Source organism: Schistocerca gregaria, chromosome 3, assembly GCF_023897955.1.
Source record: "Schistocerca gregaria isolate iqSchGreg1 chromosome 3, iqSchGreg1.2, whole genome shotgun sequence".
Lineage (NCBI taxonomy): Eukaryota > Metazoa > Arthropoda > Insecta > Orthoptera > Acrididae > Schistocerca > Schistocerca gregaria.
In genome coordinates, this window is record NC_064922.1 from 503,161,997 (window position 1) to 503,306,175 (window position 144,179).

Genomic DNA, 144,179 nt, shown 5'->3' on the forward strand with positions numbered 1-144,179 from the left:
ATTTTGCATACACACACAAAATTCTGCATGTGTTACTGAGAAAATAATTTCTAAGGCCAAGACTGGTAATCCCATCGTTTTTCAGGCGTACGTAGTGGTTGAACTTCAAGGTTTTGAAAATAAAAATAATTGAAAATGTTTTGTTCTCTCTGTAAGCTGTTAGTGTTGGTTTAGGAGAGTACTTGAGACTACAAAGCGTTCCTCAGCGTACTATGCCCATTACCATACACATTATGCACCTCGAGACGCACTACAAATACGTCATCATCTGATAACATAAATTATTAGTTCTCGGAGCAATATGTCTGCCTTGTGTGCACCTGAAATATCACTCATAACGCAGGTCTGCGACATAAAACTTGTTTCAACATTAATGATTTGTTTAGTGTTTTCAACGCTGTTTTCGGGAAAAATAGAGAAAAATACCAACACATACAGTTATTTCACAAACTTCTTGTCTAGTTTTAGGTTTTTTCGATATTTCAGCACTCTGTTAAGTTTGTAGTTTGGTTTTTAGGATCTCTACAAACTGTTATTTAACCGTTTTTATACTAGATATACGTAAAATAAAGAGTAATTAGGAGAAACCAGCAGTATTTTCGTGTCAGTGCCTGTCTCTCGCGCGGCCCCTTACCCCGCCATCACCAAGCAGTGACCTTCTGCTGTTGTCCTTAAGTTCACAGTACCTCTTTACGCTGTGCTGTTTTCGTGTTGTTATTACTAGTGCTTTAACGTAGTGACTGTTTCCTTGTGTTGTCAAGTTGTCATATGGACAATTGACAATGGCTACCAGAGGATGTATAAACTCGCCAGATTGCTTCTCCTACATTTGTGATAACTATACCGTTAAAAAGCAACAAAGAAACATTTCCAATTTTGTTGAAGAAGTCTATTTCGCCTATTTTGGTGTAAAGTTAGGCGATTAAGAGAAGCCTTGGGCCCCACACAAATTTTGTTCAGTGTGTGTTGAAGAACTGAGGCAATGGTTTGGAAGTAAAAAGCAGTCCTTACGTTTTGGAATGCCAGTGGTTTGGGGGAAGCCCAAAAATCGTAGTGATGGTTGCTGTTTTCGTTCTTGCAACATACGAGGTTTCAATTTGAAAAGTAAAAACGGTATTTCTTATCCTAGCATTCAATCAGCCATTCGCCTTGTTCCTCATGGCCCTGAAGTACCAATATCCTCTTCTCCAGATTCTTCGCATAATATAGATCATCAGGAGCCATTGGCTCAGTAAGGTGATAGTGAAGTAGACAGAGATTGCTACGTTCCTGGCACAACCGATCCCATTCCATTCTCACAATCTGAACTGAACGATTTAGTTAGTGACCTAGGCCTTTTTAAAGAATCGGCAGAGGTTTTAGGATCTAGAGTGAAATATAAACATACGTTGGGTCCGGGTATATCTTTTTCTTGCTATCGATCGTGGGAAAAGGAGTTTGTATCTTTATTTTCTCAAGAAGGTGGCCTGGTTTTTTGCAGTGATGTTCCTGGACTTACGGCACGTTTCAAAATAGAATATGCTCCTGATGAGTGGAGACATTTTATTGATTCTTCAAAAAGAAGCCTTAAAGCAGTACTTCTACACAGAAAGCGAAAGCGTTATTTAAGGTCTTACGAGCTTAAAGAGAAATGGAAGTATAATGGAAATGTAGTTTAGAACGTGATTTATAAATAAAATAATAGCTTTTGGAAAAATGTGATGAACTGCTTAAATTTTGCTATTATACCCAAAAATACTTCCTTTTTGTGAGAAAACCTGACGTGATATAAAAAAATGGATTGTATTTTTGAAATCAGCGCTGAAAAGCAAATAAAAGTCAGTTACCAAATTTCAAACAACATTTAAAAAAAATTTCTTTCTTACAGGCCTGTGTAATTATTAGCATTTTCACAAAGTCGCTTGTGTTTATTAGGTCTGAAGCAGTCCTCGTCGAAACAGATTAATGTGGTCATCATTTACATCATTCCTAATGCTGTGTACGCCACCCGTTATTGCCGCAGCACAAGAGGTTATACTTCTAATCAGGCAACGAGTGCTGTAATCACGGCGAGTACGCAGCAGCTCTGACACACTGAATCTCCTGTAAAAGCATAGCTTAATCAAAAAGTACCAAATTACTTTACACACTATTAGTTCACAAATGTCGAGCTTCCCAGAACGTATAGGGAAGAAACTATTCTCTCAGTGAACAGCGCCTGTATTCGGTAATTTTCCACAGTGCAGCGTTGATAAGGTAATTAACATGACACATACATCGGAGCTGTGTACCTGTCATCTGTTTAAACGACTGCTCTTGCAATTCTTAATCTTTATAACCCCAAAAGCAAATTACCTGATTTAAATATCACATCAAATGACTTATTTTCGTCTTGAACCAGGAATTTAATGAAACGTTAATGTGTAATACTATTCAGCAGATATTGCAATAGCGTTTCACACAAATGTCTCCATCTCCATCTACGTACATACTTCACAGGCCTCTGTACTGTGTGTGCGGACGGTTCTTGTACCACTACTATTCATTTCCTTTCCTTTTCCACTCGCAAATAGAGCGATGGATAAACGACTATCTATATGCCTTCGTAAGAGCCCTAATTTCTCTTACGTTCGTGGTTCTCACAAGGAATGTAGGTTGGCGGTGGTAGAGTCAACCTGCCGTCAGCTTCAGATGCCGGTTCACTAAATTTTCTTAGCAGTGTTCCTCAAAAAGAATGTCGCCTTCCTGCCAGAGTTCCCATATCATCTCCTGAAGCATCCCCTTAATACTTGCTCGTGTAAGTAGACTGTCTAGGTTTTTATGTTGGTAACGCCACGTAGTGCTCTGTACGAAAGTCGCTGACTGCACAGTGTGCACTCTCTGGCTGGTTGGACTTATTGTTGGAATATTCGTTTATGTAGTGTTGGGCAGTTGGATGTGAAAAGCGCGTAGCATTGTGCAGTTGGAGGTGAGCCGCCAGCAGTGGTGGATGTGGGGAGACAGATGCCAGAGTTTTGAGCAGACGATCTGGACGTGTGTCCGTCAGAAAAATGAAATTTGTTTAATTAAATGTCACAAAATTATATATATATATATATATATATATATATATATATATATATATATATATAATGATTTTTGAACGCTATTAAGGTAAACTCATTGTTTGTTCTCTATCAAAATCTTTCGTTTGCTAACTATGCTTATCAGTAGTTAGTGCCTTCAGTACTGCAGTACGTAGTTCGATTAACGAAGATTTTTGTGAGTTAAGTGATTCATGAAAGGTATAGGCTATTGTTAGTCAGGACCATTCTTTTGTAGGGATTTTTGAGAGTCAGATCGCGTTGCGCCAAAAATATTGTGTCAGTTTAGTGATGATCAGAATAAGTAAAGAGAAAACTGTTTTGAGTACGTTGAGTTTTGCTCAGCTGTTTCAAAATCAAATAACGTAGAAGTTTACCAGCACAGTCATTTATAATTTTTCAAAGGGGACATTTCACTTGTTGTTCGAACCTGCCGGTAACAAATCTAGCAATCCGCCTCGGGACTGCTTTCTTTAATACGACATTGTCCGGATCCTAAACACTCGAGCAGTACTCAAGAATGGGTCGCTCATTCTCCTTCCCTGTCACAATCCTCACAAGTTCGTTAAGTTTAATATCGCTTTGCAACGTCACGCCAAGATATTTAATCGTGACAGTGTCAGGTAGCACGCTACATAGGCTGTATTCGAATATTATGGGTTTGTTTTTCCTACTCATCTGCATTAGATTGCCGGCCGGAGTGGCCTTGCGGTTCTAGGCGCTACAGCCCGGAGCCGATCGACTGCTACGGTCGCATGTTCGAATCCTGCCTCGGGCATGGATGTGTGTGATGTCCTTAGGTTAGTTTGGTTTAATTAGTTCTAAGTTCTAGGCGACTGATGACCTCAGAAGGTAAGTCGCTGAGTGCTCAGAGCCATATTTTTGCATTAGATTACAGTTTTCTACATTTAGAACCATCTGCCAACCATCACACCAACTATAAATTTTTCGATTCCAATCTCAACAACGACATCTTCCCCGTGCACCGCGGCATCATCAGCAAACAGCCACAGATTGCTGCTAACCCTGTCCGTCAGATCATTTGTGCATAAAGAAGATAATAGTGGCCCTATCACACTTCCCTGGGGCGCTAGTGAACGATAAAGGCTTTGTACCTTTACAAATAAGTTCGCGGCCTTCCTCATATTTGTAGTTTGCGTTTGTCTGTCATACTCCGTCTGGATACCGGCATATCTATTGGTCTCTATTTGTAAATGGTCATTCGCCGCCAGAATGCAAAGCGCTGGACGTAACGTGCATAATGGGTTAATTCGTCGCGCCTGATCACATTCGTACCCAGTCCACCGTGATTAACAGGATGGTTAATAAACACGACTATCCCATAATTTCCAATTATACAGAAATGTATTTGAAATTTGAATTTACACCTCACATTTGATTCTTAGGCATGTGATAGATAATGCTTATTGTTAGCCACTTGCACTCAGGTGCCGAAGAACGAGCTCTTTTAAATTGTTTGTTCAGGACATTTCAGAACTATGTTTTAACGGTTATTGTTCCAGGGAAATCCGATTACAACTGGAAAAATGTTTTCAGTTCCGAATGTTTGGCAGGGACACTTCCAGGAAACAAAAGGTTCTAAGCAAAAGGGGTGGAGGAGGAGAGTGTGCTAGGATTCGAATTAATTTAATATTTCGCTCTGTTGCTGAGACAATAAGCGAGGAGAACATATTAGATGGGATGCCTACAAACAGTACAGACCTTTTAGATTCGGTGAACGAAGAGAGAAGGTGTAGCGACCAAAAGAACATTGTTGAATCCTTGATCTCTGCTTTCGAATGAAGAGAGGTAAAAAGATATTTATGCTTGGCAAACGTAGTAGAAAAACGAATATAAAGTGTCTGAGCACCCAGAATTAAATATTCAACTCTGAGGATCAGAAACTGGAGGATCTGTGACACAAATTCGTGTTGTGCTAGATAAAAAAATGTAAATGTCGTGTGACTAGGGTCTCCCCTAAGGTAGACCGTAGGCCGAGTGCAAGTCTTTCGATTTGACACCACTTCGGCGACTCGCGCGCCAATGTGGATGAAATGAAGATGATTAGGACAACACAACACCCAGTACCTGAGCGGAGGAAATCTCCGACCCAGCTGGGAACCGAACCCGTGCCATTAGGATTGACATTCTGTTACGCTGACCACTTTTTTTATTTATTTACTTATTTATTTATTGCATTTTGTTCGTTATAGTTCGTTGTATTTGGTCGTTGCGGACGTCACGTGACATCCTGTCAAGTTCGTTTGTTGATCCTTCCACTCAGTTTTTTACTACCGAGGCCAACCAGCTCTCTGACCAAACACGCTGAACTACCGTGCCGGCACCACTCAGCTACCGGGGGCTGATATCGTGCTAGAAAATTTTGTGGCGTGGAATGCGGTGAGAGATGGGAAGATCTTCGGTGGGTCACTATTAATGGTTACGAAGTTACTACAAAAACAGAGAGCTGCGTAGCAGATTCGTACGGATCCTAATCTTTGTTGACAAACAATAGATCAACGAAGTCTAAACAAGCATAAGGAATATTACTCGTCACTCATTATGGCACCGAAAAGGAATGTGATGAAGCCCGAAATATCTCATTTTCTTCACCGAAAGAGATCGCAAAGCAGTTCCTACATTCGACCGCTGTGAGGATGAGAAAGCGACAGTTACAGAAGAATGAAGCGAGACGGAATTCGAAAACAGCTGATCTTTCGACAGAGTAATGACCACAGGAGCTAAGGCGTTGCCTGTTAAATTATATGTTGTAAATTAGGAGTGACAGGACTCTCTTTTATCTATCTCTTAACCATAGAATTCTGGATCAATGGAGCGTGCTGTGCGAACGGAAAGAATATTACCAAAACGGTGCAGATCGTTCCACTCCATATGAACAGTTGCCGAACCGATATGTTTAACTGTATGTTAATAAATGCCGCACAACATGCATTAAAAAAGTAAAAGTAATTTCGGGCTACTCGGCAAAGGCAAGGAGCAATGAACTGGTCAGAATTACTTCTCACAGAGGCCGAAGAAATACCTGTTGACATTTGTACAGAACAAGTCGTTAAAAAGTTTGTGCTTCAAAGATCCATAATAATAAACCATCGCGCCACAATTAAAGCTAAGTGACTGACAGAAAGAAGACATCCTGGAGAAGATAAACGAACGCCACTGTCAGTAAAATGTTACCGATGTCTCAGATTTAAGTTTATTTTGACTAGGAAGGACCTTATGTTACCAGTGTTTAGTAACGAATAAGAAACAACAATTTCTCAACGTGAAGTTTTTTTTCTACAGTTTTTTGTCCGGGTCAAGTGTTTATAACTAATAGTGGTGTAACAAATTACCTGGAAAGATAGTAGCCAGATTTTTTGCGTGTGCCTTCTGACGGATCTAAAGCAAGTGAAGGAGTTGGCTGCGCATGTTATTGCTCCAGGTTGCGGATAGCTAAAACGCTTTTATTACCACCGTTAATCAGTATTTAGACGGCAGAACTAACAGCAATTAAAGAAGCAATTAAGTTTGGAACTGAAAAAGGAAACAAAATACCAATTCTGTCTGGCTCTAAAAGTGCTCTGACGCAATTAGAACATGAGGAAAGTGGAGAACTGATAACAACTATGTTTATGATGTCATGCAATAAATAGCAAAGGCCAACAAAGAAAATACATCTGTTCATCTAATGTGGGTAAATGGTCACTCAGGTAACATTGTATAATGAAGTAGTAAACAGTCCTGCTAAAGAAAGTGTCAATGAAAGGGGACCCGCTATTTACAGTTTCCAAAGTGACGCTTTATACATGTACCAAAAAGAAAAAAAAGAGGCCTACGATAAACGGGAAAACTAGTGACAAAGCTGGTCGCGGTGGCCAAGCGGTTCTAGGCGCTTCAGTCTGGAACCGCGCGACCGCTACGATTGCAGGTTCGAATCCTGCCTCGGGAATGGATGTGTGTGATGTCCTCAGGTTAGTTAGGTTAAGTATTTCTAAATTATAGGGGACCGATTATCTCAGATGTTAAGTCTCATAGCACTCAGAGCCATTTGAACCATTTTTTGAACTAATGACAAAATTCGAAGCTGGAACAGGGCTCTTCGTTCGCTTCAGTTTAGCTTAGTATACCAACAAAACCATGGTACAGCCATAGAAATCTCTCAAGGCGATATTTAATACCAATTATTAGTGTAAGGTTGGGCCACTCATGTTTCCCTGCACATCTGTACGGGTTTGAAGGCCCAGCTAACATCCAGCAGACGACCGAGATCGTTATGATGTCGAATAGGGATGTTCGAAATATATTCCACATCAAAATAAACTTTGGGAATATCTCCTAAAAATGAAGATTACCATGTGAACACATATTGAAACATTAATGAGTGAGAACGACCTCGAAATTAACTGTTTAATATTACGCTACCTACAAGAAGCAGATTTAAATCAGTGACATACCTGCATCAAAGACTGAATTTCTAATTTTATTATGTACAAAATAGCTGTGTTTTTTTAGCATTTAACTGTAGTCACTAACATAAGCAATTGTAATGGCTGCATTGTTTGCTGCAAAAAGTCACGAAATTTAGTTACAAAAGCTGTATCCCTATCTCAGTAGTGTCAGTTGTTCTTAGAAATGCGGGATATACGGGGTGTTTCAGATTAGATGCTTCTCTCCGCAGTTTACGAAATAGTAAGTGAAATTTAGATAGCTAACCGCAGAAAACGTTACTCTTTATGTGGAGTTATCAATTTTTATTTCGTTATTTTCCAGAGGAGTTACAATATTTTAACTAAAACATTATTATTCTTTATCAAGTAGCTGATGTACTTAAGCCAACTGTGCAATCAAGTTCTATCAGTTTTCGTTAGGCAGCTACATAAAGTGACTATTCAGATGGATATTCTGGTGTCCGAATGGTTATTTAAGAGATGGGTTCTAACGAGTACCCACTTACGTAAATTTTCTGATGTCATGGTGTGAGTAGCTTCCTGGATGCCATATCGGAAGTCATGTGGGGTTATGGGTTGTGTGACAGAAACACAATTCTTTAAACCTAAAAACAAAGAAAAATTATCATATTAAACCGGACGAGGGCGTGGGCCTTTGCTGAGGAGCACGGCGTTGTAATCATCTGTACCAGGAAAACAAGCTTATAAGAAGCATGTTGCTCTACGACGCCAGCAACTTTACAACACGTCCACAGGTCGATTAAACTGTATAATTTCCATTGCGTTCTTAATGATGGCGTCTTTGCTTTTAATTTCATTGAGACTGTATCGACTTTCCTATATGCTGCATCAGTCCTTTCAGTGTCCATTTATTTTTCGATTTCTTCGGACTTTGCTTGCAGCCATTTCGTCTTCACTTTCCTGCTCTTCCTGCTCATTTCATTCCTAAGTGACCTCCATTGCTTGCTGTATTCTTTTCTGACCCTGCTATTTTTGCAGTTCCATCTTTCGTCGATCGAATGCTGCCTCGGACATGGATGTGTGTGATGTCCTTAGGTTAGTTAGGTTTAAGTAGTTCTAAGTTCTAGGGGACTGACGACCTCAGATGTTACGTCCCAAAGTGTTTAGAGCTATTTGAACTATCTTTCGTCGATCTTTTGAACTTTTTACTGTGTCAACACAGGTTTGTTCGCAGTTACTTTCATTCTATCTGTGGTTGTCTATTCAGCTTCTTTTCGTACTGATTATCTCTGTATACGCTGACTTAAAGAACGTCAGGCGCATCTCATCATTACTCACTAAGCGACGTGGCGCAATGTTCAGCACTCTGCATTCGGGAGGAAGACGGCTCAAACCAGCGTCTAGCCATCCTGATTTATGTTTCCCGTGATTTCCCTAAAATCGCTTCAGGAAAATGCCGGAATGGCTACTCTGAAAGGGCTCGGCTGACTCCCTTTCCCATTCTTTCTTAATTCGATGGAACCGATGACCTCGCTGGTTGCGACCCTGTGACCGAACGGTTCTAGTTCTAGGCAAAAAAGTTACATTAGTATTTTCTTTAGGTTTCGTAGTAAAAAAGTATTGAAAAAGTAGACAGGTGTTAGTCAAGTTGTGCTGTAAATTGCACTACAACTCCCGGAAGATGGAAGCGAAGCATTTTCTTTACTACGACTGAAGAACACCTGCCGGCTCTGGGGCCGAGCGGTTCTAGGCGCTTCAGTCTGGAACCGCGCTGCTGCTACGGTCGCAGGTGCGATCCCTGCCTCGGGCTTGGATGTGTGTGATGTCCTTGGGTTAGTAAGGTTTACGTAATTCTAAGTCTAGGGGACTGATGACCTCAGATGTTAAGTCCCACAGTCCTTCGAGACGTTTGAACCGTTTGAACCTCGCTGGTTGGTCCTCTTCTACAAATCAGTCAACCAAACTCATCATTCCTCAATACTTCTACAGCCCAATTCTTTTCCGCAATAATTCGTCTGGGCAGTTCACTTATAAGTCAGAGTACTGTTCATTACTAAATTGTGATCTGTGTCTGTATCTACTCCTAACACGTCTTATAGTTAAATACTTGATACCGAATTGCGTATCTCTCAATGATCTTATCAAGTGGAATCTTCCAGTTTCTCCGGGTCTTAAAAGATTATACCTCCTATTATTATATTTTTAATAGTGTGTTTGTTATTACGTGCCGAAGTACACTCCTGGAAATTGAAGTAAGAACACCGTGAATTCATTGTCCCAGGAAGGGGAAACTTTATTGACACATTCCTGGGGTCAGATACATCACATGATCACACTGACAGAACCACAGGCACATAGACACAGGCAACAGAGCATGCACAATGTCGGCACTAGTACAGTGTATATCCACCTTTCGCAGCAATGCAGGCTGCTATTCTCCCATGGAGACGATCGTAGAGATGCTGGATGTAGTCCTGTGGAACGGCTTGCCATGCCATTTCCACCTAGCGCCTCAGTTGGACCAGCGTTCGTGCTGCACGTGCAGACAGCGTGACACGACGCTTCATCCAGTCCCAAACATGCTCAATGGGGGACAGATCCGGAGATCTTGCTGGCCAGGGTAGTTGACTTACACCTTCTAGAGCACGTTTGGTGGCACGGGATACATGCGTACATGCATTGTCCTGTTGGAACAGCAAGTTCCCTTGCCTTTCTAGGAATGGTAGAACGATGGGTTCGATGACGGTTTGGATGTACCGTGCACTATTCAGTGTCCCCTCGACGATCACCAGAGGTGTACAGCCAGTGTAGGAGATCGCTCCCCACACCATGATGCCGGGTGTTGGCCCTGTGTGCCTCGGTCGTATGTAGTCCTGATTGTGGTGCTCACCTGCACGGCGCCAAACACGCATACGACCATCATTGGCACCAAGGCAAAAGCGACTCTCATCGCTGAAGACGACACGTCTCCATTCGTCCCTCCATTCACGCCTGTCGCGACACCACTGGAGGCGGGCTGCACGATGTTGGGGTGTGAGCGGAAGACGGCGTAACGGTGTGCGGGACCGTAGCCCAGCTTCATGGAGATGGTCCTCGCCGATACCCCAGGAGCAACAGTGTCCCTAATTTGCTGGGAAGTGGCGGTGCGGTCCCCTACAGCACTGCGTAGGATCCTACGGACTTGGCGTGCATCCGTGCGTCGCTGCGGTCCGGTCCCAGGTCAACGGGCACGTGCACCTTCCGCCGACCACTGGCGACAACATCGATGTACTGTGGAGACCTCACGCCCCACGTGTTGAGCAATTCGGCGGTACGTCCACCCGGCCTCCCGCATGCCCACTATACGCCCTCGCTCAAAGTCCGTCAACTGCACATACGGTTCACGTCCACGCTGTCGCGGCATGCTACCAGTGTTAAAGACTGCGATGGAGCTCCGTATGCCACGGCAAACTGGCTGACACTGACGGCGGCGGTGCACAAATGCTGCGCAGCTAGCGCCATTCGACGACCAACACCGCGGTTCCTGGTGTGTCCACTGTGCCGTGCGTGTGATCATTGCTTGTACAGCCCTCTCGCAGTGTCCGGAGCAAGTATGGTGGGTCTGACACACCAGTGTCAATGTGTTATTTTTTCCATTTCCGGGAGTGTATATTGCAGAGCTCATTTATTCTTTCTCCTCTCTCGTTCCTGCTACCACTCATTTATTCTTTCTCCTCTCTGTTAACTCAGTCCTCCTTCCTTACTACCGGGTTCCATCATTATTAGATTTTCATTTCCCTTTAGAAAGTGAAGTGTCCCTTCAACATCCTCACGCAATGTAAGTCCCTGATGATGTTACAAACTGTCAGGGATGGTGGAGAAGACTAAATGTATCAATTTACCGAGTTGAAAGCGATAAACGAAAATAGTTCCTATATCTGTGACAGTGGAAAACATGTACCAGCAGCACTGTTATTGCTAATATTGTGGGATAGTCAACTTTCAGAGGTGGTAATAAGGGCCTAAACAAGTGCAGCAAAAAAGATGTTTTTCATAGTATCGAAGATAAACAAGTGCTCATGGGTCTTAAGGGATGCATTTTAGAGCCCATGTTTACTCGACTTTTCTTCTTGTTTTGGTCCTTACTGCTACCATAAGAAGTTATCTGACCTACAATATGAGCAACAACAGTGCTTGCACAAGCATTCCACTGTCAGAGATATCAGAACGATTTTCGCTTGTAACTTTCGGCTCGGTTGTTCCCGGACCAGCGTTTCTTACCTCAAATTTAGATACATATCATCACTGAACTTCTGTAACGTCACCTCGGAATTACCCTGAACATTTCCTCTACCTCTTTATATTCTGTTGTGGCGTCATTACGTAGATGTGAACTATTGTTGCTCTCGCTGATTAGTTGTAGATTTGGAAGAGAACAATCTTATCGCTGTATTGTTCGTTGTTGCTTACTCTGTGGCCTACCGTCCTACTAGTAACGAATGCTACTCCCGTTACATCATTTTCTGTCGCTTTTGGTGTTTATCTATCTTCGTCTGTACAGAGTGCCTTATATTCATCCCATTTTCTTTTTTGCCCCCCCCCCCCCCACCCCTCAATTAATGTTGAGTGATTAGCCTTTGCATTTCCCTTTTCCGATTTTCTAGCTTCCCTAGCTTTTGACGATCTAAGATCATCATGACAATTCTTTAGTTTCACACACACGTGGCCTGGCTGTAGACAAGTTGAACATTATTGCGGACCCCCTGGATACCTTCGTACTTCACGCATTTCGCAATGACAGTGTCATTTTGCATAAATATAACAGTCCTTGACACAAGGCCAGAATCATGCTTGAGTAGTTTCAGAAGCACTGATGGTTAATTCATGTTTATGTGTTCAAATTCTCCATATCTGATCCTGACGGAACACATCTAGCACACTTTCGTGTGCCAGCCATGCGTTCACAATCCACTGGCCCGAAATTTAAGAGAAGTGGGTGGTGACCTCTGCAAACCGGGATCACTTATTGTGATCGTTCATATCTTAATATCTACCCACTTCAGAGTGTTTTTGCTTTGTATTTAACAATCTTCCTGCAAACACGTCACGTAATATTTTACCTGATTTTTTCTATACGGTCGTAACTTCACCACTAAGTGGACTAAGTTTGTCGGTATGGACTGAATGTTTTCCGTGCCTGCGTCAACGCTTAAATACCTAACCTGCTGCTCAGGGAACAATAAACATTAATGGCTTGCTCTTCTCATACGTAATTCGTGGTTCTAACCAACATTAAACATAATACTCTTCATAGCTATAATTATTCGTCCGAAAATGAAGTAAATACAGAGGCATTGTTGTTTAGTACACGCTATTTATGAACTGTTGTTTTTAGATCTGTTAAACACCTGAAGACAAGTGAATGGACGAAATATTTGGTTCTAGGGCAGTACCGGACACAAAATCTTCGACTTACACGCTGACAAGCCAAAACATGAAGACCACTGCCCACCACAACGTTGAATGCCGCCTCGTGCCGTTGCGGGCACGTGACGCGGTAACAAAAGTGTGTAAGTGGAGGAGATACAAACGTGGGAGCATCCTAGCGAAGATATGGGCTGCAAATGGAGAAATCCATTGAGATAAGCGACTTTGACAAAGGACAGATTATTATTAAGCAGTGCCTGTGAACGGGTATCTCGAAAACGGGAAGCTGGTCGAATGTTCAAGTGATAATGTCGTGAGCATTTACAGAGAGAGATAGAAGGACCGTGAAACTACCACTAAATGGTTGGACGTCCACGACTGTTCACAGAAGGTGAGGTTCGGAGGGTTGTCTGCTCTGCAAAGTAGTATTGATGATGATCTGTGATCTGTGGGATCTCTGCCGAAACAGCACAACACTGGTGCATGCGCATGTGTTTCTGTGCACACCGTTCATTGTACGTACTTGAACACGGAGCTCCGCAGCAGACAGCCCCTACGTTTTCACATGCCGACCCAGCTACATCGTCAATAACGATAACTCTGTGCACGGAACGATTGGGATTCGCCGGCGATCAATGGAAACCTTTCTGAACTTCAGGTGAATCACATTTTTAATACACTAGGTCTTCTCCACAAACGGCGTCATCGAGGTGAACGGCGGCTCGATACGTGCGGAGCGCAACGTTCGCCGGCCGACGGGAGCTGTATTATGCTATGAGAGACATTTTACTGCTCTTACATGGGACCTGTGCTAATACTGCGAACCACCTGCATCCCTTCATGCTTGATGTTTTCCCTGACGGCGATGTCATCTTTCAGCAGTGTAATTGTGCCGTTCTCAGAGCCAGAACCGAGCTACAGCGTTTTGAGGAGCTTTATAGTGAACTCATGTTGAAGTCTCGCCGACAAAATTCGCCTGACGTAAATCGTATGGAATCTATGTGCGTTGCTATCGGGCGCTCTCACAGCATGCACAGATCAGCTGTCCGTTATTTATGCAAAGTCCATGACCCATGTGTAGACATCTAAGACCTCAGACCCCGACGAACCTACCAATAGACTGTCGGATCCCTGATACGCAGAATGAGTGATGTATTTAATTCAAAAGAAGGAAAACAAGCTATGAAGCAGGTGGTCATAATGTTTTGGCTCATCAGTGTATGTAAGGGACTATCAACAAGTCTGCTTCTGAGGACGTTGCTGCAGTGCATATGCTATCCTGCGTGACTCCGATGCGGGTATATACGAGGGTCACTCCAGAAGAAATGCACACTATATTTGTAAAAATACAGTTTTCATTCTGCATGTGTCAAAGTTTTACAGTGTGTAGATACATCCCTCCTGCTTATTTTCCAACTTAGTTCAACCTGTTCTAATGAGTGGCGCCGTCACAGCATGTCTTCAAGATGGCTGCTACACTTGACGTTCTTCAGAAGCAACGTGCTGTCATAGTATTCCTGTGCTGTAAAAGCGAGACAGTGGGACACATTCACAAGAGGTTGAAAAAGGTGTATGGAGATGCTACAGTCGATCGCAGTACAGTTAGTCGGTGGGCAAGCAGGTTACGTGATGAAAGCGGGCACGGCAATATAGAGGATTGTCCTCACAGCGGCAGGCCTCGTACTGCACACACTCCAGACAATGCGCAAAGAGTTAACGAATTGGTGACTGCTGACAGACGCACCACAGTGAAGGAATTGTCACGCTACGTTGAGATAGGAGAAGGAAGTGTTTGCAGAATACTGAAAGTGTTGACGTTAAAAAAGTTATTGGCCAAGTGGGTTCCCAGGATGTTGGCTCACAAACAAACAAGAAAAAAAGGTAAGCAGCGAACTTTTGGAACAGTACGAGAATGTTGGAGATGACCTTCTTGGAAGAATTGTGACAGGTGATGAAACATGGCTCCATCATTTTTCACCAGAGACGTTGAGGCAATTAATAATGCAGTGGCATCATGAAAATTCAATCCAAGAAAAAAAGAATTAAAAACCATACCTTCTGCTGGAAAAGTTATGGCTACGGTGTTTTTCGATTCCGAAGGACTCTTGCTTGTGGACATGATGCCAACTGGAACCACAATAAATTGTGATGCATATGTGACGACGCTGAAGAAACTTCAAGCTCGACTGAGTGGTGTTCGACCACATGGGCAAAAGCAGGATGTTTTGCTGTTGCACGACAATGCACGGCCACATGTCAGTCAAAAAATCATGGAAGCGATCACAAAACTCAGATGGACGACATTGAAACACCCGCCTTACAGTCCTAACCTGACTCCATGTGACCATCATCTCTTTGGGAAACTGAAAGACTGTCTTCGGGGAACAAGGTCTGAAGATGATGACTCCCTTGTGCACGCTGCCAAACAGTGGCTCCAACAGGTTGGTCCAGAATTTTGCCGTGCGGGTATAGAGGCGCTGGTTCTAACATGGCATGGCGGAAGGCATTTGAAAGTGATGGAAATTATGTGGAGAAATGAAAATATTGTCCCTGAAGGATGTATCTACTCACTGTCAAACTTTCAAATATGGAGAATAAAAGATGGATTTAAAAAAAAAGTAGTATGCTGCTTTTTTTGTGTGACCCTCGTAAGCAGACGTGTACCGAGGTGCTAGCGTTGCTTCGAAAGGAACCGTTTTGATCGTTCCTTGTGTATTTTAAATTTGGAACTTTCTGGTTGTAGAGAAATATTCCGATAAAAAATGCAGCCATCTCAAGATTGTCTTAGCATTCAGTATCGTCAGGGACACAACAAGCTTTTACATGACAGTGCTTTTTGACTGTAATTGGATCGTTAATCGTTAATCTTTAACGAGTCCTGAAAATTATGGAATTTTCTTGGCTTAGAGCAGTGCTGAAATAAGTAAGAATCAATGTTTAATAACACTGTAGCAGATACTACTAACATCTGAATTTTCCTCTTAATATACAGGCTATTCGAAGTGGCTTCATTCCAAAGATACTTCACATTAATAGCGGGAAAGCTGAATAGGAAAACAGGTAAGCAAGAGTCAGGGATCGGTGCATCGAAAAGGTTCCTCTGCTCTCACAGTCGACGACTTTCGGACAAGCGTCCCACATGAGGTGACTTTTCACACAGTGAAACAAGAAGAAAGTTAATTAAGTCGAAAGGCGCGTGGCGATGCTCCTGGCTGTAGCGGGCCAACGAGAACTGTCACGTTTGAGCCACAGTAAACATAAAAAGAAAATGTGGCTTGTGTCTATAACATTCTGTTTCTCAGTTGTGCAAACTTGTTCACAGTAAATTAGGGACACGCAGACGAGCTGCTTGCGCAACCTAGTAACGGTACGGCGCTGTCCTCATATCCACAAAGGCGACTTGTTCTCAGAACTACTTCTTCAGGGAACGGCGAAAGTGGAATGTGAGAAAGTCATGTTAAAGTTGTACAGGAGCCAGACATGAGTGATGTGTACAAGCAAAGTCCTTATGCACAGATTTATGACGCAAATTAAATATCCCTGTCCTTTTTACATAGTTGTGAGTTATGGTTGCTGCTGGAACAATCAAACGTGTTTCAACGGCCTTGCTTCGACGGAAAGTAGATGCAATTGAGTCAATGTACAGTCCCCTAATAATGACGTAAGTCAACAAAATTTTGGTGTCACACAAACGAATGTTTGTTGGTAAACAAATAATGCTTCACAGAACTCCGGTTCTACAGTCAAACGAAAGAGAGACATGGCGTGCTGCAGCAAGCTCTGCAGTATATCTGACAGAAACATCCATTAGGTTGAACTACCAATAATGATTGCAACATTTGGAGAATTCAGGACAGATTGTAATATCGTCTGCCTTTTATATTGCAAATCTAGATTTCATTTAACAGCGCAACTACCATCAGTGCGTTATAGGTAGTTAAGTAGACTCAACGTAATTATAACAACACGTATTCCAACACAGCTTAGAAATGTACAAGCAATGGTGCAACTGAGGCTTCCTCAACGTATTTATAACAAGACATACCATTATAACTTAGGCATATGCTAGCATTCGTGCAAATGAGAGTGCCTCAACGCAGTTTTAAGAACACATACGTGAATATAAGTTAGGTGCGTATAAGCATTAGTCCAACTGAGGCAGCCTCAGTTGGACTAATACTTGTTCGTGCCTAAGTTATATTGGAATATGCGTCATTATGATTACGTTCGGTCTGCGTGACTACCTACAACGCACTGATAATAGGTGCACTGTTAGCGACGACCTGCTGTTGCGTTGAGGGTTTCAGACCGCTGTTTGAGAGGGATTCTGCAATGAGATTTGATGTTCCATTCTTTCAAAATAATGATTGCTGAAAAACTACATCCAGAAGACTACGCCAACCGACAAAATCTGTGTGAACAAATGCTTGCTCAGATCGCTCCGAATGCAGCTTCCTTCAGTAGTGACAAGGCACATTTTCATCTTAGTGGGTACGTGAATAACCAAACTTTCGCTACTGGGCTGAAAGTAACCCCTAAATTATTCATGAAAGGCGTGGCAGGCCCTTACTTTTTTGAGGATAAAGGAGTGACCGTGACAGTGAATTCTACACGTTGTGTTTAAATGTTGCAAAATTTTCTGCAACTCAGAATGGACGAGATTGTTGAAGAACGTCGAAAGTTCCGGGATAGTCTACAACAATGTATTGATGCTAAGGGCCGCCATCTTGAGGACATTATTTTTAAAACTAAATGAGTGTCAAATGGTATATTGTACTTATTTATAAAATAAAAACATTTTTTCTCTATATATCCAGATTTACTTTTTATTGCTCCTTAAAACTGCTTAGTCGGTTCTTCCGCACTCTGTAGTTCCATTTACAACAATAGTAGCTGGCCGTGTATTAAATGTCGTGTAAAATACGATCAGGAGGGAGTACGCTTCATCTTATTTCTCAGCGCCTTTGGCATTCCTTATCACGATAGAGCCTGACATGAGAGCTCTTCTTGTTGTTTACATCGCAATAAGCGATTTTGGTCCTCTTGAATTTCTTGGATACGTCTGCAAAATGATTTGGTGCCAACGTGAATGGACTTGATAACACAGTACTCGTTTTCGATGGGCTTTGAAATACTGTTAATAAGAGTGTCGTTCCTATAAAAAATAATATACTTGCTTCATGTCCTGGTTTTATCACTTTAGACAAGAATTCGCTTACGAGAGCTGGACCACCTTTAGCACTCAGTGTAGATGCACTAGTCGCGGTCAGCAGCATAACATTAGTTTATACGATGTATTTACTGGAATCAGAACTTCGCCGACAGACTTTCAGAGAAATTGCGTAGATCTGCAACTAAGCTGGCTAGGTCACACAAAAAGTCATTTTGCAGGTAAAGATTAGTTTTTTTATCACAAAGTATGCATGACGCGTTTTGGGATCATTTCTATCTTCATAGATCCAAGTACAAAGGTGACACACAACTGGTAATGCTCCTGTCCTTGTGCCACAGTTATGCTTGGATTTATGAAGGTGGAAATACTTCCTAAACGCATCACAAACGCTCTGCCGTTCTTCATCTGTATGACCTTTTATGCCACCTACGCAGTTTAACTACAGATCTCCGTATATTTACAAGAATGGTCGCTATTCTCCTACGTAATTTTATGTCACACACTTATTTTGTTCAGGGATACCTTCTGAGTATTTTTTCATAAGCATCCCACGGTCTTAAATAGTTCAAATAGCTCTAAGCACTAAGGTACTTAACATCTGAGGTGGTCAGTCCCCTAGACTTCGAACTACTTAAACCTAACTAACCTAAGGACATCACACACATCCATACTCGGGGCAGGATTCGAACCTGCGACCGTAGCAGGCTCACGGCTCCGGAGTGAAGCGCCTAGAACCGCTCGGTCCCAGCGGTCGGGGCCCACCGTCTCTGTCAATGTTTTAGAGAGCTATTGAATTTCGTAAGTTTTCTTGCTCCAAATTCCCTTTGTATCAGCATTGTTCTTAAAACAGTGCGCAATGAAGCAATGTCGACAGTATGGGCTATGTGTCTTGTTTCTACTCGTTCGCGGATCCTGTTGTCGACAACATCAGTTCCCATTTTACTCTTCGCCTTCAAACTGTCCATCAGCAGCGTTCGGCTCTGTCTCCAGTGTGTCATTCCGGCAGTGTTTGTTCTACTCTGACAGTGATACGCAGCTATACGGATAGGTTTATTGATGAAAAGTTGGCTGGTACGTACTTCGTGTGTGGGTTCACTAAAAGTAATGGAAAAGCAGCACGACCACACTGTGCTGAGCTGTTCTTGCAGTGACGGTAGACACACCACAGCGCAGTGGTTAGTCTGAGACTTGTTCCTTGGGGCTTTATCCTTATGCTCTGTAGCGGTCGTTTTCTTTTTTTTACGAATTATAGGCTTATTCTCCGTTCTGGAGGTATTTTTGCAGAAACAACAGTGACTGAGCTAAGCGAATAAATCGTAATTACATTATTACTGTCTGTTAGCCATCCTAGACCTTGGGTTGCTTTTCGAAAATACTCCCTGAACGACCACTGAAAATTTTTCTGGTTCACTCTTTGACACATACTTATGGATTTTGGGATAGCCTCGTGATATCATGATAAGGAGTTACCCGGAATGGATAATGATGAGATGATAAATAAAGTTTTATTAGTGACCAAGAGTAGTGTATTTCCTTTCAGTGTCTCGGTTCATACGAGAGTGAACCATATTACTCATACGACAAAATTACGTAACCCTATGTATACAATCATTCGCGTTATAAATATTGTAACATACAACCACGAATATTGGGAACATAATCCACAGGAACGTGTTTCGGAAAAACAGATCCCAGCATCTGTCTGTCTTAGTGAATCGTATAGACAATACACCTCAAAAGCACACCAGGTTAAAATATAGAAAATTATTCGGATATGAAGTCCTCGTATTACTTTAAAAATGTTAGCACTAGATTCCCTAATCCGTTTATCCACATTTCCGTACACCCTCTAAGGCGCTGCTTCCGTAAGGCAGTTAGCACCGGTCACATTAGCTGCCTCACCGTGCACCAGTAGTTCTTAAAGATATGTGCGGCTCTGACAGACTGCACTGAGCCATCGGCCGTTCCATAACATTCCAAAGATGTTACGAAGGGCATAAAGAGGCACCAGTTAAGGTTAACTTAGACTGGCAGATGAATGGGGATTGACTCCTCAAACACGTTGCTGTGGATTACTGGTTGTCTCATGAAATATTCATAACGATTACCTTAACCAATACCTCCGTTTTTTAAAATGGACGATATCAACACACCGTCTTCTGGCCACGAGTGGCCTAACAGGACCATCCGACCACCCGACTGCCGTGTCATCCTCAGAGAAAGATGCAGGTAGGAGGGGCGTGGGGTCAGCAGACAGCTCTCCCGGTCGTTATGATGGTATTCTTGACCGAAGCCGCTACTATTCGGTCGAGTAGCTCCTCAATTGGCATCACGAGGCTGAGTGCACCCCGAAAAATGGCAACAGCGCATGGCAGCTGGATGGTCACCCATCCAAGTGCCGGCCACGCCCAACAGCGCTTAACTTCGGTGATCTCTCGGGAACCGGTGTATCAACTGCTGCAAGGCCGTTGCCAGACGCTATTAGAGTACAATCATTTGCTGAAAACCGTTCACGAAGTAAGAAAACTGTGAGTGATAGGTGTCTCACCTCATATGATCATTTAAACAAATGCGAATACGTCGACTGACAGACACATACGGTAGGCTACACAAGCCAGCTCTGAATTCCAGTTGTGAGAGAAGTTTCCGCACAAGACACAGAGAAGGTAGCCCCTAAGAAAAGAAATAAAAAATAATGGAAGGGACATGTAGGAGGAGACAAAACAAGGAGAGGGAAAGAACAGGTGGGACAGAGGGAGTCGCAAGAGATACTTTCTGGATTTAAAGAGTTGCGTAGATGACGCATATTTACAGGAAAACACCGGGCCCATTAGTTCTAGTGACTGGCGTGCTTTGGGCAGGCGTTCCTGATTGCTGTTATCGACCCGATCGTTATGCAGTGACGGAGGCGGCTATCGCATCGCGGAAGGCCGCTCACCCAAATGAACCGAGATGGGCTGCGGGCGTGCTCCCATGTCCCGGCCGGCCAGGGGAGGGGCGCATCGGCGCCAGATATCTGCGCAGATATACGGCCGGCGCGCCGCGTTAGTGCGTGTGAGTGGTCGCAGGGTCAGAGGCGGCGGGTCGCGGCCAGGGGTCGCGGCCCGAGCCCCGGCGTGGCCCTTGGCGGACACTGTGCGCCGAAGAGGCCTGTCATCAGGCGCGCCCGCTACTCCACACGGCCCGGCAGCCTTCCGCGACTTCTAATGCCTCTACGAGGACGCAGTGTCCCCGAAAGGAGGTCAGTATTTAAACGTCCGTCGGCAACGGGAGCATTACAGAGAATTAGGTTACAATTTTCATCATGTCATTCGAGGGTGAGTCAAATGAAAACCTTAAATACCTTACTGCCCATTAAAATTGCTACACCACGAAGATGACGTGCTGGAGACGCGAAATTTAACCGACAGGAAGAAGATGCTGTGATATGCAAATGATTAGATTTTCAGAGCATTTACACAAAGTTGGCGCCGGTGGCGACAGCTACAACGTGTTGACATGAGGAAAGTTGCCAACCGGTTTCTCATGCACAAACAGCAGGTGACCGGCGTTGCCAGGTGAAACGTTGCTGTGATGCCTCGTGTAAGGAGCATATATGCGTACCATCACGTTTCCGACTTTGATAAAGGTCGGATTGTAGCCTTTCGCGATTGCGGTTTATCGTATCGCGACATTGCTGCTCGCGTTGGTCGAGATCCAATGACTGTTAGCAGAATATGGAATCGGTGGGTTCAGGAGGGTAATACGGAACGCCGTGCTTGATCCCAACGGCCACGTATCACTAGCAGTCGCGAAGACAGGCATCTCGTCCGCATGGCTGTAACGGATCGTGCAGCCACGTCTCGATCCCTGACTCAACAGATGGGGACGTTTGCGAGACAACAACCATCTGCACTAACAGTTCGACGACGTTTGCAGCAGCATCGACTATTAGGTCGGAGACCCGGCTGCGGTTACCCTTGACGCTGCATCACAGACAGGAGCGCCTGTGATCGGGTACTCAACGACGAACCTGGGTGCACGAATGGCAAAACTTCATTTTTTCGGATGAATCCAGGTTCTGTTTGCAGCATCATGATGGTCGCATCCGTGTTTGGTGACATTGCGGTGAACGCACATTGGAAGCGTGTATTCGTCATCGCCATACTAGCGTGTCACCCGGCGTGATGGTACCTATACTCTCGGTCACCTCTTGTTCGCATTGAGGGCACTTTGAACAGTTGACGTTACATTTCAGATGTGTTACGAACAGTGGCTCTACCCTTCATTCGATCTCTGCGAAACCCTACATTTCAGCAGGATAATGCACGACCGCATGTTACAGGTCCTGTAAGGGCCTTGCTGCTCTGGCCAGCACATTCTCCAGATCTCTCACCAACTGAAAACGTCTGGTCAATGGTGGCCGAGCAACTGGGTTGCCACAATACGCCTGTCACTACTCTTTGTGAACTGTGGTATCGTGTTGAAGCTGCATGGGCAGCTGTACCTGTACACGCCATCCAAGCTCTGTTTGACTCAATACCCAGGCGTATCAAGACTGTTACTACGGCCAGAGGTGGTTTTTCTGGGTACTGATTTCTTAGGTTCTATGCACCCAAACTGCGTGACATGTCAGTTCTAGCATTGTCCAATGAATACCCGTTTATCATCTGCATTTCTTCTTGGTGTAGCAAATGTAATGGCCAGTAGTGTATTTCTTTCGAATATTATTTATTGCGCAGAAGTGGTACAAAGCTGTATCACGATTCAACACAACTTCCACCACGCTCAATTCAACTCCTCCAGCGCTTACAAAGTGCATAAACTCCATTAGAAAAAAATTCTTTTGGTAGTTCGCGCAACCACTCATGCACCGCGTGGCGTACCTCGTTATCAGAACGGAACTTCTTTCCTCCCCTTGCGTCTTTGAGTGGTCCAAACATATGGCAATCACTTGGGGCAAGGTCTGGTATGATGGATGAGGAAGGCACTCAAAATGCAGGTCTGTGATTGTTGCAACTGTTCTACTGGCAGTGTGGGGCCTTGCATTGTCATGTTGCAAAAGGACACCTGCTGACAGCAATCCACGTCGCTTTGATTTGATTGCACGCCACAGATGATTTTTTTAGGAGATTTGTGTATGATGCACTGGTGACAGCGGTCCCTCTAGGCATGTAATGCTCGAAAATGACGCCTTTTTCGTTCCAAAACAGAGCCAGCATAACCTTCCCTGCTAATGGTTCTGTTCGAAACTTCTTTGGTTTTGGTGATGAGGAATGGCGTCATTCTTTGCTCGCTCTCTTCTTTTCGGGTTGGTAGAAGTGAACGCAGGTTTCGTCACCAGTAACGATTCTTGCAAGGAAGCCATCACCTTCTCGTAAGCGCCGAAGAAGTTCTTCACAAGCATCAACACGTCGTTCTCTCATTTTAGGAGTCAGCTGCCGTGGCACCCATCTTGCAGACACTTTGTGAAACTGGAGCACATCATGCACAATGTGGTGTGCTGACCCATGAGTAATCTGTAAACACGTTGCAGTGTCATTCAGTGTCACTTGGCGGTTTTCCTTCACTATAGCATCAAATGCCGTAATGTTCAAAAATGGTTGAAATGGCTTTGAGCACTATGGGACTCAACTTCTGAGGTCATCAGTCCCCTAGAACTTAGAACTACTTAAACCTAACTAACCCAAGGACATGACCCACATCCACGCCCGAGGCAGGATTCGAAGCTGCGACCGTAGACTCGCGCGCCTAGAACCGCTCGGCCACCCCGGCAGGCTGTAATGTTCTGTGGAGTCAACTCGTTGTGCCTGACCTGGACGAGGAGAATGTTCCACTGAAGTCACATTCTATTTGCAAACTTCCTACTCCATTTGTAGTCTTATTGCTGTGACAAACATGCATCACCGCACTGAACCTTCATTCGCTCGATGAATTTCAATAGATTTCACACTTTCATCGAATAACAGAACGCTGTTCATCCCTAGTGCAAGTCTCAAGTGTGGCGGCCATCTTTATAGTGATTTTGCGACGCTATGTGTGCATCTGCACTATGCTGCCACCTACAGGCCCTTGTGCAATCTGTTTGTAGTACGCTTACCAATTTACAGGATAAGGGCGCGAAATTTCGATTTGTTATTACAAATTTAAGGTTTTCATTTGACTCATCCTCGTATTTAGCGAAAAATGTGCAGCTACATTGACGGGAATGGTGTTACAATATGAAGCTTCAGTCAGATATTCATTTAAATGTTTGATGTTCCCTGCACAAAAAGTATAAAATCTGGGCCAGCCACATCGTGCCAATTTGCACACGAGCACGACGTGCTGGCTATGTGCGGGCAGAGGATCGCCCCGTCTCGGCTTTGGTCAGTAGTTTTCGGGAGTGCTCGGGAAGTGTGAAATTTCATTTAGCAGAGCGGCCCTACATTTTTCGACGGCATTACCTTGTCCAGTTCGGCAGAATAGTGGCGTCAGCGCTGTTTGCCCTTCGCTACTTTTTCATAGTGTGAAATAAATACACAGGTCAATCTTTAGGAGAAAAAGGAGTAGTCTACCGATCAATCGTCACAGATCTATAAGTATGAATATGAATGACAGAAGGGAAGGCTAAGAATTCTCAATATATATTCTGTAACATGTAGTCACGTAATCAACAGTTACCGCATATTTGGTATGAAATGATGTTACAACACTATGCAAGAAGAATTTAAAGAGATAATTGACGATGAAGGAACAAAAAATTAATACTGTCAGCAGACGGATTTGTTCTTCTGTACACTGAGAAGCACTTTGTGCTAATTTGCAAGCATGCAGCACCCTCACAACAACCTACGACTTTAATACTTTAAAATTATACTAGATGTTAATGAATGGTTTTCTACAATAGCTTTTTTTCTTCATTCAACCACAGAAAAGTGTGCACCCTCAGTGTCTCAGTTAATGTCTAGTCGGAAATCCGTTTCTTTCCAAGTGCGATTCTCTCCAAGGTGATATGTTCAAATGCATTGCGAAAGCATGCCTTCAAGTCCTATAGGTCACTAACTTTGGCTCGGTACACCAGATCATTTAGAAAACCTCACAGGACGACGTCCAGTAAGGCGAAGTAAGGAAACGTGGCGGTCATCGGAATGGACCCTCCCGTCCAGTCCACCTGCCTGGAGACTTTTCATCTAGAAATGGACGGATATTTGGAAACTAGTGGAGTGCTGCACCATCCTGCAGCAAGACGACGACAGCTTTCAGGTGTTCCAATTGTAGTACAGCAAACTCTTGTAAGAGTTCAAGGTAAACATCACATCTGACGGCAGACTCGATAAAAAGAAATGGACCAGTGAGGCAACCGTGCATCAGTCTTCACCAAACACTGACCTTGTGACTACCTCTTCCAATTTCATTTGTAAAATGAGCACGCTGTGAACCCTATATATAAACGTTACGACTGGTCACTTTGCCAGGTACATGAAACGTTGTTTCATCGGAGAAACATTTTTTTCCCCCAAAAAGTCATTGTTTACGTCAATTTTGCTTAGGATATCCCCTGCAAACTCTACGCTGAGGTTTGTTCATAGGCTTTAATGTCTGAAGCAGCTGATCGTTGGACGGATACAGCCGTAACTTCTAATGCAAGACATTGTGCTAAGTTATTCGTCTCATTTACAAATATCTGGCCTCATACGCACCGATTTTGTAGGGCTCCATGGAAGTTTCTGCCGTCCTTGTCCACGCTAGCGTCTGAAAAAGATGGACGATCCGCCCTTTGCATGGGGAACACTACCTATTGCCATGAATGACATATGCCAGGCCCGAATAGTTGATCAGAACGGTGATTTTCTTCCACTGATGTGTTCGAAAGTCTGCAAGTCATCTTTAGGACCGAGGCCAGGCATTGTGCTTTCTGCTGCGTGACATGGAGGGAAAAAAGTTTGTAAGTTATGTTGAAAACTATTTGTTAATATCTAGTGTAGTCTTAAATTTATTAAAGCCTAAAGCTATGGAGATAATTTTGGGACACCAGGACATTTTGTGGAGCTGCACGAATTATATAAATGTCAATTGCAACATTTTTCTACGGAACTTAGCGAAGAGTATGGGGACGTTATACATTACTACAGAGTATGGCAGTGAAGTCAGGGTCCTGTCTGGAACGATTTTCAATTTCAAACCTGCTATAGACGAAATTATGAAGGAAGGAGGAAATCAGGAACGAAAATTAAAACATCCGGAAGCGAATGCCGGGTTCACTTTTTAAATGGACTTTCTTACACACTGTCCACAATAAGATATTGCATAGTGGGAAACAACATGTTTCTGATTTGATGGGGGCGTATTTAAAGAACAAATCGCGTTGTGGAAGAGACAGAGTGTTACAAAAAACGCCATCCATTCCTCTAAACTCACTGTCGTTACAAAAGAGACCAGGTCTGAAGAATTCACTGTAGCCTTAAATGCAAGATTACATGGATAGTTTTCTAAAGCTGTTGAGGGTACTGCCAGTCTTACACATGTTATCGAACTGAGACCATTTGGCGTTTCAGTTGAAAGCGCCCCTGTGCATCTGCTGACTTAACTGACTGATCAGCAGTGTAATTCGCGTTTAAAAGACAAATTCTTGTACGTCAAAACTGTCGAGAAGGCCTACCTTGTTTTCCTCAGAAAGAGTTTGCACGTCTCCCTAAAGGGGGTTATTTAAAAAAAAGTTATTTCGATCAACATATGTGCGTGAAAGTTTTTTATCGATTATGAAATTAAACAAGGCACGATTACGTGGTAACATGTCAAATATTCTGTGCCTGCCCGTATGCCGACAGTTTTACCAGATAAAAATGATGTTACACATTCAGCGGATCAGTAATAATCAAATTGTTTGAGTTAGAAATATGAAATTTAGTAATAGGTAGTGCGTCTTCGTTGCTATTTCAATGCGGCGCCTTCAATGTTCCCTCTCTTTCCCCCTCATCCACCCCTTACGTTCATGCAGAATGGCGTGGCGGTGGGGGAAGTGCGCAGCTAGGCGTGAGAACTATGGCATACCAGCAAGAGCTCTGCTCGCTTGCCCAATCCTTGGCTGTCTCTATGTTATATAATTAAATACATATTCCATTCAGAAGTAAGGTGCTACCCCTAGGGCAGGAATGCACTATTGTATTTGTTGTGGCATGGAAGCAAATAACTTCTGAATGTTCGTTTTTAGGATTTCTTGCCATTCTTGAAACTCATTCTCTGTCAGTGCATGAATAGTGCTGACTGATGGCTGGAAAGAAAGTATGCGCTGACTTCTTCCCACCAAATTCCAGATATTCTCTGTGAGTGACAAATCAGAAGACGATGTGTACATTTCTCGAGGCGTTTGTAGTGTGAACCGTTTTGTGGGGTGTGACCGATTCGGTTGTGTTGAAATGTGCATGTGGAGTGGATGACGAAAAGAAATACAATCTCCCTCATCAAAGTCAAAGTCAGCTCGGAGCCGCCACGTTCTACTGCACGAAAACATTTACCCACACATTATAAAGCACAGAAACTTCAATAGACCCTCGTAAATGTGGTTGGACTTAAGTTTGGCTACGTTACGTCTATGGAGAGCGAACTCGCATTCGTCGGAATGTAGACCATACGCATTGTTGCACAACAGTATTTAATATAACTGCAGGTGTGATACGCTATGCAAAAATCTTGTATGCACTCATGTGTTTTTTAATGTTTCACAAATTCGAGTTCATTTCCAATAAGAACGTAGAAAAATCGAAAGTCATAGTTCACAGTAAACTAATTTCAGAGCTTGACCAAATTTCTTAAGATCTTGGAGGTGGTTGATAAACCAGGATTAATTGCGTGAGTTATGTTTAGAAAACCGTTGAGGTTCCACGGCATCACAATGGCTAGACAATGAAAACGTCTAAGTGTGGCTTGTATCAAATGTCGAAAATTTCCTGTCCGAAAGTAGGAACACTGAACAGTTCGAACGCGCAAACTAACGGCTATTTCACCGCTCTTCAGAAACAAAATCTCTCTCGAAAACCAAACTCAGGCCTGACCGTCTCCAACGGTGTCCAAACGTAGACTCCGCACCAAAACGCCGCTGTTCACCAACTACTGAACATGAAAATTGCTGAAATTCTTCATTTTAACCACTTACATACATTTGATACTGAGAAATATTATGCTATTATGAGTTTTATTTTATCTGCCATAGTTTCATTTACAAACTATTATAATTTCTATAGTTTTCCTCTGCTTTCGGATTTATAAGTGTAAATATTAACAAACATTTAAAGTACACATTAAATAATTTTCTATATATCTAAAGCATACAGAACTTCCGCTAATTTCCATGTTCCTTTATTTATTTAGTAAGTAATGCTGTTTTTAACATCACGAAATCCACTTCTGGGCCACTCATTTAAATATGTGAATAATTTCAGTAAATGTACTAAGACAGTCCGATACTGTTTTACGAGATGTATAGGTAGACACCTCGTTTGTTGCAGTCGTATAATGCATTTCCGAGATATTCACTTTTACAGTTCAGGAGTTATTGATAACGTATAACCTTCAATAACTTATATACTAATGTGGATATCGAAGGCGTGTTTTCACACGAGTTATCGTCCATCTTTTTCGCTTCAAATAAGGCTACTGGCTCTTCTTCGACGTATATGATTCTATATTTATTAATTTTCGGGTAAACTTCAATTTTGCAATGGACGTGTAAAGCGGCCATGAGAAATGACGGACTATTATGCTGTCCAACGGACGTGTTTTCCCGGTCATACAGTCACCTTAGTGGCCGCTATGACCGAGCAGTTCTAGGTGCTTTAGTCCGGAACCGCGCTGCTGCTGCGGTCGCAGGTTCGAATCCTGCCTCGAGCATGGATGTGTGTGATGTCATTGGGTTAGTTAGGTTTAAGTAGTTATAAGTCTAGATGACCTCAGATGTTAAGTCCCATAGTGCTTAAAGCCCTTTGAACCATTTGAAACTGGCCCATCAGGTTCTCCTGTCAAGTTGATTTCAGCTATCAGTACAAATATGACCCGATCTTAGGCACCACCTGTGCATCAGCCGGTTTTGGTTTGTGACTGGTACAGGGGTCTTGGATTATCTTGCTGCAGTAAGTCGCATTTGGTGTGTTGGTCAAAAAAGTATCACAACAGGTTTATCATTTATCCTACATACTGGCGAGCATTCAGGTTCCCCCTTCAACAACTACCAAACGATTCCTGTTGTATCCAGTGGGTCCCCACACCACAGTTCTTGGAGTTGGGAAGTCGCTCATGTCTATTATTGCTACTTTGTGTGCTTTTTACCCCGTTGTCCATGTGCACGTTGAAACGTCCCCTTTAGAAAAATTGTATACAAGACTGGTCTTAAGCTGACACACAATATTTTTTTAGCGCAACGCAATCTGACTTTCAAAAATCCCTACAAAAGAATGGCCCTGACTAACATTAATCTATACCTTTCACAAATCACTTACCTCACAAAAATCTTCGTTACTCGAACTACTGCAATACAGCGAGCGCCACTACTGCCAGCTAAATAAGAGATTCAAACTACGGAAGGCACTAACTACTGATAGGTATAGTTAGCAAATGAAAGATTTTAATAGAGAACAAACAGTGTATTTACCTTAATAGTCAAAATATATATGATAGTTCATGACATCCAGTCTTACAAATTACAAAACTCCGCCATCTCTCTCCCCACGTCCACCACTGCTGGCGGCTCACCTCCAACTGCGCAACGCTACGCGCTGTTAGCATCCAGCTGCCGCTGCCCAACACTACAATGGCGAGTATTACAACAATGCCAACCAGCCACAGACTGCACACGGCACAGCCAGTGATTTTCATACAGAGCGCTACATGGCGGCGGCGTTACCAATTAAAAAAAACTAAACATCCTACTTACAACGTTTATGTCGATATGTGAGACTAATCGCGAGAACATAAAGTCCCAGTTTCTGTTGTCTGTGCTAAGGTGTGGTAAAGCGACGGGTAGCAGCTACAGATATCAGCTCAGTGATGTGTGCTCTGCGGCTCGTGGAGAGAGTCCGCCTGTAACATCTGTCCAGATTTGAGCTGTTCTCATCCATCTATTCGTCATAGCTAATATCTTGTATAATTCTTCAGGAAGTATCGGTGCCGTTCCCTTTCGCCACACGCCTGCCCTGAGTGCATGTCCTCACCATCCGTCCTGCAGTCACTGAACTACAGACAACTGACTGTGAGGCGTGCCGTTGTGAGGTTCCCATTACGCTTCTAACAATGATTCGATCTTTGTCAAGTCCGAAAGATATGCGCTTGCATGTGCACATCTCCCTGACATCAGATGTGCACCACAGTGATCATGTACTCACGTCATTGTCCATCTGTGTTAGTAAGTATTTTTCTCTACGGAAAATAATAAAAATAACAACTGATATGGGTGAAATTTTAATCAACATATCCCCAGACATGGAAATACTAGAGTATCTGTTTGGGAGTGTTTAGTCAAGGTGTCCATAGTGTAAAACTTAGCATTTCAGTCACTGTGCTTTTGATACCTAATTTAACAAATATTTTTCTTCGGTATAGAATGAAGCATGAAGTGGACGCTCTCCACTTCTATCCTGAACGGCTCCCCTCTACATGACTACTCTGCAATTCACATTTAAGTGCTTGGCAGAGGGTTCATCGAACCACAATCATACTATCTCTCTACTATTCCACTCCCGAACAGCGAGCGGGAAAAACAAACACCTAAACCTTTCTGTTCGAGCTCTGATTTCTCTTATTTTATTTTGATGATCATTCCTACCTATGTAGGTTGGGCTCAACAAAATATTTTCGCATTCGGAAGAGAAAGTTGGTGACTGAAATTTGGTAAAAAGGTCTCGCCGCGACGAAAAACGTCTATGCTGTAATGACTTCCATCCCAACTCGTGTATCATATCTGCCACACTCTCTCCCCTATAACGCTGGTAACATCGCTGTCCCCTTTTTATGTCCTCCGGCATTTTAAGCTTCCTTCTTCCTCTGTTTCTCTGCCCTGCAAGCTTTTCATCGTTGATCCTTTGTAGCAGACGATGTCTTTACACTGTATGTTCCCACCATAATGTTTTTTTAGTCATCATTTCCACTACTTTTCTTTCCTTCTTACTCAGCTCTGCTTTTTCTCAACAAACATGTTTAACAAGTCTTTTAAGTACTTTATTCTGTCTTTTTAATGTACATTACTCGCTGCTGTACACTGTTTCACTCAAGACAAAACAGTTGAAGAACCTGTTCCATGGTACAATCGGAATTCATTTGCCTACTATTTTCGAAAGCACTATAGCCATAAGAAAACCTGTCTCATATTCTCACCACTTCCACTTTCATCAACCAAATATCCAAGTATTTAAAAGACCATATGTAGTTCAAGGTCTCTCCCTGCAATGAAATTTAAAAGGAGACATCATGTTAGCTGATTATACCCACATTTATATGAGTTATTCCATACCATTCTGCCAATTCTACCGCCCCCTTAATCACTAAGTCACAGCTATGATGGTGCCAACTTTGTCTGTTAAGTTGCTACTTGATTGTCTTTGTTCTCTCTCTCTCTCTTTATCGTTATACCTCTTGCTTTCTCAATGCTTTATTTGTTAATTTTTCAGCAAAGATATTGAAAAGTTTTAATGACAAGCAATGCCCTTGTCTAACGTCACTTTCAATACTCACCTTACCTGTTTCATGGCCAATTTTTACTACTAACTAAACTCCGTCGGAACAGACCTTGGAAGGCCAAACGGTTCCGGCTGATCCCCTTGCTGTCTTCAGCCGATAGGCGTCTCTGGATGCGGATATAAAGGGGTATGTGGTCAACACACCATTCTCCAGAACGTTATCAGCTTTCGTGACCAGGGCCGCTACTACTCGACCGAGTAGCTCCTTAGTTGGCTTCACAAAGGCTGAGTGCACTCCGCTTGGCACACCCTGATGATAATTCTCACCACTGCAGTTTCTTTGTCTGTTTCCTGTAGCACTAAGCTACACCGCCTTCTTTTAAGATCGCAGGTCAACTCTACGTAAGGCGTTTTCTCGCTCGTCAAATCAGATATATGATCCTGGTTAACTTCTAGCATTTATCGCTCTGTTGTCCTCAAATTATCCAATCGAAACTCCTGTTCCTTACCCTTCCCTGGATCCAAATGGATCTTCCCCATGTTCTCCTAAATTCTTTCAAATAATTTAAGTAAAACTCTATACGCCCTTGGTGAGTTGCCATAAGAAACAATTATCCATTAATCTTTTCATTCTGAAACTATGTGTTTTTAAATAATGAACAAGAAGGGTTATAGCTAAACATTCAAGTCAAATGTCGTCTTCACATTGTAACCTCCTCCTTCCTAATCGGCAGTTTTGGACTGCGATGTAACTGACCGCTATCACATGTCTAATGAAATTTTACAGTGAGTAAGGCTATCGTTACAGAAGGATAATAACACCGACTAGTCAAGGAAAGTGTACTACAGACCCTTCTTAAGGAAGAATCTATTCTAAACTTAAGCTAAATACTGATGATGATTTTCAAATGGGTAGAATATACCGCAATCGCTCACGAACTGCACAGGGGGGAGGGGGGAGGGGGAGGGTACCACATAATATTTATTACAAAATTTACTGATAATACAAATAAAACACTGAAGAGCACAATAGTTCACGAGAAAATATATGAATCAGAAACGACTGAGTTTACAATTACTTATTCTGAAATACTAAATTTTGACAGTAAAACTAAATGGAGTAACTAGTTAAATGGCCGAGCGGTTCTAGGAGCTTCAGTCTGGTAACGCGCGACCGCTGCGGTCGCAGGTTCGAAACCTGCCTCGGGCATGGATGTGTGTGATATCCTTAGATCATTTAGGTTTAACTAGTTCTAAGTTCTATTGGACTGATGATCTCAGATGTTAAGTCGTATAGTACTCAGCGCCATTTGAACCAGTTAAATAAATCACTTGCTTAACTTATACATTGTTAAGTAGAATAAATTACTTTCATTAACCTCATTATAACGTAATGCAAAATTTAGAAAAAGGCTGGTAATTCGCTTTTGGTTATTGCAAGACTGAAGTGGATATATTTTAACAAAATGTGCAATTGATTTTACTTTTAAAATGACAACAATAAGATATATACAAAGCCATCAGAAGTCATTCGCTTAGCTAAATATAGAATAAATGAAACTGAGCAGGCTTAATTTGTGCTGTATCTTTAGTTATAAGTTTTGGCAGCGAAATTTTACGTTACTCTACGTGAATGGAGTTCATACGCAAATTGCAAATTATTTAAGCCTCTGTTATGCAATCCAAGAATGAACAGTTACTGAGGCAGAAAATTTAGACTGAAACTGGTCATTACCAAACAAACAAATCTGACAGTAAATAGTCAATCAGTTTTCATATGTTTACGACACCCGGTGTTTGCTTGGAAAGAAAAGGGACCCTTTCTGGCAATAATGCCTGTGGACAATGACAACACAGGTGCTCTACAAGTTTTAACTATTACAAGTTATTATTCAATTTAGTCATAATTCGTGAAAGAAACTCATATAGGTAAAGCCTCCACAGTACTATATCTGTTAGTTAACAGTCTTACGATGTTGTAGGTGTGCGGACGACGAAGCATATAGCCGACGACAATGCTGAACTGCCGCTGTTACTGCTGCTGTTTGAGAACCCCGAGTCGTCTACAGATCCACGGATAACTATGGGACAGAATTGCAGCTCGTCCACCTGTCCACTCCCACCGTGTTGTCAATAGTCGCGGGTTAATAAATCAGGCGCGTCTACACTGGCGCGAGCGTAGCTGACACCGCGTCGGCGGGATCGCCCAACAAACACTTCCGCGCTCTCTGATCACTCAAGCTGCTCTGCTTCCTCTCTGCTCGCAATGCGACAGAGAGTCTACATATGCACAGCTACTGCCATTTTGTCGTTGCCATAGATACATTTAAATAAAGTTCCGTTGCCACAGTATTTTAATTATAATTACAATCAATTACATACAACCAGAAATATATACACTGTTGCATCAATTACTTATTAAATATGGTTTCTGTAATACAGCTTACAGTTTCAGAATCGAAAGGACAGCACAAGTTATCAACGGATATTAAACGGCGAATATTTCTGGACGGTGCAGAAGGCAGTTTCAGCGTTAAAACGTGTCCAATTGATAAGATCCGTCAGTATGGATCCAGTTCCATTTCTTAGGAGTTTTAAGGATTTAGTTGATATTATGCAACAGTGAAGCTTCGTAAAGGAAAGGAGAGCTCAAATATTAATGGTCCAGGGGGTGGGGGGGGGGGGGTTGAGAAGGAAGAGTTTTCCGCCATTTTCACGTGCTCCCATTGGTTCACGGTTTCCCACCAACGTCTCCTCAGATTCTGAATGCTCACAACCGTTTCTTATATACCTACGGTTCACGCTCCGTTTCGTGAAGTAAATATGAACCGAAAAATTTCTCTGACAGGGAATGAGTCGTTAATTGAATCACTCAGGGTTCAGTCACCGTTTCAGGAGTATATACAAGAAAAACAAGTAACTCTGTAAAAAAATACTGTATGCTTCTCATCAAATGTAAATAGCTTTCTAAATAAAACCCGAAAAGAAAAATGTTAATAAATAGCAAAAATTATAAAAATCTAATTGGCAAAAGAAATTTCCATTAGTTAATTCGGTATATCGCACTTATTATTTCCAGACTCTTTCAGTACAGAATTATTGTTGTGACTTTTCAAGCTTTCCCGGCGGATATGTTGTAAATAGTTTTCACAGGTTTGCAGAATTATTGTTACTGACAGTTTGTGCATAACAAAGCTAAGCCAGTCCCCATGGTGCACAGACCTAGAATGAAGAGGCCTGCACATTTGAATTTGTTATTAAGCTTGGCAAAGGACATGGGACCTCAAATATTATTCGTCCAGGAGGGAGAGGGAAACGTTTTCCGCGGTTTCCACGTGCTTCCATTGGTTCGGGGATCTCCCACCGATATTGTATCTTGTGGCCCATATCGAGTTACGTCATTATCTTAGATATAACTAGAACTGTTGCCTAAGGTAGGTGGGTTCATCCTCATGACACTGAATATAACTCTCACAATTGTCTGAATGGCAGTGATAAATTTCCCAAATGGAGGAGAGGGGTGATGTTGACCTTCAATATACAAAGTGTAACAGATATAAGTGCATATATTTCTATTGCTGACTGAGGACTGTGTACTGAACAACATTACATCACTATTTATGCCATTTGCTGACTAATCATTATAGCTATTACAAGTTGCATGTTTTTAGGTTGGGTTGTACTTCCGAGTATTTATGGGAAGAGCAAGCCATTAATGCTTACTTTCAAATGGTTCAAATGGCTCTGAGCACTATGGGACTTAACATCTGAGGTCATCAGTCCCCTAGATCTTAGAACTACTTAAACGTAACTAACCTAAGGACATCACACACATCCATGCCCGAAGAAGGATTCGAACCTGCGACCTAAGCGGTCTCGCCGTTCCAGACTCAAGCGCCTAGAACGGCTGCTGAAACAGGTGATGTGCAGAAGCGTGGATGCATGGATGCAAAATGTTTAGTCCATACCTACAAGCATGGTTCACTTAGTGGTGCAGTTACGGCGATGCAGGAAATATCAAGTCACAAAGTTAGTGATGTGTTTGTGGCACGACTGTTCGACACAGAGAAAAAACAACCAACACACTGATGTCTATACATATTAAGTTATCACATTTAAAAGTATCTGCACTGATACCCACTACACCCTGTATATAGAACAAGTGTGCAACCTGACACCAGAAGCCTTTAGCAGTGATCATGAGGTATGACAGTTATCTAGGCTCATATGCCCACTGATAAACCACTACTTACCAGTTACAGTATTATCGTATCACTGGACGTGCGGGTTGCCTATCCCCCTTACCTCCAGGCTTCAACTCACATTACTATCCTATTCACCTGTAGTTAATTTTACATCTGAAGATATCTCTCCGTTGAGAATGAATTGATGTATTCTGCTTGCTAAAAATTCTTCAGGCTAATCAAGTCTAATCAAACACCTGGTCTGGTATTCTGTACACTCGTATTTCATTCGTCAAGCTTTAGTGCGTATACGATGGGACAACGCTAGGCACATATACAGATGGCGGTAGTGTCGTGTAGACAAGGTAGAAATGGGCAGTGCATTGGCGGAGCTGCCATTGGTAGACAGGTTATCCATGTGAAAAGATTACCGTCTTGATTATGGCCCTACGACGGGAATTAACAGACTTTGAATTCGGAATGCTAGCTGGAGGAAGACGTATGCGACATTCCATTTCGGAAATTGCTAGGGAATTCAACATTCCGCCGTCCACAGCAGTGAATACCAAATTTCAGGCATTATGTCTCACTACAAATAAGCATTGGCCTACGGCCTTCACTTAACGACCGAGAGTAGCTGCGTTTGTGTAGAATTGTTAATGCTAACTGACAAGCAACACTCCGTGAAATAACCACAGAAATCAGCTTGGGACGTATGAAGAATGTATCCGTTCTGACAGTGCAACAAAATGTGGCGTTAAAGATCCATGGCATCAGGCGACAGACGCGAGTGACATCAACTGCAGTGCCTCAAGTGTGCTCATGACCATATAGGTTGGACCCTATACGACTCGGAAACCGTGGTCTGGAGAGATGAGTCCAGATATCATTTGCTAAGACCTGTTGGCAGTATTCGAGTGTAGCGCGGATCCCACAAAGGCATGGATCCAAGTTGTTAACGAGGTATTGTGGAAGCTGGTGGTGGCTCCATAATGGTGTGGGCTGTGTTTACATGAAATGGGCTGGGTATTAGTTATGTTCTTCTCCTTGGAGACCATTTTGAGCCGTTCATGGACTTCATTTTCACTAACGACGGTGCAGATTCTGCGGATGACAATGGACATTTCACCTGGCCACAGTTGTTCGCAATTGGTTGAAAGAACATTGTGGACAATTCGAGCCAGTGATTTAGCCACCGAAATCGCCCGACACGAATCGCCTGATAGGAATCCAAATTTGTATGAGTCATAATCGAGAGGTCAATTCGTGCACAAAATTCTGCACCGAGAACACCTTAGCAATTATGGACGGCTACACAGGCAACATGGCTTAGCATTTCTGCTGTAGACTTCCAATAACTTGTTGAGTCCAGGCCACGTAGATTTACCATACTACTCCTGGCAAAAGGTGGTGCAACTCTGTACTACAGTTGCCTCGTCCAGATCCATTCTACGCTATCACTATGGTCACGTGTTCTTACTGCTTTTCAGCAGCTATCTCATGCTTAGATGACTATTATCATCTCAGTGTATATGGCAACTGTAAGGCTGTTAATTATACTAGTAATAGGTTGTAGAAAAAAATGGTTCAAATGGCTCTGAGCACTATCGGACTTAACTTCTGAGGTCATCAGTCCTCTAGAACTTAGAACTACTTAAACCTAACTAACCTAAGGACATCACATACATCCATGCCCGAGGCAGGATTCGAACCTACGACAGTAGCGGTCACGCGATTCCTTACTGAAGCGTCTAGAACCGCTCGGCTACTACGGCCGGCAGGTTGTAGATTTATCAGAAGTCAGTAGGAAGTACTGTCACACTTTCCGTTGTCTGCCTTTAGTCTTTATTTCGTAATAGACTAGACTTTCGTACCCCTTTGTTGCAAACTTACAATTAGTTTTACAAAGCGCGCTTTCTCTCAGCTATATAATAATGAGACTGTATGAGCAATGGACGTGATGAAATTAGTGAAAGCTGAGGAAGACATAGTTGGGCATCCACGGGTCGAGATGTTAGCTCGACTCATTTTCACGCATCTCCTTGTTGTGGTAGATTGACAGGCTGAAAAAGAATATCTGGATTACACATAACACGTGTGTTCTCGTTTCCAGTTCCTTTTAGAGATGTGTGCCACCCCCACGTGCGCCACCGACAATTTTGAGCAACGTTCTCGAAGTGATACATGCCGCTTGTCTGTTGTGCTCCTCGTGCAGATGCATTCTACGCTGTGACTATGGTCACGTGTTATTACTGCTTTTCAGCAACTATCTCATGCTTACAAATTGTTTCCAATACACATAAATGCATACAGGAAGGGTGCAGCACTGTAGCCACTAATTGCTTAATTAGTTTTTGGTGCAGTTACCGATCGGAAACGATGAGAATGGTTAGCACGCTATAACGAGGTGAGTAGCATGTCGCACACAGACAGTAGAATAAATATGCTCAGTGAGAAAGCGTGTTCCACTCACACGACTTGTCCTCTGATCGTCTCTGTGAGTTTAGACAATGCCGCTCCTGCCAAGACCTGACTTACTTACAAGAATGCCTGTCACGCCACTTACTGTTATTAATTGCCTGTCACTTCTCTATCTTACGTAGAATCGCCTTGTTCGCTTCTCCATTTCTGTATTGGGCAAAGCTTACGTGCTGTAGAAGAACAGCATAAGACAGTTCATTGTCATACCTCTGGGAACAGTGTCTTGAAATAAACCTTAGATCTTTAGATGACTCTTATTGTTGCTCGTTGATAACAAAACTTAATATTTCGGCTTATACTACAGAATAAGTGGTTAATCTTTGTTAGTGCTCTTTTAAAGATTATTAAGTTTACCGAGATGATATTAAGGGTATTTTCTGGTGTGAGAAAAGCGTATTTCGTGTAAGTGTTTATGTTTATTTTCCGATAAAAAGATAGTAAGTGGAAAACTAATGCAGATTTCAAAGCATGAAGCTTTGGTCACTTATTTAATGACGTCGTAATTTGCTGATACAGCATTGTCCATCAGATTAAGGCTGCTCTTCCTGAGAAATGACTACATAAATCGCGACACATCTGCCGTCGATGTGTAATAAAGCGAGACTAGTCTACGACTGAAAATTTCTGGCAGACCGAACAGGTATGCGAATTTTGAGGATCATGATATTACCAACTGAGCTATCTAGGCTCCAGACACTACTCGTCCACATTGCTTGATTCAGCCTGTATCGCTCAACCTACTACACAAAATTCACATAAGCTAGAATGATTTTTTTTTCACTACCGCGGAGTGTACGCATCAGTGCATGAAAATTCCTATCAGATTAAAAGTGTGAACTGAACCGAGACTCGAAATCGGGATCTTTGCCTTTCTCGAGCAAATGCTTTACCGACTGAGCTATTCAAGCACACCTACAGTTTTACTTCTTCAAGTATCTCTTCTCCTTAGGTGATGAAGTACTGACAGAGGTAAAGCTGTAAGGATTGAAACATCCTGCCAGATTAAAACTGTGTGCCGGGCCGAGACTCGAACTCGGGATCTTTGCCTTTCGCGGGCAAGTGCTCTGCTAACTGAGCTACCCAAGCACGACTCACGCCCCATCCTCACAGCTTTACTTCTGCCAGTACCTCGTCTCCTACCTTCCCAAGGTCTCGGTTGGCCCAGCACACAGTTTTAATCAGCCAGGAAGTTTCATATCAGCGCACACTCCGCTGCAGAGTGAAAATCTCATTCTGTAAGAATTGGTTAAGCCCTCTGCTTGGGTAGTTCAATCGATAGGGCGCTTGGCCTCAAACTACAAAGGTTCTTAGTTCGAGTCTCGGTCCGGCAAACAACTTTAATGTGCCAGGAAGGTTCATGTCAGCAGAGAGAACTATTCATTCTGGAAATATCCCCCAGGCCGCGGCTAAATGGTGTTTCCGCAACGTCCTTCCGCCTAATAGTGCTAGTACCGCAAGATACGTGGGAGAACTTCTGTGAAGCGTGGACGGTAGGAGAAGGTACTGGAGGAAGTAAAGCTGTGAGGACGGGTCAAGAGTCAGGCTTGGGTAGCTCAGTCGGTAGAGCATTTGCTCGCGATAGAAAAACGTCCCGAGTTCGAGTCTAGGTCTGGCACAGTTTTAATCTGGCAGGATGTTTTTTCAGAAGCTCTCTTTTGTTCGCAGTTGGCAGAAGGAATGAAAACGTTGACCAGCTGTTGGTCCTCCTTTCACCTTCACAGTTCAGTATATATGATAACGTGCCTTTGCAAACACTTCCACCTGTGATGAACGGTGTACAGACCAAGCATCGCTAGTCGCTTCCGATATCCTTCATGATGCTATTTTCGCAGGGTACTTGATGATATCACCTTTCCAACGGCTGCGGGAAAAGCAGAATTTGTTATTCCAATAGATTGAACCAAATTAACAGAATCTTTAGTTGGTTCTTGGTAGAACAACATCATAATAAATGAAAAGCACCAGTTTGCTTTTGTTCTACAATATTACTTTTATTTTAAACCGGTTTTCGGCTTACATTCTGGTGACAATGCTCAGTAAATGTCTGAAGATGGCCTTGTAAGCCGAAAACCGGTTTACAGTAAAAGTAATATTGTGGAACAAAAGCAAACTGGTGCTTTTCATTTATTAGATTTAACCAATTTTACCGTAAATAAATTTTTCTTGGCAGGACATTATTACTACCTGCATTAATATCGTCAACATTTACTTTCTTTTATGAGGTGAGGTACATGGTCAGTACTGTTAACGACACTCTCTTCAGTGATTCTTCCAGACGTAAGAACTGAAGCGTTACGATTTTCTTATTGCCTGAAAATCGCTTCATAGAGTCAAAGAAAGTTACGACCATTCACAGTTCACTTCCAGTTGTACAATTTATCTCTTCGCTTAGGGACCGAGCGAGGTGGCGCAGTGGTTAGCACACTGGACTCGCATTCGGGAGGACGACGGTTCAATCCCGTCTCCGGCCATCCTGATTTAGGTTTTCCGTGATTTCCCTAAATCGATTCAGGCAAATGCCGGGATGGTTCCTTTGAAAGGGCACGGCCGATTTCCTTCCCCATCCTTCCCTCACCCGAGCTTGCGCTCCGTCTCTAATGACCTCGTTGTCGACGGGACGTTAAAAACTAATATCCTCCTCCTCCTATCTTCGATTAGGCAAATCCTATATGAATTTATGCAAGGACACATTAACAATAACCTTGGTATAGGCCTTACGCGTGTCATAGATGTTACGGTAAAAGCAAAGCTCTGCATTATGGCTATAGATGGGACAATCAAATGGTCCAAATGGCTCTAAGCGCTATAGGACTTAACTATTGAGGTCTTCAGTCCCCCTAGAATATGGGACTTAACTACTGAGGTCATCAGTCCCCTAGAACTTAGAAGGACATCACACACATCCATGCCCGAGGCAGGATTCGAACCGGCGGGAGGGGGCGGAGGGGGGCGGGGAGGCGCAAGGACGGTGACAAGACACCTCAATCCAAGCGTCTACCCCGCGCGGATAAAAATAAATTGGAATGACAAAATAGACGAATGAAAACTCTCTATACATATTATGCTGTCGCTGTGACAGGTAGAATACTGAAAATTTTCTGAGAAACGAATTCTAGTCCGACGTTGAAAGACTTTAAAGGTTTAGTTGAGAATAAGAGAGCAAAAAATTACAACTAACGACAGACGGTACCCGTTCTTCAGTACATCAAGAAGCACTTACCGGTACATTTGCAATCAAACAGCACATGAAGAAACTGATGCTATGAATACTAAAATTTATGAATTTGCACACATTCTTGCACTGTCAGTTGCAACAGGTTGTGATGGGTATTAACGAAGAATATGGAGGCTTTGCATATTACAGCAAAGTACGTTGATTAAGTCAAGGAACATGCATAGAACGACTTTTCAATTTAAAGTCCGCTATTGTATAATTTATGAAGAAAAAAGGCGTGCAGGAAGGAACATTAGAAGATCCGGAATGGGTTGCCGGTCACGAGTTTTAAGAGGACTTCACTGCATAGTGCCCACAGTAACCAACTGTAAGGCGAGAACCAACTTGTTTCTGATTTGATGGGTGTGCAGTAAAAATGAAAATTGCGTTATAGTTGGATACATCCTGACAAACATAGTCCATTTCCCTAAGCTCAATGCCGTTAAAGAAAGCACGATGTGTGAAGGATTCACTGAGGCTTTGAAAGAATTACAAAGATTGTTTTCTAAAGGTTTTGAGGACACCTCGAGCTTTGTATCTGTTTTCGAGCTGTTCAAGAGACCATTTGTGGTTTCAGTTGAAAGTGCAGCTGTTTATGTGCAGATGTAACTGATATAACTGTGAGGTAAGTCCTATTTTAATGACAGCTTCTTTTACGTTAAAATTGTTCAACACGTCTACATTGCTTTCCTCAGATAGAGTTCCCCGTCTCAATTTTGAGGTTGAAACAGTGCTGTAATACTTCGATCGACTGTTTTGGGTGAAAGATCTTTTTCCGAATATGAAACTGAGCAACATACAGTTACATGGAAACCTGAAGGAAACGGTCTGCGTCTGTCTTTATACCGACAGTCCGTACCAGATAAAAATTATGTTATGTTTTCAGCGTGCCAAAAATAATTAGTTTTTTCGTGTTCTGTATTGTTGACAGGTATTAAATACAAAACAAGTCATGTGCAGTAGGACTGCACTGCCTTGTAATGTGGTGTGTTCGCAGTTTCCCCTCTTCTCAGTATTCGCGCCCAGACAGCATGGCGTGACACTGGGGAGAGTGTGCAGCGAGACTCAGTGCTACGACACTCTTGACAGGGTACGGCTCGCGAGCTAAGTGATTGGCCACCCTTGATGTAGACAAACCCTCCATTACGTAATGTTGCCTTTAATTGGTTCATGCCTGCACATAGGCAATATTACGAACAGATTTCCAAACTGTGCTGCAGTGGTGCCTTCCCGGGCAGTTTCTGTCAGAGGCCTTAATAACTTAGCGCGTCTTGATGGTTACCACGTTGTAAACGATACCAATATATAGTAGTAGCTTTTGAAGTTAGAAATTGGAGAGAACTGTATCCACTGATATGTGTCTTTTTTCTGTATATCTTGTAGCATTTGTTATGTATAACCTTATGACGTGGCTGCCAATCTTCACACCAACTCTGCGTTCTTCCCATATCGAAACCGATGTTCTCATGCTCTTTTATTGGATAATAGCTTTTCCTGAATAAGCACATCATTTGCATAATTCTTAGGGCTGCAGCTAATAAACTTAAGTGACTTGAAGCAAACTAAAATTGTTTTCTGAGTTTGACCTGCAATACAGACCCCTGCTTATTATGGGCAGTATGCTGCGAAATTAGTGTGTGAGCTATCTTCAGTGAGAAAATCAAAATCTTAGCTTGCATACCTTTTTGAAAAGAGGCATCGCAGCATTTGCGTAGTAAGATTTATGAAAATGATTGGTTTCCTAAGTTAGCCTGACATGACTCAAATTTAAAGTGTTTCTCCAAATGAGGGACCAGTCTGACAGCCACTGTACACCCTCTCTCAATGGATAGTGCACTTAATCACAATGTCACAGATGCTATTGCTTGTCTACTTTTTGGCACAGTACGGTATCCCTTATGCAAGGCGATATTACGCAACAGTTTTCTATTTAGAAATCTCGTATGACTTCGACAGTGGCAGTGTCGTGGTGCATCAGACTGCAGTTTCCCATTCGACGACATTGCTGTTCGCGGTGCTAGGAATCCAACGACTGTCGATCGAATATCGAATCAATGGGTTCAAGAGGACCATACTTAACACCATGTGAGATAATAACGACTCCAGACTGCTAGCACCAATGAGACAGATGTGTTGTTCGCTTGGCTGCGCAGGGTCGTTCAGTCACACCAAATACAGTGAGCAGGAAAATAGGCTTGTTTGTAGAAAGCTAAGTGACCGTTGTTGCAACATCCCTTGTCACGTCAGGAGAGAGGTTCGATGACAGCGGTGGGACCAACGATAATGCTGGACACAGGAGTAGCATCACCAACTCCCTCGAAAAGAATCCAAGATGTACGTACTGCATCACGATGGGCGTATTTGTGTGCTAAGGCTCGGGAAAGAACGAACACACATCATCAATATATGGGCGTAATGATATGAGATGCCATTGGGTTCAAAATGGCTCTGAGCACTACGGGACTTAACATCGGAGGTCATCAGTCCCCTAGAACATAGAACTACTTAAACCTAACTAACCTAAGGATTTCACACACATCCATGTCCGAGGCAGAATTCGAACGTGCGACCGTAGCAGTCGCGCGATTCCAGACTGAAGCGCCTAGAGCCGCTCGGCCATTGCCATTGGGTACACCACACATTCATCTCTGGTTCGCATGGATGGTATTTTGGAAAATAGCCGTTACATTTTTGACGAGCAGCGTCCAGTGGTTGTGTACTACCTTCGACCTTTCCATGTCGTTATCTTTAAACAAGATATTCCAGGAGTAGTTGTTCAGATATAGAATGAGCTAATAATCACTTATAACCAGCTGTTGTTGGTTTGATGGCGTCACTTCCAGTATCACGTTATGCAGATGGGATGGTTTTATTGAAGGTCATGTATGGGAGCCCCCTTCTACCCACGCACTTGTATATGGTATACCCACTGTAATCACGCCTCCCCGCCCCACCCACCTTCAGGCCTGCCCACACACATGTCTTTCGTAAATTAAATGTCACCTCCCACTTACTTGAAATACTGCATCGAAGTGGTTCAGTCTGCTGATAAAGACTTCCGGGAACCCTACCCACGCCCCCCTCTCACCCACTCTCTCTTCCTTAGTTCATTGGAATTAGAGATGCCGACCACATACTCCTTTTATTACTAGAGCAGATGCATACGATCTCCATTCGAGCTCTGTGCACCATATAGAGAGGGCGTTCAAGTTTATTTGGGATCAGGTTGTGGTTATTTCTCATAAATTATTTTTATTATTATTATAATCACGTACATTTGGTCATTTCACGTCTATAGAGAGGATCAGTGTGTGGGTGTTTGTTAACAACAAATTAAATATGGTATTATTACAATCACGCGAATTTTATTATTTGAGCTGTCAGCAGAAACTACTCTTAGGAAGATACGTAAGTGGTGTCACTTTCCATATTTGTCAAATTTTTCGAATTTTTTTCTTGTTTCTCCATATTTTTCAAAATTTTATATATTTTCCACAATTTTTGTGATAGTTCCTTTCTTACATATTTTCCACAATATAACCAGTTTGTACGAATCTTCATTATCATCATACGGCACTGAGACATGGACGCTGAGAAACAGAAAGAAAGAAAAATACAAATTATTTGAGATGTGGGTTGGGCAGAGGATAGGAAAAGTGGGGAATAAGGACGTTACGGAAAGAGCAGGAGGAGATTTAGATTATCACAACGAATTATGGAATAACACATACACTGTTTCAGAGACTTTAAATGTTAAACAAATACCACAGTATAACAGATAAGCAAAATAAAATCTTGCTACGCCATCCCTATACCACCAGTGTGTGCAACGTCGTAGAATATTTATTAAAGCGAGAGTGTTGTTAGCAATACGGACGTTACGGCAAAACCTTGGTAAATTTATAACATTCAGCAAACTTTTGAAGTTTACAGATTTCCAAGAATGTCAGTCATAGACACGTAATGTCTAAAAGAATTAGCACAGCAATATAAAATATGCAGCTAGAGAGATGACCAGTATCTCCAACAACCACCGTGATATCTGCGGCGCCTGTGTGGTATACCGCGCTTCGAACGCTGACGCGTGGAGTCTGGCCATGATCACACTGCGCCAGCCCATCCCGACCAGAAATTTGCAATATTTTATGTGTAATCATCTCAGACGTGGCCATCCTGGTTGCTGGCAGAAAAATTACGGTTATGGACTCAAGAACTCAAGGAGAACCACATCACCCACAGCAATAATGAGAAACCAGTCGTGAAAGGCTATGCAGAGAAGTACCAAGTACTCACTTCCCCTCTTTCTGAAGCAAAAAGAATCGTGCACATCAAACATTCCGCTTTGAAAACCAGAGAAACTATGTGAGCTAAGCCATTTCCAGTCAGACAGTGCTCCTAGGCGGAATGGAGAAACTTAATTACAACTCCAATTAATAAAAAAACAATAAAAGCAGCAATATTATTGGTAAACGTGACGTTACTGTAATGGTAGTTAATAATTACAGAAGAGCGCGAGGTATATTCACGTCCCCGCCACCAAAATGAGACTGTGCGATGACCATAGAGCTACTAACATAAACTATTTCTCGTTACCAAGTCATCAGTTCCTCAACGCCACGGAAGAAACAAGAAGAAAGAAGAGTAGAAGCATCTGAGAAGTAGACTTGGAGGAGGATATAAGGGGTAAAATGGATAGATCAATTGAGAAATGAGAAGATAAGCCGACAGGAATAATAATATTGTCGATTCTCACGTAACAGCATTTCGAAGACGCACCCTGAAAACGTATAAAGCCTAACAATTACAGACAAGAAGCAACACGTCTTTTCAGTACCTACAGTCGGCACTACGGACGTCGCCCACGCCCGCTACTCCTGCCGTAGGTACTGCCAACACCCACCAGATACTGAGACTCCAACCAGCCTAGGGCATAGCACCGAAGTTGAAACGGGTCGATCACATCTATTAAGGAACGCACTTTTTGAGGAAAGGACTGACGCACTAATTCATGCAGTCAATGGCATTCTAATGGCAGACACCGCGTACTGGATGGCTGTCCATAACGATCGAACAGTAACTCGCAAAACGTCTGTCCGCTCTTTGTGCACGTCAAACGTAACAAACCTTACTAATTATTAATCGCAGGCACAAGGTGAGAACGCGATTAGGTGACACCGACCAAACCGTATTACAGCAGTGCTGTATTAAACACACTCTAATATTCTTTGTGAGTTATGTCTCTGATTCTCAAAGGACCATGCACATGAGGCTGGAAACGCGTCTTTCCTCGATATTTAATACTTTGGATATAGATTTTATGTTACTTTGCAGTTTATAAGGTACCAGTACAATTCTGTGGTCACCTGTAGAAACTTGAAACACACCCCTTGCGACACTGTAGAAAGCTTTCTCTACATCAGTGACTTAGTACTAGATTTGACCGGTAGGTTCCATCAGCACTATGTACATTTCATGTAAGGTATGAGAAATCAAGAATCATGCAGAGGCTTAAAGAAAGTTGTTTTTATCCACCAATCGATTTGTGCGAGTGACAGAAGGTGCCTTTCCACCAGGCACCATACAGTAAATATTGGAGCACTTGTGTTTTAAAAAGTTTCGGAGAGAGGGCACTATCATGTGCTCAACTTATGAGAGGATCCTGAAAAGTAATGCTTACGGCAATGTTATTCTGTTCTCAGTATCGTTTGAGGTATTACATGTAATGCATACTGCTTGGTCGACTTGCCCGTTTCTCTGATGGAACCCTTTGCCCTACAGGGCTCCGAATTGTAGTGTACATGAAGATAGTGTGTAACGTAATAATGTGGGAGTGTGATAAATCGGGTGCTATAATCTAGTTCGTAAAAGCAGAAAATACGCTTCCAATTCATATCCGCAAAATAATGGAAGCTGGTTAGGGTAATAACTGTACCGACGTCAGTAACGTGACGCATCGGGTTGTTCGTGCTTTTAAGGAAGGAAACCGTGGCGCGAACCTCAACGCGTGTGACAGAGATCGGAGTGCATGACCGCGTACGGTAAGCGACGGAACTCGTAGGAATACAGTTCATGAAGTCATCAGAGAAAATGATCAGATAACACAGGCATACCTCTCAGGCAAGAGTGGAGTATTACGAGAGCTCTAAGAGGCCATCGCTGCAGAACTGAGGTACGGAAAACTGTGTGTGCGGTGAGTGTCTCGAAAGAAACACAGGAGACTGAACATTTGTCACCAGTTTCTTCTACATTTTGAGCATGAGAGGGATGAGTTTCTTAAAAACATTGTGACAAGCGATGAGAGCTGGGTTCATCTTTTGACCCGAAATTAAAAGAGCATCAATATAGTTCCACTACAGTCACCGACGCCAAGGAGGATAAAAGGACCTTGCCAGCAGCAAGAAAAGCCATCCTCGGATGTTTTCAGGGTGAGGTCGATTTGGAATTCACGCTTGAGGGCACCACCACAACATCTGCAAGGTAGTGCGAAACTCTAATATACTGAAAGCACGCATTTGGAGAGTTCGTCCACACATGGAGCACCCGCTCCCTTCGCACCACACTCTCTGACCACACAGGAGCTCTGCGACATCTTCAACAATCCGATGCATTGAGTTCACTGTCATTGACAATACATCCTGCATATAGTCCCGACTTAACCCTCTCCGATCTGTTTCCAAAGCTTAAAAGACACCTTCGAGGACTTCACTTTGATAGTGACGAATCGCTGCAAGTAGAATTGAGATTCTACAGTGTAGGTATCAACCAACTGGTCTCTTGTTGAGAGGAATACATTCGTCACCAGGGTGACTATGTTAAGAAATAAATGTGTAGACATAAAGGATAAAGCTGAAGAAAGTTGTTAGAGTTTGTTTTATGTAAAAAATTTTAAGAGTTTTCATATAAAAAGTTCAGAGGTATTACTTTTCAGCACGCTCTCACGTTTGCGTTACATATTTTAACAGAAACGATAAAAAGATACGCGTAATCTGTGATAAGGGTGCGGACTTAGCGAGAAAATTTCATTTTTAATGGTTCAGCCTGGCAGTTGTTCGGACACATGCATATATATAAATTCTTGCCTTACTACCCATGTATTCAGTAAGAAAGTCTCAATCCATTTTTGCGAGAACCACCGGACGCCCTCCACCAGTAAGCGAACGGTTGTTGGCGGATTGCGAGTGTTTAAAAAATTTTGAGAGAGATTTTTATGATCAAGTGACCAACTTGTAAGTATACAGCGCCGTAGATTTCGGACATGGATTTAAGAAATACGAAAAAAATCTGCTGCACATGCATAGAATTACTGAGCGGTCCAGTCTGATACTTGTTTGGACACCCAATTGTGTAAACTTTGGACTGTATTCCCATCCACCAGTAAAATAAGAAAGCTAGAATGTAATTCATGACATACTACTGGATAATTTCTTAGTGAACATACTTTTAAAGTAGCTTATATGATGATTATATTAGGTTGGTGTATAAGTTTGTAGCGTTTTCCCGTAAGTTTTACCAAACACAACAAATACCAATGACACAGACATCAGTCATCAGTAATATATTCTCCTTCACTATTTACAACAGTCTACCAACGATGGGGTAATTTTTCAATTCCCTGACTGTGGAGATCACGTGGTTTTCAGACGAAGAACTCTTCGAGCCTCGTTTGGAGCGTTATTTCACCGTAAAGGAAGTTTCTTGAAGATTGTTCGACGGAGAGCGGAAAAGATGAAAAGCTGAGTGCGCATGATTAGGTGAATACGGAGGGCGCAGAATGACTTTCCAACCCAACTCCTATACAGTGTTTTTGGTCAGTCTAGCAGAATGCGGGCGGGCGTTATCGCGGAGCAGCGTTGCTGCACGCAGTCTTCCCGGTCGTTGATGAGGAACAATCAGAGATGCACATATGGCCATCTTCAGAGTTTTGTGATTAGAGCTTGTGGTACCCACTACATGCAAATGTAGCACGATGGTGGAATAGTCACAGTAGATCACATTGGCCAGTTCTCAAGTACACTGACTTGGTTCATTGTGGATTAATGCTTTTAAATCATCTTAATCAAACCCTGAATGTTTTCCTGAACGTAGAGAGTCATTAATGTCAAAACGATCCTTCATAAAACAAGACAATGATTTTTTTGCCGTGCTCTGTCCAATGACATTATCTTCATATATCGCGCAAATGTTTCAGGATGTCTCCCCTCTATTGACCTCAGAAAACTACGTCGAAAATGTTCCAATTCCTGCATTTAGCACTCCATTTTCTGGCTTCCAAAACTCCATTCACTTTATCCAAAATACAAAATGACGCTACGCAAACTTAAATAGTTCCACTGAACTACAAACATAAATGGCAGTCCATAAACGAACCCTTAGCAACCAGAATACCAACATACAAAACAGAAACGCTACGATCTTATGCACCAAGGTACTACATCGCATCAATTATTCCATGCTGGTAGAGACGAGCATTTCTCGTAATCTGTGGTGTAGATTAGATCCATCATGATGAATAATCGTGGGTATTTTGTTACAGGCTATTGTCATTAGCATAGCGTGATGGAGCTGCGACATCCTTCCAGGCACAATGTAATGTGTTGCAGCATCAGAGCAGCACCTAGCACAAATCGAAGACATCATAAACCAACCAATCATGTTACGTGAATTTTTTATCCATAAAATCAATTCGTATTCTAAATTTTTAGTAATCATAAAGTGACGTCGTGATCACGTGTCAAAGTTTTAAGCACTTATTACTTTCCTGCAGATAAACTGCAGAACTACGTACGTATGATTTAATAGGTAATGACTTAACTCTGCTCGGCATAGTGGTTCCTTTTGGTACTAGAAAGACCAGATTTGCTCTATATCTTCCTCTGCAAGAAAATAAGATCACAGCACTGTTACGGAGAAGTATAGCCGTCCTTTGCACTTTCAGATTTACTGACATGGAGGCAATGCCCATCACTAGATTTCTATATACTCTTTAACACCAGTAAAAGCCCATGGCAAGGTGGAGCTTTCGTCAGTCATGATTGCAAGTGCGTAACTGTAAATAATAAACAGGTGTCATTCCAGTGGTGTCGCTGGGCACAGACACCATAGTAAATTTTAAAATAAGGGAAAGGAATTCAGCAATCAGTCGCACATCCACTCTATATTTTTACCGCAGTTCTAGATGTCAGCTGTTAAATAGCTATTTTCTGTGCATTTAGATCGAGTCATATAGACACGTGAAACATTTGACCACCATTGGATTTAGATGTACTGAAGACAGCTGTTCAGTTGGTGAAATCTAGATCTGCAATAAAAATATACAAGGGATTTGCAACTAATTGTTGAATTCATTATCCCTTTTTGAAATAATAAGAAGGTTTCTCAGCATCATCACTCTGCCCAATCTTGGTTCTATAGCAGGTATCTGACTCCAGTAACTAGGATGAGGAATCAATTTCGTTGTAGGTGCATAATCAGACAACCACTACACCCCGCCTTCCATTAAACCTACAGCAATGTAAAACATACGGATCCAATACAGATTTTGAAGCGTGATTTTCTTTTGACGAACAGATAGTCAGCCAGACACACACCATAGAATGCCTAACAAATTATGGCATACAACAGAACTGATAGCATCGCTGTTTGATAGTTCCTATAATGGATTTCCATGTATACGGAACATAGTCTTACAACCCATTGTCGTTCATGATAACCTGGGATATGAGGACTTCCACAAAAGTCCCCCCTTCTGTCCATCTACTCCTTCCCCGCTTGTCCATCTCCTCCACCCCGACTATCTCCAGCCTCCACGTATCTTTGTCTATCTTATCCTCCCCCCCCCCCCCCTCCCCTGTCAACCCAGCTCCCTACTCTCTCTTTCTGTCTCCTATTACTTTTCTTGGTGTCTCATCTTTTCGCTGTCCATTTCGTCCCTTTTTGTCCTTTGCTCTCTCAGCACATTTCTCTGAATATTTCCTCCTCCTCTTCCTCCTCTTACTCCTCTCTGTCCATCTCCTTCTCTTCCCTTTCTCTGCCCAACTCAGTCTCCCCTCTCTCTGACTGTCTCCTTCCTTTTCTGTGCATTTCCCTTCCCTCTCTCTCCCTGCCCGCTTCCTCCTACCCGCTTCTAATTCCACATTATCACTAGTACCCCATTAAGAGGATGCTGTTTTTTACGTCCAAAGTATAGTGATGAGCAAAATCACTATGACCATTTGCCTATAGCTTGTTTGCCCATCTCTGAAACGAATTACATCACTCATTCTGCGTATCAGAGATACGTCAGTTTGTTGGTAGGTTTATGGAGGTATGTGACATTAAATGACTACGCTCACGTCATGTAATTCGTTAAACAACGAGCCACCGATTTGCGTACGCAGCGATGGTGGACAATAGCGACTGAGGTGAGTTCCATAGGATTTGCATCAAGTGAATTTAGTCACCGAGACATCATCGTAAGTTCACTACAACGCTCCTCTACTGTAGCACGGGTCTGATTCCGAGACACGGGCAATCACACTGCAGAAAGATGACATAGCTTTTGGGGAAGACATCAAACATGAAGGGATGCAGGCGGTTGGCGTCTGTCAGCGTGTCTTGGGTTACTACCACAGGTCCCATGTAAGCGGTGGATCGTGTCTCCCACAGCATAATATTGACCTCGTTTTGGGAGACGACGTTCGACCTAGTGTAGCGAAATGAGTCACCCAAATAGCCGACACGTTTCCACTGATCAACGGTCGAATCCCGATGGTCCCGTGCCCACTGCAATCGTAATTGACGGTATCATTGGGTCAACAGGTGAACACTTAGGGGCAATCTGCTGCGGAACTCCATGTTCAACAATGTACGATGGACGGTGTGCTCTGAGACAGTTGTGCGTGCTACAGCATTGTGCTCTTTCGGCAGATATGCCACACTTCGACATCTATGCTACTTTACAGAGCAGAGAAGCTACTGAGCCCCACCTTCGATGGAGAGTCGTGGACGTCCAACCATTTAGCGCCCTGTGGTACTTTCATTGTCCTTCTACCTCTCTCTGTAGAGGCTCAAGAGAGTACCGCCTGAACCTTGGACAACGCTTCCTAATAATAATCAGCCCTTTCTCAAAGTCACTTATCTCAATGGATTTCCCCATTTGCATCCTATATCTTCACTAGATTCATCCCCCGTTCGTGTCTGCTCCGGTTACATACTTTTGATACTTCATCACATTCCCGAAACGACACCAGGTGTCATCCGAAGGCGCGGTGGGCAGTTTTTTTCTCGTATCAGTGTACTTCTTTCCAGACAGTAAGTAATATGTGTACCAAGTTTGGCTGATATCTCTCTATGGGTTTAGGAGGAACAAGCATTGCAGATGATACATGTATAGCCCGGCAGTCTATTTTTAGTACATAATACGCAAGAATCGCTTCTTATCCAATTGGTACAGTTCCTCTGAATTAAAAAGAATCTGTTCGACTGAACTAAAAATACACCCTAAAAATATTCAAACATTTAAAAATAACTACTACATTTCTATAATAATATAGTACTATACTAGTACTAATATTTCAAAATTGAAAATTTAACATTTTGTATGTATGTAATTCTCTAATTTATAAATATTTTTAATATTGCTCTAAATGCCATCATTAGGGCTACAGTGTCTCTAGATAGGTGCAAATGTCGATCGTGTCACTGGATTACTGAATATGATGTCGTTGATGACTGGTCGGATGTGCAATTCCTCCAAAACATGTCGATGGGCATGAAGATCAGCCAAGTTGTTCAATTGCTTCTGTCCCATTGTTGATCGGTGGTACGACTTCAGATGTCTAAGGGCGCTAAAAGACCGTTCTGCTGTTGCTGTCGTGATTGGAGCTACTTCGAGAATCTTAATCCACTTCACTACTTTACATAACATCTCTCCAACTGCAGGCTCTTGTGTAATGTACTTTCTTACATCACGCACGTTTTTTAAGACCGGTTGTTTTTTATTAGCGATATCGGCTAACATAATCAAGTGTAAGTGCACTCTCTCAATATCTAGGTTATTTTTGAAAAACTCTGTTGATTTTTCCAAATTTGTTTTACCTCTGTTTACTAAAAGCAAGCTCTCGTGTTCAACTGCAATGGCCTGTGTGAGTCCAGTTGAACCAGACCGAACTTCAATGTAAATAGCTTTGTAGTATTCCTTTGGGGTTTTGAAAGTGTGTGGTGAGCTGGGTTCCCTATTTCCATACTTCTTTGGCATACTTAGATTTCGAGGAAGCGAAGTATAATCAACTTGTGAAGGTTTTTCTTTTAAACACAATTCCCAAAAGTGTTCAAAACTATCACGCCTTTCATTAAATATACAAATCAAACCCTTATATATTTTTTCTAGGTCAGCAACATTTAGACGAGGGCATTGAATTTTTTCAATGACGTCCTCTGCTTGGTTTATTGCATGTCAATAAAGACGTAAAAAGATGTAAAAAGAAATAAGTCTTTAATTGTAATATTGACTCAAGGCAACCTGCATATTTGCAACCTGCCTCTGTTTTGTCCTCTGCAGAAAATGTTTCAAAAAACTCAAGAATTTCTTCAATGTTTTTCAGTATTCTCAAGATACAAGAAGCGCACATAATCCATTGAGTCGGGAAAAGGGGACATAGACCACCTCCGTTGTTGGCACTCTCACAGCGCACGCTTCTGAAAAGTCCCATCCTTTGGTTGGATTCCCTTACAATGTTTATTAAGTTCTCGGAGACGTAAGATGGCGGTGACTGTCTACAACTGCCAAGTCTAAACTGTAAGCAGTGCAGTGCACATAACGAGCTTTTGGTTGTACATCCAAAACCAATATTTTCAGTCCATTGAACTTACCTCTCATACTCGAGGCACCATGATACCACTGTCCTCTTAAGTTATCCATTGACAAATGAAGACGATCAAAAAAGTCTTTTAAAATACTACACATAGTTTGTAATTCGGTGTTGGGGGTCTCGTATAAGATAATAAAGTCTTCATTGATGATTAAGGAGTCATCGACAGTACGGATACAAAATGACACTTGTTCGTGAATCGAAGAATCACGTCTTTCATAAAACCATAGTAGGAAAATGTTCAGTCATCCTCATTGAAGCCAGTACCTTTCTCAACACAGACTTTCCTAGTAGATCAATGATCTAGTTTTGAATATCGTGGGACGTCCACTTATGCCCCGAACGCCCTAACCAATCTTTAAACCCAGGTATGACATTCATTTGGAGTTCCAACAACTGAAAAAAAATTTAGTTTATATCTTCGTGCCCTCTAATTGCTATTCCTTGTTGGCATAGAAATTGCACAGTAGTGAAAATTGTCTCAAGAGCTGAACGGTCTTTCTTCATATCACTGTCAAACTGTTCATTCAATTGGGAAGCCACACTCCGGTTAGCGATAGAATTTAGTTTCAGAACATCTACCTTATGCGTAAACGTATTTTCATGAATACGGAATTTTTCCAAAGCCTTTTTCAAATTAGAAAACCCTACGGAAGTAAATGCACATTTATTTTTTGAAGAAAATTGTAATAGATTTTTGGCATGTGCCTCTTTGCAGGTTTTGCAAAAAACTTTTTGGGTAGTTGCTTCATATTCTAGCCATGTATATTTGATCAACCAAGACTCCTGAAATGACCTTCCCTTACCGGATTGTCCAGGTTTCGGGTTTGAATGGATGAAGACGATGAAGCAATTGACCACACAATAATTGTTGGAGGTTGAATTGCAGTATCATCAACTTCCAAGTGCGGCGTTTTGGTAACAAATTTATCCATTGCAAACTTAATTCACAATAAACTAAGAGACTAAAGTACACGAATAAAATATAGTCGTACAAAATGGTCCACTAGACACTAAAGTAGGAACACTAAACACGTCTGCAGCATGCACTGAACGAAACTATCCACATTGAATGATTGCGACAGCAGGATGGGCCTTATGTAGCAGCGGCGTCATGATGTCTCGAAGCGTCTAGGGGGCGCGAGGCCGACGATTCCAGGCGCTTCTGCTCCAGTCCTTTTTATGTCGCCGTGGCCGCAGCGCTGGCCCGCCGGCGCTAGATTTTACCCGAATGTTCGCGCACCGGAACAAGTTCTAAGTGTGCCCGCCGCACCGTAACACTATCATGATTCACACTACTAGTTTTCAGTTAACCTGTTTACTACCGTAATAATTATTTGTTTTAACTCATTACTGAATGTATTTGAAAAGGGAACTGTCGCCAAACAAGGAAAATAAAAAATCCAACATAATTTTGTGATTTTACAAAGCATAATATAATTAATAATTATCTTCAATTATTGGGGTGGGGGGTCTCCGCCCACTCAAACTAATTTTTGAGGGATCTCGGGCCTCCTCTGGCCTCATGGAGTCGTCACCTGTGGACATGCAGCAACTTCCTTATTACGTGCAGCTTATAAGACACTGGGCATGCAGCGTCATATGTCCACAAGGTACTTGAAGTCCATCAAACAAGGTTCATAAAGGGGGACCCAGCTGTAGACCAGCTGTACATAATAAACCAAGATAGGTTCTCTGCAGAATCAGCGGAAAAAAGAACAAAAGTAAAACGAGGACAAGAATAAGGGGCGCGATGACTTTCTATGTGTTAAGATATGAGAGACTAGAGGCAGCTATAGAGGGTAAAAACTGTAGACGAGGACAGAGATTAGAGTATATCCAACAAATAATCGGGGGCCAACTCTGAGATATAGGTGTTGGCACCACAATATAATAATAAAACTAATAAATCAAGATAAATGTGAGTAGCACTTGCGTACCGGTGTTCCATACAAAGTTAATTATGTATACAGATAGTTCATCCGTTCCGTAAATTGAGAATTTCGATGATATTTTGCCTGTTACCGAAATCGATACCAGCTAGATGTACGTCTTCCCGTTGGGAATAAGTGCTTTTAACGGGACAAACAGATAGTGGTATAACAAATGACAAAGAATACTAATTTCGTTTGATGTCATTGCAAATAAATAATTTAGGATTTTGTTTGCTTGCTTTACTTGTACTGTAAAATCTTTCTTCTTGTCAAATATCATGATTACAGGCCAACCGCAAATCACCTACAGGTTAGCATGAGTGAATTTCCGAGTATCAAAACTTGTGGCATAAATGGCCACATCTTTTCATTGCACTGACTTCGAAGCTTCAATTTTCTACACCGCCAAGGGACCGTAGATCTTAATATGTGACGTAAATTCCAACTTGATACATTTACTCTTTCCTCAGAAAAAGGATTTCTTAAAGTCAGACGGACAGACAGATAGACAACAACTGTAAGGATTGTTTTATCAGACAAGTATGGCAACCTAAAATATCACAGGTCAGTTCGATTCGATGACAGCCCGATTGAGGTCTTTTACTTTCAGAGTTAGCAGTTCTGCATGCTGAAATTCACACACCGTATACATACACCAATTAGTTGTGTATTCTTGCAACAATTTTTCGTATGCAAAATAAGTAAGATTTCGTTATCGGTCATCTATACTGGTGTTGCAATTTTATTGGCCTGTGGTAGCAGCATTTGAGTCGCGGAGCAGTATAGAAACTCAAATTAAAACCATTTATTAAGCGATCATCATATAACATGAACAATAATACTTCTGCCAAGTCACCACCCTGTTAAACTGTTTCATGCAGCACCTTTCCCAAGTTCTTAATGTTTCACATACGTGTGCTAACAGCTGATTCAGGTCGGAGGAAGATGACCTACTCGACACTGCACGTAAGGGTCCGCTGTTACTTAACTAATATCCTAAGACGATTTCTCATGTTTAACTTTCCACGAAAGCCAGCCTCCATATACACTACAGGCCATTAAAATTGCTACACCACGGAGATGAGGTGCTACAGGCGCGAAATTTAACCGACATGAAGAAGATGCTGCGATATGCAAATGATTAGCTTTTCAGAGCATTCACTAAGGTTGGAGCCGGTGGCGACACCTACAACGTGCTGACATGAGGAAAGTTTCCAACCGATTTCTCATACAGAAACAGTAGTTGACAGGCGTTGCCTGGTGAAACGTTGTTGTGAAGCCTCGTGTAGGGAGGAAAATGCGTACCATCACGTTTCCCACCTTGACAAAGGTCGGATTGGAGCCCATAGCGATTGCGGTTTATCGTATCGCGACTATGCTGCTCGCGTTGGTCGAGATCGAATGACTGTTTGCAGAATATGGAATAGATGGGTTCAGGAGGGAAATTCGGAACGCCGTGCTGCATTCGAACGGCCTTGTATCACTAGCAGTCGAGATGACAGGCGTTTTATCCGCATGGCTGTAACGGATCGTGCAGCCACGTTTCGATCCCTGAGTCAACAAATGGGGACCTTTGCAAGATAACAACCATCTGCACGAACAGTTCGACGACGTTTGCAGCAGCATGGACTATCAGCTCGGAGACCATGGCTGTGGTTACCCTTGACGCTGCATCACAGACAGGAACGCCTGCGATGGTGTACTCAGCACGAATGGCAAAACGTCATTTTTTCGGATGAATCCAGGTTCTGTTTACAGCATCACGATGGTCTCATCCGTGTTTGGCGACATCGCGGTGAATGCACATTGGAAGCGTGTATTCGTCATCGTAATACTTGCGTATCACACGGCGTGATGGTATGGGGTGCCATTGGTTACAGGTCTCGGTCACCTCTTGTTCGCATTGACGGCACTTTGAACGGTGGACGTTACATTTCAGGTGTGTTAGGACCTGTCTCTCTTCCCTTCATCCGATACCTGCGAAACCCTACATTTCAGCAGGATAATGCACTACCGCATGTTGCAGGTTCTGTATGGGCCGTTCTGGATACAGAAAATGTTCGACTGCTGCCATCGTCAGCACATTCTCCAGATCTCTCACCAATTGGGAACGTCTGGTCAATAGTGTCCGAGCAACTTTCTCGTCACTATAAGCCAATCACTACTCTTGATTAACTGTGGTATATGTACACCCCATCCAAGCTCTGTTTGACTCAATGCTCAGGCGTATCAAGGCCGTTATTACGGCCATAGTTGGTTGTTATGGGTATTGATTTCTCAGGATCGATGCACCCAAATTATGTGAAAAGGTAATCACATGTCAGTTCTAGTTTAATATATTTGTCCAATGAATATCAGTTTATCATCTGCATTCCTTCTTGGTGTAGCAATTTTAATGGGCAGTAGTGTAACATCTGTACAGAATATGCTGGCAGGTCGTTACTGGTTGCATGAAGTGAAACTTTGCAGGTAAGCTGCGTATGATTTCGCTACATTCAGAGTAGCCATCCGCGTCATGGAAGAGGAATGGCACGCCTTCCAGGACAGTGCCGGTACCAGACGCGCTCACGGATGTGCGTTTCGCAGGCGGCCGGCGCCGCTCTCGTGAAGCCCCTGCGCCACCCGGCCGAGCAGACACGTCAGCGGCGGCGGCGGCCCAGCCGCAGCGCGCGCCCCCGCGGCTGCTGGGTCCGGCCGCTGGTGCAGGAAGTGAGGTGACCACACCTCTCGCGGGCTGCGGGCGTTCCCACGGTGCGCCTGACCCCGCGCTGCCCGCACCGCGGGCGCATGCTGCGTGACGTCATGGCGCGCTAGTCCGCACCGCGCGTCATCGTGCCTCCAATCCTCCCGCCGGGCGGCGGCCGCGTGGCCTTGCACCTTGCTACCGACCGATTTCGGACGTCAAGACCGAAACGATTAATATCTGCTATTACTTCGTACGCTGTCTTTGGAATATAGAACATGCCGTAATCCTCCAATGAATTAACGACCTCACTCTATTAAGAGCTGAGTAGAACCTGTATGTAATTGGATTTCTCGGCAGTGGAGGGCCCGTAGAGACAAAGTCAAGTAAGTGTAAGGCATTTCTGAAAGCTTTTGTGGCAGCCCGAAAACGTTGCATTCTTTTTCTGGCCGCCTGTCTTTGCGCTTCTGTCCAGCCGTTATCCTGCTTTTACCCACCAAATGGTTGAAATGGCTCAGAGCACTATGGGAATTAACATCTCAGGTCATCATTTCGCTTGAACTAACTAACCTAAGGACGTCACACACATCCCTGCCCGAGGCAGGATTCGAACCTGCTACCGTAGCGGTCACGCGGTTCCAAACTGTAGCGCCTAGAACCGCTCGGTCACAATGGCGGCTTTTGCCCATCGTGGACCCCATTAAAGTTCCTGATCATTGATAAGTACTTCGATCGGTTACAGATACACAGTGCTGATTAAGTCTTTCCTTACTTTCTTGTACCATTTATCAGAAACTTTCACTCTGTACATTAATAATCCAACAACTGTACATTAATAACCTGCTTCGCTTGTCTGGTCGCATTCTTCCTAACCAGATATCCGTAGAGCTTTTGTCGTCATTTCCTTATTCGCTGGAGGTCGGTACTGCTAGTTCATTATCATAGGACCCATCGTTTCGCGAAGGATCTTGCACTGAAACTTGTCGACTTCTCTCAGTCTAGCCTTTCCTGTCATTCTGACTCATTCAGTTAAGTAGAAACGTCACTGCCACAGAGCGCGTGGGTTTAGCTTTTCTGGCTATCGATTTTTCATGTGTAGGATATGCGTCCCACCAAAAGCAGCGACGAATCGTCTCTCGCCTGCTGCCGTTGGCTTCTTTTCCCTAGTTTTCATCCGCGTGTTTCACTTAAGTATCAGAAACTGTCCACTTTCTTTATTTTACCGTAGTTACGTGATGAGGTGCTGTTCGGAAGTTGATTATTTACTTTGTTTTCTCGAAATAAGTTTGGGGGCCACCTTTTTCTGGCTGGTCGATCAGAATGTTATCTGTTCCACTGTTGTGCTGTCTTGACAGGAGTTCCAGTTCATCGGTGAAGGCAAGGCCGATGACTAACACCGTTCTTTGATCCTCCAGTGTGAACCTTCTTCAGTAACCCTTTCCTGGTTAATTCCTTTTCTCATTCTCGGATGATTTTCCCTAACTCGCAGCTGCAAAGTATTTAATTAAAAACCGCAAGGCAGATTCTCCAATGAATTTTGCTTTGGAATGTATATGCCTTAGTTTACTTTTATCCATTTCGAAATCGAGGTAACGGTTCTCATGTTTTTACAGTAATAATTCGTAGCATTCAACCGTTATTTCAGTCCTATATACAACTCAGCAACACGTTTCGAGGGGCAATGCTCGTTTCATCGGACTATAACACCTAGTTCATGAAGTTAGAACGTAGACTGTTATTTATCGTTTTAACAGCATGAGCCAAGTTCTCCAACCTGACGAGAACGTAGACTGTTATTTATCGTTTTAACCGCATCAGCTAAGTTCTCCAACCTGACGATAAGGGCATTGTCTTTCGAAACGCTTTGTAGAGTTGTGTGTGGGACAAAAATTACAATTGAATGCTACCGATTATTACTGCATCTGTGTTAAAATTTGCTTGATAGTTTCCTATGTATTTATGGTATTCTAATAAACAACGTCAATTTTTGAATATCCTGGGATGTCTTTTGAAAAGAGCAGGCGTAACAAAACGCCACCCCCCTACTAAACAAAAATGACTTAATTTTTTACAGTTCATATATAGCACTTACCAAACGCTTCTGGATACTTCAGTACAAGACGCAGTTCAGCGTCATATGTAAAGTTCTTATAATCACAGACATAAAATTAGATTAGATACGTTTCGTACGACATTGCATGAAGCCGAATCTTTGAAGGCTGCAGTTCATCCTTCCAACTGGATCATCACAGTCGTAAGTCCAAAACGATAACGCAGTCTTATGGCGTAGCGCCAGAGTTAGCGTATAAACTTGACCTGTACAGAGTCAGAGGTTCGAATCTCGTGAATTATAATGAAATTTTTTTATTTCTAAATGTAATCAGAAGAGTTTGATTATTATTATTGTTCAATTAAATAGTTTAAATGTATTTTTTGTTTCCAATTCCTTGCCACGTCATTTTCATGATCGTACTGACTTTTTTATTTGCTCCTACTTTTCTTCCCATCATTCTATTTCCGTTTGCAGTCTGTCTGTGTCGCCTATAAGGGCCAACGAGGATTGCTCATCGGTTACTAACGCGGCAGCTCATGTTACCAGTGAGAGGATAGTATCAGGTAGCCAATGACTGCAAGAAATTAGTTTAGGGCTGAAACTGAATTTTTTGGCTCTTCAGTTTGCTCGTAGAGTTTAGCTTTAATTGCCGTGAACAAAGTTTTACTCTGCCGCAGATTGTTGACGTGTTTTCTGGGATACATTGCACATCACGAGGTTGTAGTTAGGTCATGAGTTTAAATTGAAGTTTACAAAATGCGCTGTCTGCGGCAGTTCAGCCGTTGGTCACCTAAAATAAGCTTTCGACAGAGCTTCTTCCATTTCTGTCACACCTCGGTGCCGCCACTTCCAACATTGCTCCGCGTTACACATTAGCAGCATTTCTGAAGTGACTTGCCGTGTTTCTGCGCCCCAATAACTGAGCGGCAGCAGGCAACCGATGTGGCAACGCTGTAGCGGGAAGACGGACGTCAATTATCAAGTCATTTTAATCGGACTATAGCAATTGTTACCACGCGGTTACATGAGTTGAACAAAATAAATTGAAGAAGTTTGATAACCAACAAAAAAATCTTTATTAGTGGAATACTGGCCTTATCTCTACACGAATTGTGACTGTTATCCGACATGGAATGCACAAATAGAAATAATGCAGCATTGTAAAAGGATGTCTTGTTGACATGGTACCTTAGGAAGAGATATCGTCTGAGAAACTTGTCATCGATAGTAAGTCCCAAATGTTCAATTCTATTCAGATCGCAGGAGTGAGGAGCTCACATGTTGTGTAATACATAATTCTCACCATTAAACAAATTTCTGATAACTCAGTGTGAATGGGAGCATTATCGTGTTCGTATATACATAGTTCATCAAGGACTACAGTCGGTAGCATTGGCTAAGACAGGCGCGCAGAATACATAATCTATTTTCTCAGTCCACTCCTCCAAGACTAGACAACAGTGCCGCATTGTGTCCTACGTTTCACTGAATCTGCACAATGCTCTACAGTAGAATTTTCTCCAAACGTAAACTTATCCACTACTTGAGATTGTGAACGACTATTGTTGTTGTTATGTACCATCTATATGCCCGTGACACAAGTTTCATTACTTCAAAGGCGTTCATGATGTAAGCAATGATACCATGAATCAGATGCCTTCTTCTATCCATGATATTGTCCCACGTGTCTCTTCCTCATTCTACTCATGATATTCCGTATAAATGCAGATAGGCAAAGCACTAGTTAAAAAAAGTATGGGAATGTATGTAAGTAGACAGACTTCTTGTCTCATCCTATATCATATGTAAGGCCATCCATGCATCATACAGTAAATAAGAAGGTGAGTTAAAGAGTACGAGCTTTCACTTCTTTTTTTCTGATCCCTAAATATTATCAACTTTATTTACAACAAATTGAGCTTCCTCGTATATGTCTCACTTTGACCCTCGTCTGGAACGTTCCAAAGCTTTCGTCTTTTCTGTACAGCGTGAGACATCTAATCCACCTGAAATGAGTTTTTACCCGCAAAAGCGTAAAAGACATTTGTAATTGCGTTCACCTAGGTGAACAGAGATAAAGGAAACGTGGAACAAACAGCACTGCATCAATAGTGATTCTTTTTCCTTTTTGTTGTAATGGAAGTTTTTTCTGACAGAGTAGCATATATCGAAGATAAAAATTCAATAGTGATACATTCTTTTCGAGGAAACAGGAAACCAAGTATATACGCCGTCAAAGTGGGGCATATACGAAAAAGCACTGTCTGTTGTAAATAAAGCTGATGAAATTTAGGGAACAGTAAAACAGATGTGTTAGCTCTTATTCTGTAACTGACCTTCTTTTTTATTGTATGATACACGGATGGTTCTCCTTACATATGATATGAGACACGAAGTCTCTCTGCTTACCTGCAATCCCATCCTTCTTTTCGACCAACGCTTTGTCTATCCATATTTATAACGTGATTTCTTGTTAGTTTTATATAACATTGAACAGAGGGATTTTTTGCGTCGTTGTTGCTGCCGTTGGATGGTCCGCCAGCCGGAAAATGATGTTGTAATTTAGTTTTTACTTGTCTGTCTGTAGTCGTGGTAAAAAAAAGCGAAATCCCGGCACCACATTATGTTGTTGTTGTTGTTGTTGCGGTCTTCAGTCCTGAGACTGGTTTGATGCAGCTCTCCATGCTACTCTATTATGTGCAAGCTTCTTCATCTCCCAGTACCTACTGCAACCTACATCCTTCTGAATCTGCTTAGTGTATTCATCTCTTGGTCTCCCTCTACGATTTTTACCCTCCACGCTGCCCTCCAATACCAAATTGGTGATCCCTTGATACCTCAGAACATGTCCTACCAAGCGATCCCTTCTTCTGGTCAAGTTGTGCCACAAACTTCTCTTCTCCCCAATCCTATTCAATACTTCCTCATTAGTTATGTGATCTACCCATCTAATCTTCAGCATTCTTCTGTAGCACCACATTTCAAAAGCTTCTATTCTCTTCTTGTCCAAACTATTTATCGTCCATGTTTCACTTCCATACATGGCTACACTCCATGCAAATACTTTCAGAAATGACTTCCTGACACTTAAATCTATACTCGGTGTTAACAAATTTCTCTTCTTCAGAAACGCTTTCCTTGCCATTGCCAGTCTACATTTTATATCCTCTCTACTTCGACCATCATCAGTTATTTTGCTCCCCAAATAGCAAAACTCCTTTATTACTTTAAGTGTCTCATTTCTTAATCTAATTCCCTCAGCATCATCCGACTTAATTGGACTACATTCCATTGTCCTTGTTTTGCTTTCGTTGGTGTTCATCTTATGCTCTCCTTTCAAGACACTGTCCATTCCATTCAACTGCTCTTCCTAGTCCTTTGCTGTCTCTGACAGGATTACAATGTCATCGGCAAACCTCAGAGTTTTTATTTCTTCTCCGTGGATTTTAATACCTACTCCGAATTTTTCTTTTGTTTCCTTTACTGCTTGCTCAATATACCGGTTGAATAACATCGGGGAGAGGCTTCACATTATGGTAGCATTAAAAATACAAAACGAAATGGCGCAACATATCGATTAAGCGGAGCTTTGTGTGTACTGTGCGACTATTCGTTCCTTCAATTAGAAGAGAAGCAACATGTTATCAGAAACGCTGAATTCGTGGGATTGCACGGCAGAAGCATGGCGACATATGACACACCCGTTAGGTGACGCAGATGTTGAGTGATGGAGAAGGATGGGACAAGCTATCTATTTTTAATGTAATTGTAATTAATTTCTGTACAAACAAATTCCATTTACGGTGTCAATAGCTCTAAGATAAAATCGAGTGAACACTATTCTGGAAGATCACCGATGCATATTACAGCTTTTCTGTGGCCTGTGGTCTGTGTAATCATTGCTTAACTTAGGTACTATTACACCTGTGATATCGTGACATGATAGAATAGTAGTTACTAGAGTCACGAGTTTAATACACAGTGTAATGATTGTGGTGTCTAGGAAGCCTGCCCACACGAATCGCTAGACAAACGATCAAACCAATCGTATTAATGAGTTTTATTACAAAAAGAAAAGATACAGTACCTAACTTTGGAATGACGCAGATGTGTCGCAAGCAAAGGGTGACATACAAAGTAATGAATCTTCTTCACTGCAGACAATTCCAAGACTGTGCTACATGGAGATTACAAGCAAAGTGAATCGAGTTGACGCTGCTATACAAGTGCCTACTCTTGACGTTGCCACAGTGGGCTTAAGTCAGACTATATATGAAACTTTAGTTGTTTGTTAAACCAAATACGTGCGGCGGTACAAATCCGTCCGCTGTTCCATAGACCACATGCTAGGAAGCTGTTCAAGTAGGTGTTTTTGATCTACTGCGACGACCCAACTCATTCTCCATGGGTCATATGGACCTAGTATCACCCCCCCCCCCTTCCGCCAAGCATCCAAACCGTATTGTGCTTAAAAGGGAACACTTATTTTATCCTTGTACGAAGAAAATATTGACCGAGAGGCATTTCCTCAGACTGAGGGATAGGTACGTTTCGTTGAGGTACGTTTCCTGAACTACCGAAGTGCAGGCTTCTTCAAGTGTCACATTGCCGGGTAGCTGTTTAGAGACAGACTGGCTGCATAAAAAAGTTTCACGGTCATAACTTGAGTCTTTCGATGTGATAAAAAAAATTATGAACGCCCTTCACAAGGCCCCGGCTGCATATCTGCCAACGTGTGTAGCCTTAGAGTAAAGGGAAGTAGGCGTTACAGTAATAAGATATATGAAATGTAAATAAATTATTTGAAATATTAACAAACATATAGATAGTCTGTGAAGCAAAATCTTCTCTTAGTAATATTTAATACTGTAGCATGTTGCTCCTCTCTGTGCATTGTAACCTTCTTGCATCCTGTTTATCATTTAGTCCATAAGGTAAGCTGAAAGCTTGCTGCCCACACTTGTCACGGTCCGCGACAGTCGCTGTCCGAAGGCGATCCAGTGTCTGACGGGGAGGGTTGGTTCAAATGGCTCTGAGCACTATGGGACTTAACAGCTATGGTCATCAGTCTCCTAGAACTTACAACTGCTTAAACGTAACTAACCTAAGAACATCACACAACACCCAGTCATCACGAGGCGACGGGGAGGGCGGATGGTTTAGAGGGGGAGAGGGTTTCTCGACGATGCGCAAAGTCTCCAATCGTGTTCATGTTCGCAGCTAGTGCAGGACATCCCATTCGAATGACAGCAGCGAGAAAGGCGTTCACGAAGCAGGCTACGCAAGATCGAATATAATCGTTCCGAAAGACGAACCTGTCTCTGGTAAGTTGACTGTACACTATACGTTATGTTGTGCTGGACGAAGTAACACTTGTCGGCACAGTGGTGGGATCTTATATTTTCTTCTGGAGGAAGCCGAGTTGACACTCTAATACATACAAAATGTTAAATCACTATAGGGGGAGGAGAAGGAAATTAGAATTTAACGTTCTTACTACAACAAGGTCATTTGAGACGGAGCACAAGCTTGGATTAGGAAAGGATGGGGAAGGAAATCAGCTGTGCTCTTTGATAGGAACCATCTGACATTTTCCTGAAGCGATTTAGGAAAATCACAGAAAACGTAAACCGGGATGGCCGGACGCTGGTTTGAACCGTCGTTCCCCCGAATGCAAGTCTAGTGTGCTAACCATAGCGCCACCTCGCTCGATGTTAAATCACTCTATTATAACTTGAGCATGATGAAATACGTAACTTTGAAACAATCCATGGCCACAGGAATGTCACGTTCATTTGTTAGTGTCACTGTACACTGACGTATCACTTAACACAGTCCAGCATAGTAGTCTAAAAAATAGTTCAAATGTGTGTGAAATCTAATGGGACTTAACTGCTAAGGTCATCAGTCCCTAAGCTTATACACTACTTAACCTAAATTATCCTAAGGACAAACAGACAGACCCATGCCCGAGGCAGGACTCGAACCTCCGGAGGGACCAGCCGCACAGTCCATGACTGCAGCGCCCAAGACCGCTCGGCTAAAGCATAGTAGTCTCTTTTCTCTAAGTTTAGTTTCCTTACTTTATTACAGTGTTCTAATACGACTCTCGCACAGTTAGCTCTGTAGTAAGACGATGTTGTTGCCTTCGGCGGTGATTGCTAAAAGGCTTCAGTGGAAATCCGCTCCGACTTTAAGTAAGTACCTCCTGAGGTGGTCTATGGAAACTGTACAGGGTGTGTTACGCTGATGTCTCCATTAGGGGTTGGGTCTCGCAGAATAGGTGGCCGCCTGTTGTTCGGGTTTCAAAGTTCGTTGAAGAGTACTTGAACGAACTGTGATAGAAGCCCGAACAACAGGGACCTGATGTACTAGAACATGCATCGATACTATGAAATGGTACACTGATAATGGCTAGGCACTATCCAAAACCTAGATATGCAAAATAAAACCTGCAAGAAAAGGACGGCTTATTGCTGTGCTGTATCATTTGAAAGTCATATCACAGTCGTTGGGTGCACCCACGTTCCTAATGGACTTCAGCCAGATGTTCTTTCTTATTTTTTCCTAAGTTTTATTTGTGCTGGGCGACGTCCACGTAGCAAGGGGTTAATTAAAGAGACGCTGACTGAAGTACACATCACGAAACTTTGAGTTGGGTCTTCTGCCTGTGCCGGCGGTTCTGGGCGCTACATTCTGGAACCGAGCGACCACTACGGTCGCAGGTTCGAATCCTGCCTTGGGCATGGATGTGTGTGATGTCCTTAGGTTAGTTAGATTTAATTAGTTATAAGTTCTAGGCGACTGATGACCTCAGAAGTTAAGTCGCATAGTGCTCAGAGCCATTTTTTAACCATCTTCTGCGTGCGCCAGCGGTAAATAGAACAAGAACGACAATTTGGCCTCCATTGTCCTTCGTGCAAACACAGAAGTGCTTCCTCTGTTTCTGACTTGTTAGTAAGCTCTTAGCGATTTGTGGAAGAAGTTAGCTCTGAACGGTCTGTGAACGGTTTGATTATAAGGCACGCACTTGTGTGAAGCCACCCACCACTTACTCTTTATGAATATCGTCGTAGCCGGCTTGCACCTTGCGTACACAGTTCAAAAAAGGAGGAGCGTAATGAGAGAGAGCTGGAGGCGCCCAATTGCCGGCTGCGGGCCGTAAGCGGCCATTCCACCTCGCCGCGGCCCCGGCCACGGCCCAGGGGCCACCTACCGGCAATCTCGCGCATTACCATAAACCACGAAAGCGTCTCTCTGTAACGCCTCGCGACGCCGGAGATTACAAGACGGGGATTAGTCTCAGTCCAGGGCTGTCCAAGCACTCGCGCCGCGCTAAACCTTACGGGCCACCGACTGCAGGTGCGCGCGGCCGAGCGGTCGGTACGGGTGGGGGGGAGGGGGGGGGGGGATTCGTCAGTAGTCGCTGTTGGCTTAGACCTTGCACGAGAAATGACGTAATCATCACTGTAGCATATACCACCGTTTCCTGCACACTTACGCACAGTAGGTTCTTGAGCCAAATACGGGACTTGAGGCAATAATATAAGAGGCGTTCAAAAAGAAATGAGCCGGAGGCATAATTACAGAAACCAGTACCTGTATGTTAGAAGTATTGACCCTGGCTGTTGAGACAATGTGACACAAGGCGGTGAATGGCTGTCCCATAAAATTCCCGGGGCTGCGATGTTGACCAGTTCCGCACGTACATCTGGACGTCGTCGTCCGAGGTGAATCGTTTGCCCCTATACTAACGTTCTTCTTTACCAAGATTGCCCCCTTATGATTCACTTTCTGCAGCATGGGAAAGCAGCGCCCTGCGTTACTCGCCAAGCGATCAAATCAAAACGACGAGGCAATCTCACCCGTGGTGTCATTCTGCTCCACGCCAATGCAATCCCTCATACGGCCAACACAGACGCGGCACTCCTGCAAAAAATCAAATAGAAGATTCTCTGCCACCCTCCATACACTCCGGACCTCCCTCCCTGTGATTAAGCCATCTTTTCTCCCATTACAAGGCTCTGAAGGGCAAACGATTCATCTCGGACGACAACTTCCAGCTGTACGTGCGGATCTGGTTAACATCGCAGCACTGGGTATTTTATGAAACAGCCATTCACCGCCTTGTGTCACAGTGCCTCAACAGCCAGGGTCAATACTTCTAACATACAGGCACTGGTTTCTGTAATTATGCCTCCGGATCGTTTCTTTTAGAACTTCGCTTATACACTGCTAGTCTCTAAAATTCGAACTTAATAATGGCGGATTGTAAGAAATGCAAATCATTAGCATTTCGGGGTAATCGGCCAATAACGCCATCTTCACTTTGTACCTAACGAAAGAGAAGAGGCCGGCCACTGTGGCCGAGCGGTTGTAGGCGCTTCAGTCTGGAACCGCGCGACCGCTACGGTCGCAGGTTCGAATCCTGCTTCGGGCATGGATGTGTGTGATGCCCTTAGATTAGTTAAGTTTACGCAGTTCTAAGTTCTAGGTGACTGCTGACCTCCGATGTCAAGCCCCATAGTGCTCAGACCTATTTTTTTGAAAGAGAAGGTGACGTTACGTCCCATGTAAGAAGGAGAAACATCTGTCGGTATTGGACAGCTAAAGGATAATTGCTAACTGCCGGAGGTTGCTTGGTTAATGCTGTTAAATTATTTTGGTAGATGTTAAAGTGGGTGCTGTCTCTGAAATATCTTAATAAATCACCCTCCAAAATAGTGAGTTGGGTTGCCTTATGACTACTAAACGAGAAAAAAATTGCAGTTACTTTGGTTTATTCTGATGGACCGTTGAAAAAACAATTGACGATAATACTAATATATTTATTTATTTAATTTCATAATTACAGCCTATTACGTGAAAAGCTAAAACATGACATACAAATCACATTTCCTTGCATAGTATTAAATTATAGCTACAGTGCATAGTATTAAATTTTAGCTACAGTGAAGTCTTACTTAACCAAGCACTACTAATCTACTACAAACACTACAGAATCTATCCTCTGGGTGTTCATTTCTTTTCGTGCATTTAACTTGTAGGGGGTTGTTTTCGCTACTGGATTCGCACTGATACTACCCCGGTCAACGGCCATTGTCTGCTGGCTTCCTTGGGCATCGGACATCACGTCGGAAGCGTTTCCACTGTAGCAAGTAATTCTACCCATCACTATTACATCGTACAATCCTCTCTTCCGTGATCACTTGCACCAGTGCAATGTAGATTCTTGGAAGAGTATTTCATTTGGTGTTCGCCGGCCTCTGTTATCTTCTCTTCATCTACAGAGTATGTTATGTAGCCCTGATAGCAGCATGCTGACTTATGGTTGAACGTCTCGTGAAGTCTCCCTTGGCCTTCCTCGATATTGCGGATGCAGCATCGTCCAAGATGCCCCAGGCCGACTCACCCCTTAGTGCTGCTTACGGATCCAACATCCTTAACATCTGACGTCCATTACCCTCAGCAACTTCATAAAGCACACAGTCGCACAATGTTTTTCTGATCTGCCCACACTGCCACAGGCGCACCTATCAATCATTTGTCTTCTGATTTTCTATAGATACGTAGCATAAGGGCAATGGCCAGTGAGGTAATGTAGCAGTCCATTCGAGGGCTTAAGAAATTTAATTTTTAATCCATCCCTGATGTTAGGGACAAATCTGTATATTGTTTTGCCTGTGACTGATGTGGCCCATTGATTTTTCCACAGTTGTAATATGTGGTCCTTTATTGCCTTTTTCGAATTGGCCTCAGTTCCAAGCACCCTTCGTACCTCCATTTCATTGACTTTCTGTAACAAGTAACAGGCTTCCCATTTCCTAATTTCCTATTTCAGTAGGCATATTCCTAGAATCACTAATGAAACACCATTCGGAATAGTGTAGAAGGCGTCCGTTAATAGTAGCAATAATCCTCGTTGAACTATACCCGCCCAATGAGGCTGGCATCACTAGCCACAATATATGAGCCCAAACTCTCGCACCGTATCCTACGACTGATGCTAATACAGACTAGTGGTACACTATGTTTTCAGGGGAAGCCGAAAAAGCTTGTTTGCAGTGATTATAATTTTATTCACTTTTGTCCCTTTTCTTGCCTGCATCCTCTATAAGATGTGCAAACTTGAGACGTTCGTACAGAAATACTCTTAGATACCTCGTTACTGCGGTTCTTCTAACGGTTACATCGTTTAATTTCATCTTAGCTCTCCTTTCAGCAAGAGGCACCTTGTTTTGTGAGGTGCTAGTGACAATTTAATACTCCGACACCAGCTCTTGTGTTATTGGAGCGCTACATTACATTCGTCTTCCGCATATAATTCTTCTGGAGTCGCCACTTGTAACGAACAGCATGTCATCTGCAGGTGACACCAGTCTGCTTATGTTACCGCTGTCAGGTAACTTGTATAGTATACACTCCAGTGCTACATCCCAAAAGTCCGGAGTACACACTGATCCCTGCGGACAGGTTTTTCTTATTGTCTTCGTTATATTCTTTACTGGGAATGTTAAAGAAGCATGTCGCCCATGGTAATAGTCTTTCAGACAACTGTGCGGCACTCCGGGACACTCGATGTTACTATGGCGACATCGTAGGTTATCGAAAGCGCCAGTAATATCAATCGTCATAGCTACAGCGTACGTAGAATGAGTATTTGTAGGTAGCGAAACCGCCTTATATACTGCGTCCTCAGGTGACTTGCCTTTTGTAAACCCGTACTGGTGAGGGCTCATCCAATGTAACAGTCTGTGATCTTGCAATTTTTTGCGTACTATATGAAACGTCCCCTTAGAAAAATTATACACGACTGTGCTTAAACTGACACACAATATTTTTAGTGCAACGCAATCTGACTTCCAAAAATCCCTACGAAAGAATGACCCTGACTAACATTAACCTATACGTTTCACAAATCACTTACCTCACAAAAATCTTCGTTACTCAAGCTACTGCAATACAGCGAGTGCCACTACTGCCAGTTAAATAAAATATTCAAACTACTGAAGGCACTAACTACTGATAGGCATAGTTAGCAAATGAAAGATTTTATTACAGAACAAACAATGTATTTACCTTAATAGTCATAATATATATATCAGTTCATGACACCAATTCTTACAAATTTCAAAACTCCGCCATCTCTCTCCCCACATCCACCAGTGCTGGCGGCTCACCTCCAACTGCGCAACGCTACGCGCTGTTAGCATCCAGCTGCCGCTGCCCAACACTACAATGGCAGACAACAATGCAAACCAGCCACAGACTGCACACGGCACAGCCAGTGATTTTTATTCAGAGCGCTACGTGGCGGCGGCGTTACCAATAAAGAAACCTAAACAGCCTACTTACAACATCTTGCCGCGAACGTTCAAAACACAAACTGATCTGTAGGGTTTAGGTCATGGTCATTGCATCATTATCTTGCCCATTACTAATTATACCAATTTTACCGTTCTTCCACTGTGCAGAGACCCTTCCTTGCAAGAGACACTCATTGTATGTTTCGCAAATGTAACTATGTAACTGCTCACATGGGGCTTGTATTACTTCAGCAAGGATTCCGTCTGCTTCTGGAGATTTTTTCTTTTTCAATCTTAAAATTATTTGTCTATGTTCTTCTTGTGCGAAGGGGTGCACAAGTTTATTATTTCTATATACTTCTTATAACATTTCCTGTAATCCGCACAGATAATACATCCCATTATTCCTTTTAAGCGTGGATAAGACGGTTATTGATCGCAGACTATTTTATATCGTACACCACAGCGAACAGATTCTAAGCTGGCCTAAGCAAATGGCTTCTATCGTTACATTTGTGTTTTCCATAACTCTTCCTGAAAACGTCGTTTAACATACCTGTGTCTATAGAACCTTCGAACTCTTCCTTCTTCGGTCATGCTGCTCTGGTATAGCTTCCTGGCTCTTCTAGATTCACAGCTCAATCTCTGCAGCGTCTCGGTCCAAATTCAAGGTACTCCTTTAAAATAACTTCTGCTGACAGGTATCGATGCCTCCACTGCTCCACGTATAGCCACTATCAGATCTTGCACTTTAACATCTGCATTATCATCCAGCAATAGACTTCCTGGACTCTGAAACATCCGTAGTTCTTCGTAGTTAGAGTCCTTGATCTTATATGTGAGCCTTGTGTACACATTTATTGTGGTGTCGTGGGTTTACCTTCCAGCGATGGTGTAGTGTAAGATATTGTGGCCACTCGACGTCATTTCCAGCGTTTCACATGACGAGCCGCTGTCGTATTTGCTAAAGTGACGCCAATATTTTACGTTGCTCGCACCTTCCCGTCGTAGATTGGCGGATTGTGAGATGTTTCCAATACCTCTAAGTTGGTTCCATAATGCTTCGTCTAGTTGTCTTCCACGGTCATTAGTCAGGCTGCTGTTCCACATTACAGACCTCGCATTTACGTCAATAGAGTACACAAGAGGCTTAGTTCGTCCTGGGTGACTAATGTCCTTTAGTAAATTGCAAAGATCTGGAAACCAGGATGCCACTCTCCCTTCCAGTTAACACTTCCAATCAGGTTACGTGTTCTGAACAGTATTGTGTCATTTTTGCCACTGTTATGACATAGAATGTAGGTCTTGTGTGAATATGTGGGCAGTTATTGGAATACTGGAGATGTTCAAATGTGGGTGAAATCTTATGCGACCTAACTGCTAAGGTCATCAGTCCCTAAGCTTACACACTACTTAACCAAAATTATCCTAAGGTCAAACACACACACCCATGCCCACGGGAGGACTCGAACCTCCTCCGGGATCAGCCGCACAGTCCATGACTGCAGCGCCTCAGACCGCTCGGTTAGTACTAGAGATGTTTTGTGAATTCGTATACGGTTCTTGGAAGAATAATACATCTAACTGCAACTCTTCTGCCACTCTTCTAGTCTCATGCAATATGCTGACACTTCTCATGGCATTAAGCTGTCTTATTTTTGTCTCCATTAGGGATGACTGGTATATATTCGACAGTCTTGCCCTACTCGCCTGTAATCGAGTGCTATACGACGATGTGTCATTACAAAGTGCTTGTACAACGTTTGTAAGGAGAATGATTCATTTCTTCTGGTAGCTACCTGCTTCAGTAACTTGTTCATTTTTTCCACTCCGGTTGGCAGATTGTTCACTTTGAGAACGATTCTATCTACGAAATCGGGTACAGGGAAAATAATGCACTCCCCTTTTGAATGCTTATACCTTATAGCTATCGGCTCTTCCAGTCTAGTGAGTTGCTTAACTTTCTCTATGCGTTCATAAATCTACCGCAGATCTGTTTTGGTCTAATATACTAATGTACACCACCTTGGCATATCTGAGAAAGGGTTTGGAGAAGAAAGATTAGAATGTCTGAGTTGAAGTGAATTAATTGAAATCGTGAAGTGTCTATTGATTGTCTAGATGTTAACTGAAAGGTAAATGGTACTAAAGTGGGAAATAGGTCTACTTGTAGTCGAAGCTGAAAGCAGATGCTCATTAAATTGAATGAGCAAGTTTTCAGAGTGAAGCCTGAAGTGGTCGAAAAGTTATAAAGTGATTTTGGTTTCCCTGCTCACTGGCTCACGGTTGTGGCTCGATCTGACCATAGCGTTGTAAGCGGAGGCTGAATGGGCTGCAGAGTCAGTCATTCCGGTCACAAACGGCCCTCTCCAACAGCAAAGTGCACATCAGAGCGAAATTTCTCTAACTCCCTATATCATCGGAAGGCCGGTAGTGGCTCTTGGCGGATGAAGTTGTTGTAGCAGATCCCGATAAAGTAGTTAAAGGTGAAGTGTCTGATGAAGCGAGTTTTACAGTATGTTTTCTACAAGGAAAACACACATTGCCACAATTCACGTATCTTACTGTGCTGCCATTGGCTAGACCTTCCGATCACTGATTGATTACATTGGTCCTTTGAACAAACTAGTCCCCTCCCCTGGGCTATCCTCTCTTCAGTTAATCATTAACGCGTGTTCTGACGTTTTACTCAGAGAAAAGGCATCTCAATCACTCTCTACCTATGCAAAGTGATCCAGTCCTCTTCGAAACAGCCGAATGTCTCTGTATAACCTCTTGTTTATTTACATTAGCCAATCCCTGTGATTATTACATTGAGTAAATATCTTTATTTTACTTATTTTATTTATTTTTTTAAGTCAGCACGTCCAGCAGTATCTCACACTTTCAAAGGCACGAAACTGTTGGTCCCAATTCCATTTTCGAGATGTTTATCTGCGGCTTTCGGTGCTTTTACGGGGAAAAAACTCTGCTTTCTACTTTTGTGTACAATAATGCCTTCTGCTGATATGTTTCTGCTCCTCCCAGTCACTAGGGTTGCAAACTATATTGTGGCAGGGGCTCCTGTGTCATACTAGATTCTAACTGTGTTCATCCACTAAGCTTGGCCGCTCTACTGCGGCAAATACTAACAGCTATTTGGCCAGAGCCTATTGACCTGCACCACCCTCGGGTGTCTTTCCACAGGATGCCTCGGAGTGAGGTGGCCTACATTTACTCCCCTTGCAACCTGTGTATTTCTGCACCGACCACTATGTTTTACGTCCACTCATTTACATAAGGTATGCAAATCTGAATCAAGAGTAACTGAAGAGGTTTACATTTGTAAACTGCCAACAATTGCTAGTACCGTGACTTACGACATTCCTCTATGTTGGTTAATTGTTGGAATCAAATAGGCCTTTCATTATGAATTTACATATGCCACATGACTGTTTTCAGAAAAATGACCATTTAATAAGATTGAGACTGCACTTTATTGAGCCATGCTATTGCTGCTTGCGTTAATAGGTATCATACTTTTGTCTTGTGAATATGGAATCCATGGGTTTGTGCAGCTTTTATTGAAGGCAATGTTGGATTTCAGTAGCCCAGTATGGCTAGCGGTCGAGCGGGTGGACATCATGTTCGCTCGGCAATCTAGGATTGCGACAGCCACGTCACGTACCTTGGGCCTGCTTGCAGGAATACGAGTTTGCAACGGACAGTGTGGCGACTTGTGTAGAACTAATGACTGTTAGCTCAGTGACCATTGTTGCGGCTTCCCTTGACATGACTGGTTTGCCCACTGACAACAGTAGAAACATGAATGGCACAACACCGTTTTTTCAGACGAGTTCAAGTTCTGTGTACAACGTAGTGAAGGACGAATCTGTATGTGGAGGACCTGAGAACAGTGAACGTGCCAAATTACTTTCTTCATGATCACCATAGTAACCCGCATCTCACGTGTTAGCACAAGGTGCCGTTAAGGACAAAACACGATCATCTCTGCTTGGCGTAGCTCAGAAAGTGAAAAGATGCGTTACAGTAATGTCGTGTTAAGAATGGTGGCTCCTCCAAAATATACAAAAAATATACTTTGTAAGTAGTTTTTTTTTTTTTTTTTTTTTTTTTTTTGTGTAACACCACCTCTGTACGAAAATCACTGGCTGTGCTTTGTGCAGTCTGTGGCTAGTTTGCATTGTTGTCTGCCATTGTAGTGTTGGGCAGATGGATGTGAACAGCGCGTGGTCTTGAAATTTGTAATACTGTATGTCATGAAGTGCTACATACATTATGACGTTTGAACACTAGTAAGGTAAATACATTGTTTGTTCTCTATCAAAATCTTTCATTTGCTAACTATGCCTATCAGTAGTTAGTGCCTTCAGTAGTTCTAATCTTTTATTTAGTCGGCAGTAGTGGCACTCGCTGTATTGCAGTAGCTTGAGTAACGAAGATTTTTGTGAGGTAAGTGATTTGTGAAACGTATAGGTTAATGTTAGTCAGGGCCATTCTTTTGAAGGGATTTTTGAAAGTGAGATTGCGCTGCGCTAAAAATATTGTGTCAGTTTAAGCACAGTCATGTATAATTTTTCTAAGGGAACGTTTCACAACCTATTCCATAAAGCAGACAAAAATTCGCTTGGCGCCTTCAAAAAACATTGGTTCAAATGGCACTGAGCACTATGGGACTTAACATCTTAGGTCATCAGTCCCCTAGATCTTAGAACTACTTAAACCTAACTAACCTAAGGACATCACACACATCCATGCCCGAGGCAGGATTCGCACCTGCGAGCGTAGCGGTCGCGCGGTTCCGGACTGCAGCGCCTAGAACCGCACGACCACAGCGACCGGCTTGGCGCCTTCCTGAGAGATGATCTCCACTCCTTCCGAATTAAGAATCTAAGAGAAGTGCAGATGTGGCTTGAATTCAAAGGGATAGTGGCGTATCGTTTTCTTCTTGTGTTTAATGGTGCCACTACGTTTGCTAGTATTGTCTGTCTGCAAGTCGCAGCAGCAGCTGTTATCAATATCTAGTACGATGGTACTATCTTTGGAGGGACGTTGAGTGTTTTTCCGGGTCGGAGTGTGACAAGGAGTTCGGTTGGAACGGAGCAGCGGGGAGGTCCGGCAGCGCAAGGACATGCCGGGACCGCTGGCGGCACGCAGGCACTGCCGGATCGCGGGATTGTAGTTGCGAGGGCCACAACAACATCGTCCATTGGACCCAGGAGGTTGCAGTTGAGTGAACATTAACCCAGTAGTCAAACCTTCACTATTTTGAGATCGTACTGATTGTTCGCGCGTTTCTGTTCGCACGGTCGTTCTGAAGAAGAGCAACAAATGGAATGTTTGGAGTTGGCAAAATTAATTAGCCATCTTCCACTTCTTAGTATTAATCATTGAATTCCTTGTGTTAGTATTAGTGAAATCCAACCAGTGGTATTTTTCTGCCTAGTGGCCGCCAAAGACCCCGATACCTACCCTTGAGGTTAACGTATTTTCGCGGCAGTGTGCCTATCTTCGCCTTGCCGCTGCTGTACGGTAAAGCGTGTAGTTCGACAGCCTCCTTGATTGTGGGCCGGATATTTTGTTTCTTTAGGACTACTTTGGTCGTAGTGGTTCCTTCTGCTTCTGGATGGTCTAAACACCGGGTTCTGAAGACGCAGTGCTGTCCACCGGTTCCGCCTTGCCTGGGTTATTCAATCGTTGTATTGGTTATCAGACGTTAGGTAGATTTTGCGAGTGTGTTGGTCTGTGTTTAAACTGTCACTAGTTTGAGTTGCCATCCAGTTAGGTGAATACAAGTCTTGGCTGCCTGTCTCATCGTTTATGAAGTTGAGCGAATTTCCCATGTCGATCCTTGGAACACTGGTTGAGGTCCACTTCTCTCTGGATTTGGTCGGATTGTGATGATTATTTTTAAATTTAATTTCAAATTGTTACTGTTTGGGCCTTCAGCCGACAAAGAGTTTGAATTTCTTATTAATAAGGCCTTCAGCCGTGAGTGAAACTTGCCTCAAGAAATTTTAATTAGACAAAATATCTTATCACAGAAATCTTGGTAATTGTTCTTTACATATCTCTTGAAGAAGTTTAATTGCTTCTCAAAAATTTCCTATCCAGGCCTTCAGCTGTCAAATTGTTTTTTGCGTTTTTACTATTGGGGCCATCAGCCGACAAATAATTTGAATTTCTTGTCAATGAGGCTTTCAGCCATGAGTGCAACTTGCTTAAGAATTTTTTTAATGAGACATTGTGTCTGAACAGTCAAATATGATAACAGTTCCTTATTGTCAACTTCATTTGCAATATCTTCCAAATAAAGTGTACGTGATTTTTAAGAAAACTGAGCAACCAGTGGTAACTGAATACAGCCCCGTCCACACCAAATCCTGCCTTTCCGTAGGTCCCAGGTCTCACCTATCAAAAGCAGCTGAGAGATTTATGCCAAATAAATTAACCAACGGCAGACCTGGTCTCCCTTGGTACAAAAAACACGTCAGATCACTGTTGCAGAAACAACGAAAAAGTATGCCAAACTTAAACTAAAGCAAAATCCCCAAGGTTGGTGAACTTTTGCAGAAGCTCGAAATTTAGCGTGGACTTCAATGCGAGAAGCTTATAACAGTTTTCAAAACGAAACTTAGTCTCGAAACCTGTCAGAAAATCCAAAGAGATTCTGGTCGTATTTAAGGTACGCTAGCGGCAAGACAATCAATGACTGCTCTGCGCGATAGCAATGGAGATACTACCGATGACAGTGGTGCTAAAGCAGACTTACTAAACACCAAAGAAGAAGAAGAAGCAAATTTCAGTATTCCAGTATTCAAGAACCACTGCTGGCAGGAGTAACTGAAGTAGCCGATCTCAGAGTAGTAACACAACTTAAAACATTTAATTAAAGCAACTCCTCCGGTCCAGACTGTACACCAACTAAATTAGAATTAGATTTTTTCTGAGTATGCTGATGCTGTAGGTCCGTACTTAACGATCATATACAGTCGCTCACTCAACGAAAGATTTGTTACCAAAGAATAGGAAGTTGCACAAGCCACACCAATATACAAGAAAGGCAGTAGGAGTAATTCTCTAAATTACAGGTCCGTATCATTAACGTCTGTATGCAGCAGGATTTTGGAACATACATTGTGTTCGAACGTTACGAATTACTTCGAATAGAACGGTCTATTGACACATAGTCAATGCTAATTTAGAAAACATCGTTCTTATGAAACACAACTAGCTCTTTACTCATATGAAGTGTTGAGTGCTATTGACAAGGGATTTGAAATTGTTCGTATTTTTAGATTTACAGAAGGCCTTCGACACTGTACCTCACAAGCGGTTTGTAATCAAATTGCTTGCTTATGGAATATCGTCTCAGATATGCGAATGGAAAAGTGATTTCCTGTCAGACAGCTAAAAGTTCTTATTAATTGACCGAACGTCATCGAGTAAAACGGAAAAGACGTCTGGCGTTCCCCAAGGGAGTGTTATACGCCCTCTGACGTTCTGCATCTGTATTAATCATTTTGGTGATAATCTGAGCAGCTGTCTTAGGTTGTTTGCTCACTATGCCGTTGTTTATCGTCACTAGAGTCATTAGAAGATCAAAGTAAATTTCAAAACGGTTGAGAGAAGATATCTGTATGATGCCAAAATTGGCAATTGTCCCTAGATAATGAAAAGCGTGAGGGATCCGTTAAACTTCGATTGCATGATATAGCAAATAAATCTAAAGACTGTAAATTCAACTAAATATCTAGGAACTACAATTAAGAACAACATAAATTGGTAAGAACAAATAAAAATTGTTGAGGGGAAGGCGAACTGAAGACTGCGATTTCTTGGCAGCACACTCTAAAGATGAAACAGATCTACGAAAGAGACTGCCTGCATTATGCTAGTCCGCCCTCTTTTGGAGTACTGCTGCCCGCTGTGGGATCATTACCAGCCAGGATTAACGAAGTACATCGAGAAAGTTCAAGGAAGAGCAGCACGTTTTGTATAATCGAAAAATAGAGGAGACATTTTGACGGACATGATACGGGATTTGGAATGAATGTCATTAAAAAGGAGAGACTTTTCTAAAACTTTTCTCCATTCTTGATTTGGAACACTGGAACTGTCTTGTTAAAGGTTCCAGGAATTACTGCAACCAATCTCCGTTTTTCTTCAATTTTTATTTATTCATGATCGGTTTTCACTCGCCTGGTGGTTCATCATCAGATGATGCAATAATAACACAACAATAGAAACCATCACGACCCCCACAATACTCCAAACTAACTTGTATCATCTGATGATGAATCGGCAGGCGATTCGAAACCGGTCATGATTAAACAAAAATTGAAGAAAAAACGGCGATTGGTTGCAGTAATTCCTGAAACCTTTAAAGGCTTTTCTCGTTGCGGCTGGATCCTCTCACGATATTTCAATCACTAGTTATCTCCTCCGAATGCAAAAATATTTTTCTGACGTCAGCATACATACGGAAAAACGATCATCATAATAAAATAAGCGATATCAGAGTTCGCTCTTAATTTTTTTTTTTTTTTGCGCGCTGTTCGAGTGTGGGTAATAGAGAATTATTGCGAAGGTGGTTCGATGAACTCTCTGCCAGGCACTCAAGTGTGATTTACAGGCTATCCTTATAGATGTAGATGCAAACATATTGACCGTGTTTTTCTACGCTATATCAACAAAAAGCGTGTTAGAAGGTTGCGCTTTCCTATATATTCTCCAGGTCTCTCACTCACTGAATGAATGTAGTCATGGTTTGCCAAGAAAATGATACACCACGCACTTGCTAGTCGCTACGACTGATGAACGCTTGTGTAGAGTTGAAGTAATATGCAATGACATATCTGTATATATCATCCAATCTCAGTTTGATTCAACGCTCAGGTGATTTAGGGCGTTTTACCAAATGGTGCACCTTGTATTCCCCATATCATTTACTAGTTATCTAATGTATTCTTCCTGCCCTTGTGTACAGCACAACAAGTAAAATTTTTCTGCTTACTGTCTTTTCTGGTATTGCAGCAGCCGACAATTTACTGCTTATGAGTGACATGATTTTTGTAGTGATTGTCTCAAATATGTAAATGCGGTTCACTCGTCGTGCCAGCATATTGGAGTAATTATTGTACTCATCTATCTAGTTGCAGGCACTTCAAGCCATTTAGCAAGACCCAGCATTTTGTTGTAGGATTCTGCTCTCCTCAGTAAAGACAGTCATGTCGTTAGGTTAAATTTGTTATCCACGCTTTTAAAGGGCATAGCGTTATATCGGAATAGTTGATAGAGTGCTCGACAGATTTTGTGAGGCATTATTGAAAATTATTTTTGTAGGAATGAGAACATACCCCTTTGCTGATTGCATGTTAAGAGCTTGTTTCCGACACAATTTTAGATTCTCACGTATAATCACATATTAATGTATAAAGAATGAATTTTTCACTCGGCAGCGGACTGTGCGCTGATACGAAACTTCCAGCAAGATTAAAGCTTTGAGGACGGGTCCAGAGTCATGCGTGGTAGCTTGGTCAGTAGAGCACTTACCCACGAAATGCGAGGGTCCGGAGTGCGAGTTTCTGCCCGGCACACAGTCTCGTCTAGCTCTTCAAAACTAATGCTGAATATTGATCTGTTAAGGGGAGAAGCTATGTCACAGAACATATGTGGATATCGAATGTAGGATCATGGGACCAAAAATTTGTTACTCATTTAAAAGGGCACACTGGTCGCTTGGGGCGCTGTAGGTAGTGTAGAACTAGTACCGGACGCTCATATAAAGCTCTACCACTTACAGGTATCATGACAGCAAAGTGATATGTAAGTGGCATTCAGCTGCATGAAATCAGCATAGCATGATGGGTCGATAGAGCGCCAGAAAGGATTCGTCGTGTTTATACGTGCCCCTGAGCGCTCAATAAATTAATTCAACCGATTTCTTGATGCAACAGCGCGGGCACTCTGTCCTGTCTAGAAAGAATGGCGTAACACTCGCAGCCACCTAACACAGCGCAGAAACATCAGGAACAGTGCTGGCACCAACGTCGTAATCTGCAGGAACTGAAAGTGAATTTCACCCCTTGTCAATGTCAATGTTTCAAATCGAATACTATTAGCTGATATCAGTGAATAAGGAGCCATTTCATCAAGTTTTTCCGCGATTATTGCGATATGAGCAACATGTGATTGTCATTTGATGTCGGGTACCTCGAGGACAGTCATTCCCCACGGCGGAAAATAAAGCTGCACTACGTCAATGAGACAAAAATACAGAAACTGGACAGTAGCTGACTGGAAGCACATAGTATGGTCTGAACAGTCGTGATTTGCCTTCTTTTCAAACGATACACGGCATCCATTGCACCTAAAACCTAATTAGACGTTTGACCTGTAGTGTGTGTATTCCAGTCTGGAGATGGTTACATGATTGGTAGCCGTTGAAACATGATAGAGAACCGTAGAGGAGCCATCGTGTTTGTACGTACCCATGGCCACACAATGAATTAAGTTTCCAGACTTCTTATTGACTGGGGTCCACTCATTCAGGTTTCCGTGAACATGAACCAGGATTTCTTTATTTTCTATTTTTTTCCAGCATTCTTGGGAACTTAGCGTTGCCTTTACTTCCACATCTTCATGATTAGCATACTGTGGAGACTCCCGTTTTTCAAGAAGAAAACGGCGGTGTATCACAGGGTAACACACGTTAAGTTCCTCGTTAAACGAATAGGCACCACATCGCACCTTGACTGGCAATCTAAATCACCCAAACTTATTCCCACAGAAATGTCAGAAAGCTACTCTATACCACAATTTTCAGAACCGCTTGAAAGTGGCCTGATGTAAAGTCAGAAACCGGTAGTGGACTTAAGTTATTATTTGCAACAGGAACAGAATTTTTTAAACTCTAGTCTCTGTCTTTCTTTGCGGTTAGCACCATTTACAGCCGCCTCTAGCACCATGGAAACTATTCAGAAATATCTTACCAGATGTCCTAACATCTGTCCCTTCTCCTTGTCAGTGTTTTCCATACAGTCCTTTCCTCGCCGATTTTGCACAGAACCTCCTCATTCCTTACCTTACAGGAACGCCCAGTTGTCATCATGAATCTGTAGCACCGCACGTCATATGCTTCGATTCTCTTCTGTTCCCGTTTTCCCACAATGCATTTTTCACTACCCTACAATGTTGTGTTCCAAAAGTACATTATCACAATATTTCTTCCTCAAATTAAGAGCTACGTTTGATACCAGAAGCAAGGGCCTCATCGCACTCGATACACCGGTTCCCATCAGGTCACCGAAGTTACGCCTTGTCGAGCGTGGCCGACACTTGGATGGGTGATCATCCGGACCGCCATGCACTGTTGCCATTTTTCGGGGTGCACTCAGCCTCGTGATGCCAATTGAGGAGCTACTCGACCGAATAGTAGTGGCTTTAGTGAAATAAAACCATCTTAACGACCAGCAGAGCGGAGTGTTGACCATACATCCCTTCTAAGCGCATCCTCATCCTTTTTTTTTTTTTTTTTTGCTGGTAGACGTCTCTTCAGAATACCATTTTTTCTAGCGCTACTCTGCATTTTATGTCTCTCTTGCTCTTCGCATCGTGGGTTATTTTCCTGTCTAGGTACAAGGATTAATTAACTTCGTCTACTTCGCTGTCATCAAATCTGATCTTAAGTTTTTCGCTGTTCTCTTTTCTGCTACTTTTCATTGCTTTCGCCATTCTTTGATTTACTCTTAGTCCATTATCTGCATTCATTACACTTCATTCCATTCAGCAGATCCTGTAATTCTTTTATCACTTTCACTCAGGATAGCAATGTAAACAGCGAATCGTATCATTTACATATATTTCACCCTGAATTGTAATTCCATTCTTGAATCTTTCTTCCATTTCCATCATAGCATCTTCGATGCACAGATTGAACAGTAGGGGCGGAAGACTACATCCTTGTCTTACATCATTATTAATCCGAGAACCTCATTCTTGCTCCCCCACTCTTATTATTCCCTCTTCGCTCTTGTATATATTGTATATTACCGATATTTTCTCAGAATTTCGAAGATTTTGCACCACTTTACACTGTCGAACGCTTTTTGAAGGTCGCCAAATCCTATGAACGTGTCTTGCATATTACTTAGTCATGCTTCCATTACCAACTACAATGTCAGAATTGTCTCTCTAGTGCCTTTACCATTCCTAAAACAAAACTAATAATCATCTAACACATCCTCAATTTTCTTTTCCATTCTTCTGTGTATTATTCTTGTCACCAACTTGGATGCATGAGCTGTTAAGCTAATTGTGCAGTAATTTTCGCACTTGTCAGACTTTGCAGTCTTCGGAATTGTGTGAATGAAATTTTTCTGAAAGTAATGCGGTATGTCGCCAAGCTCATGCACTCTACACAACAACATGAATAATCGTTTTGTTACCACTTCTCCCAACGATTTTAGAAATTGTGATGAAACATTATCTATCCTTTCTGAGTTATTTGATATGCCCTCAAAAGATCTTTTGTATTCTGATTCTAATACTGGCCCCTATCTCTTCAAAATCGATTCCTGGTTCTTCTTCTGTCACATCTGACAAATCTTCTTTCCCACAGTGGCCTTCAATATACTCTTTCCACCTATCCACTTTCTCCTCGGCATTTAGCAGTGGAATTTCCGTTGCACGCTTAATGTTATCACTTTTATTTTTAATTTCACTGAAGGACATTTTACTTTCCTACATGGTGTGCCTGTCCTTCCGACAATCATTTATTTTTCGATTTCTTCACAGTTTTCATACATTCATTTCGTCTTAGTTTCTCTGCACTTTCTACCTATTTCATCCCTCGAAGACTTGTATTTCTATATTGCTGAAATTCCCTGAACATTTTTGTACTTCTTTCTTTCATCGGTCGACTGAAATACTTCTTCTGTTACCCACGCTTTCTGCGCAGTTACCTTCTTTGTACCTACGTTTTTATTTCCGAACTCTGCGACTTCCCTTTTTAGTGATGTCCATTCTCTTCAACAGTATAGCCTACTGAGCTATTCCTTATTGCTGTATGTAGAGCCTTAGAGAATAAAAGCGTATCACGTGTTTCTCACATAGGTATCCCACTTCCTTGCGTTTTGATTCTTCCTAACCTCTTAGACTTCAGCCTATTCAGTCTATATCTGCTCCTCGGTACGCCTTACAATCCTGTATCTCATTTCGGAATATCTGTCTGACCACGATTTTATCTAACTGAAATCTTCCATTATCAGCCACCCTTTTCGAAGTATACATGTTCCTCTTGTGGTTGTTGAACAGAGTATGCGCTATTACAAACTGAAATTTATTACAGAACTCAATTAGTTTTTCTCTTCTCTCATTCCTTGTCTCAAGCCCATATTCTCCAGTAACCTTTCCTTCTACTCCTTCTCCCACAATAGCCTCATATAATTTCTCTGTGTCTTTATCATCAGCTTGCGACGTCGGCATGTATACCTGAACTGTCGTTGTCGGTGTTGGTTTGCTGTCTATTCTGGTAAAAACAATCCAATCACTGAACTGTTCACAGTAACACGCTCTTTGTCCTACCTTCCTATTCATAACAAATCCTACTCCAATTATAATATTTTCTGCTGCTGTTGATTACCCTGTACTCTTCTGACCAGAAATGCTTGTCCTCTTTCCATGGCACTTCACTGACTATATCTAGATACCTACTACATGTAGACTGAGCCTTAGCGTTTCCATTTTCTAGTTTTCGACCTTCCCTACAACGTTCAAGCTTCTGACAGCCTAATCCCCGACTCGTAGAAAGTTATCCTTTCGTCGGTTACTCAATATTTTTCTCATCGTACCTCCCCTTTGGCAGTCCCCTCCCTTAGGTCCGCATGGGGGTCTGCCGGAAGGTTTTGTCAATGGAGCTACCATCATGACACTTTTTCAGATACTTTCTATGCACTGAATCTTTTCGATTTCTTCACATCATTCGTCCATCTAGTTCACCTCGGTTGCCAACGTCCTTGCCGCAGTGGTAACACCGGTTCCCATCAGATCACCGAAGTTGAGCGCTGTCGGTCTGGGCTTGCAGTTGGATGGGTGACCATGCGGTCTGACGAGCACTAGTGGCAAGTGGGGTGCAGTCAGTCCTTGTGAGGCAAGCTGAGGAGCTACTTGAACTGACATACGGATGGGAGAGCGGTGTGCTGACCACATGCCCCTCCGTAACCGTGTATCCGGTGACACCTGTGGGCTGAGGATGAGACGGCGGCCGGTCAGTGCCGTTGGGCTGAGTTTAGTTTAGCTTTTTATTTCACTTGGTTGTAATGCGTTTGACATTTACTTCACTCCTAAAGGATTTATACTGCTGTATTCCTGTCTTTCCCAGAACTTTTTTGTACTTCCTGCTTTCGCTGATCAGTTGAAATATTTCTTCTGTTACCCTAGGTTTTTCGAAGTTACCTTTCTTGTATCTTTGTATAACTGTCTAACATCTGTTACTGTCCTTTTTAGAAATATCTTCTCCTCTTCAAATGAAATGTATTGCTGTATCCAAGTTCTTAGGAAACTTCAAACAAGTCTCATCATTCCTCAACACATCCCACTGAATCTTTTTTGTGATCCTCATAAACTTCAGAATACTTTTCAATTTTACTAAATTATGATATGAGTTTCTATTTGTTCCAGGATATGCTTCACTATCCAACACGCGTATCTGATTTTGGAGTGTCTGTCTCCCAATGATGTAATCCAGCTGTAGTCTTCCCATGTCTCAGAGTCATTTCCAAGTACACCTCCTTGCCTTGTGACTCTTGAAAAGAGTATTTGCTATTTACGACTGAAATTTTTGGCAGAAATCAAATAGACTTTCTCCTCTCTCATTCCTGCTGCATATACCATATATTGCTATTCTTTTCCGCACAGGTGCATTCTCCCTTTACGTAAAAAATCACTCATTCAATATCGTTCTATGGTTTCTCTATCTTTTCATCTTCTGCGGGTTCCAGAGGCCACACCACGAACAATGTGGTACCACAGTTTGGAGTGCACTGCCTACAGCAGGAAATCAGCGTTCTAGGAGTGTTAGACCCAAAGACAGAGAAAGCGGTTAAGAAATTAATTTTCTTTTATGCAATCAGCTGCTGATGACTGCTGTATATAGAACTACATTTTCTGAAGGAGATGAATAAAATACTGCAAGACAGAGATCTCTGAAGGATAATAATATTGGTAGTCATCTGGTGGTTTTCTGTTGAAGAACATGGGAGCCACCGTTGTCAGACTAGCGCCAAGTCAGTTACCTTTTTGTTGACTCTATTAAGACGTTTTAAGGGCGGTTGACATTTGAAAATATGGATGAAATCTAGAGTGGGAAAAGAGAAATTGCTGTTTGTGTGAGTAGGAGACCTGACTGGCCAAAAAAAGAGATACGATAGATGGTGGAAGTTACGAACAGCAATAAAAATTCATGAGACAGGTTAACTATGTTTAAACTGAGTAACGAAGGGAGATTGTTGTAATATTTGAACGGAACAGATTGGTTGGAACCTAGAAGAATAACTGTCATTAGTGTTCGACTTCTTTCTCAAAGCAGACCATATGACTAAGAGTTTGCAACCATCACAGCTGCCACTCGGATGCACCGATAATGCTAAGTAAGATGAGCCACTGCAGCGTTCGTAAACAAGTGATAGGATGTTCACTGAGTTTTCAAAATGAAGTTAGAGCTCTTACGTTTGTAAATCAAGTACACTCATTAGTGATCTCCAACTCAACATGTATTCAATCAAGATAGTGGGTACATGCCTTATTCTTTCTAAAGTTCTTTCTCTCGTCTGTGATTAACATTCGACAATCAATGTGCGGTTTCCGAAAAACTTAACTGTTACTCCCATGTTGTGTTGACTTTAACATAGTATTGCCAAGGTGCAGTTACTTTTATTGTGTACTAAACGTGCATTAATGCTCAACCGATGTAATGATTTCATTTGTTTGGGCATTTGCGTTTAATTTGCAGACCAAATCAAATTATAATAAATTGAGCTCTATAATTACAAGTTTAATGAAACTCTGATTTTATCATCGTGTGGTTTACCGCACCCATGTTTCGTGTATAATAGGACCAGTCGTGTTCATAAATCATTAACTTATACATTGAGCGAAATCTGTTATTATTATTATTATTTATTCATCAGTTTTTGACTGGTTTGGTGCGATGTGCCACAAATTTCTCTACTGTGCCAGCCCTTCGATCTCAAACTAGCACTTGCAAGCTACGTCCTGAATTATTATCTGGATGTATTCAAGCTCTGTCTTCATTTGCAGCTTTTATCCTCTATAGCTCCCTCTAGTATCATAAAAGTAATTTCCTGGTCTCTTAACATACTTCCTATCATTCTGTCCCTCCTTCTTGTCAGTGTTTTCCATTTATTCCTTTGTTCGCCTATGTTGTGGACAACCTCTTCATTCCTTATATTATCAGTCCACCTAAGTTCCAACATTGTTCTGTAGCACCACATCTCAAATTCTTCCATTTCCTTCGGTTCCGGTTTTTCCACAGCCCATGTCTCACTGTTACACAATGCTGTGCTCAAAACATACATTCTCAGAAATATCTTCCTGGAATGAACATCAACGTTTGACACTAATAGACCTCTCTTGGCGACAAATGTCCATTTGTCCAGTGCTAGTCTGCTTTTTATGTCTTTCTTGCTCAGCCCGTCATTTGTTATTTTCCTGCCTAGCTAGCAGAAATCCTTAACTTCATCTGCTTCGTGATCACCTATTATGATGTTTAGTTTATCAATGTTCTCATGTGTGCTACTTCTCATTCCTTAATTACTTATGTCTTTCTTGTGACAAACAAATCTGGTGATTCTTCTTCGCTTCCCCTGAGCATGGGATGTCATCGGTGAATCTTAACACTGATGTCTTTTCACTTGGAATTTTATCCCACTCTTAAATCTTTCTTATATTTTCATCATTGCTTTCTCTGCGTATAGACTGAACAGCAAGTACTAAAGACTATATTCTTGTCCTACATTCTTTTTTAATTCGTGCACTTCGTTATTAGTCTACCACTCTTACTGTTCCGTCTTGGTTCTTATATATTGTATATTGCCCGCCTTTTCCTATAGCTTACCCCTGTCTCCCTCAGGATTTAGAAAATCTTGCAGCATCTGAAATTGTCGAATGCTTTCTCTAGGTCTGTGAAAATGTTTTGATTTTTCTTCAGTTTTGGTTCCTTTATGAACGGCAATGTCAGAACTGCCTCTCTGATGCCCTTACCTTTCCTAAGGCCAAACTGATCGTCATCTAACAGATTAATAACTTTTATTCGAAGGCAAAAAACATCGCTTTGGCTGCAGAATTTTTTTTATTAAAACCACGACCGGTTTCTCGCCAATTTAAGCGCATCTTCTGGTGATCTAAACGTGAATTAAGAAGTAAATATTTTACAATTGGTTTTGCATTGGCTTAGTAACTATTATTATATGGGTAGACTAGTCCTGTACATTAGGTACTTGCATAAAGTGTGTCTACGATATTAGTGTACGCTGTCCTGAAGCATTTATGTAAGTACCTAATGTACTATTCTACTTCATACACCTAAAGTAACTAAGGCAGTGTAAAAGAAAAAAGGGTAGTAAAATAGTTTCTTCTTAATTGCTGTTCGGATCACCTGAGTATGGGCCTAAATAACTGTGAAATATACCGTGGTTTTAATAAAAATATCCTATAGAGAGAACAGTGTTTTTTGCCATCTGATAAAAATGTGGACGTTTTACTGCGGTCGCCTGCAATTCAAAATACAGACATCAAAAAACGTTTTGCATCACCCTGGTTCCTAGAACTCCTGAAGATAGATGCTGGGCTGCATCGGTGAGTGAAGTTCCAACGCCATGCTACAGCGTAACAATCTATTATCAATAAATAATGGAGGAACCGCACTATTAATCTGCTTTATATACAGCACTATCTTCTAGCTGTCTCTGCGTTGGATTAAAAAAAAGCAGATGGTACTTGGACCTATGATAAAAACAGTGCATCGATAGAAAATGAATTTGGGCGATAGAATCGAACTACACAGCTGCTGACTGATATCAGTTCACCTTTTCCGTGGAAATATCTTTCATTGTACAGCAAACAAGAACTTGTATAGGTATATTTATTATATAACTAAATTAAGTTAAAGATAAAAATTATCAGCTATGACTACAAAACTGAATTCTTGTGATTTATTTATCACGTTTTACAGACATCAATATTCCTAAACGTGAGGAGCATAGCTTATTAATTACGTAAGAAGAACAACATTTCACAAAGGAAAATTAACACGTTATGTCAGGGATTTTCAAACTGTCCTCTACGGCTTCAAGTGGCGTAGCTGCTATACAGCACGGAGTCGCGTTGTTATCTAAAAAATAATAATTTGGTTTATTTGAATTCTTAATAAAGGAACACTGCGTGAGCAATTACTGATATCTAGTAAGCTCGGTACTTCTGCTATAGAAGCGAGGTCGATGGCACTCGGAACGCAGGCCAACTACGTAACTCAATTTCCTCAATTCGGTAACAATCAGTCTTAAAGGTAAAAATCAAACAATGGAAAATCCATGATGGAATGTAACAGTATTGTGTAAAGGATATTTGCTGCTCACCATTTAGCGGAGATGCTGAGTCGCAAAAAAGCACAACAAAATGACTCGAGTTTTAAGGACAGCCTTATTGAATGCAGGTAATATTCAATTGTTGTTTGTCTTTAGTGATTTGTGTTTCTCTGTCAATATCGAGAAATTTTTCAATATAAGCACAATAAAGTGATATTTCAAGTGCGTCATGCAGTTCTAAAGCCATGAGTAGATGCCTTGCCAATATGCTGCCGATATGGTTGCACTATTGGTCGAAGGATGGCGTTCACGTAACATAAATCCGTTACGGCGCCGTCCATGACCACCAGCGGCGTACGTCGGTCGCACGTAATGCCAAGGAATCTCCACCTCGCTGCACTCGCTGAACAGTGTGTCTAAGGCGTTCAGCCTGACCGGATTGCCTCCTAACACATCTCCGACGATTGTTTGGTCGAAGGCATATGCGGCACTCATCGGTGAGGAGAAAGTGATGCAAATCCTGACTCGTCCATTCGGCATGTTGTCGGTCCCATCTGTACCGCACTGCATGGTGTCGTGGCTGCAAAGATGGACCTCGTCATGGACGTCGGGAGTGAAGTTGCGCATCATGCAGCCTATTGCGCACAGTTTGAGTCGTAACATGTCCCGTGGCTGCACGAAAAGAATTATTCAACATGGTTTGCGTTACTGCCGGAGTTCCTCCGAGCCATAATCCGTAGGTAGTGATAATCCACTGCAGTAGTAGTCCTTGGGCGGCCTGAGAGAGGCATGTCGTCGACAGTTTCTATCTCTCTGTGTGTCCTCCATGTCCGAACAAAATCGCTTTGGTTCACTCCGAGACTCCTGAACACTTCCCTTGTTGAGAGCCCTTCCTCGCCCAAAGTAAAAATGCGGACGCAATCGAGCAACGGTATTGACCGTCTAGGCATGTTTGAACTACAGACGAGCCCAGAACCTACTTCCTGGTGGAATGACTGGAATTGATCGGCTGTCGTTCCCCCTCCGTCTAATAGACGATGCTCGCATGGTTGTTTACATCTTTTGGCGGGTTTAGTGATATATCTGAACAGTCAAAGAGGCTGTGTCTGTGATACAATATCCACAGTCAACGTCTATCAAATAGCTCAAATGGCTCTGAGCACTATGGGACTTAACTTCTGAGGTCATCAGTAGCGTAGAACTTATAACTATTTAAACCTAACTAACCTAAGGACGTCACTCACATCCATGCCCGAGGCAGGATTCGAACCTGCGACCGCAACGGTCGCACGGTGCCAGACTGTAGCGATCATCAGGTGTTATGGGAACTGATATGATGCAAAACCTATTTTGATGTGTGTAGACAGAGCAGTAAGGGCGAAAGACTACGTCCATATCTTACAGTCTTTTTAATCCGAACACTTCGTTCTTGGTGTGCTAGTCTTATTGTTGCCTCTTGGTTCTTGAACATCTTGAATACTACCATCTTTCTCTATAACTTAACCCCGTTCCTCTTAGATTTTCGAACATTCTTCACAGTTTGACATTGTCGAACGCTTTTGACATGTCGGTAAATCCTATGAACATTTTTGATTTTTCTTCTTTTCCTCCAGTACTGCTTATTATCAAGCGCAAGGTTAAACTACCTCTCTGGTAGCTTTTCCTTTCCTAACGTCAGAATGCTTGTTAACAAACGGATTCTCCGTTTTCTTTACAATTCTTCTCAAAAAATATTATTCTTATGAGCTTCTTTGGTGCAAGATTTGTTAAGGTGACTGTGCGATAATTCTCGCATTTTGTCGGCTCTTGCAAACTTGGGGACTTTGTGGATGACGGTTTCCCGAAAGTCTGACGGCATATGTCACTCTCATACATCCTACACGTCTACATGAATAGTCATTTTGTTGCCAATAACAATATTAATGTGCTAATAGTAAACTGCAGAAGCGTCTATAGAAAGGTCCCAGAACTGCTCTCATTAATAAACGGTCACAACGCCCATATAGTACTAGGAACAGAAAGTTGGCTGAAACCAGACGTAAACAGTAATGAAATCCTAAACTCTGATTGGAATGTATACCGCAGAGATAGGCTGGACAGTGAAGGGGGAGGCGTGTTTATAGCGATAAGAAGTGCAATAGTATCGAAGGAAATTGACGGAGATTCGAATTGTGAAATGATTTGGGTGAAGGTCACGGTTAAAGCAGGCTCAGACATGGTAATTGGATGTCTCTATAGGCCCCCGGGCTCAGCAGCTGTTGTGGCTCAGCACCTGAAGAATAATTTGGAAAATATTTCGAGTAGATTTCCCCACCATGTTATAGTTCTGGGTGGAGATTTTAATTTGCCGGATATAGACTGGGAGACTCAAACGTTCATAACGGGTGGCAGGGACAAAGAATCCAGTGAAATATTTTTAAGTGCTTTATCTGAAAACTACCTTGAGCAGTTAAACAGAAAACCGACTCGTGGCGATAATATATTAGACCTTCTGGTGACAAACAGACCCGAACTATTTGAATCAGTTAATGCAGAACAGGGAATCAGCGATCATAAAGCGGTTACTGCGTCGATGATTTCAGCCGTAAATAGAAATATTAAAAAAGATAGGAAGATTTTTCTGTTTAGCAAAAGTGACAAAAAGCAGATTACAGAGTACCTGACGGCTCAACACAAAAGTTTTGTCTCAAGTGCAGATAGTGTTGAGGATCAGTGGACAAAGTTCAAAACCATGGTACAATATGCGTTAGATGAGTATGTGCCAAGCAAGATCGTAAGAGATGGAAAAGAGCCACCGTGGTACAACAACAGAGTTAGAAAACTGCTGCGGAAGCAAAGGGAACTTCACAGCAAACATAAACATAGCCAAAGCCTTGCAGACAAACAAAAATTACGCGAAGCGAAATGTAGTGTGAGGAGGGCTATGCGAGAGGCTTTCAATGAATTCGAAAGTAACGTTCTATGTACTGACTTGGCAGAAAATCCTAAGAAATTTTGGTCCTATGTCAAAGCGGTAGGTGGATCAAAACAAAATGTCCAGACACTCTGTGACCAAAATGGTACTGAAACAGAGGATGACAGACTAAAGGCCGAATTACTAAATGTCTTCTTCCAAAGCTGTTTCACAGAGGAAGACTGCACTGTGCTTCCTTCTCTAGATTGTCGCACAGTTGACAAAATGGTAGATATCGAAGTAGACGACAGAGGGATAGAGAAACAATTAAAATCGCTCAAAAGAGGAAAGGCCGCTGGTCCTGATGGGATACCAGTTCGATTTTACACAGAGTACGCGAAGGAACTTGCCCCCCTTCTTGCAGCGGTGTACCGTAGGTCTCTAGAAGAGCGAAGCGTTCCAAAGGATTGGAAAAGGGCACAGGTCATCCCCGTTCTCAAGAAGGGACGTCGAACAGATGTGCAGAACTATAGACCTATATCTCTAACGTCGATCAGTTGTAGAATTTTGGAACACGTATTATGTTCGAGTATAATGTCTTTTCTGGAGACTAGAAATCTACTCTGTAGGAATCAGCATGGGTTTCGAAAAAGACGATCGTGTGAAACCCAGCTCGCGCTATTCGTCCACGAGACTCAGAGGGCCTTAGACACGGGTTCACAGGTAGATGCCGTGTTTCTTGACTTCCGCAAGGCGTTTGACACAGTTCCCCATAGTCGTTTAATGAACAAAGTAAGAGCATACGGACTATCAGATCAATTGTGTGATTGGATTGAGGAGTTCCTAGATAACAGAACGCAGCACGTCATTCTCAATGGGGAGTGTCATAGGACCGTTGCTATTCACAATATACATAAATGACCTGGTGGATGACATCGGAAGTTCACTGAGGCTTTTTGCAGATGATGCTGTGGTGTATCGAGAGGTTGCAACAATGGAAAATTGTACTGAAATGCAGGAGGATCTGCAGCGAATTGACGCATGGTGCACGGAATGGCAATTGAATCTCAATGTAGCGAAGTGTAATGTGATGCGAATACATAGAAAGATAGGTCCCTTATCATTTAGCTACAAAATAGCAGGTCAGCAACTGGAAGCAGTTAATTCCATAAATTATCTGGGAGTACGCATTAGGAGTGATTTAAAATGGAATGATCATATAAAGTTGATCGTCGGTAAAGCAGATGCCAGACTGAGATTCATTGGAAGAATCCTAAGGAAATGCAATCCGACAACAAAGGAAGTAGGTTACAGTACGCTTGTTCGCCCAATGCTTGAATACTGCTCAGCAGTGTGGGATCCGCACCAGGTAGGGTTGATAGAAGAGATAGAGAAGATCCAACGGAGAGCAGCGCGCTTCGTTACAGGATCATTCAGTAATTGCGAAAGCGTTACGGAGATGATAGATAAACTCCAGTGGAAGACTCTGCAGGAGAGACGCTCAGTAGCTCGGTACGGGCTTTTGTTGAAGTTTCGAGAACATACCTTCACCGAAGAGTCAAGCAGTATATTGCTCCCTCCTACGTATATCTCGCGAAGAGACCATGAGGATAAAATCAGAGAGATTAGAGCCCACACAGAAGCATACCGACAATCCTTCTTTCCACGTACAATACGAGACTGGAATAGAAGGGAGAACCGATAGAGGTACTCAGGGTACCCTCCGCCACACACCGTCAGGTGGCTTGCGGAGTACGGATGTAGATGTAGATGTAATGCTTTTACAAATTCTGATGGAAGGTTATCTGTCCATTATACCTTGTTTTATCTTAAGTTTTCGAACTCTAATTCTAAAACTTCTTTGTTGTTTTATTACTCAGACGTCCTTCCACTCATAGAGGCCTACAATGTATTTTCACTCCCTTGCTTTTAATTTCGCCGAAGATAGTTTTCACTTTTCAATATGGTGAGCCACTGAGTCAGTATATACACTATGTCATCAAAAGTATGCGGACACCTGGCTGAAAATGACTTAAAAGTTCGTGGCGCACTCCATCCGTAATAATGGAGTTCAATATGGTGTTGGGCCACCCTTAGTCTTGATGACAGCTTCCAGTCTCGCAGACACACCTTCAATCAGGTGCTGGAAGGGTTCTTGGGGAATGGCACCCCATTCTTCAAGGAGTGCTGCACTGAGGAGAGGTATCGATGTCGGTCGGTGAGGCCTAGCACGAAGTCGGCGTTCCAAAACATCCCAAACGTGTTCTATAGAATTCAGGTCAGGACTCTGTGCAAGCCAGTCCATTACAGGGATGTTATTGTCGTGTAACCAGACCGCCACAGGCCGCGCATCATTAACAGATGCTCGATGGGCGTTGAAAGATGCAGTTGCCATCCCCGAATTGCTCTTCAACAGTGGGAAGCAAGAAGGTGTTTAAAACATCAATGTAAGCCTGGGCTGTGATAGTGCCACGCAGAACACCAAAGGATGCAAACCACCTTTATGAAAAGCACGGCCACACCATTACACCACCGCCTCCGAATTTTACTGTTGGCACTACACACGCTGGCAGATGACGTTCACCGACCATTCGCCATACCCACATCCTGCCATCGGATCGCCACATTGTGTACCGTGATTCGTCACTCCACACAACGTTTTCGCACTGTGCAGTCGTCCAATGTTTACGCTCCTTACACCAAGCGAGACCACGTTCGAAGTTCGTGAGTTTCGCGTATCGCCCCATTCCGCTCTCTCACGATGTCTAATGATTACTGAGGTCGCTCGTATGGCACACCTGGCTGTAGGTGACAGCATAAAGCACCTAATATGAAAAGCACATGGTTTTGGGGGTGTCCGGATACTTTTGATCCCATGGTGTAGTTCACATTTTTCATGCAGCCATTTCGCCGTAGCTTCCTTGCACTTACTATTTATTTCATTCCTGAGTGACTTGTATTGCTGTATTCGTGAATTTTCGTTAACATTTTTGTCCTTCCTTGTTTCGTCGATCACCTGAGGTATTTCGTTTGTTTTCCGTATTTTCTTCGCAGTTGCATAATTTTTCTTTCTAATCTCTGTGATTGCCCTTTCCAGAGGTGCCCATTCCTCTTGACCTGAATTGCTTACCGAACTCTTCATTATCACTTTATCTAGAACCTCAGAGAACTTCATTTGTATCTCGTCATTCCTTACTACATGCATCTCTGTCTTCTCCGCGCACTGATTCTTCATGACTAGTCTCTTAAACTTCCGATTACCTTCCTTTATTACCAAATTGTGATCAAAGTCTATATCTGCTCCTGGGTATGCCTTACATTCCAGTATCTGATAACGCAACTCTGCGTGTCCGCCATATAAAGTAGCTGCAGTCTTCCCATATCTCCCACCCTTTTCCAAATATATCTCCTCCTCTTATGATGCTTGAACAGAGCAACTGAAATGTATTGCAGAACTGAAATAGCCTTTCTCCTCTCTCATTCCTGCTATCAAGCCTATATTCTGTCGCAACACTGCCTCCTACACCTTCACCTATAACCGCATTTTAACTGCACATTACTGTTAGATTTGCGTCTTTCTTAATGAACTGAATTATCAGTTCAATATACTCATGTAGTTTCTCTAATTCTTCATCTTCTGATTGCGAAGTGGGCACGATACCTGAACAATCATCGTCGACGTTGGTTTGCTGTCGATTTTCTCATGGAAACATCGCTATCACTGAACTGTTTGCTGTAACTCACTCTCTGCTCTGCTTTCCTGTTCGTAACAAATCCTACTCTAGTTATAGCATTTTATGCTGCTATTGATATTTCCCTATACTCGTCTGACCAAAAATCCTTGTCTTCTTCCCATTTCACTTCGATGACCCCCACTATAGCTATATTGAGTCTTAGTAATTCCCTTTTCAAATTTTCCGCCTTCTCAAGTGCGTTCAAACAGATGCTACTAGAGAGAATGTACACTCTAGAGTTAGAGGATCCGTCTTTAAAAACAGTAAAGACGAGTCAAAGTAAAAGTATTATCAGTGAACGACTGCTATCCCTCTGAAAAGCATCATCATTCAATTCTGAATGGCAAATGAAAAAAAGAGCTTCAAGCAGTTGAATATTATAAAAGCATAACTAGTTGGAAAACACGACCACTACTAAATTAATGACTCGGACATATAAAGGAGTAACAGTTGATATGAACAGAATTTATTTTTCAGTCATCAGTACTCTGATTGGTTCGATGCGTCCTGTCACGGATTTTTGTCTTGTGCGAACCTATTCATATCAGAGCAACGCTTACATCTTTTGTCTTCGATTATTTGTTGAATATGTTCCATTATCTGTCCCTCACAACACATTTTACCCTCTGCGGCTCCTTCATCTTCCATGGAAGTTAATCTAAGACCTTTTAAGATACTACTCATATTATCATCCCGTCCTTCCCTCTTCAAGTTTTTTTCAAATTTTCTTTTTTTTTGTCGATTTTGCGGAGAACCCCCTCATGTCTTACTAGTCCAACAGATTTTCAACATCCTTCTATAGCACAACATTTCAGTATCTCTGATTCTCTTCCGTTATGGTTTTCCCACAGTCAATGATTCCCTATCATACTATTCTGTGTTCCACATGTACATTCTCAAAAATTTCTTCTTCAGGTTAGGGCTGATGTTTGATACTAGAAGATTTCTCTTGGCCAAAAATTTCCTGTTTTCTTGTGCCAGTCACCTTCTTTTGTCCTCTTTATTTCTTCATCATGTGTTACTTTGCTTCTGAGGTAGCAGCATTACTTAACAGTCTCAAGGTCATGGAACCAATTTAAAACTTAAGTTTATCTGCTTCTCCTCATTACCTTCATCTTTCTTCGATTTGTTCTCAGTCGGTATTATGTACTCATTAGACTGTTCATTCCATTCAGTCCATATTCCGTACTTCACTAGACTGTTCATTCCTTTCAGCTGATCCTGAGGATAGAAAAGTCATTATCGAATCTTTTCACTGAGATCCTTTCACCCCGAATCTTAATCCCAGTCTTCAATATTTACTTTTTAAGTCCCTCAATACTGGTTCCATGTACAGACTGCACAGAATAGGTGAAGGATTACGTCACTTCCTTGCACTCTTTTTCATATGAGCATTTATTTCTGAGTCTTCCGTTCTTATTGTTCCTCTTTGTTGTTAATATATGTGTAATAACTCCTATAACTTTGCCCTACTCGGCTCTCAGAATTTCGACCATTTTGCACTGCTCTACATTGCTGAGCGCTTTTTCTAGGTCCAGAAAAACCTATGAACGTCCCTCGATTTTCCTTATGTTTTGTTTTCAGTCTAAGGCGCAAGATAATAACGGCCTCTCTTTTCTCTTTACCTTTCCGAAAGTCAGACTGGTCTTTAGCTAACAGATCCTCAATTTTCTCTTTCTTTATTCTGTTATTCTGTGCATTATTCTTGTCCAAAATTTCGATGCATGAGCTGTTAAGCTCATATTATGATAGTTCTCACATTTAACTGCCATCGCTTTCTCTTTTATTATGTGGATGATATTTTTTCCGAAAGTCTGATAGACTCATCCATTCTACGCAACATCTTCAATAACTGCTTGGTTATCACTTCCGACAATGATTTCATAAATTCCACAGGAATGTTACTTTCGGTTCAACCGCATTTAATAGCAAGTTTACCAAAGCTCTTTTAAACTATAGAACTGAATCCCCTATATGTTCCATATATACTCCCATCTCTTAGTCAATCACGTCATTAGACAAGTTCTCTACATCATGGCAATAATCCGTTCACAGAATTGACAGAATTGTTTAAAGTATTTCACTCTCCGCCCTATCTTCCTATTCATAATGAATCCTACTCCCGTTATACCACGTTCTGCAGCTACAGATTTTAACCTATATCCTCTTTCCGCTTCAATTCACTAAACCCTACTATTCCTAAATTGAGAATCTATAGTGTCCTTTCCTGATTTTCCAGTTTTTTTCAACGTTTAAACTTCTCACATTCCGCCCCGGAATACGTAGAATGTTTCGTTGTCGTTGGTTACGAAAACATTTTCTTATGGTAACCTCCTGTTTAGCAGTCCCTTTCCAGACATCCGAAAGGGGGACTAAGCTGGAATCTTGTGCCAATGGAGAGATCACTATGACATTTTTTTCTACTATTGGCCACATGTCCGGTGGATGAACAGTTCCTTGCCTTTAATGCCCTCTCAGTCCTGATGCCGTCGATCACTGCTGATACCTCCACCAATTAGAGGCAGTTACCCACATTAAGGGCAAGAGATTGCTTCTTAAATACAGCCGTTGGCAGAACGAAATTCTCGATTTCCTGGGTAGATGAACTATCTGTGTAAATAATTATGTTTCTACGGGACCCTCGCACTTGCACCAGAATTCTTGTGATTATTGCCTACAGCATATTCCTCTCCTAGGTGATTACGCGGGGAGTCTCGTCATCCCACTTTATTTCCGGTATATTTTTGTGGTGTCACATATCAAACGCTTTGGATCTTTTTCATTCCGATTTCTCTCAAGTCTATGAAATGCGTTATTCAGGTATAAATATTCTGGCGATAAAACAAAAAAAATAAGACATAAAAACAAACGTTCACATAACATGTCTGTGGCGTCACAGAGACCACAGAGATTAACGCCTTGAAACTGCTGAGGACCTGTTAAACCTGGATATGAAGGTTGCTCGTAAGACGTGTTAAGGACTAACATGTAAATATCAGTAAAAGCACTCGGTGATATTCCTCGCCGTTAGCACAAAACTAATATTTATTACGTGGAAAGCAAATGATTCAAATGGTTCTCAGCACTATGGGACTTAACATCTATGGTCATCAGTCCCCTAGAACTTAGAACTACTTAAACCTAACTAACCTAAGAACAGCACACAACACCCAGTCATCATGAGGCAGAGAAAATCCCTGACCCCGCCGGGAATCGAACCCGGGAACCAAGGCGCGGGAAGCGAGAACGCTACCGCACGACCACGAGCTGCGGATGGAAAGCAAATAGGTTGTTGTATTACAGTCAGGTGGTATACACTATTGTCATGTGGCTCGTGCAACTGAGGTTACGGATAACGTCCCTACCTGAAAGCAGTATCCTAGAAAAAATTCACATGACACGTAAGAAGGAGATTTTTGCTCTAAGAGTGAAGTCTGACACTTACTACGTCGACGAAAATATTATCAGTTTTTTATGTTGCATTTTAACATGTAACGTAAATTTTCTTGAAGTTGTGTGTTACAAAATACTAAACAATTCCAGCGAACACATGTTTCTTAACGGATAAGGGACTACCTAAATCGTAACGTTATACTCTATACAATGCGTCGCTACCACAGAGAAAAAAAATGATAAATGTGGATCAGATAATTATTGTAAATATTTATGCAAATTTTTTGATCATGGCATGGCGTGATTATGGTATTTGACACCAAAATCTATAGCCAGTAGGCCAAATTAGAATGGAGACTACAGACTAAACAAAAAACAAAAAACAAACAAAAACTGTGTTGTTCGCAGTTTGAACGTGCAGCTCTTCAGGAACGCGTTTCTGTTTCGTGTGTGAAAGTTTCTGTTTCAAATTTTTTTTTGCTAGGTCGCAAGCGGTTACCAGTTTATTGATCAATCACATATTTAATGTCAGTACCTCTCTGGTCTCCTAGATGTCTCTATAATCCCTGTACAGTAAATATTCTACACATATCTCCTTCAGCATCTATCCACGCCATACGAAAATATAAAAAGCTCTTCCCTCTTGACCTGAAAAAGAAACTTGCACGAACAGTTACACTTCTAATTCTTGATTACAGCGATGTTGTCCTGTAACTTCTATCTCAGAGAAGCTAACGTGGCCTGGAACTAGTTATGAATGTCTGTGTTCGTTATATCTGTAATGTTCGACTCTTTGATCATATTACACCATCATATGTGCAGCCATTCCCGCTGAGTGCAAACAACCCCAGAGATATCCCTACCCTCTTTCTTCTCTACTGTCTCATCAATGAACAACACCCTCCTATCTCTCCTCGACATTAACGCTCTGGTTTCAACAACAAGGCAAAAACACCCGCCCCCATCAGAGTAAAATCTTCTCTGTGCCACTCCACCGCTCACCCATTTTTTAGAAGTGTTTCTCAGTAGCAGGAAACCGTCTCTGAAATAACCTCCTCCATCGTATTAGAGAACTACATAACATCTCCAGCTTAATAAGACAATTAATGACATACCTATTGAAGGAACAATAATGATTATCATTCACCTAGTACACAGTCTTTACCGCTGTATATCCTTGCTGAGAACCAGATCTTCCTCATTTTCCAGTGCTCTTAGCTGGTGCAGCCTCGTTAAATTCCCTTCCCCAGAAATAACTATATCCGAAAACACATTGTACACCTGTAAATTCTTGTTATATATATGCCACAATGAGTATTGACATTATTGTCATTATTATTGCTATTACCACTGTAAGCACGCAGCTCTTGGTCTTGCGGTAGCGTTCTCGCTTCCCGCGCACGGTGTCCCGGGTTCGATTCCCGGCGGGGGGCAAGGCTTTTCCCTGCCTCGAAGTGACTGGGTATTATTGAGTCGTCCCCAATACGGTGGGAGGAAGTCAGTGGCGAACCACCTTTTGCTAGGATCTTGCCTAGTAGGTGCGGCTCTACCGCATCGTTCCCTACGCTCCACGCTGTATGGGACCTTATCATTACTATTATTATTATTAGTGGCCGAAGCAGCAGTAGGAGACTACTGCCAATATTAATTTACTCACATTGTCTCTATTGACGCTCAAATCATTTTAATATCATTTGTCACGTTACGACTGACATATCTTAGATAACTACGATGTAAAAATGTGCTGCACGTGTGAAGCCTTGGTTGGATGTAAGAAGGGCCTGACGGCCCTGATCAGGTAGGTTTATATAAGTAAATTAAATAAATATTTGCTTTCCCAAGGAATATCCACGCTTTGGGTAAGCATATAGTAATGAAACACCATATATTATCAGCTTCTGCATTATATCATGGTGATAGCTTCGCTGAAGAATTTACTAACAGCGGTAGAAATGATTACTAACAGCACATATAAAACGACGTTATTTGACATTGTCAAATCGCAAGAAAGGTGTCCTGTTGTGTTAAAATATGTGGATAATAATTCTACGTCAAGATCACTAAAGTTTCTTTACTAATTACTGGTTTCAGCTCATTGACGAGCCATCTTCAGATCAATAACATTTATTACTTAATTCAGTGCGAGCGCTTCAGCTCAACAGAATGTGACTATGTGTAATTCCTGGTGGCGGATACACACTAAATTGAGTAATAATTTTTATTGCTCTGAAGGTATCTATTGAATGAGCTGAAACAATTACTCAGTAAACAAATTTCACCAATCTTGACCCAGGATTTCAATCCAGACATTTTAACATATAAACGTCTCTGTGGGACTTACAATTGTGGTTGTAAACTTAATCCTCTAGTCGACCTGAATATATCATCACAATATTGTTCGTTGGTTTCTTTTGACAACACTCGTTACTTGTTTAAAAATCGAGGATAATTTACGAGTATCTGGTCCGAGGCAGCTTTCTCGTCTCTTACACTTACTTCACACTAGAGGTGCGTGAGAAAGACGCACCTTTCACGCATTCCCGACCGTCAACTAAAAACAACAACTCGGTAACCGCGCGACAGTAAAATGCTCGGAGCCTTGTAAAAGACGGCGCCATCGGCGATAATTCAGCAGGGAAGCGCGGGCGTGTGGGAAACTTGTGCTCGCCAGCTCTGTCAGCCAATGCGGAATTTGGGTTACAGGCGTCGAGAGTGGGAAGAGAAAGAGACACTTCGGAGAGAGTGTGAGTTAAGGCCGTTCTCTGGTGAACACAGCGAGGGGAAGAGAGCAGAGAGGAGAAGGATTCGGAGAGAATAGCCAGCAAGTCACCTCGCTGCATAAATATAGTGAAATGATATGCAAATGGGTCCTATGTTTGTCAATGAGCGCGAAAGGATGGGAAGGACTGAGGTTAAATTGCCGGCTCTGCGGGTGCGATAAATCTCTGCGATGGCCCCTGACCCCGAGAGAATTCAGCGCTGTGCGGTTGGCAGCCATACATCAGCGGACCAGCCGCGGCCCACCGGCGCGGCCGCCGGCCACTTCCTTCCGCTAACGCCCACCTTCGCGTCAAGAGCAGACGGCGCTTCCGCTTATCTGCAAACAAAATGCGTCGTTTGAGGTGACGTGTGTACTCGCTGATTTTTAACTGTGTTGTTGTTAAGCACTGTGCTCTCAGAGTGACCCTGACTCAAAAAGGAATCACACACCTAGGGCGTAATTCACTCCGGTCATGTTTCGCATGATTGTAGTACATACGGACATACTGAAAATGCTGCTGTTGTACTGTACACTGTGAGGCGTAGCGCCGTATAACGATCCTGCCTTGAAGGCGGTTAAGTGGGAGATGTGTCTCAGAGCTGGATAGTGACGGATGGTGACGCGAGACTGGACGCGTACGTAGTTTATGTATCAGCCGAGAGAGGACAATATTGCCCAGTAGAGTGCAATAAAGAAATAGAATATTTTTCATAAACTGTTCAAGTATTTAAACAAAGTGTTACTATGTCTTTTTGTGTATGTAAAATGTTATAAATGTGTTTTAACAGTATGAGTGATGCATGAGTGTGGTTTAAGGTTAATATGAAGATAATAGTTTAACGAGTTATGTAGTAGGATTTAGTGTGGTAACATTTCGAAGAAGTATGGATATGAACAAAGGGGATTTTTGTATAATCGATTTGTAAAGTAAGTTTACGGTAAAAGGAAAAGTTAATTCAAGTATAAATAACAATAGTAAATAACTTTATGCATAAACAAAACTTCAGCATATTAGATAATTACGTCGGTAAAAAGTGCAGTCGTTAGGTCTACTATTTTGCGATTGGTTATTGATGAAAAGCGCGGACTGTTGTTTTGCTATTGGCCGTTGAGTAAACTGACCAGTGGTAAAGCATTATTCTTCGCGCGCCTTTCTCTGCTGGTAGAGAAGGCTGAGAGTATTCTAGAGAGGAGTCGAAAGCTAGCCATGAAAGAGATCGGACGTGCGCAGTAGTAGTTCCGATGGAAATGATAAGTTGCCGAATCTAGCAGTGTTTCATACATCACAAGTGTTGGAAAGTGATGGCATAATTATTCCGATGTGTGTGTAGAAATTTCGAAATTTTTAAGTGAATTTTGTGACGAGATAAGACACATATTTTGAGAGGTAACAATGGCATCAAACAAGGCATTCCACAGCCTTTCAGAGTAAAAGGTTCGCACGGTATGACTTTTCAAGTCTGGCAACGTATACGAGGTGCCGAAAATTGTGTGTGGCATGTCAAATTTAAAAATATTATTAAAGATCTTAAGACTGTCGGTTTGCAGTGTAGTATATACCAAAATGTTCAGCAGAGTCTGAACTACGTAACACAACAAAAAGCAGAAAATGCAAAACTTCGTTTCATTTGAACATACAATCTCCCCTTAAGATCTCGTTGAACACCGTACGAGACCGGCAGCTGTGGAACAGCGCATTAGAGCGACCGGCCTAAGCGGCTGATGGAAGTTCGCCCTTAACGGGTTCGGGTCTCCACACCCTAACCACCTGCATTAGTAGAACGAATTAGCTTTCTTCAGAAAGGAATAATATCAATAAGGAGGATGACCCAGTGGCATACTCGTGATGATGTACAATAGGTGTATAAAAAGTTATAATGATGAAATGATCATGTATTTTTCGATACATTCATGTTCGTGTTAGCATGCTACCGCCGTCATTATATTGATAACTTTTCAAGGTCAGTGGTAGGTCGACAGATTTTGGGGCAGTATCCATCACAAGCACAGTAGGGTAGATGGGGTGAAGTCACGCATTTTCCAATTTTTCTGATATAGTTTTCAATGATGGTTAGATTTTCCAGCGATTTCAAACTGAAGTCAATGGTAGCATTGTTACTTGTAATCGATCCTAATTCCATCTCGGCCCGATTATTAATTATAGAGAAATCTAGCTAAAACAAAAGTGCGGTCTCTGCCCCACTTGATTTAATCATGGATAAAATGGATAAGGGTAAAATAAAAACACTTGAAACAACCCTTTGAATAATGTTATGTTGTAGCCACGTTAACAACACAATAACGAACTGAAATGTCTTGCAAGTTGGTACATCATGTTTAAAGATATTTGTACAAAAATAATACGAGTACTTCCTTCTTCACAAACGTAGGGTTAGCTACTTATTTAAGCTAAGCTACTTATTTTCAGAGTAAATAGTGAACTGTTTTGGATACTCTGATTCCTCCTTGATGTCCCACGCTCTTCTTATCCTTCAGATACATCCTCGCCAAATAGTAAGTTCATGTCTGCAGTTACATCTGAGCTGTTGTCATGATGTGAGGATTTTGAACCTGATCGATAATAATCAACTGGCCGTTTTATCTGTTTTCTTCTTTTTTTGACATTGGTGTAATGAAATCCAGCTTACATCGTTTTGTTTATGTAGTACGCATTTTTCTTTCTTTGGCACGCTTTTTATTTTCAATAGCAAAATTTTCTTCCACCATGCATTCTTCTTCTATTCGTTCTTTATTAGGTGTCGATATTAAAAGCACAGATTTTGGAATTTAGCCAGACAGTTTCGCCTAAATTTGCCGGCCGGAGTGGTCGTGCGGTTTTAGGCGCTACAGTCTGGAGCCGAGCGACCGCTACGGTCGCAGGTTGAATCCTGCTTCGGGCATGGATGTGTGTGTGATGTCCTTAGGCTAGTTAGGTTTAATTAGTTCTAAGTTCTAGGCGACTGATGACGTCAGAAGTTAAGTCGCGTAGTGCTCAGAGCCATTTGAACCATTTCCCCTAAATTTAAGATACCTGAATTATTTCCTCAGGTGAGATAACCTGACCCAATGTGTTATGAATGTCACCTATATGAGGGTTATCATATAATAATTGTCACATTGTTGGAGGTACGAGGATTTGCACCATATTATCACTATTATAATTGTTTTTTGTGATTCGTTGCTACGGGAACGCAGCCGGGTGACGTCTTCAAGAAGCGCCTATATTTCGACAGGAACACACCCTACTGTTTTGAGGGCAAAACTGAAGATATTGCAAGGCATTTTAAAACCACACACAGTGTAAAAACTAACGCCATTACAAACTGAAGATCACCGACGTCAGAAATTACCAATAGTGTTCGAACAAAACCATCATCGCTGTTTAGGAGGTTACTTGCTAATTTAATTTCAACAGCTTCCTTAAAAACACTCCCGCAGTAACTACACGTGGATGCCGGAATCTCCGTGTTGTTATATTCCATATGATGACTGTCGTCAAGAAAATGTTCTGCAATGGCGGATTTGATCGGCTGTTATAAGTGTAAGTGCCGCATATGCTCAGTGTAGCGGTCCTCCACGGTCCTGATAATCTGACCAATATATGACACGCCACAGCTTCAGGGAATACGGTAGACACGCGCATCACGAAAATAAAGTTTATCCTTTACGGAAGCTAATAGGACCCTGACCTTAGACAGTATCGAAAAACACACTTCCCATCTTATTTTCAGGCAATACGACCCATCATGTTCGAAATGCTCCCTGCGTAAGGCAAAAATGCCGTCGACTTCGGCGCCACCTCGGTATTGTGATTACCAAGGTGCACAGTTGGTCGATAGTGCAACGCACGTCTAATCTGTCTTTCACTATAACAGGTGTGACAAAAGATGACTTCCAGATGGGGTAAGTCAGCTGACAAACTCTCAGGACCCAAGATGACACTGGCACTATGAACCAAGGTACAAAGTACCCTTAACGTTGAGCCAGACGGCGACAATATTCAGCCTGCAAGTACAAATCAGTGAAAGTAGACTTCCTATAAACAGCATCACCAAACGTACGCTCACCTTTCTCCTGGCGAGAAGATCAAGGAAGGGAAGACAGTCATCCTTCTCCACCTCCTCTGTAAGGGGAATATTCGAGTGATCTGAATTTAGGTGCTCAAAAAGCGGTTCAAATTCTTCCTGCCCTGAGGTCAAGCAGAAAAAGTATCGTCAACATACCTGAAAAAAACACGCAGGTTTCAAAACCGCCGACTGCAAGATACGTTCCTCGAAATTTTCCGTAAACAAATTAGCAAACACAGGTGACACCAGGCTTCCCGGGGCAACTACATCTCTTTGCTCGTAGTACTGGTCACCGATTAAAGAGTAAGTGGAAGTGAACAAATGTCGAAATACGATCCTTAAATCAGCACCAAACCTCCACTTAGCCGCGGGGTAGCCACACGGTCTAGGACTCCTCGCCACTTTTCGGGCGGCTCCCCCAAGTTCGATTAATGAACATGTAAGCCTAGGGACGGATGACCTCAGCAGTTTGGTCCCGTAGGAACTTATCACCATACACTATATATATCCAATCAACCATAATGGTTCAAATGGTTCAAATGGCTCTGAGCACTATGGGACTTAACATCTGTGGTCACCAGTCCCCTAGAACTTAGAACTACTTAAACCTAACTAACCTAAGGACATCACACAACACCCAGGCAGAGAAAATCCCTGATCCCGCCGGGAAACGAACTCGATGTAAAAAGTCCACCGAGTTCTTAATGTGCTGCTCACACAGACCTACTATAGGGCTCAACAGGGCAGCAAGTGTTTCGATACACTATTTGTCGGAGAATCAATTTTACTAACGATCGGACGAAGAGGAACCCCCTTTTGCTGACATTAGGGAGGCCATATAACCTTGGAGCACAGCACAATAAGAACTGAGACTCATGACGGTCTTCTGCGATAAGGGACTTTTGTTCTGGAGGCTTTTAGTCTTTCTCTCAACAGTTTATGTGGGGGTCAACACCGATCCAGCGATACGTTGATTCGGACAGCAGACATTACATCTTTTGAACATAATCCTAATCCCGCTTGCCCAGAACAACGGTAGCATTGTCCTTGCCCTCAGGTGAAATAACAATAACTCTGAGTGATATTAGGCAGCCCTCTCAACCACTGTGATACTACTCTTCGGTGGACGTTTTGGGTAGACGTGCCCCAGGCAACAGATGATATGCCTCCCTCATAACATCCTCTTCAACATCCGAGGCTAGTTACTTCGTCAAATGCCGGATGGTAACAAAATGAAATTCCCATTCAAACTTCGACCAGGAAGCAGCAGCCAGCCAATCCCAAGAAAAATTCAAAATGTAGAGGCACTCACTTGTGGCATGTCATGTATTGGTCAGACTATCAGGACTGTGGAGGACAGGTGCACTGGGCATAAGCAGCACATATGCCTATAACAGCGGAGAAAATCCGCCATTACAGAACATTGAAACATAAAAACCTGTAGCTTTTCGATACCAGAGATATAGCTAATTGTATGAGTTGGGTAAGAAGTTAGAGCAGCCGAGGTCACTAAATCCTCTGTGCAACCCAGTGACACATCTTGCTCATTAGTCGAACTGGAGGTTCACTAGTTCATTCCGCAGAATGTACATATTATCGCAAAAGTGGTATGAATGAACCATACGACGTTAGCCTCACAAGTCAAACGAAACAACTGTTTCGCTTTGAAGTTCACAAGCAGACGGATGCTGAACAGCTTGGAAACATGAAGGCAGGTATACTCGGTCCTCCGGTCGACCGCGTCTACTCGTACTCACAACAAGGGAGAACCGCCGTATTGTACTTCAAGCGCGTAATCAGCCCTCCACATCAGCGCCTGTCGTCCGCGAACAGGTACTGGACTCCATACAACAATCTGTGTCATAAGTCATAAGTCGAGACATATTGCCAAGTTCTTTCTAAATTTGAGTCTATTTTGTAATCAATGCAGTAACATCACATACTTTCTCAACAGGTGAAGCTTCATTTCGATTTCACATGACCTTCTGGGCCCTTCCCCTTGTAGCGATTGTTCGGTGCTGTAGACGATGGCGTGAATACTAATGAAGGTAAATCTGAAGAGCATTTGCAAAATAACAATTTGTGATGACGATTCCTCTGTGTCCCTGCAAGAACTGAGGCTTGTCATCAACCTACTTGTCGGCTGCTGACTCGTCCGTGGCTGACACAAAATAATTCTCTTCTAGCAGAGGTTTAGCTGATGGTAAGTTAACGTTATATGTAGGACAGCAGAGGGATGCTACAGATAGGAAAGAATGCATTTGTTCTGGTAATGCATAATGTATTGCTCCTTCAATAATCCATAATGATTTGACGAAGTAGCCTTACACACGAGTATAAATGTAATTTATGAAAGTCAGGTCCTATTGCTTCTTGCTGCAGGACAAAAATATAAAATATAAACCAGTCAACCGCAGAGCTAGTACAGAAAACATGGAGAACTTCGTTCAGTAACATGAAAGGTAACGGAAGCCCAGGCAGGGCACTTCAGACAATTCCGATATATTCTTATGCAGCGCCCAGTATATTGCTTACTAAAGGGTTATCGGTGTGACTAAGAACAATAATGAAAGTGAGCTCGGAGATTGATTTGACTGTCTGCAATCTCAAGAGCGTAACAGTCCAAGGCGGCAAATGGTGCATAAAAGCATGCTCATCGACGCTAAGGTGGCAGCTGGTCTCGAACTCAAGACTGTCGTGACTGCTCACCTCTAATCAACTCGCTCAGCTACTCACAACTGGATGGATGATAAAGGCGTCTCTTGTAGCTTTTGTGCTGAGGGGCCCTCGACACAGTAAGCTTCCGGCACCAAGAAGAGGGCCGTGTAGACACCCCAATCAGCGCTGCGGTTGCCGTTAGCTACTCTGGGCAGCGGTCAGAAGCCACGTCACAGGGGTTGGGACTGGTGAAGAGGCGGAAACTTCTGCCAAAACGACGAGCACTCTCGTGTCTTTCAGCGGCAAGTACCGGTGGCCCGAATTTGGAACTAACGGATGGCTAGCCTGTGTCGGTATTGGCCATCTTGCGAAATTGTAAAATTAATCAAATGAAAAAAAAATACGTTCGTCCTCACGAGCCTATAGTCAAATGGTTGCTTAAGCAAACGGTGACCTCAAATCGTAGGGGAAAATTTCTCTGACAGGAAATAATTAGGGATTAATTACGACTTTTGAAATAACAACTTAATCAAATCAAGATGCATACCAAACAAAAGGTAATTTTCTGAATAACCTGAATCTGATGTTAAAAGTACTGATTTATGTTAATTTAATTTACTTAGTGCAGTTTCTCTTTCTCACTGAGCTGAACTATGCTGCAGTAGGGGCCTTGTGGGCAGTCCACGAAAAGCCTGCACTCTACATTTTTGTCATGCAATGTACATTAAAGCTAACACATTGTTTAATAATCATGAAAGAAGGTTGTATACTTGGAACAGACCTGGAGACACCGGAAGGTTTCAGGTTGACTGTATAATGGTGAGACAGAGCTTTCGGAAGCGAATTTTATATTGTAAGGCATTTCCAGGGGAAGATGTGATCTCTGACCACAGTTTATTGATTTTGAACTGTAGATTGAAATAGAACGAGTTGCCAAATGATAGGAAACTAAGGAGACGAGACGTATAAAAGTTGAAAGAACCAGATGTTTTTGAGGTTTTCAGAGGGATCTTTAGGCAACAATTAACTAGAACGAGAGAAAGGAATACAGTAGAAAACGAATGGGGGAGATAGAATAGGGAAGTCAGCAGAGGATCACACAGGTAGAAAGACAAGGCCTGTCCGAGTGAGGTGGCGCAGTGGTTTTCACACTGGATTCGCATCAGGGACGACGACGGTTCAGTCCCGCGTTCTGACATCCTGATTTAGGTTCTCCGTGATTTCCGTAAATCGCTCCAGACAAATTCTGGGATGGTTTCTCAGAAAGGGCACGGCAGACTTCCTCCCACGTTCTTCCCTAATACGATGTGACCGATGACTTTGCTGTTTGGTCTCTTCCATCATACAGTCCAATCCAATTGAAGAGAAGGCCTGGTAAAAATCCTTGGATAACATAGCAGATGTTAAATTTAATTGACAATGGAAGAAAGTATGAAAATGTAGCAAATGAAGCAGACGAAAAAGAACACAAAAGTAAAAAAAAGAGATAGGCAAGAAGTGCAAAATGGCTAAGCAGGACTAGCTAGAGAACAAAAGTAAGGATTTAGAAGCATATTTCACTAGAGGAAAGATAGATATGTCCTACAGGAAAATAAAGTATCAAGAGCTCAGATAGAAAACCAGTCTTAAGCGAAGAAGGAAAACCTGAAAGGTCGGAGGACTGTATAGAGGGTCTATACAAGAGAGAGGATCTTGGAAGCAGTGTTATAGAAATGGAAGAAGACGTAGATAAATAGAAAATGGGAGGTATGATACTGTGAAACGAATTTGACACAGCTCTCAAAAACCTAAGGCGAAGCGAGGCCCCAGAAGAAACTGCTGATAGCCTAGGGAGAACCCGCCACGAAAACTCTTCCATTTGGTGCTACATATATCATACAGGCAAAATGACCTCAAACTTCAAGACGATTCAAAAGAAAGTAGCTGTTGACAGGTGTGAAAATTAGCGAGCTATCAGTTTAATAAGTCATGGTTGCGAAATACTGACACGAATTCTTTACAGAAGAATAAAAAGTCAGTATAAGCCAACCTCGGCTGATATCAGTTTGGATTCCGGACAGATGCAGGGAGGCGAGAGGTAATTCCGCCCCTACGGCTTCTTTTAGAAGATAGGTCAAGAAAAGGCAAACCTGGGTTCATACTGTAGCATTTATAGACTCAGAAGTAGAATGTTGAGTAGAATACTCTCTGTGAAATTCTGAACGTATAAGGGGTAAAGTAAAGGGCGCTGAATACTATTTACAAGTTGTACAGAAATCAGACGGCCGTTATAAGAGTCGAGGGACACGCGAGGGAAGCATAGATTGGAAAGGGAGTGAGGCAGGGTTGTACCGTGTACCCGATGTCATTCAATATGTATACTGAACAAGCGGTAAAAGAAAGCAGATAAAAATTTGGAGTATGAATTAACATTCAGGGAGAAGAATAAAAGCTTTGAGGTCTTCCGATCTCATTGTAATTCTGTCAGAGACGGCGAAGAAATTAAAAGAGCAGTTGAACGGAATGGCCAGTGTCTTGGCAGGAGGATATTAGAAGAACATCAACAAAACCAAAACTAGGATAATGATATGTTGCCGAATTAAGTCAGGTCATACTAAGGAAATTAGATAAGGAAACGAGATACTTAAAACACTAATCTATTTGGGTAGCGAAATAACTGATGATGGCCGAAGTAGAGCGGTAATAAAATGTAGAATGACAATACTAAGTAAAACGTTTCTGAAGAAGAGATTTTGTTAACATCGAATATAGACTTAAGTGTTAAGAAGTCCTTTCTGTAGGCATTTGTGTGGAGTGTAGTCCTGCATGGAAGTGAATATGAAAACAGAAGCTTCTGAAATGTGGTGCTACAGAGGAATGCTGAAGATTAGACAGGTACATCAGGTAACTAAAGAGGAAATAGTAAATGAAATTGGGGAGAAAAGAAATTCGTGACATAACTTGACTAGAAGAAGGGATCGGTTGACAGTACACATTCTGAAACATCAAGAGCTTACCAATTTAGTATTGAAGGCAAGTGGGGGGGGGGGGGGGCGGGAGGTAAAACAGTAGAGGGAGACCAAGAGATGAATACGGTAAGTAGATTCAAAAGGATATATTTTCCGGCAGTTATTCTGAGACGAAGAAACTTGTACGAGATAGAGCAGTGAAGTGTGCCATCAACTATTTTAAAAAATGACAGAGAGCAGCACCGTAGGCAAGGATGAAAACGATATGCAGTATTTCCAGGAAAATCTTGCTTAATTGAAAGACACGCATTGCTCTGCGGCGAATTCATTTACAGTTCCACATTCGAGTAAACTTCTAGTAAATAGGCTCTGCCAAATCAACACATTTCATCATGACTGTGCACCAATTTGAGTGGAGAAGAACATGCATCTTGAATACCCTCTGAATGCACGCTTAAAATTGAATCAGCTGTTGAACTTTCCTGAAACAGAAATGAGTTCACTTTCTTGCGGCATCGTTTCTGATAATTAAAAGAAACATCTTTATTTGGTTTCCCAGCCAGTTAACGAGAAACCTACTCTGGGAGTAATTTATTTTCGGGGATACAGGTCTTAGGTTTGTGAGACGAACTGTACTTCATCCTAGCCAAAATAATGTTTTTCCATTGTGCTATGTCATATTTAAGGAATATGACCGTACACATTTACAGTAAAAACTTTCGTGATAACGCCACAAGTCAAGCCTGAAATAAGAATTTCTTGCAAATCAAGTGACAGTTCATCGTTCGTTTACTGCCTTGCAGGAGATGGAAAACGTAAATACAGTATCCGTTGTACGATACAGATGTCGGGCGAAATATATCCATCAAGTTCAGTAGTTGTAAGACATGTCACTACTGGCTTGCTTCAGCAGTCTTCCGTTTGGATCACGTACGTTTCCCGCATTATCGACTCGTAAGTATCTCTCGCGGTGTACCGTTGTCCCAGAAAGGAAAGCTATGCGAGTGCCCTTTAAAGGAACTCGCGATAATCATGAAAGATTTTGATTAGATATAAAATGAGAACTGAACGGAACTGTGAGGGGAAGGGCAAAAACGGAGTGGAGGAGGCAAGCAAACAAGGAACGACTGATATTGATACCATAAAATACGTCCGATCTTCCTGGAACTCTGATTTAACTCTGACTTGTAGATAGGCTGGTATCCTTTCAGTGTTTCAGATTGTATCTTGCGAGGCTTCACAGTTATCACGGCGACACATCACTCTGTGCAACTTTCAGAGATACAAGTCGAGTTGTATGTAATGACCTCTGTGTCGCTGGGGCGAAATCAGCCGCCTCCTAAAGAAGAACTCACGTGCCTTCTCACTTGTCTACAGAGCTCATTCTCCTGTTTTCACTTGGGGCTCACGCTTTCTAGCAGCGGCTCGCCAGTAAATCCCCATCATCTCGCAACGTCTGATTTTGCATCTCTGCTGCTTTATAAGGGATTGTACGCCCGTCTTCACCTCCAGACCCGTCGAGATGAGGCATTTACTGATAATCCCTAGCGCTTTCGTCTTCGCCGTTTCCCATGTGACGTATTTCTCGCAAGAGGCTATTAGCTGTAGTCAACAGGTGGAGACAATCTTCAGACATTCGCAAAGCAACCAACATGGGCCGCGTGCATTTCCAAGCGCACGTATACACTCCACGTTGCAGTGCTATCACAGATCTCTATAACTGTCGTGCGATGTTCACGAATATCTGGTTTTTCTTGTATTGTGTCGTTATTGTTACGGCATCTAGGTCCTTGACGACCAACTAGACAATCAGTTTACACCTAACCAGTAGTCCGCGGAAAGTTTCTTGAAATGTAACCAGTTAACAAACATTCTCCCCTTTTGCTTAAAAGAATCTTTTTTTCATAAATTTACATAGGCAATAAAAATATAGAGATGTTTCATTTATCATTAAAGAGACAGTATTGCTGATTTGAGATCATTTAGTTCCTGTAGAGCACAGCACTTGGTCTTCCTAGATGTCATATCCAACACTCATTTTTCCAGTGACCATTAACCAGATGAACTGCCAACGTTGTTGTTTCTTTGATATTACACAGACACCCCTATTTTCGTTTCCTGCGTCTACATCTGCATCTACGTATACTCTCCGCAAGTGACCCTACGGTGTTCGGCCGAGGGTACCTCTGGCACTATCATTTCCAACCTTTACTGTTAGAGTCGCGAATGCCGCGTGGGAGGAACGGCTGCCCAAAAGCTTCCGAAAACGTTCCTATATACCGATTTTCTCATCGTCACTTTCGCGAGACGTATGTGGGAGAAAGTTAATATGTTTCCAGATTTGCTGGAACATACGCTCTCAGAAATTCAACAGCAGTCTACTTGGAGCTGCACGACGTCTCTCTTGTAGCGCCTGTCACTGGTCTTTGTAGAACATCTCCGTAATACCTCTGCGCTTAATAAACAGTCTGGTGATGAAATGTGTCGCTATTCTTTGGATACTTTTTCCCTCTTTTGCTAATCCAACCTGGTAAGGGGCGCAAACCAACGCAGAATCGGTGTCCAAATGTTCGCATTTCGTTTCTTCATCGGACGAATTATATTTCCTTGAGAGTCTTCCAATCAACCTCAGCCTGGCATACGCTTTTCCTACAGTTTCTTTTATGTCGCCATCCTGAATTAGGTCGTTCCACACAGTTACCACCAGGTATTATTAATACCTTATTAATAGGTCCACTTCTTCTCCGTTAGTCCGGTACAGATTTTGCTATTGATTTGAAACTTACTTCCTGATGAACTACAGACTTTTAATTTTCAACATAGTTCATAACTGGGGACAATGCAATATTAACTGGCTTTTTTGTCTGGTGTGTGATGCAGGATACTTTGTGGACTACTGTTATTCCCAGTTTTCCTGTTCCATTAGCAAATGTTTCGTGGGGAGAACAGTTGCTGGTAAGTCCCTGTAACACGCACAAGACTCAAAAGCGGAACTTAATCTTTTACATATAAAACTTTTTAATACGACATTTTTTAAAACGCAAAAAAATATTTAATAATTCCTCCTAGCCTCACCCAGATTCCTAACCTTATACAAAGTCCCGAAAATTTGTGCTTGTAAATATATATAGCAGCGGTGAAAATACTTTTAGAATTTAGAACGAAAACCGTCGGGCACATGCAGTACATACGAGGTTTGGAACTTAAATAGTGGTAACTATTTATTCACAACCGACCCAATAGAGTTACATGTTTGCACCTGTTACTGTACTTCAAAGTAGTCACCTGCGTTGTGTAGACACGTTGTCAGCCATGTGGAAGGCTTAGCATACCGTTAGCAGAGCCTGTTCTGTTGACGGTGCGAATGGAGAAGTCTACTGTCTGTCGATTCTCTTCAACAGTTTTGAAGTGAATGCCACGAAGTGGTTCCTTCATCTTCGGAATCAAATCAAAGTCACAAGGACTTAAGTCCGGGGAGTATGGCGGATAGTACAGTACTTCCCACTCCCATCGACTTAACAGAGCAGCCGTAGCTTGCGCTGCAAGCGCCCGTGCTGTCATGCACAATGATGGATGGGTTACGCAGAAAGTGTCGCCGCTTCATCGCAAAGTTGGTCGCAGGTAATGCTCCAAAAACGAACAGTAATACGACTTCAGTCTTTGTGAACTGATTTGATTTTGAAGATGAAGGAACCACTTCGTGGTATTCGCTTCAGAACTGTTCCAGAGATTCGACAGACAGTAGACTGATCCATTCGCACGATCAACAGAACAGGCTCTGCTAACGGTATACTACACCTTCCACATCGCTGGCAGCGGGTTCTACACAACGCTGATGACTACTATGGAGGACAGTAGCAGGTGCGTACATGTAACTCTATTGTGTCGGTTGTGAATAGCTAGATACCACTATTTAAGTTCCAACCCTCGTAATTAATGCATGAAAACTTCACCCCCTAACAACTGTCTGTTGCAGATGCTTCTAATTTTTCGTTTTAAATTCTACGAATATTTTCACAGCTATTAAAAATTCACAAGAAAAGAATTTGCAGGACTGTTCCATGGTACCTGTGACCTGTATGATGCTTGGATATGTTATACTTCACAGCCCGTTTTAAAAACGTATACATTGAAAAGGTTTCTATTTGAATAATTGTTTTCGGTTGTTAAGTTCCAAGAGATTTACATCCAACAGTGTAATGAACGATGCATATCTTTGTCTATTTATCAGCAACAATTTATGGTTCAATTTTCTGGGGAAATATTGTGACACTTTGCTGTCCAATCATGTGATGAATTAAAAAGAAGATCAGTTTGACTTCCAACAATCAGGTCATTAGGGACATAGCACAGGTTCAGATTAGAGAAGGAATGAGATTGTATCTCTTGCAAAGGAAACGTCCCGGCATTTATCTTAAGTAATTCAGACGAACCACAGAAAACCTAAGTATAGATGCCTCTTAGTACTCCCTCATATGCATGCAATGTCTTAGCCACAGCACCACGTCTCTTAGTTACTAATTTGAGACAGCTGACTAAATATGTAGCTTCTTCATGCATCTGGAAATTGTAAATGAGTAGTACTATTTTCCTTCACGTGGTCTGAGGCGTCTTGTCACGGTCCGCGCGGCTCCCTCCGTCGGAGGTTCGAGCCCTCCCTCAGACATGGGTGTGTGTGCTGCCCTTAGCAAATGATTCAAATGGCTCTAAGCACTATGGGACTTAACAGCTGAGGACATCAGTCCCCTAGACCTAGAACTACGTAAACGTAAATAACCTAAGGACACCACACACATCCTTGCCAGAGGCAGGAGTCTAAACTTCGACCGTAGCAGCAGCGCAGTTTCCGACTGAAGCACCTAGAACCGCTCGGCCAAAGCGGCCGGCTGCCACTAGCGTAAGTTAGTGTAAGTTAGATTAAGAAGTGCGTATGCTTAGGAGCAGATGACCTCAGCAGTTTGGTCCCATAACACCTCACCACAAATTTCCAAATTTTCAAAATTAATCTGCTTTGCAGAAGAGTCCATAGGTTAGGGGCAAGAAACGGTTATCAAGATTCCGACATGTAGGCTGTCCGGCACAACAGATGTTTTGTTTTGGAGTGGTAACAGATTGCAGTGCTGAACTGTATTGCGAAGGGGGGCGGGGGTCTACAGGGTCTACATGTGCTGATCAGCACGATTGGCGGTAGGCTGAGACGGATAGACGATGTGATGTGCAGAGCAAGGAAGGGAAGGAAATGTTCAGAAATAGGGAAGGAGGGTGAGATGCATGAGGCAAGTGAAAGCTGTAAAGCTGCAGTGGGATGTTGGGAAAGAATGAGAGGGAGGTGGAATTGAACAGAGCAGGAGGAGGGTATAGTCAGAGAAAGGGGTTAGAAGATAGTGTCAGGGGGGTGTAAGAAATTTACAAACAGTGGGAGAGGAGACAAAAAAGTGGGAGTGGGGAGGGGGAGATAGGTAGACGTGGCAGACAGAGGGAGGAAGAGGTGGATGCCAGAGATGGAGGGCAAGATGTGTTCAGGATATGTGTCGAATTCATATGCAGGCAAAGCAGTGGGGAAAAGGCTAGAAGTAATAATGGCAATAGTATGTATTTAAGAGGGGTAGGACGTCAAACGGGCTGACTTGGAGCAGGAGAGGCATCAAAAAACATTTTAATTTTCACTGTCTATACTTTTACAAATAAATTCATAAAACTTTGTCAGCATGACCAGGAAAGATTCAGAATAAACACTTACAGTAGTGTAAGTTCGAAAACATAATAAAATAAATTTTTTTATATGTGATATTTCATCATTTTTTTCACGTACTAATAGGAGCAAATGTTGTTATAGGTACACTTTTCTTCATAAGTAAGAGTGATGGTTTGATGAATTTTGCACAGCATACAAATCATACTCAAAGGTGTATGAAACTCTAGAATTTTACAAATCTGTGAAATACTGTGTTAAAAATTGAGGCAATTAACTAGAAAATTTGTGTTTTTTTTTCTAAACGTGAAGTTTAGAATATAACAGCTCATTCATTTTTCATAAATTAAATAAATTCTAGAGTTTCATACAGCTGTAAGTATGGTTTGTATGCTGTGCAAAATTCATCGAACCATCTCTCTTACTTATGAAGGAAAGTGTACCTATAGCAACAAACGCTGTCATCAGTAAGTGAAAAAAATGATGAAATTTTACATGTAAAAAAATTACTTTGTTACGTTTTCGAACGTCCACTGCTATAAGTGTGAATTCTGAATCCTTCCTGGTCATGCTGACAAAATTTTAAGAATTTACTTGCAAAAATATAGACAGTGGAAATTAAAATGTCCTGTGATGCCTCTCCTGCTCCAAGTCGACCCGTTAGACGTCCTTCCCCCCCTTAATGCTTCAAAAACGATAATCAAAAGTGGACTGCGACAATACTAATCATAAAGGTAGATTTGTTAATTCCGGAGTGTCAATCTAAAGACGAGCTTGGCGTGTTTGTTATAGGTGGGCGGGGGGAGGGGGGAGGGGGAGCAACTGTACTAGAGCAGTACAAAGCACTTCTCTCTACGCTGATTCCACAAGTTATGGAATCGGCACGCTCAAGCACTACACAATAACAGCATTATAAACACATAACGCACCGGCCTTATGCCTTTGCAGGCTTCGTCTGTCGCTGATTCCATTTAGTAGCAAGTAGTTTCTGCTCAGTGTGAAAGCGACTCTGTTGCTTGTAAACAAAGCGGAATTGTGGATTCATTCAGGGTCCAATCTCGCTATGGCAGCTCGGACACCGAATGAGAACGACGGGCTGTCTCGTAAGGTGGCTGAGTTAGGACGTCGTCCCCGTCTGAGGCTGTGCTCCGGACGGAGTGGTCCCAAATATCAGGGACTGCCTGAGGCCCGTCCCACATCTGGGCGAGGACGCGTTGCTGCGCAACGACGGCCGTTCAATAAATCACGATCACAACGGCAGGCCGCGCCGGTGGCACTGACGAAACCGCGTAGCTCCGTCAGCACGCCGCGACGCGGCCCGCGGCCTTTGCCCGTCGCCCGCCTTGCGACACGCCATGCCACGCCGCGCCGCCGTATTTTGCCCAATAACGCGTGTGCGTTGGAAAATGCTGCTGCTCGTCGCGTCCGTACCTCTCCTTTCCACGCCGTTTGTGCTGTATGCTGAACAGTAGAGTGGCTCTTGCGTGAGGTCATAGAAATCGATAATCATTTGCTGTCGTATACGGTGCTCAGATGCAAAGGTCACTTCCATATCGATATCAGTGCTAACATAAAACTACAGCGTGTACCAGAAACTCGCCACTGTCAGTGGCTTAGCAAGGAGGAAGCGCGGGGGTGCTGTCCGCACCGAGTACCAGCTCCATGGGTGCGACAAAGCTTACTACACTGTTGTTGTTGTTGTGGTCTTCAGTCCTGAGACTGGTTTGATGCAGCTCTCCATGCTACTATATCCTGTGCAAGCTTCTTCATCTCCCAGTACCTACTGCAACCTACATCCTTCTGAATCTGCTTAGTGTATTCATCTCTTGGTCTCCTACTTTTTTTTACCGTCCACGCTGCCCTCCAATACTAAATTGGTGATCCCTTGATGCCTCAGAACATGTCCTACCAACCAATCCCTTCTTCTAGTCAAGTTGTGCCACAAACTTCTCTTCTCCCCAATCCTATTCAATACCTCACCATTAGTTATATGATCTACCCATCTAATCATCAGCATTCTTCTGTAGCACCACATTTCGAAAGCTTCTATTCTCTTCTTGTCCAAACTAGTTATGGTCCATGTTTCACTTCCATACATGGCTACACTCCACACAAATACTTTCAGAAATGTCTCCCTGACACTTAAATCTACACTCGATGTTAACAAATTTCTCTTCTTCAGAAACCCTTTCCTTGCCGGAACCAGTCTACATTTTATATCCTCTCTACTTCGACCATCATCAGTTATTTTGCTCCACAAATAGGAAAATTCCTTTACTACTTTAAGTGTCTCATTTCCTAATCTAATTCCCTCAGCATCACCCGACTTAATTGGACTACATTCCATTATCCTCGTTTTGCTTTTGTTGATGTTCATCTTATATCTTCGTTTCAAGACACTGTCCATTCCATTCAACTGCTCTTCCAAGTCCTTCGCTGTCTCTGACAGCATTACAATGTCATCGGCAAACCTCAGAGTTTTTATTTCTTCTCCATGGATTTTAATACCTACGCCGAATTTTTCTTTTGTTTCCTTTACTTCTTGCTCAATATACAGATTGAATAACATCGGGGAGAGGCTACAACCCTGTCTTACTCCCTTCCCGTCCACTGCTTCCCTTTCATACCACTCGACTCTTATAACTGCCATCTGGTTTCTGTACAAATTGTAAACAGCCTGTCGCTCCTTGTATTTTACCTCTGCCACCTTTAGAATTTGAAAGAGAGTATTCCAGTCAACATTGTCAAAGGCTTTCTCTAAGTCTACAAATGCTAGAGACGTAGGTTTGCCTTTCCTTAATCTTTCTTCTAAGATAAGTCGTAAGGTCAGTATTGCCTCACGTGTTCCAGTGTTTCTACGGAATCCAAACTGATCTTCCCCGAGGTCGGCTTCTACTAGTTTTTCCATTCGTCTGTAAGGAAGTCGTGTTAGTATTTTGCAGCTGTGGCTTATTAAACTGATTGTTCGGTAATTTTCACATCTGTCAACACCTGCTTTCTTTGGGATTGGAATTATTATATTCTTCTTGAAGTCTCAGGGTATTTCGCCTGTTTCATACATCTTGCTCACCAGATGGCAGACTTTTGTCAGGACTGGCTCTCCCAAGGCCGTCAGTAGTTCCAATGGAATGTTGTCTACTCCGGGGGCCTCGTTTCGACTCAGGTCTTTCAGTGCTCTGTCAAACTCTTCACGCAGTATCATATCTCACATTTCATCTTCATCTACATCCTCTTCCATTTCCATAATATTGTCCTCAAGTGCATCGCCCTTGTATAGACCGTCTATATACTCCTTCCACCTTTCTGCTTTCCCTTCTTTGCTTAGAACTGGGTTTCCATCTGAGCTCTTGATGTTCATACAAGCGGTTCTCTTATCTCCAAAGGTCTCTTTAATTTTCCTGTAGGCAGTATCTATCTTACCCCTAGTCAGATAAGCCTCCACATCCTTACATTTGTCATCTAGCCATCCCTGCTTAGCCATTTTGCACTTCCTGTCGATCTCAGTTTTGAGACGTTTGTTTTCCTTTTTGTCTGCTTCATTTACTGCATTTTTGTATTTTCTCCTTGCATCAATTAAATTCAATATTCCTTCTGTTACCCAAGGATTTCTAGCAGCCCTCGTCTTTGTACCTACTTTATCCCCTGCTGCCTTCACTACTACATCCCTCAGAGCTACCCATTCTTCTTCTACTGTATTTCTTTCCCAAATTCCTGTCAATTGCTCCCTTATGCTCTCCCTGAAACTCTGTACAACCTCTGGCTCTTTCCGTTTATCCAGGTCCCATCTCCTTAATTTCCCCCATTTTTGCAGTTTCTTCAGTTTTAACCTACAGGTCATAACCAATAGATTGTGGTCAGAGTCCACATCTGCCCCTGGAAATGTCTTACAATTTAAAACCTGGTTCCTAAATCTCTGTCTTACCATTATATAATCTATTTGATAGCAGTTAGTATCTACCGGGTTCTTCCATGTATACAACCTTCTTTCATGAAATTTAAACCAAGTGTTAGCTATGATTAAATTGTGCTCTGTGCTAAATTCTACCAGGCGGCTTCCTCTTTCATTTCTTAGCCCCAATCCATATTCACCTACTAAGTTTCCTTCTCTCCCTTTTCCTGCTACCGAATTACAGTCACCCATGACTATTAAATTTTCGTCACCCTTCACTATCTTAATAATTTCTTTTATTTCATCATACATTTCTTCAATTTCTTCGTCATCTGCAGAGCTAGTTGGCATATAAACTTGTAATACTGTTGTAGGTGTGGGCTTCGTATCTATCTTGGCCACAATAATGCATTCACTCTGCTGTTTGTAGTAGCTTACCCGCATTCCTATTTTCCTATTCATTATTAAACCTACTCCTGCATTACCCCTATTTGATTTTGTGTTTATAACCCTGTAGTCACCTGACCAGAAGTCTTGTTCCTCCTGCCACCGAACTTCACTAATTCCCACTATATCTAACTTTAACCTATCCATTTCCTTTTTTAAATTTTCTAACCTACCTGCCCGATTAAGGGATCTGACATTCCACGCTCCGATCCGTAGAACGCCAGTTTTCTTTCTCCTGATAACATCCTCCTGAGTAGTCCCCGCCCGGAGATCCGAATGGGGGATTATTTTACCTCCGGAATATTCTACCCAAGAGGACGCCATCATCATTTAACCATACAGTAAAGCTGCATGCCCTCGGGAAAAATTACGGCCATAGTTTCCCCTTGCTTTCAGCCGTTCGCAGTACCAGCACAGCAAGGCCGTTTTGGTTATTGTTACAAGACCAGGTCAGTCAATAATCCAGACTGCTGCCCTTGCAACTACTGAAATGGCTGCTGCCCCTCTTCAGGAACCACACGTGTGTCTGGCCTCTCAACAGATTACCCTCAGTTGTGATTGCACCTTCGGGACGGCTATTTGTATCGCTGAGGCATCAAGCCTCCCCACCAACGGCAAGGTCCATGGTTCATGGACCTACTACTGGCCATTAAAATTGCTACGCCACGAAGATGACGTGCTACAGACGCGAAAATTAACCGACAGGAAGAAGATGCTGTGATATGCAAATGATTAGTTTTTCAGAGCATTCACACAAAGTTGGCGCCGATGGCGACACCTACAACGTGCTGACATGAGGAAAGTTTTCATCCAATCTTATCCGCATGGCTCTAACGAATCGTGCAGCCACGTCTCGATCCCTGAGTCAGCAGATGGGGACGTTTGCAAGACAACAATCATCTGCCCGAATAGTTCGACGACGTTTGCAACAGCATGAACTATCAGCTCGGAGACCAAGACTGCGGTTACCCTTGACGCTGCATCACACACTGCAATGGTGTGCTCAACAACGAGCCTGGCTGCACGAATGGCAAAACGTCATTTTTTCGGGTGAATCCAGGTTCTGATTACAGCATTATAATGATCGCATCCGTGTTTGGCGACATCGCGGTAAACGCACATTGGAAGCTTGTACTCGTCATCGCCATACTGGCGTATCACCCGGCGTGATGGTATGGGGTGCCATTTTTGACACTTCTCGGCCACCTCTTGTTCGCATTGACGGCACTTTGAACAGTGGACGTTACATTTCAGATGTGTTAGGACCCGTGGCTCTACCCTTCATTCGATCCCTGTGAAACCCTACATTTCAGCAGAATAATGCGCGACCGCGTGTTGCAGGTACTGTACTATGGTATCGTGTTGAAGCTGCATGGGCAAGTGTACCTGTACACGCCATCCAAGCTCTGCTTGACTCAATGCTTAGTCGTATCCAGGCCGTTATTACGGCCAGAGGTGGTTGTTCTGGGTACTGATTTCTCAGGTTCTATCCACCCAAATTGCGTGAAAATGTAATCACATGCCAGTTCTATAATAATATATTTGCCCAATGAATACCGGTTTATCATCTGCATTGCTTCTTGGTGGAGCAATTTTAATGGCCAGTAGTGTAGATTCTGTGGCATGTGTACTAAAAATCTTTTTTCCTCGTCCTATCTCGACACTTATGGGAGGAGGAATCTAAGGACCTCATGGACTTGGCCTCACCCTGTTGCACGGGTACATGCATTTTATCACGAAATTATTCTCAGACAGCATTTAAGACAGTGACGTCAATTGCCTTAGTTAGACATGTCTTTTTTGTACAGGGAGCATTGTGAACGCGGTTTTTCAGTCGCAAAATTGTTTTTATGATTTGATTGTGCTGTGAAGGTCTTAGATCTATCATTAGTGGTAAGTAGAGATTTCAGATTGTGAAATAAAGAAAACCAATCCTTTGTTAGAGAACATACAGTGTCGTAAAGAAACTGAGGTTGAGGATAGAGGAGATTTTTGATTTAGGATCTCAGATAAGGAAAGTTTATAATCATAACCACTCTATTATTCATAACCGAGGCGAGAACGAGTTAGCCGGCTGGAGTGGCCGAGCGGTTCTAGCCGCTACATTTCGGAACCGCGCGACCGCTACGGTTGCAGGTTCGAATACTACTTCGGGCATGGATGTGTGTGATGTCCTTACGTTAGTTAGGTTTAAGTAGTTCTAGGTTGTTGGGGACTAGTGACCACAGCAGGTAAGTCCCATAGTGCTCAGAGCCATTTGAACCATTTAGAACGAGTGAGGAATCATTGCAGCAACGCTACCGGTCTCAAGTGGGGTAATCCAGTAAGAGACTTTGCCAAACGATAGACCTTTAAAGGCACGGCGTGTGGAAATATTTGCATGCTGCTGTCGTGAACATTTTTGGAAAATGGATGAATAACGGCAAAACCGCTGGTAAAAGATAATGTGGTGAATGTCCACGCCTCAACACAGAACGTGTAGGCCCGAGGTTTGCCCCTTTGTGTGCATGGTTGGCACATTTGACGACAGAGCAAAACGGTGGTGCAGGAACACAATTTTAAAGCACGCAGTTCAGTGAAAATTAGTGAGCCACCAGCAGTTTCTGTGTCGACCGAACGACAATTACGATTGCAGTTGTCACGGGATCATCAAGACTGGCTCGAGGATCAACGGAAATGTGTCGGCTACTATGATGGACCACGTTTCTCGTCACACCAATTCGGTGGTCACGTCCGGATACGTCATCCAGGCGAAATACTGCTCGTGACATACACTGCGTCACGGACGCAATCTGGGGAAGCCAGTATTATGCTATGGTGAACATACATCAGGACTTCCATGTGACATGGGTTAGCAGTCAATGGAACATTACCGAGGACCACCTGCATCCTTTCATACTTGATGTCTTCCCCAGAGACTGTGGCATCTTCTAGCTAGTGACTTCAGGAGACTGTTGGTGAAATCCTGATTTAGGTTTTCCGTGATTTCCCTAAATCGCTCGATGCAAATGCCGGGATGGTTCCTGTGAAAGGGCACGGCCGGCTTTCTTCCCCCTCCTTCCACAATCCGATGAAACCGATCACCGTGCAGTTTGGTCTCTTCCCCAAACTAACCAACCAACCTTATACGAGGTCAAATACAGGGTTGTCACCGTTCTTGCTAAACTAATTACTTTTATAAAGAAAGTTTTAAAAATTACTGTTGTACCCTGGTTCTCTGTCCTGTTGGAATATGAAATTTTCGGAATGTTTTCGCAGTTATGGCTAAATCTATATCTGCAACGTACCAAGGTAATCGATTTATGCAACCATCACTTTCACAAAAGAAACATACAGTAAATCATATCCTAAGAAATTGTGCAAAACACATCAAGCATAGGAGATTGTCTCTACTGATCGCCTATGGTACTCCCATATTATTATTCTTGTTTTTGTCCCAAATCCGAAGACTGGTTAGATGCCGTTCTCCAAGCTACTGTTTCCAGTACAAGCTTCTTCATCTCTGAATAACTATTCTAGCTTACTTCCTTTCGATTGCTCTTTCTGTATTCATCTCTTGGTCTCCCTCTACGATTTTCTATCTCCATAACTTCCGTCAAATACTAAATTGATGCCTTGACGTCTCAGAATGTATTCTGTCAAGCGATGCCTTCTCTTACTCAAGTTGTGTTACAAATTTCTTGTCTCCCCAATTCCATTCAGTACCTTCTCATATCTTGAGTGATCTACCCATTCAACCTTCAGCATTCTTCTGTAGCACCACATTTTAAAAGCTTCTATTCTCTTCTTATCCAAACTGTTTGTCGTCCATGTTTCTCTTCCAAACGATGCTACATTCCAAACACCTTCAGAATAGACTTCCCAACACTTAAATCTATATTTGAAGTAAACAAATTTCTCTGCTTCAGAAATGCTTTTCTTGCCATTGTCAGTCTACATTTTATATCCTCTCTACTTCGACAGTCATCGGTTACTTTGCTGCCCAAATAACAAAATTCATTTACTAACTTAACTTTTTGTTTCCTGACATAATTTCTTCAGCATCAGCTGAATTAATTCTATTACATTCCATTATCGTTTTGTAGCTTTTGATGATGTTCATCTTATATTTTCCTTTTCAAGGCACTGTCCATTCCGTGCAGTTGCACTTCCACATCCTTTACAGTCTCTGTCAGAATTACAATGTTATCGGTGAACCTAAAAGTTTTTATTTCAACCTTAATTCCTTCTCGAAACGGATTTTCCCTACTGCTTGTTCAACATGCAGACCGAATAACACCGGGGATAGACTACAGGCCTGTGTCATTCATTCTCAACCACTGCTTCCCATTCATGATCCTCGACTCTTATAACTGCAGCCACGTTTCTGTACAGGTTGCAAGTAGTCTTCCGCTCCGCGTGTTTTACCCTTGCTGCCTTCAGGATTACAAAAAGAAAATTCCCTTAAACGTTGTCAAAGGCTTTCGTAAGACTACAAACGCTATAAACGCAACTTTACCTTTTCTAACCTTTCTTTTAAGAAATGTCGAAGGGTCAGTGTTGCGTCGCATATTCCAGCTTTCTCCGGAATCCAAAACGATCGTCCCGAGTTGGGCTTTAATCACATTTTCTATTTTTCTATATATAATTCGTATTAGTATTTTGCAACCATGACTAATTAAGCTCATAGCTCGGTAATATTCACACCTGCCAGCACCTGCTTTGTTTGGAATAGGAATTATTACATTCTTCTTGAATGTCTGAAGGTATTTCACGTGTGTCATACATTTTGCACACCAAACGGAAGAGTTTTGTTGTGGCTCGCTCTCCGAAGCGTATCAATTGATCTGTCGAAATGCCGTCTGCTCCAGGGGCTTATTTCGACTTCGTTTTCTCAGTGCACTGTCAAATTCTTTTTGCAGTGTCATTTCTTCCATTTCATATTTATATACGTCCTCTACGGTTTCTATACTATTGCACTCAAATACACCTCCTTTGTACAGACACTCTATGAACTCCTTTGCAAATACCTTGCAGCTTTTCTTTGTTTCCTTAGTACTATTACTATTCATACAGCTGCATTTTATTCCTCCAAGGGACTCTTTAAATTTCCTGTAGTCGTTATATGTCTTTCCGTTAGTGATACAGCTAGTGATATATTCCTCTGCCTCTGTAGCCTTACATATGTCCTCTAGCTATTCTGAGCTTCCTGTGAATCTCATTTTTTAGAGGTTGTATTCTCTGCTGCGTTTTTATACTTTTATGTCAAAGGAATTCAATATCTCCCGCGATATCGAAGGATTGTTACCAGGTCTTGACTTCTTATCTACTTTGTCCTCTGCTGCCTTCACTATTTCATCTCTCAAGGCCTCCCGTTCGAAATCTACTACATTCCTTTTCTCTATTGTAGTCTACCGTTGCCCAATGCTCCTTAAAACTCCCAACAACCTCTGGTTCTTTCAACTTATTCATGTCCCACCTCCTTCATTCCCTAATTTTCACAATTTCTTCAGTTTTTATCTGTAGTTCTTAATCAATAAATTGTTGTCAGAGTCCACATCCGCCCCTGGAACTCTCTTACAGTTTAAAATGTCGTTCTGGAACTATGCAATTGTTCTGAAAACATTTGATGTCTCTAGGCCTCTTTCACAGTTACAAAGTATCTCAAAGTTAGCGCTAGCGATGATTAAATTATGCTGTTAGCAAAATTCTTCCGGGGGGCTTTTTCTTTCATTCCCTCCACCCAGTGCATATCCCCCTACTATTTATCCTTCTCTTCCTTTTCCTACTGTCGAATTCCAAAACCCCAACACAATTAAATTTTCTTCTCCCTTAAGTATTATATTATACATTACTTCAATATCTGCATTATCTGGGAGGCACTTAAGATATAAACTTGTGCTACTATGTTGGGTATTGGATTCGTGTCTATGTTTCCTATGATAATGTGTTCGATACGTTGCTCATACTATGTAACCCGTATTCTTATTTTCTTATTCGTATTTAGACCTACTTTTGCATTACCTGTATTTGATTTTGTACTTGTTACTGTACACTCATCTGAACAGAAGTCCTGCTCCTTTTACCACCGAGCTTGACTAATCCAGACTATATTCAACTTCCACCTATCCATTTCCCATTTAAAATTTGCTAGCCTACCTGCCCGATAAAGGATCTAGCATTCCACGCTCTGACGCGTAGAATGTCAGTTCTGTTTCTCCTGATGACAGCTTTCTGCTGGGAACCCCTCCGAATGGTGGTGGCTATTCTGGAATATTTTACCCAAGAGAATGGCATCTTCTTTTTAACCACCCATGGGAAAAATTGCAGCTGTAGTTTATCCTTGTTTTCAACAGTTTGTGGTACCAGCCCAGAAATGCCATGTTGGCTGCTGTTACAGGGCCAGATCAGTCAATCATCAAGACGGCTGTCTCTCTCTAGGAACCACACGTTTGTCTGCCCTCTCAATAAATACCTCTCCACTGTGGTTTCTCCTAGGACACGACTATCTGTATCGTTAAGGTACGCAAGCAACCCCACCAAAGCAAGGTCCATGGTTCATGGGTGGGGCCCATATACTTATAAGGTAACTTAGATGAAACTCAGCCTAACCACTTAATACTAAAAGTGAAAGCAAATCTTTGTCTTCCATCCCAACTTTCAGAAAGAATTCACAGAACTCTGCACAATGTTCTGCTGTTTATCATCAATGTGAAGGGACTGTAGCTGTTGAACTCTGTATGGTTTGAAACGCAAACGTCGCCACAAAACACGACAGTCAGACACATGGGATCTGTCTAACTGTCGGCTGGAAAGACCCGGTGCCTTACGTGCACTATCTACTTCTTCCGGATGGACACTACAGCCTCGAAAAATCTGAAGAGTGGTACTGTGGAAACCAAGTCACATCTTTTGTACACTTCTCAAAAAACTAAGAACGTGCCTGACTGTATGACAACGAACAGATAGTTCCATTATGAAAGGGCACTCTTTGAGTATAGCATATGATCTGAAGGAGTGCGGTGTTACGCGAAACCAGTAATTTTAAAATAAAAGACAGTGATCGAGAGACAGAAAATAAAATTTCATTTTATTTGCTATAAATAGTGGTCCCAGATAACTCCGTTATGACGAATGTGTTCAGTTTTGATGAACAACTTTTTTGTTTTTGTTTAATAATTCTCTTAGATTTCTTACTAATGCCCTAAGGTATAAGTACTGAAACACGAAGAAAGTAAGACTCCTACATCAGTTATGATTAGATTTGCTTGTACATAGAGACGATAGCGTCTGTTAATCGTAACCTAATAACTAAGATAGTAAACAAGAAAAATTTAATCTCGTTCAGTTACAATTCAATACTGTATTCTACCTCAAGCTTAACCTATTCTTACATTTACTTACGCTGTGGATACTTGAACATTGAAACCGTTGAACGTCAGTGTTACTTTGTCTTGCTGCTGTAGTTATCAAATGAATACCTATTGGCGCCTCCACCATCAGATTAGAAATTCCTTGGTAGAATTCGAAGAATGCCTTATACTAATATTATTCAGTTGAAGGAAAACAAGTAGTAAGTAAATAAACAGCTCTCTGCAATGGAACTCTGTTCTCTACCCTAAAAGAATTATTAGATAACACAAACCTACAGAGCCTCTAACCCCCTACCCCACCCACCCACACACACACACACACACACACACACACACACACACACACACACACACACAGTGATACTATATTGGCCATTAAAATTGCTACACTAAAGAAATGTAGATGATAAACAGGTATTCATTGGACAAATATACCATACTAGAACTGACATGTGATTACATTTTCTCGCAATTTGGGTGCATAGATCCTGAAAAATCAGTACCCAAAACAACCACCTCTGGCCGTAATAACGGCCTTGATACGCCTGGGCATTGAGTCAAACAGAGCTTGGATGGCGTGTACAGGTACAGCTGCCCTTGCAGCTTCAACGCAATACCACAGTTCATCAAGAGTAGTGACTGGCGTATTGTGACGAGCCAGTTGCTCTGTCACCATTGACCAGACGTTTTCAGTTTGTGAGAGATCTGGAGGATGTGCTCGCCAGGGCAGCAGTCGAACATTATCTGTATCCAGGAAGGCCCGTACGGGACCTGCAACATGCGGTCGTGCATTATCCTGCTGAAATCTAGGGTTTCGCAAGGATCGAATGAAGGGATAAAGCAACGAGTCGTAACACATCTGAAATGTCCACTGTTCAAAGTGCCATCAATGCAAACAAGAGGCGACCGAGACATGTAACCAATGGCACCCTGTACCATCACGCCGGGTGATACACTAGTATGGCGATGACGAATACACGCTTCAAATGTGCGTTCATCGTGATGTCGCCAAACACGGATGCGACCATCATGATGCTGTAAACAGAACCTGGATTCATCCGAAAAAATGTCATTTTGCCATTCGTGCACCCAGGTTCGTCGTTGAGTACACCATCGCAGGCGCTCCTGCCTGTGATGGAGCGTCAAGGGTAACCGCAGCCATGGTCTCCGAGCTGGTAGTCCATGCTGCTGCAAACGTCGTCGAACTATTCGGGCAGATGATTGTTGTCTTGTTGCAAACGTCCCCATCTATTGACTCCAGGATCGACACGTGGATGCACGATCCTTTACAGCCATGTGGATAACATGTCTGTCATCTCGACTGCTAGTATTACGAGGCTCTCTCGATCCAGCACGGCATCCGTATTACCCTCCTGAATCCACCGATTCCATATTCTGCTGAAGTCATTGGATCTCGACCAACGTGAGCAGCAATGTCGCGATACGATAAATCGCAATCGCGATAGGCTACAATCCGACCTTTATCAAAGTCGGAAACGTGATGGTACCTATTTCTCCTCCTTACACAAGACATCAAAACAACGTGTTACCAGGCAACGCTGGTCAACTGCTGTTTGTGTATGAGAAATCGGTTGGAAACTTTCCTCATGTCAGCACGTTATAGGTGTCGCCACCGGCGCCAACCTTGTGTGAATGCTCTGAAAAGCTAATAATTTGCATATCACAGCATTTTCTTCCTGTTGGTTAAATTTTGCAACTGTACCACGTCACCTTCGTGGTGTAGCAATTTTAATGGTCAGTAGTGTGATAATAACAACAGGAAACCCTCAGACCTACTCCCTCCCACTTTTCACACACACACACACACACACACACACACACACACACACACACATACACAAAATGTACAGACAACTCTGAAAGATTCAGAACAACTGCCAGGAACACCTTCAATTGATCCACTATCAGCCATCTTCTTTTTAAACCTTCAACTGTTCCACTGTACCTGTTTTGCAGCTAGTAAACAGAGAAACAGTGATAGTGACAGCTCAATATATAGAAGAAGATGAGGAAAAAGGAGAGCGTAAGTGAAACATAATGTAAATGGACACACACACAAAACACACACACACACTCACACACATACACACACGACCTACCACATAAAATTAAATAATTTCAGGCGTAGCCGTAACAGCTTCCAAATCGTAATTATTATTTAAACTGTTTGTCTACATTAAGTTGTATATGGTTGCAGATGACAAACTGTGAAAGAAAACAGTCACTGTAAAAACATAATACACCAGTAAAACCACATCATGTGGTAAAAAGGTATGAATTCATAAATTTATGTGTTTCCTCAAAAATCTGTAACAACGATTTTAAAAACAAATATGTAAATGTATACAAACCGTGAAGAACATTCTTTATTCACCAACTGCGACATGGTCGCATATATGAACAGTGATCCAATACAGTCAAATGTTTTTTATTCCAGTCTTTGATCATAATATCACGACGATGACTGGTTTCAGTCCGTAACGACCATTCTCAGATCTTTCTTACACCATGTCCTAAAGTGATAAGGCCATAATGGCATCGTCAATACATATAAATATAATCAGTACAGAATCGTCACATAGATATAAGGTGTAGAATAGGCCACATCATTATTGAAACTCTAACGGAATAAAGCATTAGTGTCGTCGTAGACTCTAATAACCATTACGGGCATGTTTCGCGACTTTACTGTTAGACTCGAGGTGTCACTACAACTAGAACGAAGACGCGAACAGATACAGCGATTACCTTAGATTAAGTTTTTCGTGAGGCAATGTCACTACATGTAAGCTACTTTTTGTTTACTCTGTACTTTGTGTAATTGATTAAATTTTCCATTCCTGTTATCATCGGATGCTTACCTTAATGAAACGGAGATACTTTTGATAACGCTACTACGAAGCTCGTTGGCAGCTGAGCATTACGTCTGCGAATATCGCTTCGTGATCTATGGGGCACTCAGCAACCAGCGTTTGCCGTGAGAACGCAGCACTTAGCAGGAAAAAAAGAAAAACAAGAAAAAAGAAAGAAATGAGTGCTTTCTCCGGTTAGACACACCGTTTTCCACAAACAACACGTAAACAGATGATCTCGAACTGGAGGGCAAAACGTAAGCCTTGCTACCTAACATCACGGAGTCCAAGCAAGAGCTTTAAAAAATCACCAGTAAGGCTAATTAATGGCTCGTGCACATTTTATCTCCACGTGTACTTTTTTCCCGACAGCGCGATGGCTCCAGGAAGCAAGTGAAGACGGTTGAACTTTGTTGCACTTGCTCTCCGATTTGCATAAACACAAGTTTCAACACACATAAAGCAGACGTAACGTACTTTTATAGATGCAATACATTTTATACTCATTTATCGCTATAGACGGATTTGGTTGCTGTACATTCGTACACTGATCTTGATAGTGGTATGAGACAAAGACACAGAAATTACACGAACAATTGTTCTGCTTCTCATTTTATTTTCCGTGCTGCAGGACCTATGAAACTATTACACAATAGATCTGGTGCACTAGTCAATTTTGTAAGTGTGAAAAAATATGTTTTATACGTATCTATTAGGTAGAGAATTTTTAAAACCTATAAAAAACATCGGAACTTCAAAATCTCCTCTTCCAGTCTGTACTGCAGTCCGTATGAACCTATTACACGACCTAGTGTTATACCTGTCAAAAGAAGCTGCAATATACGTGTCTTTTATTTAACGCATTTTTAAAACCTAGAAAAAACTTCCCAACTTTAAAACTCCTCTTTCAGACCCACGTGTACTATATGAAGAATAATTTTGAAAGAGTCGCACAGCCACCGAATTCTACGTAACTTATTTGTATAATAGAAATACGATCTTATGTGTACGTATGATGAGGTAGTCTTATATCTTGAGAAATATACTGCTGACGGCTATTAACATTACTACTTTTTACGTTTCTCGCTTTCTTTGACTTGAAGTGTTTTTCAAAAGTGTTTCTAAAGAAGCTATCGGATGTCATGAGTTATGGCGTACTATTCTTGAAATCTATCTAGGTTTATAGGCGGGGAATGTCGTCTGAAATAACACGTCAGGAGACCTCATGAGGTACGAGGTACGAACAGTTACCTAAGGGCTGAGATGACGCTATTGATGGAGTCTGGGCCCTAAGTAAAGAATTTCTGCAGTATTTTTCACCAAACAGATACATCTGAAGACGTGGAACGTAGGCAAGTAGAAAGGCCTCCAGCCTTTAGATTGCTGCTAGTTTCCTCATCGACAAAAGGATTAACCGTTAGGCAACAACTACTGTTTTAAGAAACATAGACTGTTGAATGGTCAGACATTGGGACGATTGTGTATTTTGTAGAATATTGCATATCACTGATGGCTCATTGTAATGAAGATTACCTGTGCGGAATCGAGGCAGAAGGTACACGTTATTCGAATTTTTATGAAGTATTTAAATATTAGCACCTGCTACGTATATCACAATTGCTGTACTTAGGTGGTAAAAAAGTATTGTTGCTGAATACTGAGGGAAAACAGTGCAGAATGGTAAACAGATACAGCATACCTATGCAGTATCTGATCAGAAGTATCCGAACACACGTATGTAATGCGGAATTGATTACTAGATGACAAGGAAGGCGGGCCTGCCAGTATAACATGAAGCGGGAAATATTGTATTGTCAGTAAAGATGCAGTAACAGCAACTGGGTTGCTAAGGAGAGCTCAGTGATTTCTAATGTGGACTAGTCACTGGATGTCACCTGAATAACAAATCCCCCAGAGACATTTCAACTATTCTAAAGCTGCCCTAGTCGGCTGTTGATGTGAGTGAGAAGCAGACACACAAAGGATCAACCGCAGCTAAACCAAGGTCAGGAAGGCCCCATGTAATGATGGACTGAGACCGTCGTGCGTTGCGGCGTGTGGTAATAAGAAACATAACTAAATTTGCGGAAGGTTTCATGAGTAAGTTCCAACGTGCCACCAGCAATTCATCTAGAATGAGGATTGTGGGTAGGGAGTTTAAGAGAACGGAACAGCTTCTCATAAGCCACACACTTTTGCAGACGGTGATAAGCGACGATTAAGGTGGTGTACAGAGCGCCACTATTCCACAGTGGACGGAAAGGAGTGATTTGGAGTGAAGAATCGCACTATGTACCTTGTGGCCATCCGATGGAAGGGTGTGTATTTGGTGAATGGTAGTAGTACGGTATGGAAGCTTTGAAAATACCTCTTATAGCGCATACAGAAATGCTAAATGTGGAAAGATGTGAACACATTTTGCAGCATTAAATACTGACTGCAACAGGGGAACAGTCTGGAGAAGATGATTGTAACGGCCTGACAATGCCCCTGGCATAAAGTAACGTCTATTGACACAATACTTTACTTTGCATTTCCGAAATGGACTAATCTGCCTAGTTCCTCCCTGAACCCAATGGAACGCATTTGGGAAGAGTTACAGCGTTGACTTCACTCTAGATCCCACCGTCCAAGATCACTACTTTCTCTGGTTCCGGACCTTAAGAATGGGCTGACATACGTCCACAGACATTCAGACACCTTACTGAAAGTTCCGCAGCAGAATTCAAGTCGTGAAACCGACGAAGCGTGGAGACACCCTATATTAACGTCCACTGACAAATGAAACGCTTATTTCAATAGTGGTACAAGTCCATTTTGTTCATTTTGAGATACAGAGTCCTAAAGTTAAATGAGCGCTTAAAAATCTGCAGTTGAAATGCCAGAACTATTCAAGTATATGGCTTCTTGCTAGAGATGAACCTTTCTTTGTGTTTGTTTGAATCATTCATCTCTGAAGCATTATAGGCAGAAAAGTGGAGGTAATGGACTTGTACCACTTTTGAAATAAGCCCTTCAAATGTGCGAATACGTTCGATCAGTATGAGTATACCTGCTACTTAGGGACACTCCGCACCAGGATAAGGATTTGCTAGAACCAATATATATATCTAAGTTTTATGCTGGTAAAAAAGTACAAAACTGTGTACATTACTATGACGAAGGACATTGCTCACATTGTAAGTAGGTACTTACTATGAGAAGTACTTTGAGAAATACTTTATATTTCTCATGGTTTCACTTTAACTGTCTATAAACGTAATATTTAGAAAGGTCTACGTTATCTTAAGGGCTCGTGATATTTCATGAATGAGTGAAAAACTGCATTAAACATTGTTTTAGTAACAGAGGATCTTGATATTTTTCAGCTTAGTTATCTAAGATTATTTTTCAAGCAAGTAATGCACCGCAGTTTATTTATGAATATTGTTAGACCCTTCAAAAATGGCTATAAAGAGAAATACATGGATTGAACCGTTGTCCTCCTGAATGCGAGTCCAGTGTGCTAACGACTGCGCCACATCGCTCGGTTAAACCACAAAGAGATCCAACGCGATGACTCAGATGCTTAGGAAACCATGCGATCCTTGTCATGCTATATGACATTTGTCTGTTTGTGGCTCCATTTGAACATCACTGGTGTCTATGCCGTGGTTTTGAGTACAAATAACATTATCAGAATTAAATATTAATTCACAGTATATGTCATATATAGTAAATGAAGTTAGCTCCTTCAGACCTGGACGACCATGAGAACCTAGTTATAATATTTATTTTGGTGGTTTTAACAAGGTAAGTCTTAAGTCCTGTGCCTGAAAGGAACGACTGTTGAAGTAGCAGATGTAATCACAGTACTAAAACGTTGTTGACGGTAGGCGTTTTTAAGTGCTTTTAAAATAGAAGACGAAATTTACTTTCAAGCTCCCATATCCAAGAGTTGCTTAGTAATCAGTAGTCGATTGCCTTTATTGTGTAACAACAAAGCAGTTAGACCACACACAGTTCAAACTGGAGAACAATGATATTAAAATCGTTATTTGCTGAAGCTAAAAATGCAATTAGTCAGTGAGCGATAGGGTCAATCATTTACATTTGCAGAAACCCTCTGCAACACTCATGGAAAGAAGCATGTTTGTATAAAAAAAACTGGCAAGTGGACTGGCTGTGGCTAAGCAATATTCTGCTAGTCCCGCAAGTTATGCAGAAGAACTTCCGTGAAATTTGCAAGGTAGGACACGTACTGGCGGAAATGAAGCTGTGAGGGGAATTCCTGAGTTGTGCTCTGTTAGCTCAGTTGGTAGAGCACTTGTTCACGATAGGCACAGGTCTCGGACACGAGTCCCGATGTGGCGCAGATTTTTATTCTACCAGGAAGTTTCGTGTCTGTGCGCACTCGGCTACAGAGTGAAAATTCATTCTGGAAATTTTTTGTTGGTTGCAGGTACCTGTATGTTGTCCTGGTAAATATAAAAATTTGCGTGACACCACACCATAACGCTCCAATAGAGTAGCCAAAACAAATTGCTGAACAGCGCTGTAACATTCCATGCTAAATTGGTGGAAGTATAATGCAAGAATGCAGCATCAAATGGCACACTGTTAAGGTGATTCATTCGATCCCAGTGTGGTCGAACAATTTGAATGACGAAGAAGGAGGTAGCATAACATCATTCTATGAAAACCAGAGAACCACAAGAGAAATAGAGGGCCTGGTGCTCAAAGAAGCGCGTAGCAAATCGAAGCTATAATGAAAGAAGAGAAAATCAGTCACGGAACAGTTTTAAACACCTTGCAGTTCATTCTGAACATTTCAAATGGCACCGTTGGCTAGGTTCAGGGGCCACTCACTCCCACATAGAATGCTCGCCAAACGGAGGTTTCAGTGGATATATTTCAACTGTCTCAGGCCAGTACCGACGACTTCTCCACCCACCTAGTAACCATACACAACTGCTGGGTGTTACAATCTAACTCTCAGGCAAAGCGGCAAAGCAAGCAGTAGGTGGGTGTGAAGTCACTACTGCTGAAATAGACACAAATGCTGGGTGTACCCCTCTCTCCTTGTTACAAAGGGGAAAACATGCAGCCGAAGGATGTGGAGTCAATACCGCTGAAGTAGACGAGTGCGCGCGGTATCACTCTGACTCTGAGACAAAGGGGTAAAGTAGGCAGTGGAAGGATGTAGAGTCACTACAGCTCAAATAGATGAGTGCTGGGGTTATCACACTAACCTGGTACAAAGCTGCAAAGGATGGAGCGTCACTATCGTTGTTATAGGCTAGTGCTGGGTGTATCACTTTGACCCTGGGACACAGGGGCGAAGAAAACAATGCAAGAATATGTAGTCACTGCCGCTGGAACAGCCTTGATGCATCACTCAGACCCTGAGACAACGACGTAAAGCAATCAGTGGAAGGATGAGTAGTTACTAGCACTGAAACGGACGAGCACTGGGTATATCACAATGACCCAGAGAAAAAGGGGCAAAGCAAGCTGTGGAAGTATGAGGAGTCACTGCCGCTGGAACAGATGAGAGCTGGGTAAATAACTCTGAGCTGAGACAAAAGGGCAAAGCAAGCAGTGGAAGGTTGTGCAGTCTTATACCCTAAAACATGTGAAGAAACTACCTTATCGTGAAAGGTGATGCTGAGTGTTTCTTCGGTCTACCATGATGTGCTGCTGCAACATTATACTCGTAAGGGATGAATCACCACAGGAGCATAAAACCGAAATCTGTCGACGAGGTAATGAGAGGATGGAAAGTTATGGCATCACGAAAAACTGCCCAAGAGGGTGTTTTTGTTCGACGAAAATGCTTCGAATTCTCTTGAAATATTCAATGTATTGTTCTGGCTTGGCACCAGTGCCTATTTTCCCTTCTGCGGGATGCATTTCCAGGATGAGGAGAAAGTGATTTTTCGACACGGAACGCCAAAATTCAGACTTCTGCAACTATGCCTACCACTAAGTAATACACTCCTGGAAATGGAAAAAAGAACACATTGACACCGGTGTGTCAGACCCACCATACTTGCTCCGGACACTGCGAAAGGGCTGTACAAGCAATGATCACACGCACGGCACAGCGGACACACCAGGAACCGCGGTGTTGGCCGTCGAATGGCGCTAGCTGCGCAGCATTTGTGCACCGCCGCCGTCAGTGTCAGCCAGTTTGCCGTGGCATACAGAGCTCCATCGCAGTCTTTAACACTGGTAGCATGCCGCGACAGCGTGGACGTGAACCGTATGTGCAGTTGACGGACTTTGAGCGAGGGCGTATAGTGGGCATGCGGGAGGCCGGCTGGACGTACCGCCGAATTGCTCAACACGTGGGGCGTGAGGTCTCCACAGTACATCAATGTTGTCGCCAGTGGTCGGCGGAAGGTGCACGTGCCCGTCGACCTGGGACCGGACCGCAGCGACGCAAGGATGCACGCAAAGACCGTAGGATCCTACGCAGTGCCGTAGGGGACCGCACCGCCACTTCCCAGCAAATTAGGGACACTGTTGCTCCTGGGGTATCGGCGAGGACCATTCGCAACCGTCTCCATGAAGCTGGGCTACGGTCCCGCACACCGTTAGGCCGTCTTCCGCTCACGCCCCAACATCGTGCAGCCTGCCTCCAGTGGTGTCGCGACAGGCGTGAATGGAGGGACGAATGGAGACGTGTCGTCTTCAGCGATGAGAGTCGCTTCTGCCTTGGTGCCAATGATGGTCGTATGCGTGTTTGGTGCCGTGCAGGTGAGCGCCACAATCAGGACTGCATACGACCGTGGCACACAGGGCCAACACCCGGCATCATGGTGTGGGGAGCGATCTCCTACACTGGCCGTACACCTCTGGTGATCGTCGAGGGGACACTGAATAGTGCACGGTACATCCAAACCGTCATCGAACCCATCGTTCTACCATTCCTAGACTGGCAAGGGAACTTGCTGTTCCCACAGGACAATGCACGTCCGCATGTATCCCGTGCCACCCAACGTGCTTTAGAAGGTGTAAGTCAACTACCCTGGCCAGCAAGATCTCCGGATCTGTCCCCCATTGAGCATGTTTGGGACTGGATGAAGCGTCGTCTCACGCGGTCTGCACGTCCAGCACGAACGCTGGTCCAACTGAGGCGCCAGGTGGAAATGACATGGCAAGCCGTTCCACAGGACTACATCCAGCATCTCTACGATCGTCTCCATGGGAGAATAGCAGCCTGCATTGCTGCGAAAGGTGGATATACACTGTACTAGTGCCGACATTGTGCATGCTCTGTTGCCTGTGTCTATGTGCCTGTGGTTCTGTCAGTGTGATGTATCTGACCCCAGGAATGTGTCAATAAAGTTTCCCCTTCCTGGGACAATGAATTCATGGTGTTCTTATTTCAATTTCCAGGAGTGTATGTAGATGAGAAAAATGTGTCCAATTGAAGAGTGAATGAGTAGAAAAGATATATCATGGTTACATTTTTTCCTTTCTTCGAGGTGACGACAGAATTTTTTTTTTTTAATGACAGACCATTTAGAAATTAGTTCTATTACACGATCTGCCTGAGTGGTTAGAGTGCTTGCATGTCAAGTGAGAGAACGGAGGTTGAATTCTGTTACTGGCTGCGTTTCTTCTTGTTGCTGTGATTGACTGTGTCTTCTGTGGCATGTGAAGACAGCCAAGGAGCCGTTATCCGTTTTATTGAATACTGATGAATTTAAAAGTGTATATGAAAGTTTAAACTTACTTTATTTTTCTTGAATCCAATTTTCCCCCATCATCTGTTTACTTAAAATGATAATAAAATTAAAAAAGTGAGCTGATAATGAGGGTGATTATTGCATAGATTGAAAAATTTATAACAGTAATAAAAATTCATATATCAGTCACCCGCACATACTTTCCACGCTATGTTCGGAAGGTGTTTTAAAAACACTAGGCTCATGATACAAAAATACTTTGATATGAACCTTTTTTGACTGTTTTTGTTGTGACTGCAATCACATTTTGTTCATTTCTATTCTACTGTGATATTATTGTTTTACTATATAACACTAGTTATTTTAATTTCTTAACTGCCACGTTAGTATCTTTCCTATGTAAAATTTGCTCATGTACCTCTTACATCTGTTTCGATCATACCAGGAATCGTAGTATTCAGTTATTTCTCTGCATTGACTGGGACAGCGTTTCACTTTAGAACAGTTTGTTGTACCAAATCTACATTTAACGTCTGACTGTATTCTAGTAGTTCCTCGTACGTGGAATTACATATAACATGTGAAGTCTTTATTATTTCTTTCTTAAGTAACACAAAACGATTATTGGTTGTATGTGGTCTTCCTAATTGTTGTTTTTACATTTTTTCTTCGCTTTTCGTTGACACAGTTACCTCGATGATGGCCGAGGACTGAAACCAGTTGTATTAAAGGAGTCCAATACAGTACTGTGTTACTCATTTCTCAAAATAGAACTATATGACTACTTATCGTACGTTATATAGTTTCCTGCGGGATAGCTCTTGAAAGGTGACTAGTTTTCGTTCGTGAAGTAATATTGTAGGGCAGAACTGAATCTTTTTCTGTCGTTTCGTCTAGTTAATAATGTTAAACATCCAAGAAATCAGTTACAACGTCGACACGTCACTTCCGGGCGTCGCTCCTCCTGCCGCACGGAAGCAGCCCCGCCCAACAGAATGGTGGCGTCGCGTGTTGAGTGCCTCGTCCGCTGCGTCTGACTTTACACTTACTAGCTCGTATATCACACGGTGCCTATACTTTATGGCGTGTCGAGGAGACGCAGTTACAGACCGCGTAAATGATTCTCTACGCGCGGAAGAACACCCCGAGTGGCAGAAAACGCGCGCTTTTATGCTCCTGCATCGATACCGGCCGGCATTACCGCTGATGAGAAGAGCAAAATTATTACCGGCTTTGATCAGCGGCGTGATTAATTACCGAACAGTAAGCGCATAATAAGCCGCGCCGCGGTATTTCCTCATTTATTCCAAGACGGCGCGCATACATCACCCGGTTTTCCCGGCTGGCATTTTACAGCAATAAACATGGCGTAAATCACACGCGAGAGCACTGGCCTGCCCAGTGCCAGGCCGCTCCGAGTCCGTGCATCATGCCGGGCGCCATCTTTCCAGCCTCCCCGTAACGCATACGGCGGCGTGATCGAAATTGATAGTCCGTTTGCGACTACTGTCTTAATCGAATAGCATGTAGTGCTATTAATTTTCACTTGTGTGTAGTACCTGAACGTATAAAATCGCAGTTCTTCGAAAGAAAAATTGGGCTGTAATAATTTCTAAGCTGTTTGCGATTCTCTGTGTGGTTTGATTTGTTTCTTCACACGTTTTCATGTTAGAGACCTTTTGCGTTAGATGTTTTCTACGGTACAAGGAATGTTGAAACTCACAGAACACGTTTCTCGCTAACACAAACTACCTAGCAGAAAACTGGAGGCCAGCTACTTCTTTTACGAAGTAATAACAAACTACTTGATTTTCAAATAGAAACATGCGCGCAGTTGGTTTCTCCACTACATGCCTGTGACGTTTCGATAGGTTAGCTTACTTGAGCGACTGCCATACTGGAGCAAAATCTTACGAGCTATGTGGTACTGTTTGGATGTTAAATTATCAGGCGCCAGTAAATTTTACTACAACGACCATAAGAACCAAAGCCATGTTGTCCCAACTATGTAAAAACAGTTTTGTTTGTATGAAATGGAGTGAAGAGAGGTCAATAGAGTATGGATGGTACCTCGAAATTCGGCTTTTCCTACTAATGTTACTAGTTGGGTAATGAGGGCATCTTGCATTTTTTATATCAAATTGATATCCAAATAAATTAATTGATCAATTGTTTCCCCCCTCCTCTGAAGACGTCATGAGCTTTCCATATTACCCCCTCCCACTCCCATTAATGTATCGCGCCAGTTTCTCTCCTCTGGCACCATATTTGAAACAAAAAATAAGTCAATTGTGCCACAAGTTGATCGACTAATTAGTTATTGTCAGTTCCATGTCAACCCTTACTGTATGATACCCCTCCCCTCACCCCTCTGGGAAAGCCTCCAGTCTCCACCCATCCCTTCCAGAAACCCAGCTCCATTTTCATATGAAAATGTACTATCAAATTGATTGACTAATTAATTACATCAATATCCTTTTGTATGTGTGAGACAGTTTTTCTCTTGCATTCTGTTGGTGGAGTTAGGTCAAAATCCATTTCACATCACTTTGATGCCGCAACCCCCGGTTCGGTCTCCCACCCCAATGTGGGTAAAAAAGAAAAATAATAATTACTGCACATAATATCGACTATTTTGCTTAATGTTTAAATACACGGGAGGACTATGGGTCTAAGATATATCGCTTAAAATGTAGCTTCTGGAGGAATAAAAACACCCTAAGAGCGTTACCCACCGCACCTCTGACTGCCCTGCCCCCCCCCCCCCCCCCCACCCCCTCTCCCCGCACCGCTAGGCCTAGCCCCGACCACTG